Source organism: Oncorhynchus keta, chromosome 1, assembly GCF_023373465.1.
Source record: "Oncorhynchus keta strain PuntledgeMale-10-30-2019 chromosome 1, Oket_V2, whole genome shotgun sequence".
NCBI lineage: Eukaryota > Metazoa > Chordata > Actinopteri > Salmoniformes > Salmonidae > Oncorhynchus > Oncorhynchus keta.
Genome location: NC_068421.1, coordinates 90,701,714 through 90,827,320, shown reverse-complemented (window position 1 = coordinate 90,827,320; position 125,607 = coordinate 90,701,714). Strand labels below are relative to the sequence as shown.

The 125,607-nt window shown below is 45.4% G+C and overlaps 3 protein-coding genes and 2 long non-coding RNA genes across 15 annotated transcripts; 2 read left to right on the top strand and 3 right to left on the bottom strand.

Moving 5' to 3' along the window:
- Window positions 1-13,392: 13,392 nt before the first annotated feature.
- commd2 (COMM domain containing 2) lies at window positions 13,393-20,714 on the top strand. 2 transcript variants are annotated; one of them, XM_035787440.2, is made up of 5 exons: window positions 13,393-13,618; window positions 14,631-14,708; window positions 14,850-14,932; window positions 15,114-15,287; window positions 18,880-20,714. In XM_035787440.2, exons 1-5 carry the CDS (start codon window positions 13,552-13,554, stop codon window positions 19,078-19,080), a joined length of 603 nt encoding a protein of 200 aa, XP_035643333.1. In that variant the 5' UTR covers window positions 13,393-13,551; the 3' UTR covers window positions 19,081-20,714. The 2 variants fall into 2 exon arrangements, with proteins under 2 accessions (XP_035643333.1, XP_035643338.1); XM_035787445.2 differs by having other exon boundaries at window positions 13,424-13,497.
- A 6,276-nt stretch (window positions 20,715-26,990) lies between these two features.
- LOC118394193 (WW domain-containing transcription regulator protein 1-like) lies at window positions 26,991-106,761 on the top strand. Of its 2 annotated transcripts, none has more exons than XM_052465206.1 (6): window positions 26,991-28,026; window positions 66,909-67,045; window positions 94,885-95,120; window positions 101,034-101,164; window positions 101,674-101,789; window positions 106,384-106,761. In XM_052465206.1, the coding sequence occupies exons 1-6, from the start codon at window positions 27,623-27,625 to the stop codon at window positions 106,566-106,568; spliced, it is 1,209 nt and encodes a 402-aa protein (XP_052321166.1). In that variant the 5' UTR covers window positions 26,991-27,622; the 3' UTR covers window positions 106,569-106,761. The 2 variants fall into 2 exon arrangements, with proteins under 2 accessions (XP_052321166.1, XP_052321165.1); XM_052465205.1 differs by having other exon boundaries at window positions 27,004-28,026; window positions 101,031-101,164.
- On the bottom strand, window positions 70,641-73,960 carry LOC127908137 (uncharacterized). Of its 4 annotated transcripts, XR_008066211.1 has the most exons (7): window positions 73,761-73,960; window positions 73,673-73,713; window positions 73,585-73,625; window positions 72,355-72,612; window positions 72,126-72,266; window positions 71,090-71,277; window positions 70,641-71,042 (listed from the first exon to the last, which is right to left on the bottom strand). It is a non-coding gene; the product is annotated as an uncharacterized LOC127908137 (long non-coding RNA). The 4 variants fall into 4 exon arrangements; XR_008066208.1 differs by lacking the exon at window positions 73,585-73,625; XR_008066210.1 differs by lacking the exon at window positions 73,585-73,625 and having other exon boundaries at window positions 71,137-71,277.
- Window positions 96,147-98,087, bottom strand: LOC127908159 (uncharacterized). Of its 6 annotated transcripts, none has more exons than XR_008066212.1 (4): window positions 97,397-98,087; window positions 97,080-97,219; window positions 96,919-97,002; window positions 96,147-96,827 (listed from the first exon to the last, which is right to left on the bottom strand). It is a non-coding gene; the product is annotated as an uncharacterized LOC127908159 (long non-coding RNA). The 6 variants fall into 6 exon arrangements; XR_008066213.1 differs by having other exon boundaries at window positions 96,947-97,002; XR_008066214.1 differs by having other exon boundaries at window positions 96,975-97,002.
- A 3,013-nt stretch (window positions 106,762-109,774) lies between the features above and the next one.
- On the bottom strand, window positions 109,775-119,846 carry tm4sf4 (transmembrane 4 L six family member 4). Its single transcript, XM_035787416.2, has 5 exons — window positions 119,475-119,846; window positions 117,152-117,241; window positions 111,989-112,134; window positions 111,256-111,443; window positions 109,775-110,879 (listed from the first exon to the last, which is right to left on the bottom strand). Exons 1-5 carry the CDS (start codon window positions 119,646-119,648, stop codon window positions 110,875-110,877), a joined length of 603 nt encoding a protein of 200 aa, XP_035643309.1. The 5' UTR covers window positions 119,649-119,846; the 3' UTR covers window positions 109,775-110,874.
- Between the last annotated feature and the right edge of the window lie 5,761 nt (window positions 119,847-125,607).

Here is a 125,607-nt window from a genome sequence, read left to right as displayed (position 1 = left end):
TGGTAGCCATGCTGGTTAAGTATGCCTTGAATTCTAAATAAATCACTGACAGTGTCACCAGCAAAGCACCCCCACACAGACCTCCATGCTTCACGGTGGGAACCACACATGTGGAGATCTGTTCACTTACTCTGCGTCTGACAAAGATACGATGGTTGGAACCAAACATCTACAATTTGGACTCATTAGACCAAAAGACCGGTGGAAATCTGTCCAATGTCCATAGCTTTTTTGTTTTTTGTTTTTTTGGCCCAACCAAGTCTCATCTTAATGGTGTCCTTTAGTAATGGTTTCTTTGCAGCAATTTCACCATGAAGGCCTGATTCTCGCAGTCTTCTCTGAACAGTTGATGTGGAGATGTCTTACTTGAACTCTGAAGCATTTGAGCTGCAATTTCTGAGGCTGGTCACTCTGAGCTTATCCTCTGCAGCAGAGGTAACTCTGGGTCTTCCTTTCCTGTGGCGGTCCTCATGAGAGCCAGTTTCTTCAACTGCAGTTGAAACTTCCAAAGTTCTTAATTTTCCAGGTTGACTGACCTTCATGTCTTAAAGTAATGATGGACTGTTGTTTCTCTTTGTTTATTTGAGCTGTTGAGCTGTTCTTGCCATAATATGGACTTGGTATTTTACCATATAGGGCTATCTTCTGTATACCACCCCTACCATGTCACAACACAACTGAAGGAAAGAAATTCCACATTAACTTTGAATTGAAATGCATTCCAGGTGACTGCCTCAAAGTTGGAGAGAATGCCACGTGTGCAAAGCTGTCAAGGCAAAGGGTGTGCAAAGCTGTCAAGGCAAAGGGTGGCTACTTTGAAGAATCTCATACACTGCTCAAAAAAATAAAGGGAACACTAAAATAACACATCCTAGATCTGAATTAATGAAATATTCTTATTAAATACTTTTTACTTTACATAGTTGAATGTGCTGACAACAAAAATGATCAATGGAAATCAAATTTCTCAACCCATGGAGGTCTGGATTTGGAGTCACACTCAAAATTAAAGTGGAAAACCACACTACAGGCTGATTCAACTTTGATGTAATGTCCTTAAAACAAGTCCAAATGAGGCTCAGTAGTGTGTGTGGCCTCCACGTGACTGTATGACCTCCCTGCAACGACTGGGCATGCTACTGATGAGGTGGTGGATGGTCTCCTGAGGGATCTCCTCCCAGACCTGGACGAAAGCATCCGCCACCTCCTGGACCGTCTGGTGGATGAAGCGAGACATGATATCCCAGATGTGCTCAATTGGATTCAGCTCTGGGGAACGGGCGGGCCAGTCCATAGCATCAATGCCTTCCTCTTGCAGGAACTGCTGACACTCCAGCCACATGAGGTCTAGCATTGTCTTGCATTAGGAGGAACCCAGGGCCAACTCCACCAGCATATGGTCTCACGAGGGGTCTGAGGATCTCATCTCGGTACCTAATGGCAGTCAGGCTATCTCTAGCGAGCACATTGAGGGCTGTGCAGCCCCCCAAAGAAATGCCACCCCACACCATGACTGACCCACCGCCAAACCGGTCATGCTGGAGGATGTTGCAGGCAGCAGAACGTTCTCCACGGCGTCTCCAGACTCTGTCACGTGCTCAGTGTGAACCTGCTTTCATCTGTGAAGAGCACAGGGCGCCAGTGGCGAATTTGCCAATCTTGGTGTTCTCTGGCAAATTCCAAATATCCTGCACGGTGTTGGGCTGTAAGCACAACCCCCACCTGTGGACGTAGGGCTCTCACACCACCCTCATGGAGTCTGTTTCTGACCGTTTGAGCAGACACATGCACATTTGTGGCCTGCTGGAGGTCATGCAGGGCTCTGGCAGTGCTCCTCCTTGCACAAAGGCAGAGGTAGCGGTCCTGCTGCTGGGTTGTTGCCCTCCTCCACGTCTCCTGATGTACTGGCCTGTCTCCTGGTAGCGCCTACATGCTCTGGACACTATGCTGACAGACACAGCAAACCTTCCACAGCTCGCATTGATGTCCCATCCTGGATGAGCTGCACTACCTGAGCCACTTGTGTGGGTTGTAGACTCAGTCTCATGCTACCACTAGAGTGAAAGCACCAGCATTCAAAAGTGACCAAAACATCAACCAGGAAGCATAGGAACTGAGAAGTGGTCTGTGGTCACCACCTGCAGAACCACTCCTTTATTGGGGGTGTCTTGCTAATTGCCTATAATTTCCACCTGTTGTCTATTCCAACAGCATGTGAAATGTATTGTCAATCAGTGTTGCTTCCGAAGTGGACAGTTTGATTTCACAGAAGTGTGATTGACTTGGAGTTACATTGTTGTTTAAGTGTTCCCTTTATTTTTTTGAGCAGTGTGTAAAACACTTTTTTTGTGTTTTTTTTAAAAATTTGACCCCTTTTTTACTCCCCAATTTCGTGTTATGCAATTGTTGTAGTAGCTACTATCTTGTCTCATCGCTACAACTCCCGTACAGGCTCGGGAGAGACGAAGGTTGAAAGTCATGCGTCCTCCGATACACAACCCAACCAGCCGTACTGCTTCTTAACACAGTGCGCATCCAACCCGGAAGCCAGCCGCACCAATGCGCCGGATGAAACACCGTGCACGGTTATTTTCCTGACACCACACTCCGAGGGCCCTCACCTCCTCCCTGTAGGCCGTCTCGTCGTTGTTGGTAATCAAGCCTACCACTGTTGTGTCGTCCGCAAACTTGATGATTGAGTTGGAGGCGTGCGTGGCCACGCAGTCGTGGGTGAACAGGGAGTACAGGAGAGGGCTCAGAACGCACCCTTGTGGGGCCCCCGTGTTGAGGATCAGCGGGGAGGAGATGTTGTTGCCTACCCTCACCACCTGGGGGCGGCCCGTCAGGAAGTCCAGTACCCAGTTGCACAGGGCGGGGTCGAGACCCAGGGTCTCGAGCTTGATGACGAGCTTGGAGGGTACTATGGTGTTGAATGCCGAGCTCAAGATAATCCATCCACCTGACAGGTGTGGCATATCAAGAGGCTGATTAAACAGCACGATTATTACAAAGGTTCACCTTGTGCTGGGGACAATAGAAAGCCACTCTAAAATATGCAGTTTTGTCACACAACACAAATGTCTCAAGTTTTGAGGGTGTGTGCAATAGGCATGCTGACTGCAGGAATGTCCAACAGAGCTGTTGCCAGAGAACTGAATGTGAATTTCTCTACCATAAGCTGCCTCAAGACGTTTTAGAGAATTTGACAGTATGCCCAGCCGGCCTCACAACCACAGACCACATGTAACCCTGCCAGCCCAGGATCTCCCCATCCAGCTTCTCCACCTTCGGGATCATCCGAGACCAGCCACCCGGACAGCTGATGAAACAGGAGTATTTATGTATGTACAGAAGTCCTTTTGTGGGGGAAAAACATATTGGCCATTCATTTATCCATAAATTAGAGCCTCATGAATTTATTTTAATTGACTGATTTCCTTATATGAACTGTAACTACGTACAATTGTTGAAATTGTTGCATGTTGCATTTATATTTTTGTTCAGTATAAGTAGGAAAAGGTGTGCACAGCTGTGGATATGTAGGATGAATGTAATTGTGTTATCTAGAGATATTGTAGTACTTTCTATATGACACCTGCTTCTGTACTACTTGTTATTTTGCTGATATTTACAATCCAACTCAAATTGAGGTTTAAAACTTCAAAAACTATTGTGAATTCACATTTGTCTGTGGCATACAAGTTGAGCCCACATGACGGCAGTAGACTACAAGCTCATGAGGACCTGTGATTGGCCCAGTTGGAATACCAAAGACACTAGGCCAGCCCACTAAAATGCTCTGGCACCTTTTAGATTCTTTCTGGCTGTCTTGCTCAGTGATTCTCAACTGGTGGGTCACGGCACGAATTTGGGTCTCAGGAGGTTTTGAATGGGTTGTTGGTGTCTGAGTAAAAAAATAAAAAAATACTCCAGTCTTTACATAAACAACTTAAGGTGACGGTGCAGTATTTTGAGGGTGTATGGTATCAGATAATAGCTTCTCATGCTTTCCCCGAAAAGCATTTTACAAATCTGACTTGGTGGATAGATTCACAACGAGTGTAGCTTTAATTCAGTATATTGTATGTCAATTTTAATGAAAGTTTGAGGTTTATCAACCTCTATGGTGGCGCTCTTGAGCATTTCTGCTGATTGTGGTCCCCACTTCGGTACCACGTCCTTAACAAGTTAAACCAGGTCGAAAGTGTGTATAAAAAAAAACGATAATGAACTTGCAAAATGTTAAATAATTTAATCTCTACATTTTTTCTTCTATCACATCTATTTCAAATACAGAGCTATGAGCAGTGCTATTTCGGTTGATTTGTGGTCGCAAACCAGTGAGTTTATTAACATTTTTCATCAAGAATATGGGCTAAATGTAATTCTTAATGAAATTCTTAATGATGAAAGAGGAGGGAATGTTGTTCCCGTGTCATTAATATAGCATAAAAAAATACTTTTCCAGATTGTATTTTGGCGATGCAAATATCAGATCGCAGCTGAGACAACCTGGTTCAATTTGGGTCCCGATGCAAAACCAGTTGAGGACCACTGGTTTATCTTTTATTTAGATGATAATTAGTGAGAAACTGTAAGTTCATTATCATTACTACACAATTTAGATTTTGAAGTACATTGAGTTCGTTGACCACCAAAAGTAAATTATTATTATATTTTTGTTAAATACTCAAACCACCCGCAGGCCGGATCCGCCCCGGATTCCATTCATTCCTATGGAATACTGCTTCTACTGGTGGCTTCAAAGCCTTTCACTACTGGCCAATGCATAGCATCAGCAATCAAGGGTTTATATACTGAACAAAAATATAAACACAACATGTAAAATGTTGGTCCCGTGTTTCATTAGCTGGAATAAAAGATCCCAGAAATGTTCCATACGGACAGAATGAATATTTCTCTCAAATTCTGTGCACAAATTTGTTTACATCCCTGTTAGTGAGCATTTCTCGTTTGCTAAAATAATCCATCCACCTGACAGGTGTGGCATATCAAGAAGCAGATTAAACAGCATGATCATTACAGAGGTGCACCTTGTGCCGGGCACATTAAAAAGCCACTAAAATGTGCAGTTTTGTCACACAACAATGCCACAGATCTCTCAAGTTTTAAGGGAGCGTGCAATTGGCATATTGACTGCAGGAATGTCCACCAGAGCTGTTGCCAGAGAATTTAATGTTAATTTCTCTACCATAAGCCGCCTCCTATGTCATTTTTAGAAAATGTGTCAGTACGTTCAACCAGCTTCACAACTGCAGACCACGTCAAACTACGCCAGCCCAGGACCTCCACGGCTTCTTCACCTGACAGATCATCTGAGACCAGCCACCTGGACAGCTGATGAATCTGAGGGTTTGTACAACTAAATAATTTCTGCACCAACTGTCAGAAACCATCTCAGGGAAGCTCATCTGGGTGCTCCTCGTCCTCACCAGTGTCTTGACCTGACTGCAGTTCAGCATCGTAACCGACTTCAGTGGGCAAATGTTAACCTTGAATGGCAACTGGCACACTGGAGAAGTGTCCTCTTCATGGCGTCAAGTGGGCCAGCGGTTTGCTGATGTCAACGTTGTGACCAGAGTGCCCTATGGTGGGGTTCTGGCATGGGCAGGCATAAGCAACGGACAACGAACACAATTTCATTTTATCAATGGCAATTTGAATGCAGAGAGATACCGTGACGAGATCCTGAGGCCGATTGTTGTGCCATTCATCTGCTGCCATCCCCTCATGTTTCAGCATGATAATGCACGACCCCATGTCACAAGGATCTGTACACAATTCCTGGAAGCTGAAAATGTCCCAGTTCTTCCATGGCCTGCATACTCACCAGACATGTCACCCGTTGAGCATGTTTGGGATGCTCTGGAGCGACGTATACAACAGTTCTAGTTCCTGCCAATATCCAGCAACTTCTCAAAGCCATTGAAGAGGAGTGGGACAACATTCCACAGGCCACAATCAACAGCCTGATCAACTCTATGGGAAGGAGATGTGTAGTGCTGCATGAGGCAAATGATGGTCACAATAGATCCTGACTGTTTTTCTGATCCATGCCCCATACTTTTTTTTAAGGTATTTTTTTTTAAGGTGACCAAAAGATGCATATCTGTATTCCCAGTCACATGAAATCCTTAGATTCGGGCCTAATTTATTTCAATTGACTGACTTCCTTATATGAAATGTAACACAGTAACATCTTTGACATTGGTGCATGTGCATTTATATTTTTGTTCAGTGTAGATATCATGTTTGTCCCTCTTGAGCCGCTGTAGCAACAACATAGCCAGTATACACTTCAAAATAGTTTTAATGAATCTAAGATAAATCAAGAAATCTGTAATTAATTTGGATGTTTTTGCAGAGGTCTTCGTCACGCAATTGTACATCGCGCCGAACTACGCATGCGCACGCGGTCAAATCAAAGGCACTCCGACGTAAAGTTGTTTGTGACAAAAAAAAATCAGCGTGTCAGTTTGTCACTTTCACGTGGTTGGAGTGATAACATGTTAAGCTACTTAAGACATTGGCTAGAAACTAGGGTGTGCCTTATAGGTAAACATATTTTTCTATTTGCTAAGAAATATATTTTTTTTACACTTCTCTCATTGACTTCTCAAACCCCAGCCTGGTCTGCCAAGTCTGCTTCGCAAGCGTTCCCGGAAGTCTTGTGATGTTGCGGTTTTACAGACTGTACTACTGCTGTTCCACAGCTGCATCCTGTGTGGAGTTGACTGTGACATCCGGGAGAAGAGGAGTGGAAGGAAAAGGGGATGAAGGGATTCCCATATCGATCAATGTGATACAATCCTTTTCCAAAGCGTCTGGTCTATATCTTAACATTAATAAGTGTGAACTCATGGCTGTCAAAGATTGTGTGACACCTTCATATTATGGTATTCCAGTAAAAGAAGAACTTCCATATTTAGGTATAACCATTACAAAGGATCAGAAGTCTAGAGGCTTACTAAATTTGAACCCTCTTATTTAAAAAACCCAGAAGAAGCTAAATCAACGGCTACAGAGGGACTTATCTTTAAAAGGTAGAGTCCTAATAACCAAGGCTGAAGGTATCTCTAGACTAACATATGGTGCTCTATCTTTATATCTTGACAGTAAAATAAGCAAGGAGATAGACCAGATGCTTTTCAACTTTCTGTGGAGAAACTGTACCCATTACATTAGGAAAACTGTTGTGATGAACACTTATGAAAATGGTGGGCTGAATTTTATGGACTTTAATACCTTAAATAATACTTTTAAGATCAATTGGATAAAACAATTCCTAAGAAGACCCACTTCTATCTGGAATTTTATTCCTCATCATGTCTTCTCTACTTTTGGTGGCCTTAACTTCATGTTGTTTTGCAATGATAATATTGACTAAGTTCCAGTGAAACTTTCTGTTTTTCATCGGCAGGTTTTCTTGTCATGGTCCTTAATTTATAAACACAATTTTTCTCCACACAGATATTATATATGGAATAATCGGGATATATTGTATAAAAAGACTTCTTTGTTTTTAGAATATTGGTTCCGAAATAATATCCTATTGGTGAGCCAACTGGTAAATGCAGAGGGTCTTTTACTCAGTTATAAGGAATTCTTATCACTTTACAAGGTCCCTGTAACACCTAAAGATTTTGCAATTGTTTTAGATGCCATTCCCTCAGGTGTTGCTATGTTATTCAGGAACATGTCAAGACCTGACCCTCAGAGCCTACCTTCTGTTGACCCTGTTGACTCATCAGTAGGAAAGATTTGTTTCTCTTTTGGTCCATTCAACAACAGAGCGATTACGATCCTTGTCTCAGCAGGATGTTGTATCTATACCTTATTGTCATGCCTTATTGGAATGGATTTATTGATAATATCTGTTGGAAAAAAGTTTGGATGTTGCCACACACATACCTACTTGTTAACAAAAATTAAGGAAGTTTCCTTTAAAATTATTCATAAAAATGATCCCGCCAACCACTGACCACCCAGAAACAGTGTTCATGTAAGACAACTGTGGCAAGACATCCGTAGATTTATAATTGAACACATTTATGAAGGTTTTACACTATGTCGCAAACTAGCATAGCATGCGTCAACCAATGGTTTTGTGCTATGTCAGCGATTGACAGACTGATATAACATATGTGGTTAAATTGATACTGTAAAATACTTATCCGGGTGTTGTAAGATCTTCCATGCCCATTTTGTCAGCCCAGAGGATATCCTCCACCCCCTCATCCCCTTTTTTATTTTATTTTATTAAGAACATATCAATACAGAGAGTACATGAGGAACAGATTATATACAATGGAGATGATATACAATAGAGATTATAAACTGGGTGGTACAAACCCTGACTGCTGATTGTCTGACAGTCGTGGTATATCACACCGTATACCACAGGTATGACAAAACATGTATTTTTACTGCTCTAATTACGTTGGTAACCAGTTTCTAATAACAATAAAGCACCTCGGGGGGTTGTAGTATGTGTCCAATATACCACAGCTAAATGGCTGTATCCAGGCACACACACTGCGTTGCCTCGTGCCTACAAACAGCCCTGAGCCGTGGTATGTTGGCCATATTGGTGTCTACTTTGAAGAATCTCAAATATAAAATATTTTGATTTGTTTAACACGTTTTTTTGGTTACTTCCATATGTTTTATTTAATCGTTTTGACGTCCTCACTATTATTCTACAATGCTGTAAATAATAAAGAAAACCCCTTGAATGAGTAGGTGTGGTCAAACTTTTGACTGGTAATTTACTACACGAGTCGTTAGAAAATCCATACATAAATTGTTAGGATCGTAAGAAAAACCATGCGTGAAATATGAACGTAAACGTGAAATTTAATCTGTGAACATACATACACATACTTGTGTTGCAATTCTCACGTATAATAATAACTTTCCGAGTTTTGGCAGTATCATCTCACCTCACAAAATGTTTTATACCAAACGGCCTGTGAGGAGCGCTACCCGAACAAGTTTAACACAGTATAAAAAAGAAAAACGGAATTCGGGGAAACCGGAAAGAGACATCCTGCACGTTTTCAAGTTAAAAGTCTCCATTCTCTATGACTCAGTTTAGTTTGCTTCACATTTAGGTAGCTAATGTAATGCATTTGTTTTCCAGCGCAAGTCCAGATAGCAGCAGCTGTATTATGCCTACAACAGTGAAGTTTCAGTCTGCTAGGAATAAAATGACGGCCTATCAAAAGGTCTCCTGAGGGGGCTGGCATTAAAAATTAAAAATACACATCACAACAAGAGAGATAACACTACATAAAGAGAGACCTAAGACAACAACATAGCATGGCATCAACACATGACAACACAACATGGTAGCAGCACAGAGATGACCAGTTTACAGAGGAGTATAGAGTGCAGTGATGTATCTTATAAGGAGCATTTGGTGGCTAATCTGATGGCCGAACGCTAAAGAACATCCCCACGCATGCACCAAAATATGACTAATTCAATATTGCACCATCCCATTTCTGGGCTCTGTCTGCAATCAGTAGTAGGGAAAGGGAGATACCTAGTCAGCTGTACAACTGAATGCATTCAACTGAATCAGAGAGGGGCGTGGGGCTTCCATAATCGACATCCACGTAACAGTAGGTTAACTGCCTTGCTCAGGAACAGAATGACAGATTTTTTACCTTGTCACCTCTGGGATTTGATTCAGCAACTTTTCAGTTACTGGCCCAACGCGCTAATCACTAGGCTACCAGGAATAATGAAACATTGATTATTATTCTGTGTTTGGTGAATCTATAAATTATGTATGACCACTGGAGTCTTGGCCACTTAAAATATATATATATTTTTTAAATATTTTGATATTTATTTAATCACTCAAAGTCTTGCCAAATAATATTTTGTAGGAGGTGTTAATATGAATTTAAAATAATGTGACATGATTTATATGAATCGGCTCATGAACATACAGACTTTGAAATGAACAAGGGAGAGGTTTAACAGTCTGGCATAAGCTTTCCCCCAAACTTTACAATAACTCTGTTGCTGTGGTCTTAGGTAGCCTCCCTATAGGCTATTCCCTCAATCGCGATACTGCTGCCCAGTTGAATCAAATCCAAATCAAATCAAATGTATTTATATAGCCCTTCGTACATCAGATGATATCTCAAAGTGCTGTACAGAAACCCAGCCTAAAACCCCAAACAGCAAGCAATACAGACAGGTGTAGAAGCACGAGAGCTTGTGATCTCCATGCAGCACCACAGCACCATGCGCCTTCGGTAAAACACCCCTCAGCCTCAGAAGATGCCCTTCTGGAGTCACGCAGCCATAGTCATTATACCCTTAATGTAGGCCTCTTTGCCTAGTAGCCAAGTAAAGTGCAGAGCATGCGTGAACCTCGTCATTCCAACATTTCTGAAGATCTAATTCATCCTTCGTTCAGTTCAGTTCAGTCACTGTCGTCCATTCAGTCTTTTGTCTTGAGTTGCAATAGGAACTAAATCAAAGAGAATTGAACAGTCTCATCCATACGTTTATTGAAATCCATGTGTGTATTCAAAATTGTAGAAATTCTCCAAAGTTCTTTAGCCTATCACTTTAATAATGAAATGTTTAATTTAGGCCTATCCACATAAAAATAGGCCTTCAACATAGGCATTGCAATTTAGGCTATAATTTGGGGTACTGGTGTCTTGTGGAATAATTGTGTAACTTTATTTGTGTTTTATAACTGTGTTTTATTATAAAGCTCCCTTTAAAAAGAAACCCTAGCTCACAGGCCGCTAAATATTTTAGAGAGAACAGTTTATGACTAGGGTGGCTGGAGTCTTTGACCATTTTTAGGGACTTCCTCTGACACTGCCTAGTATAGAGGTACTGAGGATGGCAGGAAGCTTGGCCCCTCTGTAGTGCCTTGCGGTCGGAGGCCGAGCAGTTGCCATTACCAGGCAGTGATGCAACCACTGAGGACCCATGCCAAAACTTTTCAGTCTCCTGAGGGAGAGTAGGTTTTGTCGTGCCCTCTTCACAACCGTCTTGGTGTGCTTGGACCATGTTAGTTTTTTGGTGATGTGGACACCAAGGAACTTGAAGCTCTCAACCTGCTCCACTACAGCCAGCGTCGATGAGATTATGGGGGTGTGCTCGGTCCTCCTTTTCCTGTAGTACACAATCATCTCCTTTGTCTTGATCACGTTGAGGGAGAGGTTGTTGCCCTTGCACCACATAAGGCCTACAGTCTGTGCTCCCAAATACTGGAGAAAGTGTGATTCATTAGGTTACATGATCACCACAATAGCCCCACGTGACTGTAAAAACAAATTATGCATTTATATGGCTATTAAATAACACACAACAGCATGGCAGATTTAGCTGGCGAAATAGGCCTAGCCTAAACAATATTAAATTTTTATTTTGCAGCTCAGGCGGTTATTTTAGACAAGGCTCTTCTGTGTCTTTATCATTGTCACACAAGTCATTTGCTAAAGGCCCAAGCCTATACTACGTCATGTACTGGTATCACGCCATTATTGAATGCAGTTCTAAAACAAGCTCTAGACTTTTATTTTTTTTAAATAAAACCTGAAGCTGCAAAGCAACTCTAAAGTCTGGGCTGGAGTTGCTAAATTGTCTAGCTACGTTCAGGTTCATGTCCTTTACTGATGACACATTACTGACAAAAGCTTGTACTCATTAAAAAAAATCTTTAACCGAGTAAAGGGAGACAAAGTAAAAAATAAAAAAAAGTGTAAATGTTCATTCATAGTCATTCACCCATCTGTTCAGAATTATGTTTATTACAGTTCCTCGGTGCTGTTGACTTCACAATGGAGGAATTGTTAATTCCAGTGATTCTTTATACATATCTATAAATGCTATGCACTGCAAGAGTGTGGTACAGTACAACTAATAGAAAGTTATAGAAAAAAACATGTAGAAGTGGAGTGTAGACATGTACGCAGTGGTGTAAAGTACTTAATTAAAAATACTTGAAAGTACTACTTAAGTAGTTTTTTTTAGGTATCTGTACTTTACTTTATTTATATCTTTGACAACTTTTACTTCATTACATCCCTAAAGACAATAATGTACTTTTTACTCCATACATTATTCCTGAAACCCAAAAGTACTTCTTACATTTAGGGGTTAAAGGGGTGGGAAATTCCAGTCCTCGAGGGCCTGATTGGTGTCACAGTTTTGACCCAGTCCCAGCTAACATCCCTGACTCCAATAATCACCTAAACCTTCAGTTTCGAATGCAATTTGATTAACCCGCTGTGTTTGCTAGTGTAACAGTATTATTTAGTCCGTCCCCTCGCCCCTACCTGGGCTCGAACCCCTCTGCACACATAGACAGCTGACACCCGAAGCATCGTTATACCCATCGCTGCTCAAAAGCCGCGGCCCTTGCAGAGCAAGGGGAACCACTACTTCAAGGTCTCAGAGTGAGTGACGTCACCGATCGAAACGCTATTAGCGCGCACCACCGCTAACTGGCTAGCCATTTCACATCGGTTACACTAGGGATGGAGAAAAAGTGTGACACCAATCAGGCCCTTGAGGACTGGAGTTGCCCACCCTGTGAAATTCACACACTTATCAAGAGAACATCCCTGGTCATCCCTACTGCCTCTGATCTGGCGGACTCACTAAACACAAATGCTTTGTTTGTAAATTATGTCTGAGTGTTGGAGTGTGCCCCTGGCTATCCGTAAATAAAATAAAAACAATAAAATGATGCTGTCTGGTTTACTTAATATAAGGAATTTGAAATGATTTATACTTTTACTTAAAATACTTAAGTATATGTTAGCAATTACATTTACTTTTGATACTTAAGTATTTTTAAAACCAAATACTTTTAGACTTTTACTCAAGTAGTATTTTACTTGGGTGACTTTCACTTGAGTCACTTTCTATTAAGGTATCTTTACTTTTACTCAAGTATGACAATTGGGTACTTTTTCCACCACTGCGTGCATGTAGTCTACTTGAAAGTGGTGTTTTCTTCAGCCTACAGACATCCCAAGGTTGGAATGGCAAGGTTATCACTGTTTAAAAACTAAAAAATGTGAAGCCCCTCAAGTGCCTGGTGATAGTGTGGCCTCTTGTGATGAATACCAGACAGAATAGTGATCATTTCAACAACTTAATTTCAACACCCATGTCATTACAGTTTAAGAGGTGGAAAAAAATGTAAATCTGTTGCTGTGCCCTTGAGCAAGGCATTTAACGTGTCAATGGTGGCCCTGGCCGTGTGTGGGTGTCTTAGGGGGAGTTGGGATATGCAAGAAATACATTTACATTAAACACTTGTAACAGGACAAATATAAGCAGGCCAGTGCGGCAGGAATCCGGAACCTTTTTTCTGCTGCTACTTTGTTTCTTTCGAATTGTATGGGCTGTAGAATTTTGTTCCTGGTGGTCATGTGATTTTGATCAGCCTAGTTAGCTAACTGATAAAAGTCAACATTTCATTCTGTAGTAGGTACATTTTGTCGACTTTGCACAATAAGAGTTAGACTATAACTTACAATAATGCTGTTGGTGTTATCTGACGAACATAAGGAGCACCTGGGGTTTCTGCCAGAGGTGGACTCTGCGGGTAAATATGACTGTTAGCATGACAGCTAGCTAATGTTACCAGCTGTCATTAGACTAACTAAATCAACGCCAGATTCATTGTGTTTTAAAGTTATTAAACCAGCGAATACAGTGCAACAGATTCATAGATTGTCCTGTCTGTTATCAAGATGTTATTCTAGCTAACGTTCGCTACTTCCGTCTGCCTATAATGTTACTGTGCCTGTCCAGAAACAACCTAACTACCGATACCCCTTGAGTGGATCTGAAATGACTAATGGGTCTAACAATATGTCAAATGCCACTAGAATATCAGAGAGCAAGGGAGTGCTCATATATAACCCTAGGCGGGATAGGTGCTATGTCCTTACATGTTCTGTTTTTTTAAAGGCGAATTGGCTGTGGCAGCCAAAATACTCAATCTAAACTTGAATCGATACTCAATTGCGGTACGGTTATAGAAACATAGTTCCCTTTACTTTCATATCACATTAAAAAAAAAAAAGTTTGTAGCGTCCGTCTTACGTTTATACACGGACACCGGTGTTCAGAGACGCAGATTCGCACCGGTCGTCCACTCGGTCTGTAACATGGTAATATGTCCGTGTGGGAGCCCTAAATCCTATAAAAGTTGTGTAGTAATTTAACCTTTTCATTTTTGAAAATAATTTCTCGCTGATATGGAATATACGTTCCTTAGGTTTCCAAAACCGTACCACAAGCGATGCGTATTACTATTTAGAGCAAGCTGGTCCGAGAAGATACTTTAGTCAATAGACGCTATCAATGGGCGCTAACATAATTAACGTCTATGAATAGGGTAACATAGTCCTTGGAAAATACTGAGTAACGTTAGGCTCCTTTAGTCCGTTATTGGGCTAGCCAGGGCAGCCGCCAGTGGGCTTTATGGCCCTACACTTTAACGCCCACAAGCTGCTGTCCAGCCTAGTGGTAGGCTAATGGTGATCTGGACCGGAGTCACAGGATCATTGCCACAAGTTTGAGGGGTAATATTTCTTGTTTTTCCTTATCAGTGGTTGCTGAATTTGGACGAATAGCGGTTGAGTTCCTGCGAAAGGGAACAAACCCTAAGATCTATGAGGGGGCTGCCAGTAAGTATAATTTTCCAAGCTTGCATGATTCTTCCTACAAAACATTCTCTGTGTAAAGCTGTCATTCCATTTCTTTGTTCAACATGTTTTACATGGTAGACTTGTAGCTAACTAGTTTCCCCTCCTCACTGTGTCCTTCAGGGAAGCTGAGTGTTGACGCAGAGACCGTACAGCATGGTGTGGAGGGACTCATGTACCTGCTCACCGAGAGCTCCAAACTCATGGTGAGTGGGTACCGAGAGCCTGCCCTATACCCTTCCTACACCTAACACACTGAGGGGTGAGAAGTTAGACAGAGGAGTGTGCTAGTCTCTAACTAGCACACTTACATTGAGGCAGCTCTCGGAAGAGTTCAGAATGAATTGCCATGTTAAGCCTGTTCTCTGCCTTGTCTATGTGTTGCAGATCTCTGAGGTGGACTTTCAGGACTCAGTGCTGGTGCTGGGCTTCACCGAGGAGCTGAACCACCTGCTGCAGCAGCTCTACCTGGAAAACAGGAAGGAGATCCGACACATCCTGGGTGAACTCACCCCCTCACTGCCACACTACCACAACCTGGAGTGGAGGCTGGACGTTCAGGTACTCTGTTGTCCGTTTGTTTTCTCTGTCTGCATGTCTCTCTGTTGGCCTGTCTGTGTGTCTGCTTTTTTGTGTTTTTTGTGGTTGCTAAGTCTGCGGTTTCCCTGACAAATTGGGATACTTTGACAACGATGTCGCGGGTGAAAATGTATTGGTTGTGTGTTTTTGGCCTATTTCCAAGTTGCGCCGGTCAATCACAATTGCTGATCATTTGTTAAAATGCATTAGATTGACGGTAACAGTCAGTCAGATTAGGCTGCCGGGGGGGGATACAATGTCTGTTGACAAGCATATTCAGTTCATATCCATGTTATTAATATTTAATTCAGTGAGTATGATCCCCATCCTCAGCAGCCTATTTCAGCAGGCTATTGGGATACACGTAACTCAAATTCGCCTCTCCTGTTCATGTTACGGGGAGCCTCTGAGAATAACATTGAGGTGATGGAGTTCATCAGGAAGTGTATAGGGGATGTTGTTCCCACTGTGACTATTAATACCTGCCCAAAAACAGAAACCGTGGATAGATGGCAGCATTCACGCAAAACTGAAAACGTGAACCACCGCATTTAACCATGGCAAGGTGACTGGGAATATGGTTGAATACAAACAGTGTAGTCTTGAAGCAAGTGGGGACAGCGTACTGGGATAGGGAGAGATTGAATATGTCCGTAAACACACCAGCCAGCTGGTCTGCGCATTCTCTGAGGACGCGGCCGGGGATGCCGTATGGGCTGGTACCTTGCGAGGGTTAACACGCTTAAATGTATATGGCAGGGTCTACAGACAATCACGGACTACAAAAGGAAAACCAGCCACATCGCGGACACCGACATCTTGCTTCCGGACAATCTAAACACCTTCTTCGCCTGCTTTGAGGATAACACAGTGCCACCGACGCGGCCCGCTAAGAACTTTGGGCTCCTTCTCTGTGGCTGACGTGAGTAAGACAGTTAAACGTGTTAAACCTCGCAAGGCTGCCGGCCCAGACGACATCCCTAGCCGCGTCCTCAGAGCATGCGCAGACCAGCTGGCTGTAGTGTTTACAGACATATTCAATCAACCCTTATCTTAGTCTGCTGAGCCTACATGCTTCAAGATGGCTACCATTGTTCCTGTACCCAAGAAAGCAAAGGTAACTGAACTAAATGACTATCGCCCCGTAGCACTCACTTCTGTCATCATGAAGTGCTTTGAGACTAGTCAAGGATCATATCACCTCCACCTTACCTGACGCCCTAGACCCACTTCAATTTGCTTATCGCCCCAATAGGGTAATCGTCAGCACATTTCCCTATCCCATCTGGACAAGAGGAATACCTATGTTAGAATGTTGTTCATTGACTATAGCGCCGCCTTCACCATAGTAGCCTCCAAGCTCATCATTAAGCTTGAGGCCCTGGGTCTGAACCCTGCCCTGTGCAACTGGTCCTGGACTTCCTGACAACACCTCCACTTCGCTGATCCTCAACAATGGGGCCTCACAAGGATGTGTGCTCAGCCCCCTCCTGTACTCCCTGTTCACCCATGACTGCGTGGCCAGACACGCCTCCAACTCAATCATCTAGTTTGCAGACGACACAACAGTAGTAGGCTTGTTTACCAACAATGACGAGACCGCCTTCAGGGAGGAGGTGAAGGCTCTGGGAGTGTGGTGCCAGGAAAATAGCATCTCAGTCAATGTCAACAAAACAAAGGAGATGATTGTGGACTTTAGGAAACAGCAGAGGAATCACCCCCCCCCCCCATCCACATTGATGGGACTGCAGTGGAGAAGGTGGAAAGTTTTAAGTTCCTCGGCGTACACATCACTGACAATCTGAAATGGTCCATCCACACAGACAGTGTGGTGACATTTGCCTTGGCCCCTCAAACTTTTACAGATGCACAATTGAGAGCATCCTGTCGGGCTGTATCACCGCCTGGTACGGCAACTGCACCGCCCGCAACCGCACGGTTCTCCAGAGGGTGGTATGGTCATCCCAACGCATCACCGGGGGCACACTACCGGCCCTCCTGGACACCTACAGCACCCGACGTCACAGGAAGGCTATAAAAGATCATCAAGGATCTCAACCCTTGAGCGGCCTGTTCACCCCACTACCATTTAAATGGCGAGGTCAGTAAAGGTGCATCAAAGCTGGGACTGAGAGAATCTGTTTTTCAGTCTCTCTCAAGGCCATCGGACTGTTAAATAGCCATCATTAACCGGCTACCACCCGGTTACTCAACCCTGCACCTTAGAGGCTGCTGCCCTATATATACATAGACATTTACAGTACCAGTCAAAAGTTGACACACCTACTCATTCAAGGGTTTTTCTTTTATTTTTACTATTTTTCTGCATTGTAGAATAATAGTAAAGACATCAAAACTATGAAATAACACACATGGAATCATGTAGTAACCAGAAAAGTGTGAAACGAATCTAAATATATTTTAGATTCTTCAAAGTAGCCATCCTTTGCCTTGATGACATCTTTGCACACTCTTTGCTCGTTCCTAATATTTACATTTCTTAATTCCATTATTTTACTTTCAGATGTGTGTATATTGTTGTGAATTGTTAGATACTACTGCACTGTTGGAGCTAGGAACACAATCATTTCACTACACCCGCAATAACATCTGCTAAATATGTGTATGCAACAATTTTGATTTTGATAAATGATTCTGTCATTTTGAACTAAGCAAGCTGCTAAATTGTTCAGCCTACGTCTTGCCTAGGCTACTGTAGGCGATCTGAAATTAGATGTAGTCCTATCAGGGGCTATAGTCAGCCTGCATCTTGTTTAGCAAACCATGGCAAAGGTGAATTACTATCATAAACCTAGATTTTAGTGTGTAGCCTATCCCTATTGAAATGACAAGTCATTCTCGTAGAAAGGCCATTTTAATACATTTCTTTAATTAATTATTTTTGTTTGTCTTAACATCTGGCACAATTGCCAGAAAATAGTTTTAACATTTTTTTTTTTTTTTTTTTGAGGTTCGTTCAAGTGTTTCTTGTGCAGAGGTTTCCAGGTTCCTCTGTCCAACTCACTCCAATCTCCTGTTGGATTTATCTGTAGTTATGCACATGTGCAAAAGGGATTTATTTACAATTATAAACTGGGCTCGAGCCCGGAATGCTGATTGCCTGAAAGCTGTGTTCAATAAGACTATATACCATGTGTATGACATGTTTTTTTTTATTTTATAATTTTTTAACTGTTCTAATTACGTTGGTAACCAGTTTATAATTGCAATAAGGCACCTTGAGGGTTAGTGGTATATGGCCAATAAACCACGGCTAAGGGATGTATTCTTGTGACATATTCAAATTCCTTTATTAGGTCACCTCCTAGCTCGCAATCATTTTTTGATGAAAACCAAATGTTGCTTCTAACGTCATTACAAGTTACGTCGATATTCCTGCCTGATAACGTCATGGAAAAATAGTTTTTATTGAATAAATGCTGCAATTTTTTGGGGGGAGAGGGGCTAGTTAGACCTGTGTGTGAGTGGAGTCTTTCTGTGTTTGTCTCTCTTTGATGGTACATCAATTCAGTTTGTAAAAATAAAAAGTCCCCCTCCCATCTCTCTCCTCTAGCTGGCTAGTCGTGCCCTCCGGCAGCAGGTTAAGCCTACAGTGACTATGAAGCTGCACCTGGAGGAGAGTGGAGGTGATAAGAGTGCTAAGGTACTACAGACTGACCCTGCCACCCTGATGCACCTCATCCAGGAGCTGGAGAAGGCCCTAGCTGAGCTCAAGACCACACATTGCCGCAGGATCCTACGCAACATCAAATAGGGACCTCCGACTGACACAACTATTGTCCGTTATTGAACTGGGACATCACTAATCTGGACGCGTGCAACATCAAATCCGTTGGACACAGATTCCTGTGCAACATCAAACAGGGTTCTATTCCTTGACCCCGGAACCCTATGTAAGAGCAAATAGGGTCCCCCCTGACATGAAATTATTTCTCAACTTTGAATTGAGCTCTGCCAGCAGAGGGCGCTACAGCTTACCCTGCATCAGGAATAGCAGGGATAGGAGATGGGCCACTATCACATATGCTTATGTCTCCTTGTCTCCTTTTTTACTTTCTGTTTGGATCAAGACCCGTAGCCACGGAGTGTCTTGGAGTATCTAGGATCAGTTTAGCCTTTTTAGATCATAATGAATCAGATTTATATGGACAGATCCTAGATCAGCTCTCACCTACTCTGAGACGCTTTGTGGACACAGGCCCTGGGAGAGCTGATCAGGAAAAGTGAAATAAAAATGGCAGAGGCCACCTGGGGTATGCTATCACCTGTGCAGTTTTATTCCGATCAGGGAGGGAGATGATGCCACACTAAGGTGTTGAGATGTAGACATGTAAAGGCATTGCAATTCTAATTCACTTAGCTAATGGCAATCACAATAACCAGATCAGAATTAGGTGGGAGGTTATTTTGGGCATTTCTAATGTTGAATGTTGAGGTTACTGATGGATATTTTCTAACCTTGTGGAAACACAGCACTTGGCAAAAGCCCTCAGTTGTAATCATGCAGTGCTTTTGCATTCAATTTCTTTGATCATTGAATTTGTTCACCTTCACATGTAAAAGTGTTAATTGTATTTTATATCACGTTTTTTGTGCTAACTTTTGATTCTTTTGAATCCTTGATTCTTTTCACGGACCAATTGACCCTTTGCTAAGCCCTGCCCCAGAATGTTGGGCAACCAATCGCATCACTCAACTGGATAGCAACTGTCATCATGTCCGACTCGGACAAGCTCCGGTTTAAATCACATGAAATCCAGTGAGGACTATGGGGAAAAAACTAACAGGTTTCTTTAAAAACAACATTTTGCCAAAATGGCTAAATAACTTAACAGTGCAGCAGGAGTACTTGATACTGTGATTCCTGAAATACAGAGCCTGTTGATGGAGTATTTTTCAAATCTGAAATTATACTAATAACATTGCCAGTTCAGCTGGGTAGCAAACTTTGTCTCATTGGTCACCCAAAATGTAGCTGACGCTAGCTAGCTAGCCAGCCACTTAATATAACTTGTTTTCTCAATGTATGTTAGCTAGCTAATTTATCAATGTTATGAATACAACTCCTTCCTATCTGGTCTCGACATCAGGATATGATTTGAAAGCGCTAGTTGGCTCCAAAGCACTGGAAAATGTTTTTCGATGTTGCAACAGTAACCAAGGAGGGGGCGGGCATAGAGAAGGGTCACTTATGGAGGAGGACGGTGAGAGAACACTGCACTGTATAATGTAGCGGATTCAGAATGTGTTCTTTCTGTTATACATCAAGTGTTAATTTTTTTGTTTTAATTCTGCATGTCTGACTAATGTATTCTTCTAGGATTTCTGATTATATTTGAGTGGCTGAATGTTACTTTGAATTTTATAAAGCAAAGAAGTTAAAATGTTTACCTGCGACTGTTTCTTGAGCAACAGAGAACAGTATTTAGATATTGCCCTCTATTCATTTTTCAAAGAGTGATGAAGTCAGGTTTTCGTGAGTTAATTTTTTGGCAATCATTTTTTTTGAGAACACATGCCTGTTCATTGGTTTATAATAGTATTACTTCTCAAATAGGGAATGATTACCTCCATACCTCCATCAGCAAACTACTAAACAAAATGGCTACTTAGGCCAATCAACTCAACTTTGCTCCTGTTTTTATTTTGATGTATGTTATTGGTAAACCACCACTATCAGCAAAACAAAAGCAGAGACTTGACTGAGACCTAATTCAACTCCTATGGCAGTCTTAAGACACAGTAGGCTGGAGAATCTAGTAGCTGGAAATGAACCTTTGCGGGGGTTGCCTGGCCCTATTCCTAATTACAGTACCTATCCCTCCTATGAAGTTCATACTGAATAGAATTCTAGCTGGGGGAAGGAACTAGGGGAGAAATAGAACCGGGCCAATATGGTGGCTGGAAAGTTACTGTAACTGTCTTGGCTCCAGACCATACCAGATAGAATTTGCCTCTAGGCACTGATCTCGGATCAGCTTACCCTCCCTTGCAATGTAGGGGAAAAATTGAATTTGACCTATATTACTATATTACTATAGCCCATAGAAATGCATCGAATAAGACATTCAGAAATGTGGGGGAAAAAAACAGTAAAAAAATAAGGAATAAAGGTTTTTAAGTGTCTGTCCTACATCTAGGAGATATAAGAAAGCATTTCTATTTAACTAGGGAAGACCGTTAAGAACAAATTCTTATTTACAATGACGGCCTAAGAACAGTGGGTTATCTACCTTGTTCAGGGGCAGAATGACAGAGTTTTACCTTGTCAACTCTGGGATTCAATCTAGCAACCTTTTGGTTACTGCCCCAACACACCTGCCCTGAATTTATACAGTACCAGTCAACAGTTTGGACACACCTACTCATTCAAGGGTTTTTCTTTATTTTTACAATGTTCTACATTGTAGAATAATAGGGAAGACAACAAAACTATGAAATAACACATATGGAATCATATAGTAACCAAAACAGTGTTAAACAAATCAAAAAATGTTATTCCTCAAAGTAGCCACCCTTTGCCTTGATGACAGCTTTGCACACTCATGGCATTCTCTCAACCAGCTTCACCTGGAATGATTTTCCAACATTCTTGAAGGAGTTACCACATATGCTGAGCACTTGTCTGCTTTTCCTTCACACTGCAGTCCCAACTCATCCCGAACCATCTCAATTTGAGTTGAGGTTGGGTGATTGTGCAGGCCAGGTCATCTGATGCAGCACTCCACCTCCTCCTTGGTCAATTAGCCCTTGCACAGCCTGGAGGTGTTAGGGTTGTTGTCCTGTTGGAAGGTGAACCTTCTCCACAGTCTGAGGTCCTGAGCGCTCTGGAGCAGGTTTTCATCAAAGATCTCTCTGTACTTTGCTCCGTTCATCTTTCCCGACTGGTCTCCCAATCCGTACCACTGAAAAACATCCCCACAGCATGATGCAGCCACCACCACGCTTCCCCCTATGGATGGTACCAGGTTTCCTCTAGACGTGACACTTGGCATTCAGGCTAAAAAGTTTAATCTTGGTTTCATCAGACCAGAGAATCTTGTTGCTCATGGTCTCAATTTTGTCAAACTCATGAGGGCTGTCATGTGTCTTTTACTAAGGAGTGACTTCCACCTGGCCACTACCATGAAGGTCATCGGGTCAGAGTGATCATTGGGTTCTTGGTCACCCCCCGTTTGCCCCGTTTGGCCCGAGCGGCCAGCCCTAGGAAGAGTCTTGGTGATTCCAAACTTATTTAATTTAAGAATGATGGTGTTCTTGGGGACCTTCAAAGCTGCAGAAAAGTTTTGGTACCCTTCCCCCAGATCTGTGCCTTGACACAATCCTGTCTCGGAGCTCTATGGACAATTCCTTCGACCTCATAGCTTGGTTTTTGACATGCACTGTCAACTGTGGGACCTTATATAGACAGGTGTGTGCCTTTCCAAATCATGTCCTATGAATTTAATTTACGACAGGTGGACTCTAGTCAAGTAGTAGAAACATCAAGGATGATCAATGGAAACAGGATGCACCTGAGCTCAATTTCGACTCTCATAGCAAAAGGGTCTGAATACTTACGCAAAAAATGTATTTCTGTTTTTAATTTTTTTTTAATTAAAAAATTTATAACATTTCAAATAAATACTGTTTTCTCTTTGTCATTATGGGGTATTGTGTTTCGATTTAGGAAAACATTTATTTAATCCATTTTAGAATAAGGCTGAAACATAAAGATGTGGAAAAATTCCAAGGGGTCTGAATACTTTCTGAATGCCCTGCATGCCGTGTTCCAAACAACTGGGAAGAATATGAGGTCAAATCACGACGTCAGTGACCTTCAGGTCGGAAAGTCACAGCTCTAGAAAGAGGCTCTATTTCGGATGACTGTTCAAACCAATTTTGTTTTTCTCCCAGTCTGAGCGATTCTTTTCCCCCCGTGTTTCCAGTTGTTTTGAACGCTCGGAAGTCAGCGAGTTCCGAGCTCCCAGTTGCTCAATAACACAGGTGCTTCCTGTGTAATCACGTCAACTTTACTGCACTTCCTGGAACCATCTTCACAGTTCAGACCCTATTTGAGGCTGAATACTAAAATCACGTTATTGTATCATTAAAAGACATCTGATGTGTATAAGAACATATTTAGATCAGTTGAATGTAGTCATTCAGAAAGCCTTTATAAATAACATATTACATACCAGTACAATGTAACAATAATACAATGACATGCTTGTAATCAACTTATGATCATTATTAATCTAGAAAATGATGAAAGGTCATAATAACATGTTGTGCAGGCATGTAGTCATAACACAAACAACATACCAGCAAGACTAACATTTCTATTGTCAAATATCAGATTTCTTTTAAAAAAAAATTTTTTTTACCTTTATTGAACTAGGCAAGTCAGTTTATTTATTTTTTTATTTTTTATTTTTTATTTCACCTTTATTTAACCAGGTAGGCTAGTTGAGAACAACTTCTCATTTACAACTGCGACCTGGCCAAGATAAAGTATAGCAGTGTGAACAGACAACACAGAGTTACACATGGAGTAAACAATTAACAAGTCAATAACACAGTAGAAGAAAAAAAAAGAACAAATTCTTATTGACAATGACAGCCTACACCGGCCAAACCCGGACAATGCTGGGCCAATTGAGCGCTGCCCTATGGGACTCCCAATCATGGCCAGTTGTGATACAGCCTGGATTCAAACCAGGGTGTCTGTAGTGACACCTCTAGCACTGAGATGCAGTGCCTTAGACTGCTGCGCCACTTGGGAGCCCCCGAGTAAGTAAGCCCTGACTGTATCCCATAGATCTACCTCTTAACCCCCAGACTATTGAGGGGGCTGCTGTAGAGTTCAGGGGTCAGGATAGACCCAGTGACAGGTGTGTTTCTCAGGGTACGGGTTGGGTGGAGGTGTGTGTATGGAGGGTCAAGGGGTTCTGTGTCAGATATCTGCTGAACTTCTGGCAAAGTCAACTGTTCTCAGAGACAGATGCACATCGCCAGAGAGCTTACCTCAGAGACAGTCAGAGCCATGTGTGTGTGTATGAATCAGAATCGCAGGCACAGCTAAAAAAACGAGAATGAGTACTGTGGGAGTGAATTCATCCTCATCCTTTGAAGATACTGTCCAGTGTTTCCAGATTTTTGATAAAATATGACCTATAATAATGCTTGTAATTACTACTTTTTGGAAGGAACAGTATGTTACAAGCAGCCTTTCTGTGTTGCAATGGTGTGGGCGTATACCGGTCATAAAAACTATTCACACGAGTTGACCAGTGTTGATTGTTGTCCAGTTCAGTCAATGAGGCAGGATGAAATCAATCTCTATGAGAAAATAGCACACATTTGTCTAAACTGTCTTGAGATACAAGTTTGAGATGGGATTTTTAAAAGTTAATTTTTATTAAATTATTTATTTATGCTTTGAGAAACAAATACGAATATAAGACGAGTCAACAACATTATTTGGGTATGAGTTAACAGAATATGAACTTTAATGAGAGGCTGACTCTTACATAATAATCCTAATTCTTTATTTACCTTCAGTTCAAATGATGTCTCCACTATGGATGTAGTCAATGTTATGTGGTTGAATATGATCCCTGTTCACTGACTGCCCCGCCATCTGATCGGGACTTTTCCTGGCACGCCAGACAGCTTGGGGTTTGGGCTTTGGTTGGGCATGCAATGTTACATCAGGATGACTGGTGGCTTGTGGCTGTATTGTAATTTTTTTATTTGAACTTTATTTAACTAGGCAAATCAGTTAATAACACATTCTTATTTTCAATGATGGCCTAGGTACAGTGGGTTAACTTCCTTGTTCAGGGGCAGAACGACAGATATTTACCCTGTCAGTTTGGGGATTCAATCTTGCAACCTTTCAGTTACTAGTCCAATGCTCTAACCACTCGGCTACCTGCCGCCCTAAGTACAGTAAATCAAATCAAATTTTTATTTGTCACATACACATGGTTAGCAGATGTTAATGCGAGTGTAGCGAAATGCTTGTATCTGTGAGTGCTGTGGCTACAAAAAATATACATTTGATTTATTTTGTGGGACACATCAACATTCTGCACCCTATAGTCAACCATACATAGCCTACCTCTCGACCAAAAAGCTTCATATCCAGAGAAAATCATTGACTTTTTGGTCTCAGAAGATTCTACTATACTCTTGAAGATTCTACTGTATTCTTGAGAACATTTTACTGTACTCTTGAGAAGATTCTACTGTGCTCTTGAAGATTCTACTGTACTCTTGAGAAGATTCTACTATGCTCTTGAAGATTCTACTATACTCTTGAGAACATTCTACTGTACTGTTGAGGATTCTACTGTACTGTTGAGGATTCTACTGTACTCTTGAGAAGATTCTACTGTACTGTTGAGGAGTCTACTGTACTTTTGAGAAGATTCTACTGTACTGTTGATGATTCTACTGTACTTTTGAGAAGATTCTACTGTACTTTTGAGAAGATTCTACTGTACTTTTGAGAAGATTCTACTGTATTCTTGTAGGTGCACTACTTCTATGACATGATGGGGTTGGTGGTCTGAGGCCGGAAACGGACCAGTGAACCCAGACCAGACCCCCCAGCCGGCCAAGGCCAGCCAGACTGAGGAGTCCATGGCTGCTTGGTAGGTACATTGTTGAGGACAGAGTAATTGTCCATCAAAGGGATTGGTTTACAGGGTGGCACACGCCATCTCTTAGCATTTGACATTACAAAGGACAGCTGCACCCTCTGTGGAGTACAAGGGCTTCTGGCTACTTTTATGGTGGCCCGTGTTACAGTTTCACACAGTGGTTAAAAGCCTGAAGGGCCACCGACTGGGAAACATATAGGAATCTATTCTAAAAAGTAAACAAACAAAACTGTTATCAATTTATCATTGTTATGAACATGGAGCTTAATTTAGCCCACCAAACAGAGATTTAACCTGCTGCGTTCCAATACCCTAATGCTGAACTTTTTTATCAATTGAGCCAGAGGCATATTTGCCCTGTGTACCACATTAGTGGATATGTTTTATTTAAAAAAAAAGCACATTTGATAAAATTCACCTAAAAAATTAATTTTAAAAACATTGGCTAAAATTAAACTAGATAACTTTTAGGGGGATAAAAATGAACCTAGATAAATAAAAAACGTGTTGATAAAATTCGCCATGAGTGCAATGTGTTGACATTGTAATGAAACGACTGCAAGCACAATGTATTTGTCATTTTATCACATACAGGCCCCTCACCACACTATAGACTGGACCACTAAAGAATACGTGGGATTGAAAATTCACAATGAGAAAAAGTAGTGTATCTGACTGGCGTGGGAGGGTTTATCAGTCATGCTACTTACTATATATGGGCAAATTAATGAGAAACCTACTTCGAAGAGATATAGCATAGTGTATGTATACTCGGGCAAAATCACAGAGAAACATTTATTTCAGTCAAAGTATCTAGGGCGGGGCACCAAGCGCTCAAATTTCCAATGGTTATCCAACAGATGGGTAGGCTAATGTTTTCACACCCACACTGGGGGTGTTGTGTGACAATCCGTTAGGCTACATTCAAAACGATTTCACGGCTGTTCTTTTTCCACCAAAAAAGTCATTATCTTCTACAGAACATGCAAAACACAAACATCCAGTCGACATTTTTAGATGAACTTTTCTTAAATTGTTATATTTCAGTAAATAACTAGTTTAGAGCAGAACACAGGGCCGTCTCCAAACGGAAAGAAGCAGCTGTGATTTTTTTTACAAAAAAACATCTCGCAACAACTCTATTCCGCAACTTTGTGGCGTTGTGTTTGAACGATTTCAACATTTGCGTCATTGTTACACCCGCCATCAATAGTTTGTAAATTGAGAGATATTTGTTTAGTAATCCTGAAACGGTCCAACCCCTCGAGCGCCGGAGGTCATGCATAATTCATGAGCGACTGCTGACACAGGCGTCGTAGAAAAGTTGAGTTTACAAACTTTGGGACAGGAGCAACAAGATCAACCGAACTGGCCGGAGCAAAGGGAAAGTAGCTACATTTAAAATTACTTTTCTCATGTAGGAACACATTTAGTTGTTCTCTATCTTACTCTAATAGAATAGTTTTATTGCGAGTTTTGACGGCAGAAAGGTGAACTATTTTTGTCCACACAGAGGGTTTATAAAAGTTTGCCTGAGAGTAGCCTAGGCCTACTTCAGAAGGCTCAACGTTTGATATTTGTATAAAGCCTCAACTTTAAATCGTTTTTATATTTTCTGTATTGCTCTAACTTTTTCACTAAGACAAAATGAGCAACCCACTTCAGCCAATGCCAGGACAACAAGTTATCCATGTCGCGCAGGACTCGGATACGGATCTCGAGGCGCTATTTAATTCGGTTATGAACCCGAAACCCAGTTCATGGAGGAAAAAAATGTTACCCGACTCCTTTTTCAAGGAGCCAGATTCAGGATCTCACTCCCGACAGTCGAGCACTGATTCGGGCAGTCACCCGCCCAGGCTCACCGTACAACACGTACGGTCACATTCCTCGCCCGCAACTTTACAGATTGGATTGGGAGCCAACCCAACTCCAAGCCCGGTACATCACTCGCACATCCGCCACCAGTCTTTCGATGTTGCCGAAGAGTTGCCGCTGCCCCCTGGATGGGAGATGGCCTACACGTCCAACGGACAGAAGTACTTTCTCAAGTAAGTTGTTGTTTATTCCACAGAAAACACACACGTTAAAGTCCCCAGTCCTTTCAATAAAACAAAACTCCATAATCCTTAAAGCACCACAGATCCGAAGTTCAGTCGGTGTAAAACTCACTTCAGATGACATTGGTTCATCTGAAATGATAGACTTATAAAGTGGACTGTGAGAAATCAGTGTAACTCTTGAGAGTAAACCGCAAAAGCTTCAGATCACTGTGCTGAACGATTGGCCCCTTTGAACACCTATGTGGCAAATTTAACAGAATACACTATATTTGTCTTTGTTTGGCTCTGTCAGGTTAAACCTTAAAATGCCATCCCCTTATTCACACAGGTCTAACCTAATATATAACGGCCTGTAAGCCAGCATCAAGTCATTTATGTGAGTCCTACCTGTCTGTGCTTGCAGGAGCCCCCTAGTGCTCTGTGTCAAACTTTTCACGCAGGCCCCAATGCTCTTGTTTTGGATTCATCTTATTCCCAAAATTATTCAATGTTTTGTGCTAGGCCATATAATAACATGAGAACCTCTTAATACACGATGGAAAGCCATTTCAATAAGGGATGTATCTCCATGGGCAACGTGATAACAGACCACCTCTAGTCTAGTGTGTTTTGCAACAGCAGTGTCTTTGGTTTCGTTCTCCGAGCCCCAGCCGGTTAAACCACAATGGCTGTTATCTTCTGTGTTTTATCCTCACCCATGCACAGGGACAATACACAATAACTGCAGATAGATGTCTTTCACACTGAGGTGTCATGCTGACCTTTCATCTCTCACCTCAACACAGGCCCACGGTGGACTGAAGTGTGTGTGTGTGACTGAAAATATCAGTGTTTAAATCAATGAAGAGGCTCTGTTCTGTCACCTGTTTTAAACACACACACCTACCTGTGATCACCTTGATAAGAAAGTGATTACCTTATCAGTGCCGCTGGCTCGTATCTCCCGATCTCTCCTGATGGAGACACCCGTCAGTCTCAATGCTAATGAGTGTTGTGTCTCTTCACTCTGTGAAGAACTAGACGAACAGGCATACCCATTCTTCCCTGGCCCAGGGGTCACCATGGCTACCTGACCCAAGGTAGACCCATTCTTCCCTGGCCCAGGTGTCACCATGGCTACCTGACCCAAGGCAGACTCATTCTTCCCTGGCCCAGGGGTCACCATGGCTACCTGACCCAAGGTAGACCCATTCTTCCCTGGTCCAGGGGTCACCATGGCTACCTGACCCAAGGCAGACCCATTCTTCCCTGGCCCAGGGGTCACCATGGCTACCTGACCCAAGGCAGACCCATTCTTCCCTGGCCCAGGGGTCGCCATGGCTACCTGACCCAAGGCAGACCCATTCTTCCCTGGCCCAGGGGTCACCTTGGCTACCTGACCCAAGGCAGACCCATTCTTCCCTGGCCCAGGGGTCGCCATGGCTACCTGACCCATTCTTCCCTGGCCCAGGGGTCACCATGGCTACCTGACCCAAGGCAGAAGTGTGTGTGTGTGTGTGGTAGGGGTCAGCTCAGCAGGGTGTCCTCCAAAAGGATAGTTATTATAGAGGGTGTGAGAAAACACACCCTGGGTTTACTCTCCGTTCAGCCTCAGGGGTAGCAGAGGGGGCCCCTGTGCTAAAACATACACATTCACTTCACACACCCCTTTTTCACACACTGAGCCTCTGTTCCCAGATTACTCAACAGTACAGTATCAACATCCCGCAGCCCATTGTCTCCAAAACGGAATCGGTATCCGTTTAGCGTTAACTTAAAGGGATACTTGGGGATTTTGTCAGTGTCCCCTTCATCTACTTCACCACCAGAGTCAGATGAACTAGTACAGGGTCGGCAACCCTGGTCCTGGAGTGCCGCAGACAATCACTGAACTGATGAATTATCTCAGTTGGTCAGGCATGGTGCCTAGTTGGAACAAAAGCTTGCAGTACATGGGACAGGGTTGCCTAACCCTGAACTAGTGGATACCATTTAGGTCTTTGTCCAATATGAAGGAAACTGGAGGTAGATTCGCAAAGCCAATGCTAAGTAGCTTTAGCATAATGACGAAGTCTATGGGTATCTACTAGCATGCTAAACACCAACTGACCAGGTAAAACTATGAATAACAATGCTGTCAGAGGGGGTGTTCCCCAGGAAACAGGCAGCCATTGGGCTGAAAAGTAAAGCAGAGAGCTCGGGGCTCCTGAGTGGGTGCATCGGTCTAAGGCACTGTATCTCAGTGCTAGAGGCGTCACTACAGACCCCGGTTCGATTCCAAGCTGTATCACAACTGGTTGTGATTGTGAGTCAAATAGGGCGGTGCGCAATTGGCCCGGCGTCGTTCGGGTTTGGCCTGTATATGCCGTCATTGTAAATAGGATTTTGTTCTTAACTGACTTGCCTAGTTAAATTTAAAAAAAGAGAGGTTTGGCCTGTTCTGGCTGGCTGGCTGCGTCCTGACTGACCGTCAGGAGAACTACCACACAACAGAGGGAGCACTGATCAGGAGGTCTGGCTGTTCATTAGCTAGATAACTTCCCAGAGGAGAGATGGGTGGGGGAAAAAACACAGCGAGGTGAGGGGGTTGGACAAGTGGGAGGAAGGAGGGTGAAAACAACCGGGAGAAAGAGAAGGGTGTGAAAAGAGAGGGGAGGAGGCAGGGAAAGAGAGGGGAGGAGGCAGGGAAAGAAGGAGCGGCTGAGGCTGTTTTTTGGCAGCTGTAGAGAAGGGGAGGAGCTGCGGAGAGGCGTAGGAGAGGGAGGGAATGCATGCAGTCTAACCCCAGGCTCCAGGAGGTGTCTCCTCTCTCTCGGTCCCAACCGGGGGTGTGAACATGCCTGGTCCTGCAGAGGTTTTCACAGTTGGCTCTGTCACCAGCAACAAAGCTGGGAGCCCCAGCCCCACCGCACCCTGCAATTAACCAGGCAGGAAAACAAAGTCTGCCTGGCTGGCCCGGGGCTGCTGGATCTGCAAGTTTCACTCTGAGCTCTTTGTTAAGGAGGCCACTGCCTCTCCATCCTCTCTCCTGTCTGCCTTCTGAAGCTCTTTGAGGCATGAGTTTATTTATTTTTATTTTTTCAGTGTTCTATTCCAGGAATGTTACTTTACATTAGAATGCCCCCCCCAAAAGAATGGGATACAATGTGTGTAAACGTCAAATGAATAGGACCTCCGTTTTTAGAGGCCTGCCATTTGGCTCTGCAGGAAATCCTGCATGATGACAGTAGCCCCCGGTCGGTCATAGGTCACACATCCTTACTGTCTTGTGCTTCTCTCACATCCACCCAGTAGTGTGTGTTTCCACAAGTCAATTATTTAATCTATTATCCTCCCCCCATTCCCCACCCACCCGCACACTTGTGAAAACAATGCATGTCGCGACAGCTGACACAATTGAATGTAGTACTTCGTGCAATTGACAGTGAACAGAGCTAAATGAGCGGCACGGTCCAGTTTAATCCAGTCAGGATGTGGTAACTGTAAAACTAACGTGTTGTGTCACCCGCTCAACCTCTCCCACTTTTCCCATTTTCTCTCAATTGAAACGTGTCCAAACCCATCCCAATGCTCTCACCTTCACTGCCACTGCAACAGGAGCCCATTACCGTGGACTGAGACCCTTCATAGACATCCACTCTACACCCCAACCACAGTGTTCCAGTCCCTAACCGTGCGTTCCCAAGCTGGTCTGAGGAAGAGTTGCCTCGCTGGCTTGATATGGCGATGCCTCGGGTGGGTTTACAGTAGAGTAACTTACTGTAAAGTGACTGATTAACGGTCTGTGTGACAGAATGATCGTGCCAGCGATAGAAGAAGTGATAGTGATAGTGATAACAGAGAGCGGGAGATCAGCGTGGGTGGCTGTGTCCTCACTGGACTCTGGACTAGACGAGAGGTGATTTTATTTACCTTTATTTAACTAGGCAAGTCGGTTAAGAACAAATTCTTATTTTCAATGACGGCCTAGGAACCGTGGGTTATAACTGCCTTGTTCAGGGGCAGAACGACAGATTTGTACCTTGTCAGCTCGGTTACTAGTCCAACGCTCTAACCACTAGGCTACCCTGCCGCCCCTGATTGATGCTGAGAGACGAGCAGAAGTCATTCAGCGTTTAGCTGAACCAGTCTCTCTCTCTGTTGGGTTGAGTTAGCACAGGGGGTGGGACTGAGATTTGAACAGTCTGTCCTGGTACATTGAGGCAGAGGTGAAAGTCAAGACGGGAGAGGATGAAGGTGAGTCTTCGGCTATGCACCGTGTTAAAGGCACTGGTACTACGCCAATGCTGCAGATGTCGGCTCAATCGGACATTCCACGGCCCGCATTGAATCCCAGCTTTTATCTTGAGTTCTACTGCTTGGAGCCCTTTATGTACAAACATGGACCCCAGCATGGCTGCTGTCTAGTTTACGCCATGGCTCTGAGCATCTCTTAGGGCTTTCATCTGGTCTACATACTCAAGGCTATGTGTGTGTGTGTCTGCCTCAATCACAAGGCTGTCTCACTGCATACCAGAGTGTCTGCTCTTACTAGGGAATTCCTCAATGTTTTGGATAGTGTTTTTTTGTTTTGTTCTTACAAAATAATTGGGAAAAAGGGTAGTCTGTAATTAAGCCCGAGTTTGCCATTTAATGATGGGTGCAGTGTCTTCAAAGGGCTGCAAACAGAAGCACGTTAATCTGCCGTAAATCTGTTGTAAATGGAATTCGGTGTAGCTGAAATTCATTGGTAGTGTTCCTATGTTAATGCATAGCTAATATCAGCCATGTTGTGATTGGTTTGACCAATCAGCAACGAGAGAGTATGTAGCCTGTAGTGTTCTGGTTGCCAAAATTCTAGTCGGTCGCCCAATTTCAGTTTGTGACAAAACAAGCAAGTGTATTATAGGGAATAATTGTACCATCTAAACCGCTGTGAAATATATTTTCCATAACCCCCTCCCAAAAAATGATGTTTGAAGCTGGTGTACAAAACCCAATGTAAAAAAGATGTCAAAACGAAACATAAAAACAGGAAGCATAGAAATAGCATACGTAAGATATCTAGCGATTCTTAGACTTGCTTTCAATGAGTGACAGATCTATAACTCATATTTCTATTTTGGTCAGGTCTCCCAAGAAGTCTTTTATATATTGCAGTTTTTAGGTTCCTGCTGAGAAGTTGTTGCCAGAAGTGTGTTTTTATACACACTATCATGTATGGACGGACCCACAGGGACAGACTCCGAGCCACTGCTTGGAGTAGACCAACCAGCTCATTAAAAGTTCTACTTAACTGTCCAGCTACCTGGTGCAAACCACTAAGATGGACGGTGCTGTGATTTGAAAGGTGTATTCAGTTATTTTAATAGTTTACTATTAGTGGCTCAGTCTGAGAGAGCGAGACTGGGTGGGGTGTGTGGGGGGGCAATTGCAAATTGGCTGAACCTTGCATGGGGGTGTAATGGTGGCTGGGTGGGGTTCTCCCAGGGCTGTCCTGGGAGGATGTTCAGGTAGGTCTACATGGGCAGGGTGAGGTCTGTTCTGCACCTGTAAGCTGGACTGACAGTTAAGTGGTAGGTGGATGGTGGTGGGGGTTCTACCAGGAAGGCAGGGTCGAGGAGTGGAAGTGGCTGTTGAGGTTAGAGGTCATCGGTATTGGTACTAGGTTAAAGATACCCAGGTTTGCACACTGTAATGATTCCATGTGGAAGCTTTAGAAAATAAACAGATTCATGGAACCAGTGCCATTGCTGAGCAGCATCGCTGAGCAGCATCGCTGGTTCATTAGTTTAGAGTTCTTCCTCATTTATGCAAACAATTCTGGGATATTAGAATCCTCTTGTCCTAAACGTTCATCTTCAACCTGGAATGGTATGAGTTTTTTTAGGGCCTGAAATTAGGACCAGACCAGCAGTCTGTTGGTAAAAAAGGCTGGTTGGCTGGTGTCGATTTTGTTTTCACGAAGGGCACATAAGAGCATGACCGAGTCGGAGCATACTCACAGATATTCTCCGAACACTGTCATCCATGTTGGCACAACATGTTCCGTGACAATCACGTTCTAATTTGGATTCTTTGTTGTCATTGTTTTGTAATGTGTTGTACTGGCCATTCTATGGCTTGGGACAGGGGCACTCCTTACCAATGGCAGAAGAGTGACGGATATTTCGGCAGTATTTGTCACTATTAGGACCCAAACTGAGGCAGCCAGGTAGAGTTCAGTTGATTGTCGTGTCTTTGGTTTCCTGCACCATCCCAGCCACCAGTGCCTTTTTGTTTGTCAGTAACCTTTAGTGTACTAACCTGGAGGTCAGTTTCACTGGGTCTCCATATGCTATGAGCCACCTAGCTGTGACATATTACATGTGCCAGGCACAGGCAGCCAATCGGCTGTCTCGTTGGTCACTGCTTGAACTGTTGTTTTGGAAAAATATAAGTCGCGCTCCTCCTCCCTCTTGCTCCTCCTCCCTCTTGCTCCTCCTCCCTCTTGCTCCTCCTCCCTCTTGCTCCCACAGACTCGGCTGGAGTTAGAGGCCCAAAGCCAGGGGCCATGAGGCTCTCTACCTCCCTCCCTCTTTCGTTCTCTGCTGCATCAGTCTGTTCTAGGCAAAAGGGAGGAGGGGGGTGGTTAGGGAGTCGTACACACGCAGAGTGAGGGAATAGACATTCCAAAAACAATAGCCTGTACTGCTGCAAAGTAACAGGCATGTCGACGTCTGCAACACACATAGATCTGAAGCGGCTGTGGAACAGCCAGAACAGATGTTGGTCAAGCCTGGTAGCCAAGCAGCCAGTCAGTCAGCCAGCCAGTTAGCCAATCAATCAGCCAGGCGGTTAGCAGATAGCCAATCAAACAGGCAGACATGCTGCTGGATCCCTCTGCCTCTTCTTTCTAGTCTGGAGGCCAGCTCTGTATGTCGTCTGGAGGCCAGCTCTGTATGTAGTCTGGAGGCCAGCTCTGTATGTAGTCTGGAGGCCAGCTCTGTATGTAGTCTGGAGGCCAGCTCTGTATGTAGTCTGGAGGCCAGCTCTGTATGTAGTCTGGAGGCCAGCTCTGTATGTAGTCTGGAGGCCAGCTCTGTATGTCGTCTGGAGGCCAGCTCTGTATGTCGTCTGGAGGCCAGCTCTGTATGTCGTCTGGAGGCCAGCGCTCTGTATGTCGTCTGGAGGCCAGCGCTCTGTATGTCGTCTGGAGGCCAGCGCTCTGTATGTCGTCTGGAGGCCAGCGCTCTGTATGTCGTCTGGAGGCCAGCTCTGTATGGCCCTGGGAGGCCAGCTCTGTATGTCGTCTGGAGGCCAGCGCTCTGTATGTCGTCTGGAGGCCAGCGCTCTGTATGTCGTCTGGAGGCCAGCGCTCTGTATGTCGTCTGGAGGCCAGCGCTCTGTATGGCCCTGGCCGAGGCCTGGGCTCTGTATGGCCGAGGCCTGGGCTCTGTATGGCCGAGGCCTGGGCTCTGTATGGCCGAGGCCTGGGCTCTGTATGGCCGAGGCCTGGGCTCTGTATGGCCGAGGCCTGGGCTCTGTATGGCCGAGGCCTGGGCTCTGTATGGCCGAGGCCTGGGCTCTGTATGGCCGAGGCCTGGGCTCTGTATGGCCGAGGCCTGGGCTCTGTATGGCCGAGGCCTGGGCTCTGTATGGCCCTGGCTGAGGCCTGGGCTCTGTATGGCCCTGGCTGAGGCCTGCTCTGCGGACACACTCAACCCACTTCCTGTCCCAATATGTAAGTTGGACGAGCATGAAGACCTGCTTGTTTGGCCGGCCGGCCGGGCGTTTGGGCCGCTCCCCTCTCCTCTCCTGCTGATGGGGGTTATTCTTGGACAAGAAGGGCTTTGTGGCTCCAGAGAGCTGCACAGCACGTTGGCCTTCCGTGACTTACAGATATACATTGTATTGAACGCAATTAAAGTTGAAGGAAATGTCACGTGGGCTGAATTTAAAACCAGCGGAGTTTGTGGCCACGGTTTGTTTCTGTCTCTGGCCCTGAATCTGAGCAGAGGTTCCTGAGCTGGAGCTCAGAGAAGAAACAGTCTCAGCTCAGGGATAGAGAGAAATCCTCCACAGGTCCAGGCCTCTCGGGCTTTAAAGGAACAGGAACGGCTTGGGTTTGCTTAGAGTCTACACAATCTAACGCATACGGAGCCGGCGGAGGTCAGTTTGTGTCACTCTTATGCACCCTATGTACATTTGTGCAGCAAACATTTTGGGAACGCGACGCGAACTGACGGACTACCGTCAGCTCTGTTTTGCGCAGACCGCGTTGACGACAACAGGACAACAAAATGGCCGCTTTGAACCCTTTTTTAGCAGGACAACAAAATGGCCGCTTTGCAACAGCCTAATAACGCAGCGCGGAGGAGAAGGCTGTAGTTTAGTTAGTCCTTCATATTGAGTCCTAACACAAAGAGGACACACAGACCAAGTGAACATGTTTCCTTACTGCAGTTTAACTGGAGGTTGGAAGTGTTATAGCCAGGAGCAAGGCGCTCAAGATGTTAGCTAAAAGTATTCATGAGAATATTGCTTGTTTTTGTCAACCGGTTGTGATACTTTATCTTAGAATGTGTGAGAACTACAGTGACAGGTGTTTGAGTGATTTAGTAAAGAAGTGAGACACAACAGAGGGGAAGAGTGAGACATTAGTAAGGAAGTGAGCCACAACAGAGATGGAAAAAGAGTGAGACATTAGTAAGGAAGTGAGATGCAACAGAGAGGGGAAGAGTGAGACATTAGTAAGGAAGTGAGACGCAACAGAGATGGAAAAAGAGTGAGACATTAGTCAGGAAGTGAGACGCAACAGAGATGGAAAAAGAGTGAGACATTAGTAAGGAAGTGAGCCACAGCAGAGATGGAAAAAGAGTGAGACATTAGTAAGGAAGTGAGCCACAACAGAGATGGAAAAAGAGTGAGACATTAGTCAGGAAGTGAGATGCAACAGAGAGGGGAAGAGTGAGACATTAGTCAGGAAGTGAGCCACAACAGAGATGGAAAAAGAGTGAGACATTAGTAAGGAAGTGAGATGCAACAGAGAGGGGAAGAGTTGAGACATTAGTCAGGAAGTGAGCTACAACAGAGATGGAAAAAGAGTGAGACATTAGTAAGGAAGTGAGATGCAACAGAGAGGGGAAGAGTGAGACATTAGTAAGGAAGTGAGCCACAACAGAGATGGAAAAAGAGTGAGACATTAGTAAGGAAGTGAGACACAACAGAGAGGGGAAGAGTGAGACATTAGTCAGGAAGTGAGCCACAGCAGAGAGGGGAAGAGTGAGACATTAGTCAGGAAGTGAGCCACAGCAGAGAGGGGAAGAGTGAGACATTAGTCAGGAAGTGAGCCACAGCAGAGAGGGGAAGAGTGAGCCATTAGTAAGGAAGTGAGCCACAACAGAGAGGGAAAGAGTGAGACATTAGTAAGGAAGTGCGCCACAACAGAGAGGGAAAGAGTGAGACATTAGTAAGGAAGTGAGTCACAACAGAGAGGGAAAAAGAGTGAGACATTAGTCAGGAAGTGAGCCACAGCAGAGAGGGGAAGAGTGAGACATTAGTAAGGAAGTGAGCCACAGCAGAGAGGGGTAGAGTGAGACATTAGTAAGGAAGTGAGCCACAACAGAGAGGGAAAGAGTGAGACATTAGTAAGGAAGTGCGCCACAACAGAGAGGGAAAGAGTGAGACATTAGTAAGGAAGTGAGTCACAACAGAGGGGGAAAAAGAGTGAGACATTAGTCAGGAAGTGAGCCACAGCAGAGAGGGGAAGAGTGAGACATTAGTAAGGAAGTGAGCCACAGCAGAGAGGGGTAGAGTGAGACATTAGTAAGGAAGTGAGCCACAACGGAGAGGGGAAGAGTGAGACATTAGTAAGGAAGTGAGCCACAGCAGAGAGGGGAAGAGTGAGACATTAGTAAGGAAGTGGGCCACAGCAGAGAGGGGAAGAGTGAGACATTAGTAAGGAAGTGAGCCACGGCAGAGAGGGGAAGAGTGAGACATAAGTAAGGAAGTGAGCAACAACAGAGAGGGGAAGAGTGAGACATTAGTAAGGAAGTGAGCCACGGCAGAGAGGGGAAGAGTGAGACATAAGTAAGGAAGTGAGCAACAACAGAGAGGGGAAGAGTGAGACATTAGTAAGGAAGTGAGCCACGGCAGAGAGGGGAAGAGTGAGACATAAGTAAGGAAGTGAGCCACAACAGAGAGGGAAAGAGTGAGACATTAGTAAGGAAGTGAGTCACAACAGAGAGGGAAAAAGAGTGAGACATTAGTAAGGAAGTGAGCCACAACAGAGAGGGAAAAAGAGTGAGACATTAGTCAGGAAGTGAGCCACAGCAGAGAGGGGAAGAGTGAGACATTAGTAAGGAAGTGAGCCACAGCAGAGAGGGGTAGAGTGAGACATTAGTAAGGAAGTGAGCCACAACAGAGAGGGAAAGAGTGAGACATTAGTAAGGAAGTGCGCCACAACAGAGAGGGAAAGAGTGAGACATTAGTAAGGAAGTGAGTCACAACAGAGGGGGAAAAAGAGTGAGACATTAGTCAGGAAGTGAGCCACAGCAGAGAGGGGAAGAGTGAGACATTAGTAAGGAAGTGAGCCACAGCAGAGAGGGGAAGAGTGAGACATTAGTAAGGAAGTGAGCCACAACGGAGAGGGGAAGAGTGAGACATTAGTAAGGAAGTGAGCCACAGCAGAGAGGGGAAGAGTGAGACATTAGTAAGGAAGTGGGCCACAGCAGAGAGGGGAAGAGTGAGACATTAGTAAGGAAGTGAGCCACGGCAGAGAGGGGAAGAGTGAGACATAAGTAAGGAAGTGAGCAACAACAGAGAGGGGAAGAGTGAGACATTAGTAAGGAAGTGAGCCACGGCAGAGAGGGGAAGAGTGAGACATAAGTAAGGAAGTGAGCAACAACAGAGAGGGGAAGAGTGAGACATAAGTAAGGAAGTGAGCAACAACAGAGAGGGGAAGAGTGAGACATTAGTAAGGAAGTGAGCCACGGCAGAGAGGGGAAGAGTGAGACATAAGTAAGGAAGTGAGCAACAACAGAGAGGGGAAGAGTGAGACATTAGTAAGGAAGTGAGCCACGGCAGAGAGGGGAAGAGTGAGACATAAGTAAGGAAGTGAGCAACAACAGAGAGGGGAAGAGTGAGACATTAGTAAGGAAGTGAGCCACGGCAGAGAGGGGAAGAGTGAGACATAAGTAAGGAAGTGAGCAACAACAGAGAGGGGAAGAGTGAGACATAAGTAAGGAAGTGAGCAACAACAGAGAGGGGAAGAGTGAGACATAAGTAAGGAAGTGAGCCACAACAGAGAGGGGAAGAGTGAGACATTAGTAAGGAAGTGAGCCACAACAGAGGGGAAAAGAGTGAGACATTAGTAAGGAAGTGAGTGCATGAATTACAGAGAGAAAGAGAGGAATGTAGACTGCCAGCACAAAGCTGTGTGTGTGAATGTCGTATAATCTCACTGAGGTCGACAGACTTTTGTAGCTCCCTTCCTGTCTCCTCCACACAACAGCTGAGGACACAGCTTTCTCTCCTGTGCCCCCACCAGTCCCATCCAGCTCTCAGCCCCCCCAATCCATAGAAACAGCCCTGTTATTTATGGGCCAAGGGCCAGACACAGAGCCTGCCGGAACCTGCGTGTGAGAATGAGGGGCATGCTCCCTCCCCAGGACTTGTTTCCCCTTTCTTTACAGTCAGCCTGTCCTGCTAATTTCCCCTCGCTCGCTCTTCTCGCTCGCTCGCTCGCTCTTCTCTCTCGCTCGCTCGCTCTTCTCTCTCGCTCGCTCGCTCTTCTCGCTCGCTCGCTCTTCTCTCTCGCTCGCTCGCTCTTCTCTCTCGCTCGCTCGCTCTTCTCTCTCGCTCGCTCGCTCTTCTCGCTCGCTCGCTCTTCTCTCTCGCTCGCTCTTCTCTCTCGCTCGCTCTTCTCGCTCGCTCGCTCTTCTCTCTCGCTTTCTTTCTCTCTCGCTCGCTCTTCTCTCTCGCTTTCTTTCTCTCTCTCTTTCTCGCTCTCTCTCTTTCTCGCTCTCTCTCTTTCTCGCTCTCTCTCTTTCTCGCTCTCTCTCTTTCTCGCTCTCTCTCTTTCTCGCTCTCTCTCTCGCTTTCTTTCTCTCTCTCTCTTTCTTGCTCTCTCTCTCGCTTTCTTTCTCTCTCTCTCGCTTTCTTTCTCTCTCTCTCTTTCTTGCTCTCTCTCTCGCTTTCTTTCTCTCTCTCTCTTTCTTGCTCTCTCTCGCTTTCTTTCTCTCTCTCTCGCTTTCTTTCTCTTGCTTTCTCTCTCTCTCTCGCTTTCTTTCTCTTGCTTTCTCTCTCTCTCTTTCTCGCTCTCTTTCTCTTGCTTTCTCGCTCTCTTTCTCTGTCTCGCTCTTTCGCTTTCTTTCTCTCTCGCTTTCTCGCTCTCTTTCTCTGTCTCGCTCTTTCGCTTTCTTTCTCTCTCGCTCTTTCACTTTCTTTCTCTCTCTTTCTCTCTCTCGCTCTTTCACTTTCTTTCTCTCTCTTTCTCTCTCTCGCTCTTTCTCTCTCTCGCTCTCTTTCTCTCGCTCTCTTTCTCTCTTTCTCTCTCTCGCTTTCTCTTTCTCTCTTTCTCTCTTTCTTTCTCTCTCGCTTTCTCTCTCGCTTTCTCTCTTTCTCGCTCTCGCTCTCTCTTTCTCTCTTTCTCGCTCTCGCTTTCTCTTTCTCTCTTTCTCTCTCTCTTTCTCGCTTTCTCTCTCTCTTTCTCGCTCTCTTTCTCGCTCTCTCTTTCTCTCTCTCTTTCTCTTTTCTCACTCTTTCCTCTCTCGCTCTTTTCTCTCTCTCCCGCTCTCTCTCTCCCGCTCTCTCTCTCCCGCTCTCTCTCTCCCGCTCTCTCGCTCTATCCTCACTCGCTCTCTTTCCATCCCAACATGTACACTCTCGTCCCCCCCGTCCAATAAGCAGTTGAAAGAAATGTCGCGTCCACAGGATATGAAGATGGTCATTGTTTGGAGAGGGAGAGGGGGTGGGGGGTACTGCCTGTAGGGGACTCATAAGGCTCTCTGGGCTCTGACAAAGTCAAAACAATAAACATGACTCACTCACTTCAAAGGCGCACGCACAGCCGAGGAACAAATGGATTGCCTCCTTTCCACTTGACTTCCTGTCTGACTGGGCCATTGAGCCAGAATGGCAGCCGCAGTACCTTACAAAATAGACAACCATTTATCCCCAAATCGATGACACCATTTTAGTTAAGATACATGGTGGGATGGTGTGAGATTTGATAACTTGTTTGGTCTGTTTATAACTTGTTTTAAACTGTTTATAGTGAGCCAACGATTCACATTGTGCACTCTGCGCCTGTCTTCTGTTGCAAGCCAGAGAGAGGAAATAACTCCAGCATGTGAGGAGCCAGAGAATAGCTAGTGGTTTTGATGGAGACTTGACAGCTCTGAGGTGATGACAGAGGGAATAGACTAAATCAGCCTAATTATCCACAAATGATCTGCATTCCTCAGGAGTTCAAAATGGCTGACTAGAACATTGACACTTATAACAACCTGATATAGCTCAGTGTTTGTTGTTAAAAAAAGATATATAATAAAAAAATGTCTACCTCTCTTGAGGCTTTTTTTAAGGATAGTGATGCATGGTCTCTCACTAAAGAAACACATGTTCTGTCACTGACTGCAGTCTGTCAGTGAGGGAGTGTCTGTATCTGGGTGGAGCCTGGACAAATAAATGGGCAAACGCACTCACTCTAGTCTCCCAGGACCACCTCCTCCCCCCTCTCAAGCCTACCTCTCCTTTTCGTTCTCTCCCCCTGTCTCCCTCCGCGCAGCCTATTCATGGCCCCAGGAATGTGAACAGTAGTTATGTGTGTGTATTGTTCCCCCAGGCTTTAGCAGCCCTCTGCACTGAGCCTCTATTCTATACCACTGCTATTCCATCCACCAGGCCCAGGCGACTACACTGCTACTGCTTGCCACAGCGTCGTGCTAGGGGGGGGCGGAGGGGATGGGGAGTTTGTATTGGCACGAGGGGGGTCACCCTAATTCACTGGGGTGTGATGCATTGCTCTATCATTGGTCCACTTGATGGGGGGGCCAAGCAAAGCACGAGCTTAATGCCTTTTGTCCCCCAGGAACGCCTTGATGGAATCGCGGAGACACACAGCGGCTTCTGGAGAGGAATTTGCTGCGTGTCTGATCTCAAGTCAAGCAGAATGAATATCGCCACATTCCACTCTGTGACAGGTTGGAGTTGTGAATGGCGCTGGTCACTCACTCGGGGGGTGGTGTGTGAGGGCCACCACTGCGTCCCCAGAGAGCGAGGGATAGGGAGGGCAGGCTAATGGAATCTCACCCACATATCTCTTTACCCATCTGAAATGAGGCCAGCTGATGATGACTGGGGGCCAGCTGATGGCGACAGGGGGCCAGCTTTGGGGATTTTCACACCACATCATATTTCATATATCAGAACCAAGGCTGTCTGATAAAACTGTCTAGCAGCATTGGTATGTTAGGGTTAGGCTGTATCCAGATGTTCCTACCGTCCTTCTCTCATTGGGGCGGCAGGTTGCCTAGTGGTTTGAGCATTGGACTAGTAACCGAAAGGTTGCAAGATCGAATCCCCGAGCTGACAAGGTACAAATTTGTCATTCTGCACCTGAACAAGGCAGTTAACCAGAAGGAGATTAGGGTTCCAATTTGGGAACCCCCCCCACGTTCAGCTGGAAGGTGGCGCATGGAATGCAAAAATATTCCTAAAAATATTTAACCTCCACACATTAACAAGTCCAATGGCTCAAATGAAAGATAAACACCTTGTTTATCTACCCAGCAAGTCAGATTTCTAAAATGTTTTACGGCGAAAACATAGCACATATTTATGTCAAACCACCACCGAAGACACAGCTAATTTGCATAGCCAAGTTGAAAAAAATATCCAATCAACAAACGCAGGATTAAAAGAAAAATAATTTCACTAACCTTTTGAAATCTTCATCAGATGACAGTAATATAACATGTTACACAGTACATTTGTTTTTTTCAATAATATGCTATATATATCCATAAATCTCTGTTTACAATGATGCATCGTTCAAAAAATGCTACTCAAATGTCCTGAGAAATGACGATAGCTCCGGCAGATAACGTCAGCTAACAAGGAATATACATCATAAACTTTGACTAAATATGCATGTTCTACATATCTATAGGAATATATACTTCTTCTGAATGCAATCGCTGTGTTACATTTATTTTTAACGTTACAGGTTTCGTTCACTAGGCTATACTATGAGTCGGCGCTCAAAAAGTAGCATTATGGCTCCTCTATCTTGGAGTCCACAGAAACCCAAATTTACCACATAAATATTCCCTTACCTTTGCTGTTCTTCCATCAGAAGACCTGGAAGGAATTATACTTACCAAAAACAGCGTTTAGTTTTGCAGTCTGTGTCTTTCGGTTCTCAAACACGACACATTTCGGTTGAAATGCAGCCAAAAGTCAAGTGGATGCGCACCAAAACGTTGAAATTACATATACGACTAAACTTGTCAAACTAAGTTCATAATCAAGCTTTAACATGTTATAAAGGTGTACAGCAATTGTGAGGACGAACAGAAACACAGGCACCGTTTAATCAATCTTGGAAAAAAGACAGGACCGGAGCAGAGCGCGCATGAGAGTAACCTGTTTTTTCGCGTGACCGAAAGGTTTCGGCCCGCCAAAACTCTCGTGAGCGTGCGATTCTCACAATGAGAAACCCCATTGGAAGCAGACATCGCGCTGAAGACAGAGACTGTTCCCAGACCTGTAGGTGCTTGGGAAGGGTGGGGGCGATGACGTCAAAGTTGGGCCAACTTTTCTGATGACAAGAGACAGTTTGGGAGAATGACTGCCCTGAGAGTTCTGCTTTACATACAGACATAATTTAAACGGTTTTAGAAGCTTTAGAGTGTTTTCTATTCAATAATAGTTTTTATTTGCATATATTAGCAGCTTTTGACAAAAAAAATTGTTTACTATGGGCACGCAATTACTCCAGAGGGGGCAGTAAACAGCCCTATCCCCAACAGGTTTTAACCCACTGTTCCTAGGCCTTCATTGAAAATAAGAATTTGTTCTCACCTGACTTACCTAGTTAAATAAACAAAACAAATCCTGGGATTTATGGTATTACTGGCCAAGTACACAAGGTGGTGCCTAAAAATGCAAGGATAAGTCCATTGCGTCTATTACCAGAATGCTAACAAAATGAGCACAAGCAATAGTGAATTTCCACAGAGGCTGCTAGCTACATATGCTAACGAGCACAAATGAAAATAAAGGAATTGCAAAGACCGTTACAAATATATAGGTAGGAGCTACCGAATGTCATTTTTGGTGAGTATGGACATTTTTACAAGCGAATGTGAACGAGAGACATTTATGCAAATGAACAAAGTTTTGACGCATGCTTGTCTAGAGGAAGAACAGTAGTGGGTCGGGAGCAGCATGTATACACGCTGTGTCTGTGTGGAGTCTGGAGTCGCTAGGGCAACGGGCCTGCTCTGCTTGGAGAAGAGGGGGGAGGAGCAGCGTTCTGCCTTTTTTCCTGCATGAAATAAATATAAAACGTATAAGAAATATCTTGCTGTGTTTTGTAAACTCAGATCTAAAATGCTTCTTATTGTAATTTCTGCTCGGTATCCCGACGCAAGACACTGGTTGATGCTGATTTATAAAACCCTCTAAGGCCTCACTCCCCCCCCCCTCTATCTGAGATGCCTACTGCAGCCCTCATCATCCACATACAACACCCGTTTGGACAGTCACATTCTATTAAAGGTCCCCAAAGAACACACATCCCTGGGTCACTCGTCTTTTCAGTTTGCTGCAGTTAGCGACTGGAACGAGCTGCAACAAACACTCAAACCGAACAGTTTTATCTCAATCTCTTAATTCAAATACTCAATCAATCTTACTGACAGTTGTGGTTGCTTTGTGTGATGTATTGTTGTCTCTACCTTCTTGCCCTTTGTGCTGTTGTCTGTACCCAATAATGTTTGTACCCTGTTTTGTGTTGCTACCATGTTGTGTTGCTACCATGTTGTGTTGCTACCATGTTGTGTTGCTACCATGTTGTGTTATCAGCCGTGCTGCTGCTCCAGTTTCAACTGTTCTGCCTTATTATTATTATTATTTGACCATGCTGGTCATTTATGAACATTTGAACATCTTGGCCATGTTCTGTTATAATCTCCACCCGGCACAGCCAGAAGAGGACTGGCCACCCCACATAGCCCGGTTCCTCTCTAGGTTTCTTCCTAGGTTTTGGCCTTTCTAGGGAGTTTTTCCTAGCCACCGTGCTTCTACACCTGCATTGCTTGCTGTTTGGGGTTTTAGGCTGGGTTTCTGTACAGCACTTTGAGATATCAGCTCATGTACGAAGGGCTATATAAATAAATAGCTGCCATGCTATGTTGTTGTCTTAGGTTTCTCTTTGTGTTGTGTTTTTGTCCTAATATATATATATATATTTTTTTTTTTTAAAGATCCCAGCCCCCGTCTCTGCAGGAGGCTTTTTACCTTTTGGCAGGCAGTCATGGTAAATAAGTATTTGTTCTTAACTGACTTGTCTAGTTAAATAAAGGTATAAAAAAAATCTGACAAATTTCAGTTGCTCTGCTGTCAGTGTCCTTCACCCATAATGACAGAGTGATGCGTACCTACATTTACCGGCCTTGGCTGCTACCTGCCTGGGTGTGAAGTAAGAACGGCTATGTCTACATAGCAGTCAGCCTGCCGGTTAGGCCCTACTTTCTTCCTATCACGCTGATCATATACCCTGATTACACCCAGACCCTTACAATAACCACGTCACTCTTCTTGCTGATCATATACCCTGATTACACCCAGACCCTTACAATAACCACGTCACTCTTCTTACCTCGGTTCTTTCCTCCTCACCTTCTTACAACCACTACTTCTGCTTTTACAACTTATCCCCTCCTCTCTGTCCCTTTTTGTTTTCCTGTCTGTTCCTCAGGTTCTTCTTCTCTCCTCAAGGCCAGGGGGGTTTGGGAAATGGCAACAATGGCTTTCTCTCTCGATCACCAGCCGAGGCATTAAATATTCTTAAAATGTCCTTGCATTACTTCTCCTGCCAACACAACCTTCTACCCATCATCCACCTCTGTTATTCTCCAGCTGGTTCTTCCCGTGGTGCAGTTAGCCCGCTCACAGTGGCATGATCGCGGTGGCTCAGTGCAGCAGGAGAGGGAGAGGTTTGACAGCGACCCATCCTCATTCTTTACTGATATTATAATTCGTTCCATAAACTGCTGAAAGCAGGCTGTTGTGGGGAGAGAGAGGGGGACAAGGGGAGAGAACAGATTTGTTTTTCATTCTTTTTGCGGAAGTCAAAGATGGGCCATGCACAGGACACTCTGTTCCACAAGATAAACATAATTTGAAAAGGGATGAAAGAGTTGGGTGAAACTCTATAAACCCCCCCCTACACACACACATGTACACACGTACACACTGACATACTCCCCTCCTTCTGCATGCCAATTATTCGTCCTGAAAGCGCCTGTAGAGGGAGATGGATAGACAGACTAGTATGGTGGAGCCAGCAATGTCTGCTGTAGGATTAATAACAATGTCTGCTGTAGGATTAATAACAATGTCTGCTGTAGGATTAATAACAATGTCTGCTGTAGGATTAATAACAATGTCTGCTGTAGGATTAATAACAATGTCTGCTGTAGGATTAATAACAATGTCTGCTGTAGGATTAATAACAATGTCTGCTGTAGGATTAATAACAATGTCTGCTGTAGGATTAATAACAATGTCTGCTGTAGGATTAATAACAATGTCTGCTGTAGGATTAATAACAATGTCTGCTGTAGGATTAATAACAGTCTGCTTTGTTCAGGAGGGCATTAGACTTATCTGTCCACTGATTTGATTTGGCCTGTCACTGGACAGATGGGCAGTGTGAGGGGTGCTACTGCCAGTCACTGGACAGACGGGCAGTGTGAGGGGTGCTACTGCCAGTCACTGGACAGACAGGCAGTGTGAGGGGTGCTACTGCCTCTCACTGGACAGACGGGCAGTGTGAGGGGTGCTACTGCCTGTCACTGGACAGACGGGCAGTGTGAGGGGTGCTACTGCCAGTCACTGGACAGACAGGCAGTGTGAGGGTGCTACTGCCTGTCACTGGACAGACGGGCAGTGTGACTGGGTGGACAGACGGGCTACTGCCAGTCACTGGAAAGACAGGCAGTGTGACTGCCAATCACTGGACAGGGCAGTGTGAGGGGTGCTACTGCCAGTCACTGGACAGACGGGCAGTGTGAGGGGTGCTACTGCCAGTCACTGGACAGACGGGCAGTGTGAGGGGTGCTACTGCCAGTCACTGGACAGACGGGCAGTGTGAGGGGTGCTACTGCCAGTCACTGGACAGACGGGCAGTGTGAGGGGTGCTACTGCCAGTCACTGGACAGACGGGCAGTGTGAGGGGTGCTACTGCCAGTCACTGGACAGACGGGCAGTGTGAGGGGTGCTACTGCCAGTCACTGGACAGACGGGCAGTGTGAGGGGTGCTACTGCCAGTCACTGGACAGACGGGCAGTGTGAGGGGTGCTACTGCCAGTCACTGGACAGACGGGCAGTGTGAGGGGTGCTACTGCCAGTCACTGGACAGACAGGCAGTGTGAGGGGTGCTACTGCCTGTCACTGGACAGACAGGCAGTGTGTGCTACTGGGTGCTACTGCCTATCACTGGACAGACGGGCAGAGAAAGAGGTTTGTGTCCTACTGCCAGACATTGACAGGGGCAGTGTGAGGGGTGCTACTGCCAGTCTGTTGTCAGGGGCAGTTTAAAACAGTTTTTTTTACCTTTATTTTACTAGGCAAGTCCGTTAAGACGGGCAAATTCTTATTTTCAATGACGGCCTCACTGGAACAGTGGGTTAACTGCCTGTTCAGGGGCAGAGTCACGACAGATTTGTACCTTGTCAGCTGAGGGGGGATTTGAACTTGCAGCCTTTCAGTTACTAGTCCAACGCTCTAACCACTAGGCTACCCTGCCAGTCTGTTGTCGGGGCAGTGTGAGGGGTGCTACTGCCAGTCTGTTGTTGGGGCAGTGTGAGGGTGCTACTGCCAGTCTGTTGTTGGGGCAGTGTGAGGGGTGCTACTGCCAGTCTGTATTTTCAATGACGGCCTAGGAACAGTGGGTCGGGGCAGTGTGAGGGGTGCTACTGCCAGTCTGTTGTCGGGGCAGTGTGAGGGGTGCTACTGCCAGTCTGTTGTTGGGGCAGTGTGAGGGGTGCTACTGCCAGTCTGTTGTTGGGGCAGTGTGAGGGGTGCTACTGCCAGTCTGTTGTTGGGGCAGTGTGAGGGGTGCTACTGCCAGTCTGTTGTTGGGGCAGTGTGAGGGGGCAGTGTGGGGCAGTGTGAGGGGTGCTACTGCCAGTCTGTTGTTGGGGCAGTGTGAGGGGTGCTACTGCCAGTCTGTTGTTGGGGCAGTGTGAGGGGTGCTACTGCCAGTCTGTTTCCCTGCCAGCCATCATTTATTTCCATCTACAGCCTCTTTTCAGTCATTCTCTCCCACTCAAGCCCCTTCTAGCCCCCGTTCTCTTTCTCACTTTCTGAGTGTTTTCCATGCGAGTGCTTTTCCAGACTGTCCTCTGTCTGGGTCTCTCACCATCTCTATCTTTTGTTCACCCCCAGCCCTCCAGACCTGGAATTGCACCTAGCTGCCAGGGAAACTTCAATCATTGATGTCACTGGGCTGCCACGTCCATTAGTAGTGTGCCACACATACTTCAGTTAAGTCAGTGTAATACTTTTAACAGAAGTTACCCGAACAGTTTGAGACCTGAGACTGTTTGAGACCTCTCTCTCTCTCTCTCTCTCTCACACCAGTTAACCAGAGGACTATGTTTTATGTTCATGTTGGAGTGTTAATGCTATGTTGTCACAGTAACGTTGAAAATGTGGAGCTGCCTCCTTTCTTTCTCAGTGAGGGGGGTAGGGTGGTATGCCCCCGGTTATTTATTTTTAACGACTGTGAGAAGATCACTTCTGGTGACTCAGAAATAATACTAATAATAATAATAATGTAAAGGACATTCTACTCCAAAAAGCATTAAAATGAAATGATGTTCTGTTTTAAACAGTTAAAAAAAAAAATTGATCTCAATGACCACACCAGCCAATTCTATATTAACCACCCTAGAAATTATGATAGCGTAACGTTGCTGTGTTTTTAGCTAGCAATTATTACATCTATCAGTAGGGTCAGGTGATATTACCATAGTGTCATCTATATAGGATGATTGACAGCCATCGTCAATAGTGACAGCCATCGTCAATAGTGACGGCCATCGTCAATAGTGACGGCCATCGTCAATAGTGACGGCCATCGTCAATAGTGACGGCCATCGTTTGGTGTGACAGACGATACCTAACCTATTTCAACTTGACTGGCCTCTTGCAGTTCTGAGTCGGGCAGTCCACAGCAGGGTATTGCATAGGTGACATTCCTAGTAAATTGCCTATATTCCTATTTGCTATAGCTTATTTCAATAAATATGTTTATATTTACAGAATGTAAGAGAACAATGTAGACATGGCCAAGTTTCACCTTTAAAAAAAAAAATAAGTTTTTCTAGTTTTTCTCTCTAATAGTGGATGATTTCTTCCAGTCAATGAAGCCTAGAACTCGGTTAGATACATTAGATTTTCTCAGAAAGTTGTTGTTTTTGAATAGCCTACAAATACGGTAGGCCTAAGGTAACAATGAGAGAGAGAGAGAGAGAGAGGTAGCCTAGCGGTAAGAGCAGGTAGCCTAGCGGTAAGAGCAGGTAGCCTAGCGGTTAGAGCAGGTAGCCTAGCGGTAAGAGCAGGTAGCCTAGCGGTAAGAGCAGGTAGCCTAGCGGTAAGAGCAGGTAGCCTAGCGGTAAGAGCAGGTAGCCTAGCGGTAAGAGCAGGTAGCCTAGCGGTAAGAGCACTGACTGACTTGCCTAGTTAAATAAAGTTACAAAAAAAATTGTAAGGCCTATTTCTATATAATTCAAGCGTTGTGCAACCTACCTTCTACACATGGTCGCCTAGGCCTAATAAGAGAGGAGGATGAGGCAAAAATACTCATTTTAGTTTCTAGTTATCCAGTTGTGAGGACAGCAGAGTTTCTCTCTGCTGCTCATGCTGATTTTACAACCCCCATCACAAGACGGTCAGTGAGGCTTGTTGACTGTCACTCGCTCCATTTGCGCATTCCGGGCACCATAGACATGCCCACACAGGTCTTCAGCACACACAGATAGACATGCCCACACAGGTCTTCAGCACACACAGATAGACATGCCCACACAGGTCTTCAGCACACACAGATAGACATGCCCACACAGGTCTTCAGCACACACAGATAGACATGCCCACACAGGTCTTCAGCACACACAGATAGACATGCCCACACAGGTCTTCAGCACACACAGATAGACATGCCCACACAGGTCTTCAGCACACACAGATAGACATGCCCACACAGGTCTTCAGCACACACAGATAGACATGCCCACACAGGTCTTCAGCACACACAGATAGACATGCCCACGCAGGTCTTCAGCACACACAGATAGACATGCCCACACAGGTCTTCAGCACACACAGATAGACATGCCCACGCAGGTCTTCAGCACACACAGATAGACATGCCCACACAGGTCTTCAGCACACACAGATAGACATGCCCACGCAGGTCTTCAGCACACACAGATAGACATGCCCACGCAGGTCTTTAGCACACACAGATAGACATGCCCACGCAGGTCTTCAGCACACACAGATAGACATGCCCACACAGGTCTTCAGCACACACAGATAGACATGCCCACACAGGTCTTCAGCACACACAGATAGACATGCCCACACAGGTCTTCAGCACACACAGATAGACATGCCCACACAGGTCTTCAGCACACACAGATAGACATGCCCACACAGGTCTTCAGCACACACAGATAGACATGCCCACACAGGTCTTCAGCACACACAGATAGACATGCCCACACAGGTCTTCAGCACACACAGATAGACATGCCCACACAGGTCTTCAGCACACACAGATAGACATGCCCACACAGGTCTTCAGCACACACAGGTCTTCAGCACACACAGACAGACATGCCCACACAGACAGACATGCCCACACAGGTCTTCAGCACACATTTACATTTAAGTCATTTAGCAGATGCTCTTATCCAGAGCGACAAATACACACACAGACAGACATGCCCACACAGGTCTTCAGCACACACAGACAGACATGCCCACACAGGTCTTCAGCACACACAGACAGACATGCCCACACAGAGTGGAATAGGCTACTAGAAAAGATTTGGCTCCACTAAATATATTTTGTAAATCTCGTGATTTATCTCGTTCCTCCCGTTGAATGCCTGCGTCATTTTCAACTTTTTATTTTTGTTTGGGTGTTGTGAAGTTGGGGGGGGGGGGTACCATTTTGTATATCACAATGTTTTAAGAGTACATAATCACGATGGGAAAGGTTGACGTCACGCTACCCTAGTTGGCTACACTTCCAGGATTACTTTGGCTGAGAAATCACAAAAGCTAACTAGCAATCTGAGGAAGGTACAGAACTTGTCACTCAGATCTTTAAAGTGCGTCTCGGCAGAAACGCAAAATTAGTTTTTGCAGTGGTGGTGCGCCACTACTCACTGAGTATAGGAGAAAGACTGACTGCTTTCTCTCTCTAAAATCAACCACTCACAGCCCTCTGTAGTACTCCTTTAGCCAAACAACACCTGCTTAGTTCATTGATGTAGAAACAAAAACTCACAACCTGAAATAGTCAGTGTCAATATTCCATTGGTAAGTAAAACTACTATCCGTTCTCCTACGCCTGAATCACACACACACACACACACACACACACACACACACACACACACATAGAGAGGTCATTGTACAGCCCAGGGCTACTTCTGAGTGTGGTAATCTTGATATTCATGAGTTCTCTCCTCCAATGAAGTGGTTCCTTGAGGGAGTGTGTGCGTGCTACAGGCGTAAGGAAAAAGCGAGAGAGAGACTCTCTTAACATCCAGTATCTGTCTTCCATTACAGTCGGTCTGTTGTTGGACTCCAGAGTGGGTTCTGGGGTGGGCCAGTCTTACTGGTTTATCATACTGGGCTGGGTGCCAGGCCTGGCACATTAAGGACTAGTGAAGAAGAACGGCCTGAATGATGTTTCTCTTACTGCTCGTACAGGACGTCTCGTGATCACATCAACCACAGCCAGGGAACTTTTTGTTGTGATTAGTTAAGGAGGGAGGGAGGGAGGGAGGGAGGGAGAGAGAAGTTGATGTGGCGGTTTTAGGATGTGGCGACTACTGATTATGTATTATATTTGTTTTGAGGATTTTTTTTTTATTTCAGCAAATTTTTTACCAAGACAACATTTTATTTGATTTTATTCTTGATGCTTTTATAGATGATGAGCATGTATGACATATTGGAGCTGTGGAGAAAGTCCCTGACTCAGGAGAGGTCTTGACAATTGCCCTTCTGAAGGCCTCTCTCTCATCATGTCCAAGGTGGTGGTAGCACCAGAAGAACTAACCATGTCTAGATGTCTCCTGCCCTAGTGGGAAAACAAACCACTGTAATTCATATCATCAGGTTTCAAAGACATTTTGCCTTCTCTGAGGGCAATGGATGCATCTGATTTGTCATCCAGCGAAGTCTCTCCTCTCTCTGTCTCTGTGTGTGTGTGTGTCTCTCTGTCTCTCTGTCTCTGTGTCTCTGTGTCTCTCTGTCTCTCTCTCTCTCTGTGTTAGAGCCCTGACTCAACAGCCTTGAAATCACCACCGTGCTCTGTCAGGTATGTTCATTGTCTCTGGTAAAGTTAGGAGGCCCTAAAGGCACCCGAGTGACTTCTCCCCCTAAATGGGGAGTGTGTGTTGTGCCCATGCACCCCCAACCCTAGCCAATCAGCTACAGGTCTATAGTTAGACAGCCTATTAACAGCTGCCCCCTCTCTCCTTCCCCCTCTCTCCTCTCCCAAACCACCAGTTGTCCCCACTAGTAGCAAGAGGAGTCACCCATAGTGCTTTGCAACAGCTGAGGGGGAGCTGGATCAACTTTCCACTCGACCAATGATATTTATGGATCTCATTCCTAATATCACCACAATATTGACCTTGACACACAAACAACCCTTGATGCCCAACAAAATGCTTTTCCTCCTAGTGATTTGTTGTTTTAAACTTGGTTTGCAATGTAGAATTCTAACGAACGCCATGTTTTCTCCAAAGCTCCCTCCAAGAAGACAAAACAAACAACCATTATGGAAGGTTTGATGCTAACATGGAGGATTTAGTGTTAACCTTCTGTGACTGGTCGGTCGGTGCTCGTCCCTGCTAGCGCTAACATGAACTATGGCAGTCCAGTCTCTTCCTGTGCCAAGTCCGTTAGCTATATACTCTCCTGCTGGCAGAGCTGCTGTGGCAGGCAGGCCTTACGAATGGGAAGGCCTGTTATTAGCAAGTCACATTCCACTTCCTCCCTCCCTCTCCTAACCCCTCCCCACCTCTGTGTTCTAATTGAATAGAATAATTTAATTGAATAGTTCTGATTACAACGTTTTCCAGCTGCTGCCCAGTGCAACGTCCCACAACAAACCCAGAGAACTCTGAATCAGAGCCCTATTGACATTTGTCATGTTTGAGCTCATTGGGATTCAAGAAACCCTCCAACTGATGGAAGGTTATCCATCAAAGGAAGGGAATTCTAGGATTTCCTATTTAGTTAAGTCTGCCTTAAAGACCATGTTTAGCAGTAGACTGAGACACAGAGACTACTAGATCTGCTCCCACAGAGGCCTATTCCCCTACAGTCAGTGTGGCGGTTTCCATTGTGCGCATGGAAGGGGCATTCCCCTTGTAACCAGAGCTCTGGAGCCTGGCCTGAATGGGGAAACTCGATCTGCTCCTTCATGCCGGCCTCTCATTTAAGATTACTGGGAGGGACCCGCGATGGAATGGGAATGCTGCTCATTCCAACGCAGCCCTGTCACTCTCTGGTGTGGTCAGTGGGCAGAGAAGGCTTAGTCCTGATTCAGACCACCTGTAATTACGTAGAGGAAATGCTGTTTAACCATAGTGTGTGTGTGTGTGTGTGTGTTTCCAACCATTCGCCTTCCTAAACTCTCCAGTATAGTCTCTACGGCAGGGCAGTTCTTCCTAAACTCTCCAGTATAGTCTCTACGGCAGGGCAGTTCTCCCTAAACTCTCCAGTATGGTCTCTACGGCAGGGCAGTTCTCCCTAAACTCTCCAGTATGGTCTCTACGGCAGGGCAGTTCTTCCTAAACTCTCCAGTATGGTCTCTACGGCAGGGCAGTTCTTCCTAAACTCTCCAGTATGGTCTCTACTTCAGGGGAGTTCTTCCTAAACTCTCCAGTATGGTCTCTACTTCAGGGCAGTTCTTCCTAAACTCTCCAGTATGGTCTCTACTTCAGGGCAGTTCTTCCTAAACTCTCCAGTATGGTCTCTACGGCAGGGCAGTTCTTCCTAAACTCTCCAGTATGGTCTCTACGGCAGGGCAGTTCTCCCTAAACTCTCCAGTATGGTCTCTACGGCAGGGCAGTTCTCCCTAAACTCTCCTCCAGTATAGTCTCTACGGCAGGGCAGTTCTTCCTAAACTCTCCAGTATGGTCTCTACGGCAGGGTAGTTCTTCCTAAACTCTCCAGTATAGTCTCTATGGCAGGGCAGTTCTTCCTAAACTCTCCTCCAGTATAGTCTCTACAGCAGGGCAGTTCTTCCTAAACTCTCCAGTATGGTCTCTACGGCAGGGTAGTTCTTCCTAAACTCTCCAGTATAGTCTCTACGGCAGGGCAGTTCTCCCTAAACTCTCCAGTATGGTCTCTACGGCAGGGTAGTTCTTCCTAAACTCTCCAGTATGGTCTCTACGGCAGGGTAGTTCTTCCTAAACTCTCCTCCAGTATAGTCTCTACGGCAGGGCAGTTCTTCCTGAACTCTCCAGTATGGTTTCTACGGCAGGGTAGTTCTTCCTAAACTCTCCAGTATAGTCTCTACGGCATGGCAGTTCTTCCTAAACTCTCCTCCAGTATAGTCTCTACGGCAGGGCAGTTCTCCCTAAACTCTCCAGTATAGTCTCTACGGCAGGGCAGTTCTTCCTAAACTCTCCTCCAGTATAGTCTCTACGGCAGGGCAGTTCTTCCTAAACTCTCCTCCAGTATAGTCTCTACGGCAGGGCAGTTCTTCCTGAACTCTCCAGTATGGTTTCTACGGCAGGGTAGTTCTTCCTAAACTCTCCAGTATAGTCTCTACGGCATGGCAGTTCTTCCTAAACTCTCCTCCAGTATAGTCTCTACGGCAGGGCAGTTCTCCCTAAACTCTCCAGTATAGTCTCTACGGCAGGGCAGGTCTTCCTAAACTCTCCAGTATAGTCTCTACGGCAGGGCAGTCCTCCCTAAACTCTCCAGTATAGTCTCTACGGCAGGGCAGTTCTTCCTAAACTCTCCAGTATAGTCTCTACGGCAGGGCAGTTCTCCCTAAACTCTCCAGTATGGTCTCTACGGCAGGGCAGTTCTTCCTAAACTCTCCTCCAGTATAGTCTCTACGGCAGGGCAGTTCTTCCTAAACTCTCCAGTATGGTCTCTACGGCAGGGCAGTTCTCCCTAAACTCTCCAGTATGGTCTCTACGGCAGGGCAGTTCTTCCTAAACTCTCCAGTATAGTCTCTACGGCAGGGCAGTTCTTCCTAAACTCTCCTCCAGTATAGTCTCTACGGCAGGGCAGTTCTTCCTAAACTCTCCAGTATGGTCTCTACGGCAGGGCAGTTCTCCCTAAACTCTCCAGTATGGTCTCTACGGCAGGGCAGTTCTTCCTAAACTCTCCTCCAGTATAGTCTCTACGGCAGGGCAGTTCTTCCTAAACTCTCCTCCAGTATAGTCTCTACGGCAGGGCAGTTCTCCCTAAACTCTCCAGTATAGTCTCTACGGCAGGGCAGTTCTTCCTAAACTCTCCAGTATAGTCTCTACGGCAGGGCAGTTCTTCCTAAACTCTCCAGTATAGTCTCTACGGCAGGGCAGTTCTCCCTAAACTCTCCAGTATAGTCTCTACGGCAGGGCAGTTCTCCCTAAACTCTCCAGTATAGTCTCTACGGCAGGGCAGTTCTTCCTAAACTCTCCAGTATAGTCTCTACGGCAGGGCAGTTCTTCCTAAACTCTCCAGTATAGTCTCTACGGCAGGGCAGTTCTTCCTAAACTCTCCTCCAGTATAGTCTCTACGGCAGGGCAGTTCTCCCTAAACTCTCCAGTATAGTCTCTACGGCAGGGCAGTTCTCCCTAAACTCTCCAGTATAGTCTCTACGGCAGGGCAGTTCTTCCTAAACTCTCCAGTATAGTCTCTACGGCAGGGCAGTTCTCCCTAAACTCTCCAGTATAGTCTCTACGGCAGGGCAGTTCTCCCTAAACTCTCCAGTATAGTCTCTACGGCAGGGCAGTTCTTCCTAAACTCTCCAGTATGGTCTCTACGGCAGGGCAGTTCTTCCTAAACTCTCCAGTATGGTTTCTACGGCAGGGTAGTTCTTCCTAAACTCTCCAGTATAGTCTCTACGGCATGGCAGTTCTTCCTAAACTCTCCTCCAGTATAGTCTCTACGGCAGGGCAGTTCTCCCTAAACTCTCCAGTATAGTCTCTACGGCAGGGCAGTTCTTCCTAAACTCTCCTCCAGTATAGTCTCTACGGCAGGGCAGTTCTTCCTAAACTCTCCTCCAGTATAGTCTCTACGGCAGGGCAGTTCTTCCTGAACTCTCCAGTATGGTTTCTACGGCAGGGTAGTTCTTCCTAAACTCTCCAGTATAGTCTCTACGGCATGGCAGTTCTTCCTAAACTCTCCTCCAGTATAGTCTCTACGGCAGGGCAGTTCTCCCTAAACTCTCCAGTATAGTCTCTACGGCAGGGCAGGTCTTCCTAAACTCTCCAGTATAGTCTCTACGGCAGGGCAGTCCTCCCTAAACTCTCCAGTATAGTCTCTACGGCAGGGCAGTTCTTCCTAAACTCTCCAGTATAGTCTCTACGGCAGGGCAGTTCTCCCTAAACTCTCCAGTATGGTCTCTACGGCAGGGCAGTTCTTCCTAAACTCTCCTCCAGTATAGTCTCTACGGCAGGGCAGTTCTTCCTAAACTCTCCAGTATGGTCTCTACGGCAGGGCAGTTCTCCCTAAACTCTCCAGTATGGTCTCTACGGCAGGGCAGTTCTTCCTAAACTCTCCAGTATAGTCTCTACGGCAGGGCAGTTCTTCCTAAACTCTCCTCCAGTATAGTCTCTACGGCAGGGCAGTTCTTCCTAAACTCTCCAGTATGGTCTCTACGGCAGGGCAGTTCTCCCTAAACTCTCCAGTATGGTCTCTACGGCAGGGCAGTTCTTCCTAAACTCTCCTCCAGTATAGTCTCTACGGCAGGGCAGTTCTTCCTAAACTCTCCTCCAGTATAGTCTCTACGGCAGGGCAGTTCTCCCTAAACTCTCCAGTATAGTCTCTACGGCAGGGCAGTTCTTCCTAAACTCTCCAGTATAGTCTCTACGGCAGGGCAGTTCTTCCTAAACTCTCCAGTATAGTCTCTACGGCAGGGCAGTTCTCCCTAAACTCTCCAGTATAGTCTCTACGGCAGGGCAGTTCTCCCTAAACTCTCCAGTATAGTCTCTACGGCAGGGCAGTTCTTCCTAAACTCTCCAGTATAGTCTCTACGGCAGGGCAGTTCTTCCTAAACTCTCCAGTATAGTCTCTACGGCAGGGCAGTTCTTCCTAAACTCTCCTCCAGTATAGTCTCTACGGCAGGGCAGTTCTCCCTAAACTCTCCAGTATAGTCTCTACGGCAGGGCAGTTCTCCCTAAACTCTCCAGTATAGTCTCTACGGCAGGGCAGTTCTCCCTAAACTCTCCAGTATAGTCTCTACGGCAGGGCAGTTCTCCCTAAACTCTCCAGTATAGTCTCTACGGCAGGGCAGTTCTCCCTAAACTCTCCAGTATAGTCTCTACGGCAGGGCAGTTCTTCCTAAACTCTCCAGTATGGTCTCTACGGCAGGGCAGTTCTTCCTAAACTCTCCAGTATGGTCTGTTGCCAGTTGGATGGAAACCAAGCTATTGTCTTCAACAAGACACCATAGTGGTCTCTTATCAGAACCCCTGGTTACATCTGAAGCTATTGTCTTCATGACTGTGTACATGTGAAGTGTCCGGTTGGCGTGGATGCGATCTGTTGACTGGAAGCCTGTGGAGTGTCCGGTTGGCGTGGATGCGATCTGTCGACTGGAAGCCTGTGGAGTGTCCGGTTGGCGTGGATGCGATCTGTCGACTGGAAGCCTGTGGAGTGTCCGGTTGACGTGGATGCGATCTGTCAACTGGAAGCCTGTGGAGTGTCCGGTTGACGTGGATGCGATCTGTCGACTGGAAGCCTGTGGAGTGTGCGGAGGAACGGGGTGACGTGGGAGAACTTGGGGAGGTTGAACACCAGGCGGTCTGTTCACAAAACAATGTCCATACAGGCTACAACACTTTTACAATGGGTCAAGCTTTTGTAGGCCAACGTTCCTTGCTAGCTTAAAGCTGAAGCCAACAGCAACTCACTACCCCTAGTACTTTGTCTGTGATATGTTAACGGTAATGAAAAATGGGATAATATCAAAGTTGATTGCGACCAAAACTTTGTCGGTCTTTCTCTGATGTCTCTCCCAAAGATGCCGTATTTATTGACCTTTATTTTACTAGGCAAGTCAGTTAAGAACAAATTCTTATTTTCTATGACGGCCTAGGAACAGTGCCTTGTTCATGGGCAGAACAACATATTTGTACCTTGTCAGCTTGGGGATTCGAACTTGCAACCTATCGGTTACTAGTCCAACGCTCTAACCACTAGGCTACGCTGCCGCCTTAGCAAACTGACTCTCTGCGAATAGGGCTCCGATTAAAACTAAGCCCAGAAACTCAATGCATGCACACACTCCTATTGGATATGCATTCACCTGCATTGTGAATAAGCCTCGGCTACATCTTGATTTAACCAGTTTATCAACCGACTACAGATTTACTATTCAAGCAAATTATTTACATTTAACATTTAAGTCATTTAGCAGACGCTCTTATCCAGAGCGACTTACAAATTGGTGCATTCACCTTATGACATCCAGTGGAACAGCCACTTTACAATAGTGCATCTAAATCTTTTAAGGGGGGGGAGGGGGTGAGAAGGATTACTTTATCCTATCCTAGGTATTCCTTAAAGAGGTGGGGTTTCAGGTGTCTCCGGAAGGTGGTGATTGACTCCGCTGTCCTGGCGTCGTGAGGGAGTTTGTTCCACCATTGGGGGCCAGAGCAGCGAACAGTTTTGACTGGGCTGAGCGGGAACTGTACTTCCTCAGTGGTAGGGAGGCGAGCAGGCCAGAGGTGGATGAACGCAGTGCCCTTGTTTGGGTGTAGGGCCTGATCAGAGCCTGGAGGTACTGAGGTGCCGTTCCCCTCACAGCTCCGTAGGCAAGCACCATGGTCTTGTAGCGGATGCGAGCTTCAACTGGAAGCCAGTGGAGAGCGGAGGAGCGGGGTGACGTGAGAGAACTTGGGAAGGTTGAACACCAGACGGGCTGCGGCGTTCTGGATGAGTTGTAGGGGTTTAATGGCACAGGCAGGGAGCCCAGCCAACAGCGAGTTGCAGTAATCCAGACGGGAGATGACAAGTGCCTGGATTAGGACCTGCGCCGCTTCCTGTGTGAGGCAGGGTCGTACTCTGCGGATGTTGTAGAGAATTATTACTATTATGTGTTAAAAACAAAGTCAAATGTGATTGTATAATTGATTCATTCGTGAGTACACGGTGGTCTCTGAAAAATGTTGCCATAAAACAATTAAAATGTAATGATATTGAACTCAAAAGATACCTAACGAATGAACAGAACAGTAGCTAAGTGTGTCTGGATCAAGGACCTCTCTGTGACTTCGGCTAAATATGCCGTCTGTTTTGTCGTGGTATTGTTTTGCTATCTAGTATCATGATGGTATCGAGTATTGTGATAACTAAACCTTGTATCGGTATTGTCAAAATGATGTTACCCTAGATGGGATGGAGCGGCCGGACATCATTAGTCACACGAGACAGAGGGGAGAAGGAGATCAAGGCGTAGGGTAGTTCTGGGTGATTGGGACCAGTGGACTCAATAGGCTGAGTGAATAAGGAGAGGATGTTGTCTTTTCAAAGTGGTTGACAAAGTCGTCCGTGGAGAGGGAGGGAGGGAGGGGGGGGGGGGGAGGAAGTGAAGGATTAAAGGAGGGAGGAGGCGGCGGCAAAGAGTGATTTAGAAATGGGATTTAGCAGCGGATACAGAGGAAATTAATGGGAAGGATAGTCACCATCTTAGTAGTGTGTTGTAATGTGCCTCTGTAGATCAGACCGTCAGTGGACTGTGTACACACAAGGTTCTGAACGTCTGGGGAGTGCTGGTGTAAACATGTAGAGGAGAGAGCGGGGGGGGGGTGGGGTGGGTAGTAGCGAGAGCAGGGGGAGAGAGAGAGGGGGGTTAGATAGAGAGGGAGAGATAAAGCAGGTTATCCAAGAGACTGTTTATGCTGAAGTCCTGTGACATTTTTGAGTTGTGATGGAGACTGTGTGTCAGGGTTTCCGTAGGGAAGATGTGATGCTGGACATTTTTTGACCGGCAGGGTATTAATTTACAGGACATTTTAAGGAATGGGTGTGAGACCTGATTAGGGCGTCCACCCACGGTTTCTCACAATGACAGAAATCACATTTTAGATTATGGTAATTCATCTTAACAGAACATACAACGAGTGTGGTGTTCTTAGAAGAATCTGACGCGCATGGGCGTCCCGGGTGGCGCAGTGGTTAAGGGCGCTGTACTGCAGCGCCAGCTGTGCCACCAGAGACTCTGGGTTCGTGCCCAGGCTCTGTCGTGACCGGGAGGTCCGTGGGGCGATGCACAATTGGCCTATGTTGTATGTTCTGTCCACGTTAGGGAGGGTTTGGCCGGTAGGGATATCCTTGTCTCATCGCCTGTGGTGGGCTGGGCTCAGTGCACGCTAACCAAGGTTGCCAGGTGCACGGTGTTTCCTCCGACATATTGGTGCGGCTGGCTTCCGGGTCGGATGTGCGCTGGGTTGTGTATCGGAGGACTTCCAACCTTCGTCTCTCCCGAGCCCGTACGGGAGTTATAGCGATGAGACAAGATAGTAGCTATTAAACAATTGGATACCACGAAATTGGGGAGAAAAAAGGGGGTCAAATTAAAAATAAATAAGATAAAATAATATAAAATCTGACGCACACTTTATGAAGATGTTAGAAAAGCCGTATATTTTCTACCAGACAACGAGGCGTGTAACGAACATCACGAGCTGTTTAACGCATTAGAACGTTCAAGATGTCGTTCCCATAGCAACGATTAAAACATTCCCAAACCAGAAACCGTGGATTGATGGCAGCATTTGCGTGAAACTGAAAGCGCGAACCACTGCTCGTGTCAGTCTACTATACCCCGGTGTAGAAAAGCTTACTATTGGTCAGCCTTTTCCAAACAGGCTCTGGGACAGTTTTGAGATGGTACATCCTCAAATTCATACAACTGGTAGGCCTAGGCTACATAAAACATTTAAAAGTCAATGAGTCTGATGCAACGAATCAGAACATTTAGCTTAAAACGTTGATAAACTATTTATTTTCTCCACAGAAGCACAGCAATGTGCACAAGGCGGTAGGCTACATGCGACTGCTTAGTCCATACTGCAATTAGAGGGAAAACATGTCAAAAGTGCATCGTTCATGTGAACGGTTTCCTGTCTGTTTTTAGAAAAAGAGGAGATTCAAAGATGCAACAACTAGGATGGGTTGCAAATACGACTAGGATTGTGCCTTTGACTTACTGGACAACGGAGGAGAGGGAAAAAAAAGGTGATTTTGAAAACCAATAGAATACGAGAGAAATAGGCTACTGGTTTCAATGGAGAGACTGCACATGTCTAAAATGATCGCCTCCATGGATATGGTGTGATGTTGCCTAGGCTACTTTGAAGCAAGGTAAGACATGCTTCATATGTAGTAAAATGTTCAGGTTTCAAACCATTTAAATAAATATATATATATATATATATATATATATATATATATATATATATATATATATATATATATATATATATATATATATATATATATTGATTATGGCAGAAGGCCGAGTATGGCATGAGTCATGTAAAACACTCTGCTCATCTTAATATCGTCATAATCGAAGGCCAATTAAAAACAACTGGTTTTCTGAGAAACCTTTCGAATTGTTAGGACATGTAAACTGCTTTCAAAATCTAAAAACAAAATACATTTAAAATACATTTAAAAATAAAATATATATTTTTAAATAATTTAGTTAATTTAGTTGAGTGGCTCACTCAGCACACATACCAGGGTTTCCGTTAGCAGGTAATAGCAAAGAAATTCTTAATTAATAAGCTTAATTATCCCAGACGATTGGCCGGTGGACAATTTTATTTATCGGCTTTTCTAAAAAATAAAAACATTGGCCCAAAAAATTGCTATTACCTGCTAACGGAAACCCTGGTCTGTGTGCTGAGTGAGCCACTGAGGGGGACTGTTGTTTCAGCCTGCAGGCTGCCCTGTTCCATTGCTTCAGCCATTGTTCCCGTTCCCTCTAAACAATGTGCTGCTCTTTCCCAAACACCACCACGTGAAGCCCCTCAGACCCACCCAGAACCTCAGGCCTTCAGGCCCCTGCTCATGTGTTTTCCGCAGTCCATGGAAACACACCGTCTGATTCTGACACTGTGCCATCCTGGTCATGGCCGTAACCCAGGGTCTTCAGTTTCAACTTGGCACGAGGACAGGATCAGCTGCTTTCTCGCTTTGAAAGGAAAAGAGAGCTAATCCACTGCCGTTTTAGAGGTGAGGAGATATTCCTGAGGACAGTCATCCCCTCCCCACAGCTGTAGGACAGCTGCCCCACCAACAGCCCGAGGCCCTGTTGTGCTCTGACGTCCACAGGCAACTCCCACCCCAGGCACAGTTCTAGGATCTGCTTACCCTCTCCAAATTATTAAAGGAAAACACAAAATGACCTGCGGTCAGTGTCTATGTGCGACTTCATCCAACTCTCCCACAGGCCTTTCGTACGTCTGAGGAGCGACACTCCTTGCGTCTTAACAACATCAATCAGCCTTTCCTCTGTAGTCTCACGCACATGGCCACTCACTCACTCACTCACTCACTCACTCACTCACTCACTCACTCACTCACTCACTCACTCACTCACTCACTCACTCAGAGAATAGTGGTTTCTTGGAGCTGCAGCCTTCTTTTCAGATGTCCCAGATTGGGGTCTGGTACTACTACCGTGTTCAGTGTTTAGCCTCTGTCTCCTCTGTATTCAGCTGGAGTGGCTGAGGTTTATTATTCACTTTTGGGGAGTATAAGGGGTCTGTGGGTGTTTCCTTCATTAGCTTTTGACCACTGTTTTGTTGATGAGTAACCACAGTCGTACTGACTCAACAGTTTATCTCCAGTCTGTCCTGGAATCTACATCTCAGCTCTGGTTTTTTTCTCTTTTTTTTTGAGCCCTGTGGTGTCCGATGACTAACCCCCACAGTGGAGTCTTCCTGCCTGGGTTACAGCACAGAGTAACAGGGTTTTACCTTCCCAGAGTGCATCTGTGAGTCACAACATGGTTTGGGAAAGAAGCCCTTTGTGCCCTCACACTCTGACTCAATCTGGAGGCGCGTGCCCCGCGCTGTGCCACTCACTGACTATCTAGTGCCCATTGTAAACAACATTAAAAAAAATATATATATATTCTCTTGATTGTATCTAAGTACACTGCAATTCGGTTTGACATGTAAAATGCCAATGTTTATTTTTTGGGGGCATGTATGGCTGTATATGTAAGGGATAATCAACAAGAGGGTATGGAAAACAACTTTCCTCAGAGTTGCATTATTTTACAGAGGTCGCGTAGCGCCACAAGTTATCATTTAACATCTACTGAAGTAGCTAGCCAGATTACCAAATATGTTTATAACTAAACCAAAAATAAAAAATAACCAAAATTGATGGGCGCCCTTCAAGCCAATCAGAAACGAGTATCCCTGCTGTGGGATAGGAGTTGTGCACCCCCAGTGAGTCACAGCATGCATAGTGTGGGAATCCCTTTGTGTGTGTTAAGAGGGAGAGAAAGAGAATCCCTTTGTGCCCTACCCACAACCCTCTGACTCACTTCTCCTCTCCCTTCCACACTGTCAAGACTCCTTCCTGGACTTTGTATTGTAAACAAACTAGTTTCCCATCCCACGCACTGAGCTGGCAGCAGCCTTGATGGATACGTAGATATAACTGTTTAAGGGAACTGGTTGGTCTTGAACATTGAGCACGGTTACAAGGCACACAGTAATGAGATTTACTGTGGATTGTCAGGTCACACACATGTACATAGTTTGTTTTAAAACGTTGACATGCTTTTCGAGAAGAATGATTTCCCCAATAATCCCGGTTTACATGGGACACATCTGGAGTCAGACTACTGGTGGGACTTTTGATTAACGCAGAAAATCGCCAATCAAAATCAGACTTCAGATGTGCGTATAGTTTATGAAAACTATCAGATGTGTACTTTCAGTTATTTATTTATTTTTCTCCATCACTTCGCTCGTGCATTAGAGGGACGCTTCATTAACCTGTGCTGTCACATGTACAAGTGTAAATACACAATAGGAATGGCGATTTAATTTAAAAAAAATTATTTAAAAAAATATATATATATATTTTATTTTTAAATGTATTTTGTTTTTAGATTTTGAAAGCAGTTTACATGTCCTAACAATTCGAAAGGTTTCTCAGAAAACCAGTTGTTTTTAATTGGCCTTCGATTATGACCTTTATGACAATTTTTAAGATGAGCAGAGTGTTTTACATGACTCATGCCATACTCTGCCTTCTGCCATAATCAGTTTTAATATTGAATGATTAGTGTGCATGTAAACGTACTCATTAAGATAAAAGCCTAGCTATGATACAACAACACACAATTACACCAGAAACATGTTGCCAACCTTCTAGAGCTGTTTGAGGGGGGGTGGGGGGGGCAAGTCTTTAACTGTTTTAAAAGGCTCTAGTTCTACCCCTTTTTTAAAGGCTCTAGTTGTACCTGTTTTTAAAGGCTCTAGGTGTACCTGTTTTTAAAGGCTCTAGTTGTACCTGTTTTTAAAGGCTCTAGGTGTACCTGTTTTTAAAGGCTCTAGGTGTACCTGTTTTTAAAGGCTCTAGTTGTACCTGTTTTTAAAGGCTCTAGTTGTACCTGTTTTTAAAGGCTCTAGGTGTACCTGTTTTTAAAGGCTCTAGGTGTACCTGTTTTTAAAGGCTCTAGGTGTACCTGTTTTTAAAGGCTCTAGTTGTACCTGTTTTTAAAGGCTCTAGGTGTACCTGTTTTTAAAGGCTCTAGGTGTACCTGTTTTTAAAGGCTCTAGGTGTACCTGTTTTTAAAGGCTCTAGGTGTACCTGTTTTTAAAGGCTCTAGGTGTACCTGTTTTTAAAGGCTCTAGGTGTACCTGTTTTTAAAGGCTCTAGGTGTACCTGTTTTTAAAGGCTCTAGGTGTACCTGTTTTTAAAGGCTCTAGGTGTACCTGTTTTTAAAGGCTCTAGGTGTACCTGTTTTTAAAGGCTCTAGGTGTACCTGTTTTTAAAGGCTCTAGGTGTACCTGTTTTTAAAGGCTCTAGGTGTACCTGTTTTTAAAGGCTCTAGGTGTACCTGTTTTTAAAGGCTCTAGGTGTACCTGTTTTTAAAGGCTCTAGGTGTACCTGTTTTTAAAGGCTCTAGGTGTACCTGTTTTTAAAGGCTCTAGGTGTACCTGTTTTTAAAGGCTCTAGGTGTACCTGTTTTTAAAGGCTCTAGTTGTACCTGTTTTTAAAGGCTCTAGTTGTACCTGTTTTTAAAGGCTCTAGTTGTACCCCTGTTTTTAAAGGCTCTAGTTGTACCTGTTTTTAAAGGCTCTAGGTGTACCTGTTTTTAAAGGCTCTAGGTGTACCTGTTTTTAAAGGCTCTAGGTGTACCTGTTTTTAAAGGCTCTAGGTGTACCTGTTTTTAAAGGCTCTAGGTGTACCTGTTTTTAAAGGCTCTAGGTGTACCTGTTTTTAAAGGCTCTAGGTGTACCTGTTTTTAAAGGCTCTAGGTGTACCTGTTTTTAAAGGCTCTAGGTGTACCTGTTTTTAAAGGCTCTAGGTGTACCTGTTTTTAAAGGCTCTAGTTGTACCTGTTTTTAAAGGCTCTAGTTGTACCTGTTTTTAAAGGCTCTAGTTGTACCTGTTTTTAAAGGCTCTAGTTGTACCCCTTTTTTAAAGGCTCTAGGTGTACCTGTGTTTAAAGGCTCTAGGTGTACTCTCTTAGCATGGCATTCCAACTGAAACTTCTCAAGTTACTTATTTGCTATTACTTTAGCTGATGAGATATTGCACAAAAGCATCATTCATATGAACCTGCTGCAGCCTCTCCTTAGTCTAATATTATAATCCGAGTGATGGTAGTAACTAGGGCCGGGGATTGCCAAGGGACCTCACCATACGATGTTATCATGATGCGTAGGCGCCGATGTGCTATGTATTTTGTGATTCTCGGGATTTTCTATATGTATTTGTGATTCAACACTTCTATTTTATTGCCATTTTGATGTTACAAACATATTGAGACGAGAGCTACGAGAAAATGAGTTTTGATCCGTCATGGAAATAAGTGCTGATAGCTCTAGCTCACGCTATCTAGAAAAATCAATACTGGAGTTAAAATATCAATGGGAAAGAGGGAGAGAAAGCTCTCTGATCTGTAGTAACTTGGTTTTGTTTTCCCCCTGATGTCCTCTCTCTCTCTCGCTCCATAGTCACGTGGAGAAGATCACCACTTGGCACGACCCTCGGAAGACCATGACGACAGCCATGAACCAGATGAGTCTCCACGCCCCCCCACCCTCTGCCAGCCCACAGCAACGCAACATGGCCCTGTCTCAGCCCAACCTTGGTGAGTCACACAAGCTCTCTGTGTGTCTCTTTCTGTGTCTCTCTCTGTCTCTCTCTCTCTCTGTCTCACTCACTCATATATATATATATGTATGTATGTATGTATGTATGTATGTATGTATGTATGTATGTATGTGTATGTGTATGTGTGTGTGTGTGTGTGTGTGTGTGTGTGTATACCGACCTAACAACTGTGAGTATCCTACCCAACCACTCCTGACACGTCAGTGTTAACATATCGCCACAGTCCTTGACTATTATCACTCACACCAATGATATCTTTCACCCTGGGGACTACCACAATAACACACACAGTCCTTACCAGCTACCATGATAACGCCAAAGCCTGGTTGAGTGTGTGTGAACCAACCAGAAGCCTGTTGCCAGAGAGATGCATGTTGTTGTGTTGAAGGTGGAGAGATAAGGAAGCTCTCCTCACCCCTTTATGCTCCACTTAGTCTGACAGAGCCTGACTGCTCCTTCATAACACAGATTCACATTGACAGGTTAATCTAATTCACATTAGCGATAGCGTAGCATTGACTGGGTATTCTCATCCGCGTTAGCCTCGCTAACACCTATAATAGACCCAGCTAAGCAATCTGACAGCCACCTTGACTCAGCCTGCAGAACATCAACCCCTCTGCCACTCCACTGCTGGAGACAGGCCAATGGGCACCGCTCTCTAAAGGGGCAGGCCAATGGGCACCGCTCTCTAAAGGGGCAGGCCAATGGGCACCGCTCTCTAAAGGGGCAGGCCAATGGGCACCGCTCTCTAGAGGGGCAGGCCAATGGGCACCTCTCTAAAGCAGGGGTGTCAAACACAACTCCAGGAAGGCCTCGTGCTTTGTTATTTGTTCTACAGACAACATGCCAGGAAGAACAACTCTTTGTTGATATTGTGTTGTGAGGTTTGACTGTGTCTCTGTCTGTTGTACAACTGAATGCAGTGGGTTAACTGCCTTACTCAGGGGCAGAATGACAGATTTTTACCTTGTCAGCTCAGGGATTTGATCCAGCAAACCTCTCGGTCACTCGCCTAATCCTCCTTCTTTGCCGCCCACTACTGTGTGTGTGTGTGTGTGCCTTTGGCCATTTTAGGTGTGTTTACAGCTGGAGAGTGATGGGTGGAGTGGGGCAGTGGAGAGGAGGGGGAGAACATAAAGAGAGACAAACAAGTGAAAGACTTGTGAAGGAATTTAGGACAGAGGGGTGGCTGACTGGGACAGAGGGGGCTGGGGAGGGGGGGCTGGGACAGAGGGGAGGGGGCTGGCTGGGACAGAGGGGTGGCTGACTGGGGGACAGAGTGGAGGGGGCTGGCTGGGACAGAGTGGAGGGGGCTGGCTGGGACAGTGGGGGGCTGGCTGGGACAGAGGGGGGCTGGCTGGGACAGGGGGGGGGCTGGGACAGAGGGGGGGGCTGGCTGGGACAGAGGGGTGGCTGACTGGGGGACAGAGGGGAGGGGGTGGCTGGGACAGAGGGGTGGCTGACTGGGGGACAGGGGAGGGGGCTGGGACAGAGGGGAGGGGGGCTGGCTGGGACAGAGGGGTGGCTGACTGGGGGACAGAGTGGAGGGGGCTGGCTGGGACAGAGTGGAGGGCTGGCTGGGACAGAGGGGGGCTGGCTGGGACAGGGGGGCTGGCTGGGACAGAGGGGGGAACAGATGGGGGGCTGGCTGGGACAGAGGGTGGCTGGGGGGGGGGAGGCTGGCTGGGACAGAGGGGGTGGGACAGAGGGGGGGGGGCTGGCTGGGACAGAGGGGGGGGGGCTGGCTGGGACAGAGGGGGGGGGGTGGCTGGGACTGGCTTGGACAGAGGGGGCTGGCTAGGACATAGAGGGGGTTGGCTGGCTGGGACCAGGGAGGGGAGGGTGGCTGGGACAGGGGGCTGGAGGGGAGGGGGAGGGTGGCTGGGACAGCGAGGGGGGGGAGGCTGGCTGGGACAGCGAGGGGAGGGGAGGCTGGCTGGGACAGCGAGGGGAGGGGAGGCTGGCTGGGACAGCGAGGGGAGGGGAGGCTGGCTGGGACAGCGAGGGGAGGGGAGGCTGGCTGGGACAGCGAGGGGAGGGGAGGCTGGCTGGGACAGCGAGGGGAGGGGAGGCTGGCTGGGACAGAGGGGGGAGGGGAGGCTGGCTGGGACAGAGGGGGGGGAGGCTGGCTGGGACAGAGGGGGAGCTGGCTGGGGGGGGGAGGCTGGCTGGGACAGAGGGGGGAGGGGAGGCTGGCTGGGACAGAGGGGGGAGGGGAGGCTGGCTGGGACAGAGGGGGGAGGGGAGGCTGGCTGGGACAGAGGGGGGAGGGGAGGCTGGCTGGGACAGAGGGGGGAGGGGAGGCTGGCTGGGACAGAGGGGGGAGGTGTGGCTGGCTGGGACAGAGGGGGAGGTGTGGCTGGCTGGGACAGAGGGGGAGGGGAGGCTGGTAAAGATGGGTGTGTTGGGGTGGCACAGACGGGGGTGGCTGGGACAGAGAGGTGTGTGGCTGGGTGTATGTGTATGAATAGAGTTTCTCATCCTGAATAATTGTCTGTACACCGCCCACTCTACTTGTTCAAACGCCACTGGGATGTTTTTCTCCTGTCTACTCCGTGGGGTTGTGGTTAGTGTCTGCCCCAAGATTAGAAAGTTAGAAGTTTGATCCCCGGCTGAGTCGTACTAAAGACTGTGAAAATGGGACCTGATGCATCTCTGCATTAACGAGAGAGATTGAGGGGGTAAGACCCTACGATAGACGTCCTGTCCAGGGAGTGTACTGGTACATCAAGGTGCCTCACTTCAGAAACAGGAGATCTGCTCACACACACACACGTTTCTGTCAATCTTCCATGGAAAGTTTTCACATCAAATCAAATCAAATGTATTTATATAACCCTTTGTACATCAGCTGATATCTCAAAGTGCTGTACAGAAACCCAGCCTAAAACCCCAAACAGCAAGCAATGCAGGTGTAGAAGCACGGTGGCTAGGAAAAACTCCCTAGAAAGGCCAAAACCTAGGAAGAAACCTAGAGAGGAACCAGGCTATGTGGGGTGGCCAGTCCTCTTCTGGCTGTGCCGGGTGGAGATTATAACAGAACATGGCCAAGATGTTCAAATGTTCATAAATGACCAGCATGGTGGAATAATAATAAGGCAGAACAGTTGAAACTGGAGCAGCAGCACAGTCAGGTGGACTGGGGACAGCAAGGAGTCATCATGTCAGGTAGTCCTGGGGCACGGTCCTAGGGCTCAGGTCCTCCGAGAGAGAGAAAGAAAGAGAGAATTAGAGAGAGCATATGTGGGGTGGCCAGTCCTCTTCTGGCTGTGCCGGGTGGAGATTATAACAGAACATGGCCAAGATGTTCAAATGTTCATAAATGACCAGCATGGTCGAATAATAGTAAGGCAGAACAGTTGAAACTGGAGCAGCAGCATGGCCAGGTGGACTGGGGACAGCAAGGAGTCATCATGTCAGGTAGTCCTGGGGCATGGTCCTAGGGCTCAGGTCAGCCGAGAGAGAGAAAGAAAGAGAGAAGGAGAGAATTAGAGAACGCACACTTAGATTCACACAGGACACCGAATAGGACAGGAGAAGTACTCCAGATATAACAAACTGACCCTATCCCCCCGACACATAAACTACTGCAGCATAAATACTGGAGGCTGAGACAGGAGGGGTCAGGAGACACTGTGGCCCCATCCGAGGACACCCCCGGACAGGGCCAAACAGGAAGGATATAACCCCACCCACTTTGCCAAAGCACAGCCCCGACACCACTAGAGGGATATCTTCAACCACCAACTTACCATCCTGAGACAAGGCTGAGTATAGCCCACAAAGATCTCCGCCACGGCACAACCCAATTATAAAATCTGTATTTGATATGAATGTTGGTGACTGATTCACAGGTGCCAGTGCTGTTCTTTCAATGTCCAACTCAAATGTTCATTCTATCGCTCGCTCTCTCCCTCTCCCCACCTAACAACAAATGTTAATTCTATCGCTCGCTCTCTCCCTCTCCCCACCTAACAACAAATGTTAATTCTATCTCTCGCTCTCTCTCTCTCCCCACCTAACAACAAATGTTAATTCTATCGCTCGCTCTCTCCCTCTCCCCACCTAACAACAAATGTTAATTCTATCGCTCGCTCTCTCCCTCTCCCCACCTAACAACAAATGTTAATTCTATCGCTCGCTCTCTCCCTCTCCCCACCTAACAACAAATGTTAATTCTATCGCTCGCTCTCTCCCTCTCCCCACCTAACAACAAATGTTAATTATATCGCTCGCTCTCTCCCTCTCCCCACCTAACAACAAATGTTAATTCTATCGCTCGCTCTCTCCCCACCTAACAACAAATGTTAATTCTATCGCTCGCTCTCTCCTCCACCTAACAACAAATGTTAATTCTATCGCTCGCTCTCTCCCTCTCCCCACCTAACAACAAATGTTAATTCTATCGCTCGCTCTCTCTCCCCACCTAACAACAAATGTTAATTCTATCGCTCGCTCACTCTCCCCACCTAACAACAAATGTTAATTCTATCGCTCGCTCTCTCTCTCCCTACCTAACAACAAATGTTAATTCTATCTCTCGCTCTCTCCCTCTCCCCACCTAACAACAAATGTTAATTCTATCGCTCGCTCTCTCCCTCTCCCCACCTAACAACAAATGTTAATTCTATCTCCCCACCTAACAACAAATGTTAATTCTATCTCTCGCTCTCTCCCTCTCCCCACCTAACAACAAATGTTCATTCTATCGCTCGCTCCCCACCTAACAACTCTACTCTCTCCCCACCTAACAACAAATGTTCATTCTATCGCTCGCTCTCTCCCTCTCCCCACCTAACAACAAATGTTACCTAACAACAAATGTTACATTCTATCTCTCGCTCTCTCCCTCTCCCCACCTAACAACAAATGTTAATTCTATCGCTCGCTCTCTCCCTCTCCCCACCTAACAACAAATGTTAATTCTATCGCTCTCTCTCTCTCCCCACCTAACAACAAATGTTAATTCTATCCCTCTCCCCACCTAACAACAAATGTTAATTCTATCGCTCTCCCCACCTAACAACAAATGTTAATTCTCTCCCTCTCCCCACCTAACAACAAATGTTAATTCTATCGCTCGCTCTCTCCCTCTCCCCACCTAACAACAAATGTTAATTCTATCGCTCGCTCTCTCCCTCTCCCCACCTAACAACAAATGTTAATTCTATCGCTCGCTCTCTCCCTCTCCCCACCTAACAACAAATGTTAATTCTATCGCTCGCTCTCCCTCTCCCCACCTAACAACAAATGTTAATTCTATCGCTCGCTCTCTCCCCCCACCTAACAACAAATGTTAATTCTATCGCTCGCTCTCTCCCTCTCCCCACCTAACAACAAATGTTAATTCTATCGCTCGCTCTCTCCCTCTCCCCACCTAACAACAAATGTTAATTCTATCGCTCGCTCTCTCCCCACCTAACAACAAATGTTAATTCTATCGCTCGCTCTCTCCCCACCTAACAACAAATGTTAATTCTATCGCTCGCTCTCTCCCCACCTAACAACAAATGTTAATTCTATCGCTCGCTCTCTCCCCACCTAACAACAAATGTTAATTCTATCGCTCACTCTCCCCACCTAACAACAAATGTTAATTCTATCGCTCGCTCTCTCTCTCCCTACCTAACAACAAATGTTCATTCTATCTCTCGCTCTCTCCCCACCTAACAACAAATGTTAATTCTATCGCTCGCTCTCTCCCTCTACCCACCTAACAACAAATGTTAATTCTATCGCTCGCTCTCTCCCTCTCCCCACCTAACAACAAATGTTAATTCTATCGCTCGCTCTCTCTCTCCCCACCTAACCCCATCTCTCGCTCTCTCCCTCTACCCACCTAACAACAAATGTTAATTCTATCGCTCGCTCTCTCCCTCTCCCCACCTAACAACAAATGTTAATTCTATCGCTCGCTCTCTCTCCCCACCTAACAACAAATGTTCATTCTATCGCTCGCTCTCTCCCTCTCCCCACCTAACAACAAATGTTCATTCTATCGCTCTCTCCCCACCTAACTCGCTCTCTCCCTCTCCCCACCTAACAACAAATGTTAATTCTATCTCTCGCTCTCTCCCCACCTAACAACAAATGTTCATTCTATCGCTCGCTCTCTCCCTCTCCCCACCTAACAACAAATGTTAATTCTATCTCTCGCTCTCTCCCCACCTAACAACAAATGTTCATTCTATCTCTCGCTCTCTCCCTCTCCCCACCTAACAACAAATGTTCGCTCTTCCCCACCTAACAACAAATGCTCGCTCTCTCACTCTCCCCACCTAACAACAAATGTTAATTCTATCGCTCGCTCTCTCCCTCTCCCCACCTAACAACAAATGTTAATTCTATCGCTCGCTCTCTCCCTCTCCCCACCTAACAACAAATGTTAATTCTATCGCTCGCTCTCTCCCTCTCCCCACCTAACAACAAATGTTAATTCTATCGCTCGCCCTCTCCCTCTCCCCACCTAACAACAAATGTTAATTCTATCGCTCGCTCTCTCCCTCTCCCCACCTAACAACAAATGTTAATTCTATCGCTCGCTCTCTCCCCACCTAACAACAAATGTTAATTCTATCGCTCGCTCTCTCCCTCTCCCCACCTAACAACAAATGTTAATTCTATCGCTCGCACTCTCCCCACCTAACAACAAATGTTAATTCTATCGCTCGCTCTCTCACTCTCCCCACCTAACAACAAATGTTCATTCTATCTCTCGCTCTCTCACTCTCCCCACCTAACAATTGTTGTATCTGTTCCTGTAGGCTTCCAGTCAATGCTAGTTAGCATTGGCTCGCCAAACTACCCCCTTCCTAGGTTTAGGCCTTTCTAGGGAGTTTTCCTAGCCACCGTGCTGTTTGGGATTTTAGGCTGGGTTTCTGTACAGCACTTTGAGACATCAGATGATGTACGAAGGGCTATATAAATAAAATTTCATTTGATTTGCAAAATTGTAATTATTTTGCCACTATGGTCTATTTATTGCCTTACCTCCCTTATCCTCATTTCCACACACTGTATGTATATATATCTCTCTATTGTGTTATTGACCTGTATGTTTGTTTATTCCATGTGTAACTCTGTGTTGTTTGTGTCGCACTGCTTTACTTTATCTTGGCCAGGTTGCAGTTGTAAATGAGAACTTGATCTCAACTAGCCTACCTGGTTAAATTAAAAAAAATATTCCATCACAGCACACTAATCTTACATAGAAACTTTAAACTTCTTGCAACTTTCCCATGAAACGTGTCTAAATTTTACTGAGAACATTTCCTTCTGTAGCTCAGTTGTAGAGCTGGCGCTTTCCCGATTCCGGGACCACCCACGTAGAATGTATGCACACATGACCATTAATGGCATATATTATTATTCTAGAACATGGGATTTGTAAACATTTTATTGACCCTTTATTTAACATGTTTGGCGTGTCGTTGATGGAATATTGCCCTAAACTTCAGAAAACTGGACACATGAATATTCTTGCAACGTCCCATGAAACTAGAACCCGACCAATATGGGCATTTTGGGTCCAATACCGGATCCAATTTTTAAAAATATATATCTGCAAGATATGTACTGTTTTACAGTGGGGGAATTCGTGTCACTTTTTTCTACACTCATAAGTGTTCTCATAAATTGTCATCCCAGAGTAATTGTCCAAGAAATATGGTTCAGATGTTGATTTCTTATATTGTGACAATAAAGAAACATGAGAATGAGCCTCAGATTCTCTTCCTCACTGGTTATCGGTGGAGTTATCGTCCCATACCGATATAACGGCAAAAAGGCCAATATATATCTAGAACATTTAATATGGGATATTCTGAGAACATTTTAACCACGTTCTTGGTCAATTCTGTTTGACATTAAGGGTATGTTCTCTTAACTCAAACCCCAAAACATGCTAAATGGGTTCTCTGGAGGTTTTTGCTAACATATATAGAAGGTTCCCATAACTAAAGGAAAACTGGACACGAACAGCAGAGAAACATTTACGGGTACCATTACAAAACTGTTTACTCTCTCCACGGTTTTCCTCCCTCCCCCTCTCTGTACAGTTCTGTGTGTTGTACACCCCTTTCCCCTCCTCTCTCCAGCGTGACAATGCTGGCAAATGCCCCAGTCTTTGTTGAAGAGGAATTCTCTCTGTCTTTCTTGTCCTGATGGCTATTTTCCACTGCTTTGTTCTTCTCCCCTCCCCTTCTCCTCTCCCCTCCCCTCCCCTTCTCCTCTCCTCTCCTCTCCCCTCCTCTCCCCTTCTCCTCTCCCCTCCCCTTCTCCTTTCCCCTCCTTCTCCTCTCCCTCCCCTTCTCCTCTCCCTCCCTTCTCCTCTCCCCTCCCTTCTCCTCTCCTCCTTCTCCTTTCCCTCTCCCCTTCTCCTTTCTCCTCTCCCCTTCTCCTTTCTCCTCTCCCCTTCTCCTCTCCCCTTCTCCTCTCCCTCCCCTTCTCTCTCCCTCCCCTTCTCCTCTCCCTCCCCTCCTCTCCCCTCCCTTCTCCTCTCCTCTCCCCTTCTCCTCTCCTCTCCCCTTCTCCTCTCCTCTCCCCTTCTCCTCTCCTCTCCCTTCTCCTCTCCTCTCCCCTTCTCCTCTCCTCCCCTTCTCCTCTCCCTCCCCTTCTCCCCTTCTCCTCTCCTCTCCCCTTCTCCTCTCCCTCCCCTTCTCTCCCCTTCTCCTCTCCCCTCCCTTCCCTCTCCCCTCCCCTTCTCCTCTCCTCTCCTTCTCCTCTCCCCTCCCCTTCTCTCCCCCCCCTTCTCCCTCCCCTTCTCTTCTCCCCTCCCCTTCTCCTCTCCCCTCCCCTTCTCCTCTCCCTCCCCTTCTCCTCTCCTTCTCCTCTCCCCTCCCCTTCTCCTCTCCTCTCCACTTCTCCCCTTCTCCTCCTCCCCTTCTCCTCTTCTCCCCTTCTCCTCTCCCTCCCTTCCCCTTCTCCTCTCCCTCCCCTTCTCCTCTCCCTCCCCTTCTCCTCTCCCCCTCCCCCCTTCTCCCCCCTTCTCCCCCCTTCTCCCCTCCCCTTCTCCCCTCCCCTTCTCTCCCCTTCCCCTCTCCCCTCCCCTTCTCTCCCCTTCCCCTCTCCCCTCCCTTCTCTCCCCTCCCCTTCTCCTCTCCCCTCCCCTTCCCTCCCCTTCTCCTCTCCTCTCCACTTCTCCCTCCCCTTCTCCTCTCCTCTCCCCTTCTCCTCTCCTCTCCCTCTCTCCCTCTCCCTCGTCTCCTCTCCCTTCTCCTTTCTCCTCTCCCTCCCCTTCTCCTCTCCCCTCCCCTTCTCCTCTCCTCCCCCTCCCCTTCTCCTCTCCCCTTCTCCTCTCCCCTCCCCTTCTCCTCTCCTCTCCCTCCCTTTCTCCCCCTTCTCCTCTCTCCTCCCCTTCTCCTCTCTCCTCCCCTTCTCCTCTCCCCTCTCCTTCTCCTTTCTCCTCTCCCCTTCTCCTTTCTCCTCTCCCTTCCCTTCTCCTTTCCCCTCCCTTCTCCTTTCTCCTCTCCCCTTCTCCTTTCTCCTCTCCCCTCCCTTCTCCTCTCCCTCCCCTTCTCCCCTTCTCCTCTCCTCTTCCCCTTCTCCTCTCCCTTCTCCCCTTCTCCTCTCCCCCTTCTCCTTTCTCCTCCCCTTCTCCTCTCTCCTCCCCTTCTCCTCTCCCCTCCCCTTCTCCTTTCCCCTCCTTCTCCCTCCTCTCCTTCTCCTTTCTCCTCTCCCCTTCCTTCTCCTCTCCCCTTCCCTTCTCCTCTCCCCCCTTCTCCTCTCCCTCCCCTTCTCCCCTTCTCCTCTCCCTTCTCCCCCTCTCCTCTCCCTCTCCCCTTCTCCTCTCCTCTCCTCTCCCCTTCTCCTCTCCTCCCTCCTCTCCTCCCCTCCCCTTCTCCTCCCCTTCTCCCTTCTTCCCTCCCCTTCTCCTCCCCTTCTCTCCCTTCTCTCCCCTCCCCTTCTCTCCCCTTCTCCCTCCCCTTCTCCCCTCCCCTTCTCCCCTCCCCCTCCCTCCCCTTCTCCTCTCCCCCCCTTCCCCTCTCCTTTCCCCTTCCCCTCCCCTTCTCCCTCTCCCCTTCTCCTCTCCTCTCCCTTCTCCTCTCCTCTCCCCTCGTCTCCTTCCCTCTCCCTCTCCCTCCCCTCGTCTCCTCTCCCCTCATCTCCTCTCCCCTTCTCTCTGCTCCCTCAGATGGACATGTTAGCTCTGCTCTGCTGTAGGGTTTGAACAGACAGGACTATGCTTTCCAGTTAAAGGTCTTGATCCCATACTGTATATCACTGTTTTTTTGGTTAGTGTGCCACCAACTGAATTTGTATTTATTATAGATCCCCATTAGTTCCTGACAAGACAGCAGCTACTCTTCCTGGGGTTTATTATGGATCCCCATTTAGTTCCTGCCAAGGCAGCAGCTACTCTTCCTGGGGTTTATTATGGGTCCCCATTAGTTCCTGCCAAGGCAGCAGCGACTCTTCCTGGGGTTTATTATGGATCCCCATTTAGTTCCTGATAAGGCAGCAGCTACTCTTCCTGGGGTTTATTATGGATCCCCATTTAGTTCCTGCCAAGGCAGAAGCTACCCTTCTTGGGGTTTATTATGGATCCCCATTTAGTTCCTGCCAAGGCAGCAGCTACTCTTCCTGGGGTTTATTATGGATCCCCATTTAGTTCCTGCCAAGGCAGCAGCTACTCTTCCTGGGGTTTATTATGGGTCCCCATTAGTTCCTGACAAGGCAGCAGCTACTCTTCCTGGGGTTTATTATGGATCCCCATTAGTTCCTGCCAAGGCAGCAGCTACTCTTCCTGGGGTTTATTATGGGTCCCCATTAGTTCCTGACAAGGCAGCAGCTACTCTTCCTGGAGTTTATTATGGGTCCCCATTAGTTCCTGCCAAGGCAGCAGCTACTCTTCCTGGGGTTTATTATGGGTCCCCATTAGTTCCTGCCAAGGCAGCAGCGACTCTTCCTGGGGTTTATTATGGATCCCCATTTAGTTCCTGATAAGGCAGCAGCTACTCTTCCTGGGGTTTATTATGGATCCCCATTAGTTCCTGCCAAGGCAGCATCTACTCTTCCTGGGGTTTATTATGGGTCCCCATTTAGTTCCTGCCAAGGCAGCATCTACTCTTCCTGGGGTTTATTATGGGTCCCCATTTAGTTCCTGCCAAGGCAGCAGCTACTCTTCCTGGGGTTTATTATGGGTCCCCATTAGTTCCTGCCAAGGCAGCAGCTACTCTTCCTGGGGTTTATTATGGATCCCCATTAGTTCCTGCCAAGGCAGCAGCTACTCTTCCTGGGGTCCAGCTAAATTAAGGCAGTTATACATTTGAAAAACCTTTACAATACATTCATTACAGATTTCAGAAAATATTAAATGGGTGCCTTCAGGCTCGTACTCTACAACCACTGATCTAGTGTGTGTGTAGTGAGTATGTTGTCGTGTGTTTGTATGCATGTGCCTATGTTTGTGTTGCTTCACAGTCCCCGCTGTTCTATAAGGTCTATTTTCTATTTTTTTTTTAATCTAATTTTACTGCTGGCATGAGTTACTTTATGTGGAATATATATAGTATGTAGTACTGTGCACCTCCCCATTGTCTGTTCTGGACTTGGGGACTGTGAAGGAACCTCCTGTGGCATGTCTTGTGGGGTTTGTATGGGTGCATTCAACATGTCAATACGTCTCACAAATACAAGTAGTGATGAAGTCAATCTCTCCTGGCCGTCTGTGTACATCCAAGGGCCAGCCGCACAGCCCTGTTCTGAGCCAATTGCAATTTTCCTAAGTCCTTTTTTGTGGCGCCTGACCACACGACTGAACAGTAGTCCAGGTGCGACAAAACCAGGGCCTGTAGGACCTACCTTGTTGATAGTGTTGTTAAGGTAGAAACTAGGGCCTGTAGGACCTGCCTTGTTGATAGTGCTGTTAAGAAGGTAGAAACTAGGGACTGTAGGACCTGCCTTGTTTATAGTGCTGTTAAGAAGGTAGAAACTAGGGCCTGTAGGACCTGCCTTGTTTATAGTGCTGTTAAGATGTATCAATATGTTTTGACCGTAACAGTTTAGTCTCCCAAACTTGCTCAATTTCCACATTATTCATTACATGATTTAGTTGAGGTTTAGGTTTTAGTGAACAATTTATCCCAATTACAAAACGTATTCCTTGCCACCCATTCTGAAACTAACTACAGCTCTTTAAGTGTTGCTATCATTTCAGACGCTGTAGTAACTGGCGTGTATAGTGTTAAGTCATCCGCATACATAGACACACTGCCTTTACTCAAAGCCAGTGGCATGTTGTTAGTAAAGATTGAAAAAAGTAAGGGGCCTAGACAGCTGCCTTGTGGAATTCCTGATTCTACCTGGATTTTGTTGGAGAGGCTTCCATTAAAAAAAGTTAGTTATCTGTTAGACAGGTAACTCTTTATCCACATTATAACAGGGGATGTAAAGCCATAACAGAAGTTATTCCAGCAGCAGACTATGATCGATAATGTCAAAATCCGCACTGAAGTCTAACAAAACAGCCCCCAATCTTTTTATCATACATTTCTCTCAGCCAATCAGTCATTTTTGTGAAAGTGCTGTGCTTGTTGACTATCCTATAAGTGTGGTGAGTCTATCAATTTGTTTACTGTAAAATAGCATTGTATCTTGTCGGCTATTTGAGCCAGTAAAGGGGGGCGTTACTTTTATCAGGTAGGGGAACAACTGTTGCTTCACTCCAGGCTTGATGGTGCACACTTTCTAGAAGGCTCAAATTGAAAATGTGGCAATATTGTCCGCTATTATCCTTCGTAATTTTCCATCCGCAATGTTTTTTTCCCGCACCTCTTCCACACTTACTTTACGAGAAAAAAAAAGTTTTAATGCTTGTCTTTCATCATTTGGTCAGATATACTTGGATGTGTAGTGTCCGTATTTGTTGCTGGCATGTCATGCCTAAGTTCGAAAGTCTTGCCAATGAAAACATTATTCAAGTAATTGGCAGTATCAGTGGGCTTTTTGATGCCATCTGATTCACGTAATGGTGGAGCGGAGTTATCTATGTAAATGTTGTCTTTGTTTCATAGTTTCTTCTTCTTTTTATTCAGTTTAGTCACATGATTTCTCAATGTGGAAATACGTTTGCCAATCGGTTGTACAGCCAGACCTATTTGCGTCATTACACATCACGGACTAACAAATATTCTTTACATCAACAACATAAGTGCTTTAAGGGCTCCCGATTTGGCTCGTTCCTGATTTCGTTCCCATGCTGTGTCAAAACCGGCCGTGATCGGGAGTTCCATAGGGTGGCGCACAATTGGCCCAGCGTCGTCTGGGTTAGGGGAGGGTTTGGCCGGGGTAGGCCGTCATCAACTTGCCTAGTTAAATAAATACGAATCACTACAAAACATGGGTATTTTCTAAGTGAGTTTCAGAGATTGTCAGAATGTGAATGTCAATCTGTTACTAGCAAATTATTGATTTCATTCGGCTATTTTTAACACTTTTATGGGATGCTTGAATGTTTTTGTCTTGCTTTTCTGGGAAGTTTAGCAGAGGTAGACATGCTCTGGTTATTTTTATTAGTGCTTGGTGAGCTGCACACAGTGGACTTCCTGCTAGGGCACACCACCTCGATGCTAACAGTATAATTCTGGTTCATAGGCATATGATTACTGATTAGATCATGCTGTCTACTCCTTGAGCAGTGTTGTGATTCTTGTTTCTAGATTTATCATCATCAATCCCGGCCCTAGAGAGGTGATGGTGTGCAAGGTTTTGTTTCAGACCTGCACTAAAACACCTGATTTAAAAAAATAAAAAAGATATGTACTTCATTGTCCATTAACTTACAGAGAACAGGAAAGTGTCTATGTTCACAACCCAACTCCCAAGACACTCTCCTAATCAAAACAGTAGGAACCTATATCTCTCCGTTACCAAGGCTGACAATGACCACTGTCCCCGTAATTCTACAATAGATTCAGTGGAATTTCCCGTCCTTTTGCCCTGTGTTCTATCTCCCATGGCAACCCAGTGAGTGACCCCTGATCCCACTCGGCGGTTGACTCAGCAGTTCTCAGATTTAGCTCTAGTCACGATTCCTGCTTATCTCCACTGTTACTCATGCTGACTCATCAAGACGGGTCAGTCGATAAGCTCTCTACTCCACTTCAACTCTTTCATTTTGTATTCTTGACCCAGTCACCCGATGGAACAAAAAGGTAAATAAACAGGTCAGTAACTGAGGAACAACCGTTGAAGGTTAGTCAGACCTGCTTCTGTTTCAAATTCCAAAGATTTTAAACAACCAAAAAACGTGTCCATTCAAATTGACATTACTGTGAAATGTGGTCCCTGGGAACTGCATCAGTCAGCCATGGTAAAGGTTATAGCCATAGAATTAGGAATGACAATACTAGTAATTTTAATCTGATTTCAACGGGCATGGTAAAGGTGAAGTACTCTGGCTGACGGGGTGCTGCTGCTGCTGCTTGTGAACAGGGGAGCTGCCTGATGGCTGGGAGCAGGCTGAAAATCCTCAGGGAGATATCTACTTCATTGACCACAAAACACAACGAATGTCCTGGCTCAACCCGCGTGTGGACGTTTGCCTCAGTAAGTAACCTCTGGGCCGTAACCCCCCCCCGCCCCCATGTCCCACCTTCTAAATCACTACCTGATCGACCCTCCAACCCAACCAACCGATCAACCCCATTCACCCTTAAAGTCCCCTGATCACACACGAGCACCGAACTAATCAAACTGTGCACCTTGATCCATCATACCTGACCCTTGACCCCTTAACTCTGTGCCCCTCTGAGGGGCGGAGCTTTGCCTGTGAGAAGCTGCAGTACCTCCGAAAAGTATTCATACCCATTGACTCGCGAGCCAGGAGGGGGGGTCTATGAACTCTGACCAGTCTCGGCAGCATCAACAGTTGGATTACTAACGGGGTCTCCCAGGACTGATGACAGGGGTCTGATGACAGGGGTCTGATAACAGCCAGGCCAGGGGTCTGATGACTGGGGCCAGAATGATATGATATAGGGAAGTGTCCAGGGAGCCTCTCTTCTCAGCACGTTCCTCACCCAGATACTGGGTTATCTGTGGAGATCCAACTCGCCACAAAACCCTGTTAGGTCCCTGGAGAGATGTGGCAAGAGACTGACCCCAGGCCTATTAGGTCCCTAGAGAGATGTGGCAAGAGACTGACCCCAGGCCTGTTAGGTCCCTAGAGAGATGTGGCAAGAGACTGACCCCATAGGTCCCTAGAGAGATGTGGTTAGAGTCCCCAGGCCTGTTAGGTCCCTAGAGAGATGTGGCAAGAGACTGACCCCCCAGGTCCCTAGAGAGATGTGGCAAGAGTCCCTGGAGAGATGTGGCAAGAGACTGACCCCAGGCCTGTTAGGTCCCTGGAGAGATGTGGCAAGAGACTGACCCCAGGCCAGGTCCCTGGAGAGATGTGGCAAGAGACTGTCAGGCCTGTTAGGTCCCTAGAGAGATGTGGCAAGGACCGACCCCAGGCCTGTTAGGTCCCTAGAGAGATGTGGCAAGAGACTGACCCCAGGTCTGTTAGGTCCCTAGAGAGATGTGGCAAGGACCGACCCCAGGCCTGTTAGGTCCCTAGAGAGATGTGGCAAGAGACTGACCCCAGGCCTGTTAGGTCCCTAGAGAGATGTGGCAAGAGACTGACCCCAGGTCTGTTAGGTCCCTAGAGAGATGTGGCAAGGACCGACCCAGGCCTGTTAGGTCCCTAGAGAGATGTGGCAAGAGACTGACCCAGGTCTGTTAGGTCCCTAGAGAGATGTGGCAAGGACCGACCCAGGCCTGTTAGGTCCCTAGAGAGATGTGGCAAGGACCGACCCCAGGCCTGTTAGGTCCCTGGAGAGATGTGGCAAGGACCGACCCAGGTCTGTTAGGTCCCTAGAGAGATGTGGCAAGGACCGACCCAGGCCTGTTAGGTCCCTGGAGAGATGTGGCAAGGACCGACCCAGGCCTGTTAGGTCCCTGGAGAGATGTGGCAAGGACTGACCCAGGCCTGTTAGGTCCCTGGAGAGATGTGGCAAGAGACTGACCCCAGGTCTGTTAGGTCCCTAGAGAGATGTGGCAAGGACCGACCCAGGCCTGTTAGGTCCCTAGATAGATGTGGCAAGAGACTGACCCCAGGCAGGTGCCGGTTAGGTCCCTGGAGAGATGTGGCAAGGACCGACCCAGGCAGGTGCCTGTTAGGTCCCTGGAGAGATGTGGCAAGAGACTGACCCAGGCCTGTTAGGTCCCTAGAGAGATGTGGCAAGAGACTGACCCCAGGCCTGTTAGGTCCCTAGAGAGATGTGGCAAGAGACTGACCCCAGGCCTGTTAGGTCCCTAGAGAGATGTGGCAAGAGACTGACCCCAGGCCTGTTAGGTCCCTGGAGAGATGTGGCAAGAGACTGACCCCAGGCCTGTTAGGTCCCTAGAGAGATGTGGCAAGAGACTGACCCCAGGCCTGTTAGGTCCCTAGAGAGATGTGGCAAGAGACTGACCCCAGGCCTGTTAGGTCCCTAGAGAGATGTGGCAAGGACCGACCCAGGTCTGTTAGGTCCCTGGAGAGATGTGGCAAGAGACTGACCCCAGGCAAAACTGCAAAGGAGAATTTAAGTGGTGTTTCTCTGGTATCAGATTAAAACGTGTTCATTGTTTTCTACCTGGAGACTGATTTAAACCACTAGGTAGGGGCCCTATAAAACGCCTAAATTTCGTTCAGTTTTCCTACGTTGCCTCATCAGACAGATGAAGTAAAACACGAACACTGATGCATTAGGTCTTATCTTATTCTTAATTCATATTAATACATTTTTCCTAATACGTTTCAATGTTTTTTTGTTGTATATTGTTTGATTCTGTGATTCCGCCCGCGTTCTCCACATCACAGATTTTATAGGGTCGTTATTTCAACACCACATTACTGTTACCCTTGACAAAAAAAACATTTTGATTAATATTGAAAACATGAACTATAAGTTAATGTTATTATGCCTTTTTAAAGAGTTTTGGGCCTGACTTTTGACTCCCTCTCTCCCCCAGCCAGCCGCCCAAGCAGGGTTCCTGTTGCACAAGAGGTTGTCCTCTGAGACTGCATGTGCGTGAGAAGAGTGTGGGCGCTTCTGCCTGCCTGGTCCCTGACCACTGTTCACACGCATGCATGTATACACAAACTCTGTCCCCCTTACATGTGTCACTTTGACATGAACTCCCTAAGCTCTCTTATCAAATGTAATGCACACTGACAGATATTAACTGGTGGACTGTGTGTTGGGAGCGCTCTGTGTGTTGGGAGCGCTCTGTGTGTTGGGAGCGCTCTGTGTGTTGGGAGCGCTCTGTGTGTTGGGAGCGCTCTGTGTGTTGGGGAGCGCTCTGTGTGTGTGTTGGGGAGCTGTGTGTGTGTGTGTGTGTGTGTGTGTGTGTGTGTGTGTGTGTGTGTTGGGGAGCTCTTGTTTGGAGCAGGGGATGGTGGAGGTTTTAGTGCAGATTTTCGAGACTGGAAGTGTTTCAGTTTTTCCAGTTTTTTTCCCCTCTGACCCTGTTGGACAGCTGTTTCTAGGAAGTAAACGAAACAAGAAGGTCTTTGTTGGCAGAGCATCCCCACTAAGACTTAGTACTTACTGTCTCCCCCTTCTCTCTCTCGCTCTCTACCCTTTTCTCTACCTCTCTCTCGCTCTCTCCCCTTTACCTCTCTCTCAACTCTCCCCTTTTCTCTACCTCTCTCTAATCTCTCCCCTTTTCTCTACCTCTCTCTCGCTCTCTCCCCTTTTCTCTACCTCTCTCTCGCTCTCTCCCCTTTTCTCTATCTCTCAACTCTCCCCTTTTCTCTACCTCTCTCTAATCTCTCCCCTTTTCTCTACCTCTCTCTCGCTCTCTCCCCTTTTCTCTACCTCTCTCTCGCTCTCTCCCCTTTTCTCTATCTCTCAACTCTCCCTTACCACCTCTATTTTACTGCTGCTCTTTCTGTTGCCCCAACTTTTCTCTCTCTGCTGATATCGTGACTGGGAGCTGTGAGGGGTTGCTGGCTCGTCGTTTTGTTGAACTCATCTATCTGATCATGTGTTTTCCATCATTGTAGTCGGGTCGGTGTGACACCCAGTGCTAGCCTTGAAGAGGAGGGTGGGGAGAGTTTGGAGAGGGAGTGGAAGAGAGGGTGAGGTGGAGGATAAGAGAGGGAGAGCAGAAGAGAAGAGGGTGGGGGAACAGGAGGTTGTTTAGGAGTGTTATTTTACTTGTGGCTGAGGCCATGTGGAGCTCTGCACATCTGGCCAGACTGCAGTCTGTTTTCTGCCTCCCCAATCTGCGCTCTCTGATAGGGTGTGTCCTGCCATGTCCCAGACCCGACCCTAAAGATGCTGCTCTGTGTATTTCTGTGTGCAGTTGCATGCATATCATCTGTCTGTTTGGCCCCTATCCAAACCTAATGCCTCTACTCTGGCTATTTGGTTTTTATAAAAACAAGGAATAATTCCAATTCCAATAATTCCATTCAATCTATTGGATGTGTTTGAATATATGCTCTAACCACTGGGCTACCTGCTCTAACCACTGGGCTACCTGCTCTAACCACTGGGCTACCTGCTCTAACCACTGGGCTACCTGCTCTAACCACTGGGCTACCTGCTCTAACCACTGGGCTACCTGCTCTAACCACTGGGCTACCTGCTCTAACCACTGGGCTACCTGCTCTAACCACTGGGCTACCTGCTCTAACCGCTACCTGCTCTAACCCGCCTTTCCTGTACAGGTTGACGTTTATTGGGATGAGTCTTGTCCTACAGGGAGAACCGATCGATTTGCACTAGATGGGCCAGCTGTAAAGTCAAAATTGGCTCTTTTGTCAAAATGAATGAAAACAAACATTTGCACTTTGGTCTTCATTTAAGGTTAAGGTTAGGCATTATGGTTAGCAGTGTGGTTAAAGTTAGGCTTAAAATCAGATGTAGTTTTTACTTTGTGTCTGTGCCAGCTAGTTACAACTCTGCAGAGTTTCCTCCAGAATAACCTGCGTTTCCTGTCTGCTCCCGTCACCAAACATGGGGACTGTTGCAACTTACAGCTTTGTATCCAAAATGGCCGTGCATTGAGCCTCTGGGAATTACATCATTGAGTTTAATAGGAAGATCACGGATGGGTATTTTCCCCAATTGTGAAGTGCGTGATGTAACAATAAGGGTCTCTGAGGAAAACCTTGTGAAAGGGAGAGGGCGAGAAGGGCGAGGAGGGAGAGGGCGAGGAGGGAAAGGGGGAGGGAAAGGGAGAGGGCGAGGAGGGAAAGGGAGAGGGCGAGGAGGGAAAGGGAGAGGGCGAGGAGGGAAAGGGAGAGGGCGAAGAGAAGAGAGGAGGGAGAGGGCGAGGAGGGAGAGGGCGAAGAGAGAGGGAGAGGGCGAAGAGAGGGAGGGGAAGGGGAGAGGCGAAAGAGGAGGAGGGGGGAGGAGGGAGAGGGCGAAGAGAGGAGGGAGAGGGCGAAGAGAGGAGGGAAAGGGGAGGGAGAGGGAAGCGAGGAGGGAAGGGGAGAGGGCGAGGCGAAGAGAGGAGGGAGGAGAGGAGGGAGGGCGAAGAGAGGAGGGAGAGGGAGGGAAGGGAAGGAAAGGGAGAGGGCGAAGAGAGGAGGGAGAGGGAAAGGGAGAGGGCGAAGAGAGGAGGGAAAGGGAGAGGGCGAAGAGAGGGAAAGGGAGAGGGCGAAAGAGGAGGGGAAGGGAGAGGGCGAAGGAGGGGAAGGGAGAGGGCGAAGAGAGGAGGGGAAGGGAGAGGGCGAATGAGGAGGGAAGGGAGAGGGCGAGAGGGAAAGGGAGAGGGCGAAGAGGGAAAGGGAGAGGGCGAAGAAAGGGAGAGGGCGAAGAGAGGAGGGGGAGGGAGAGGGCAAGAGAGGAGGGGGAGGGAGAGGGAAGGAGAGGAGGGGGAGAGGGGGAAGGAGAGGAGGGAGAGGGCGAAGAGAGGAGGAAGGGGAGGGGAGGGAGGGGAGAGGGGAGGGCGAGGAGGGGGGAAGGGGAGGGGGCGAGGGAAAGGGAGAGGGCGAGGGAGAGGAGGGAGAGGGCGAGGAGAGGAGGGAAGGGGGAGAGGAGGGAAAGGAGGGGAGAGGGAAAGAGAAGAGAGGAGGGAAAGGGAGAGGGCGAGGAGGGGAGGGGCTAGAGGGCGAGGAGAGAGGAGGAGGAAAGAAGGGAGAGGGCGAGGAGGGAAAGGAGAGGGCGAAGAGAGGAGGGAAAGGGAGCAGGGCGAATGGAGGGAAAGGGGAGTCAGAGGGAAAGGGAGATGGAGGGAAAGGGAGAGGGCGAAGGGAGAGGGCGAAGAGGGAAAGGGAGAGGGCGAAGAGGGAAAGGGAGAGGGCGAAGAGGGAAAGGGAGAGGCAGAGGAAAGGGATGGAGGGAAGGGGAAGGGAGAGGGCGAAGAGAGGAGGGGAAGGAGAGGGCGAAGAGAGGAGGGGAAGGGAGAGGGAGAGAGGGAGGGAGAGGGCGAAGAGAGAGGGGAGGGAGAGGGCGAAAGAGAGGAGGGAGAGGGCGGAGAGGAGGGAGGAGAGGGGAGGGAGGGGAGAGGGCGAAGAGAGGAGGGGAAGGGAGAGGGGAGCGAGGGGCGAAGAGGGAGAGGGCGAGGGGAGGGGAAGGGCGAAGAGAGGAGGGGAAGGGAGAGGGAGAGGAGGGGAGGGAAGGGCGAAGGAGAGGGGGGGAGGGCGAAGAGAGGGGGGGAAAGGAGGGAAAGGGAGAGGGCGAAGAGAGGAGGGGAGGGCGAGGGAAAGGGAGAGGGCGAGGGAAAGGGCGAAGAGAGGAGGGAAAGGGAAAGGGAGAGGAGAGGAGGGGGAAAGGGCGAAGAGAGGAGGGAAAGGGAGAGGGCGAAGAGAGGAGTCAGAGGACTGTGAGATGGAGGGAAAGGGAGAGGGCGAAGAGAGGAAGGGAAGGGAGGGGAGGAGGGAAAGGGAGAGGGCGAGGAGGGAGAAGGAGGGAAAGGGAGGGGGCGAGGAGAGGGCGAAGAGAAGAGGGAGGGGGAAGAGAGGAGGCAGAGGACTGTGAGATGGAGGGAAAGGGAGGGGCGAAGAGAGGAGGGAAAGGAGAGGGGAAGAGAGGAGGCAGAAGAGCAGGGAGAGGGCGAAGAGAGGAGGGAAAGGGAGAGGGCGAAGAGAGGAGTCAGAGGACTGTGAGAGATGGAGGGAGGGAGAGGGCGAAGAGAGGAAGGGAAAAGGGAGAGGGGAGGAGGGGAGGAGGGAAGGGAGGGGGCGAGGGAGAGGGAGGGCGAAGAGAGGAGGCAGAGGACTGTGAGCTAAAGGGAGAGGGCGAAGAGAGGAGGGAAAGGGAGAGGGCGAAGAGAGGAGGAAAAGGGAAAGGAGGAGGGAAAGGGAGAGGGCGAAGAGAGGTCCTGAGAGGGGGAAAGTGTCTCCACAGTGAAATCACCAGACTGTCTGCGCCATGTGCCTTTTTTTAGCTCCACATTTAGTTATTTATGCAATTTTAGTTGTTCTACAAGCGTTGGGCTGTGTGTTTAGATTTGTATTACAATTGTAAGACTGCATGATGGGACTCTAATGATGATTTGAAAAAAGTCACATGAAAGGTATGCGCTCTGCTCATGTTTCTTACAACAGCTGTACACACTTCATCAGTCTGTCATTCACAACTTAACAAGCACTTGATAATAATCTCCCCCGTCAGACTATTCTCAATTTAATCTGGTCTTTATTTAGCCTTCTAATATGTGTGGAGTCATTTATTATTTATTATTATGTATTTATTTTGTTTAAATTATTTTACCCCCCCCTTTTTCTCCCCAATTTCGTGGTATCCAATTGTTAGTAGTTACTTTCTTGTCTCATCGCTACAACTCCCGTACGGGCTCGGGAGAGACAAAGGTCGAGAGTCACGCGTCCTCAGAAACACAACCCAACCAAGCCGCACTGCTTCTTAACACAGCGCGCATCCAACCCGGAAGCCAGCCGCACCAATTTGTCGGAGGAAACACTGTGCACCTAGCGACCAGGTCAGCGTGCACTGCGCCTGGCCCGCCACAGGAGTCACTAGTGCGCGATGAGACAAGGATATCCCTACCGGCCAAACCCTCCCTAACCCGGACGACGCTAGGCCAATTGTGCGTCGCCCCATGGACGACCGGCTGCGACATTGAAATAATTTTTTATTCAGAATGGCCCACAGAAGCAACACCCAAAGCCTCTAATTATAAATGGAGGAAGCGCAGCCTGCGCTTACATTTATTTAATATTCTATCTATGTGGTCACTTGTGATGAATTCTAAAAGCTTGATGTTCCCACTGGAAACAATGCTGGTAATCATATTCTAAAGGCAACGAAACAATGGCTTGTGATTGGGCGCAAGTCAGCCTATCAGATGCCTTTTCCTTACTGACAGTTCAAGTTTAGATGATTTTGGAAAGTTTACAAAAAAAAATGTATTCTATCTTGCAGGGACTTTTTGTCTGTGCTGCTTCAAATGAGTTTGTTTACACTGGAGTTTGTTTCAATAAAAGGACTTTAATTGAAAACAGCAACTGTCTTATGAAATCATGCACTCATTGGATTTTGGCAACAAAAAAAACCCTGCCGGCGCCGTCAGTAATCTTGCGGGAGCAGGCGGGCAATGTACCAAAACATGGGTCCCGTGCAGACCTCTCGTCTAAGGCTTATAGGCTAGGGGGTTAGAGTTATTTGGCTACTTCAGTTGTGATGTGAACGTTATCAAAACATATAGTCTCTAATCTGACCATCTGCTTTGGGGCGGCAGGGTAGCCTTGTGGTTAGAGTTGGACTAGTAACCAAAAGGTTGCAAGTTCAAATCCCCGAGCTGACAAGATACAAATCTGTCGTTCTGCCCCTGAACAGGCAGTTAACCCACTGTTCCTAGACCGTCATTGAAAACTGACGTGCATAGTTAAATAAAGGTAAAATAATAAATAAATAAAATTGGCCTATAGGTTAGGCTAAATGTTGCATGATTTGATTCTTGCCTTAGACTGCACGTTGGGCATGAGTCACAAGTGTTTTCTCACCCATCTGGTTATTCTCAATTCAATCTTGTCTATACATACTGTGTCTTCAGAAAGTATTCACAACCCTTGACCTTTTCCACATCAGCCTGAATTTAACATGAATTAAATTGAGATTTTGTCACTGTACACACAATACGCCCAATATGTCAAAGTGGAATTATGTTTACAAATTCATTAAAGATTAAATGTCTTGTCATTTATTCAATCCTTTGTTATGTCAAGCCTCAATAAGTTCAGCAGTAAACATGTGATTTGTTAAGCAAAAGTTGCGATGGACTCATCACTCTGTGTGCAATAATAGTGCTTAAATGATATTTGAATCACTACCCAATCTCTGTACTCTACACATTCAATTATCTGTAAGGTCCCTCAGTCGAGTAGTGAATTTCACAGATTCAACCACGAAGACCTGGGAGGATTTCCAGTGGTTTGCAAAGAAGGGCACCTATTGGTAGATACTCCAAAGAAGGGCACCTATTGGTAGATACTCCAAAGAAGGGCACCTATTGGTAGATACTCCAAAGAAGGGCACCTATTGGTAGATACTCCAAAGATACAGGCACCCTTCCAAAATCAGTTGCCGGAGAGGAAGGAAACCGCTAAGGGATTTCACCATGAGGCCAAACAGTTAGAGTTGAATGGCTGTGATAGGAGATAACTTGAGGATGGATCAACAACATTTTAGTTACTCCACAATACTAACCTAAATGACAGAAGGAAACCTGTACAGAATTTAAATATTCCAAAACATGTAGCCTGTTTGCAAATAAACTATTTTGTCCTGAATAAAATGTGTTGTGTTTGGGACAAATCCATGTCAGAGGGCCTAGGTATGTCGCAGGGCCTAGGTATGTCGCAGGGCCTAGGTATGTCGCAGGGCCTAGGTATGTCGCAGGGCCTTGGTATAGAGTAGCCAACAGGCAAAGGGACTGCCTAGTAAAAACTACCTGTTGGGGCAGGCAGAAGACCAGGAAATATGAGATGCAGGGGGGTGGGGTGTACAGACCCCAGAGCTGTGCTACACTGGAGCATGTAAGGGGGGTGAACCGTCTGGGCGACTTTAGAGTGGTGTGGCTGCAAATTCACTCTGAATTTGAGTCGGTCATGAGGGGCTAGCTTTTAGCTAATTATTAATGACCGCTGGTAACAAAGACAACCCATTACTGCTTGATAATGATTTAGTAGTCTTCAGTAGAATGATCAGATGATTACCTGGCTGAAGACTGTAGTCATGTCCCCAAATCAATGCTCTCTGATTTTGTTTAGTTTTTCTAAATATAACTGTAATGGCCCCCTTTTTTTAAATTTTTTTTAGCTGTTGTCTGGAATAACAAAGTCTAGATGCTATTGCTGGAGGTTTGTCTCTAATCTGACCATCTGCTTTCTCTTAAACATAGCAGCAGTAGTCTATCCATATTGCTGGTGTGCTTTTAGAGTACGTGGCTGAGGCTCTGTTTACAGTGAGAGCTTGGTCAGGTTATTTCAGTGTTTTGGCAGACTGCGTAATCTCTGTTCACTGTTTACATCTGAAGTAGCATTGGTTGTGTGTGAACACATACACTGTGTGTGTTTGTAAGGTCATGCAATTTTGGATGTCAGTTAAGCTTCCCAGTTGGAAGAGTTTGCGCATAAATTGACACGTTTTTTTGATGCTTTTGTTTGTCTTGGTTTCTTCAGCTGGTATTTTTTCCGGTTGTTCCGTGCGCGCTTTTTTTTTTTAGGGGGAGCTGAAGTTCGGTATCCGAAGTCCACGACTCCTTCGTCATTTTGTGCATATTTTTTTCCACTAGAGAAATACTGCACCAAACATCTTAGTTTGGTGTAAAATTACTTGACTAAAACGTCAAAAATGAATGAAAGATTTCTTGATTTATCTTGGAATAATTCAGACAATTTTGAGGAATGGTTTTCTGGCTGTGTTGCTACGGTGGCTCAAGAGGGGGGAAATGACATGTTGGCGAAGGTCTTTAGGGAGTATGCGAGCACAGACCTTAGCTTTTCGTTTTCTGCTACGGTCACCGTTCGAAAAGTACACATTATATTTTTATTTTAAACTGCACATTTTCCCCTCACCTCCTCACCTCCTCACCATTCATGATTTGAAATGCAAATCAAGCATTTTAGTTGTAAAATAATAAAGCAACCCTTATAATAAATTAGCGTTATTAAACAATACATTTCTCATTCCATGTCGGTAATTAAATTTACGGGCGACTGTTTTTAGTCTTTGCTGTAATATTGGCTTTTAAATTCTCTTTTTTTTTAAATTTTTTTTTTACTTACAAGACATTTATTTAGTCTTTTTACGTTGTTCCAAACAGTTAGAAAAATAAATATTGTAATCTAACAGCAGCTGTTATACATAATATGCACTTTTTGTTGATCTCCAGTATTTTCAACAACTAGTCAAATTTATTCCATATATCCGACTTCCCCCATTTGTCACGTACTCTGCAGCCATTTTTCTGTCATGTTATGGTGTTGGGAGTTTGTTATAACCCATTTATTGATGTGATTATGCTATAGGTCAGGCCCTATTGGTTGTGTGCATGCGATGCTTACGTAAGGAGAGCAAGGGTTGAGGGAATAAGGGAAGGTTTTGCCTCAACAAATGAGAGATTTCGGTAACAGAACTTTTTCGGTCAGAAATGGCTGTCTGTTATGTGGCAGCTTTAGAAACATGGACAGCACCATAAACACTGATGTTCTGTGGTGGTCGTTGCAGCAGGGAGGAGAGAGAGACAACACTATAAACACTGTTGATGTTCTGTGGTGGTCGCTGCAGCAGGGAGGAGAGAGAGACAACACTATAAACACTGTTGATGTTCTGTGGTGGTTGCTGCAGCAGGGAGGAGAGAGAGACAACACTATAAACACTGTTGATGTTCTGTGGTGGTCGCTGCAGCAGGGAGGAGAGAGAGACAACACTATAAACACTGTTGATGTTCTGTGGTGGTCGCTGCAGCAGGGAGGAGAGAGAGACAACACTATAAACACTGTTGATGTTCTGTGGTGGTTGCTGCAGCAGGGAGGAGAGAGAGACAACACTATAAACACTGTTGATGTTCTGTGGTGGTCGCTGCAGCAGGGATGTTCTGTGGTGGTCGCTGCAGCAGGGAGAGAGAGACAACACTATAAACACTGTTGATGTTCTGTGGTGGTTGCTGCAGCAGGGAGGAGAGAGAGACAACACTATAAACACTGTTGATGTTCTGTGGTGGTCGCTGCAGCAGGGAGGAGAGAGAGACAACACTATAAACACTGTTGATGTTCTGTGGTGGTCGCTGCAGCAGGGAGGAGAGAGAGACAACACTATAAACACTGTTGATGTTTTTGGTTTGCAGCAGGGAGGAGAGAGTTTAACACTATAAACACATGTTCTGTGGTGGGCTGCAGCAGGGAGGAGAGAGAGACAACACTATAAACACTGTTGATGTTCTGTGGTGGTCGCTGCAGCAGGGAGAGAGAGAGACAACACTATAAACATTGATGTTCTGTGGTCTAACGCTGCAGCAGGGAAAGATCAGACAACACTATAAACACTGTTGATGTTCTGTGGTGGTCGCTGCAGCAGGGAGGAGAGAGAGACAACACATAAACACTGGATGTGTCTGCAGCATGGAAAAACACTTAAACACTTTGATGTTCTGTGGTGGTCGCTGCAGCAGGGAGGAGAGAGAGACAACACTATAAACACTGTTGATGTTCTGTTTTAGCAGGGAGGAGAGTCAGAACACTATAAACACTGTTGATGTTCACCTGCAGCAGGGAGGAGAGGAGACAACACTATAAACACTTTTGATGTTCTGTGTTTGCTGCAGCAGGGAGGAGAGAGAGACAACACTATAAACCTTGATGTTGCTGCACAGGGAGGAGAGAGAGAACACTATAAACACTTGATGTTCTGTGGTGGTCCAGCAGGGAGGAGAGAGAGACAACACTGACTCACTGATGTTCTGGACTCTGGCTCTTTCCCAGAGAGAGACAACACTATAAACACTGTTGATGTTCTGTGGTGGTCGCTGCAGCAGGGAGGAGAGAGAGACAACACTATAAACACTGTTGATGTTCTGTGGTGGTCACTGCAGCAGGGAGGAGAGAGAGACAACACTATAAACACTGTTGATGTTCTGTGGTGGTCGCTGCAGCAGGGAGGAGAGAGAGACAACGGGTCACTCGCTGTCTTTTTTTGTTTTGTTTAACACAGCGCATTCTGAGTCTGGCTCGGCACATCAATTGCTGTCGGACTCCCTCTAGTCATTTGTGTGTCCTTAATTATTTCATCTAACACTGCGCTTAAAGCATCAGACAAGCTCAGTGCATATAGTTGATTTGATAACAACACATAGGATGTGTCTATATGGAAAAATACAGGTTTTTACAATTTTCTACCAATCGATTGGTTGAAAGAACAAACAACTCGATCGACCAAAGATTTATTTTAGCCAGTCAGACCGTCCTACATAATACAACACCTTGTTTTAGCAAGGAGCTACAAAGTTTTCATCACGTTGTTAAGAGTCCATGTTACCACGGAAACATAAATCAACCTTCAGTCCGCTGGGTGATCCATCTCGACACTGACTCACTATCTGGACTCTGGCTCTTTCCCAGAGCAGTGGTGTGAAAAAGAGGTGATGTGGAGCTAATGAGCTGAGCTCAGTTTTCAGAATCAGCTCCTGTTCACCTGATTGACTAGACCTGTAGTTAGTACTGTGTTCATATCAGCACAGTCAAACTATCGCATTACTATCAGCGTTTTAAAAAAGCCTCTTAAAAGCCTCTCACCTTCTTTGTCTTTGTTCTCCACTGGAATTGTTTTCTAGCCCGGATAACAACCCCCTCCCTTCTCTCTGTCTCTCCTTCCATAGTGATGTCCCAACACCACCACCAGCAGCACCTGCAACACACCCAGCAGCAGCCCCAACAGGCCCAGGCCTTGGGTTCACCTGGCTCCCTCCCCCAGCAGCAGAGCTCCCAGGCTGGGATGATGAGTCTGTCCAGTCCCCTGGGTGTGGTTGTCAGTACCCAGCAGAAGATGAGGCTGCAGCGCATCCAGCTGGAGAGAGAGAGGATCCAGAGACGCCAGGAGGAGCTAATGAGACAGGTGAGGCAGTCTAGGCCTCCAACGCTAGGCCTCCAACGCTAGGCTTCCAACGCTGCCCTCCAACGCTAGCCCTCCAACACTAGGCCTCCAACGCTAGCCCTCCATCGGTTTGCTGCTCAATCCTAGAGTATTTACCCTTTAGAGCCAACAACACCACACAGGAGAGCCTGCTTTACTCTCAGACCTCCAGTCCATGTTTCAACACTGTTCTGTTTATCCCACACCTACAACTCGCCAGAGACTGTCAGGAGAGACTGTCAGGAGAGACTGTCAGGAGAGACTGTCAGGAGAGACTGTCAGGAGAGACTGTCAGGAGAGACTGTCAGGAGAGACCTGTCAGGAGAGACCTGTCAGGAGAGACCTGTCAGGAGAGACCTGTCAGGAGAGACCTGTCAGGAGAGACTGTCAGGAGAGACCTGATACATACCGCTAATCAATCATTCTTTCCTCTTAGAGAGACACCTCGACCCAATTTTTTATTTAAAAAAATAAAGTTTATTCAGGCTAAATCCACACTAGTATACACACACACACACGTTTTGTTCTATCCTCGTGGGGACCTAAAATTAATTTCCATTCAAAATCTTATTTTATTTACCCTTACCCAAACCCTAAACTTAACCCCTAACCCTATCCCCTGAGCTTAAAATCTCCTTTGTCCCAATGAGGAACATTTGTCTTGTTTTTGGGGGCTTTTGGGTATTTTAGGTCCCCACAAGGATAGAAGAACCAGCACACACACAGGCCACAAGCCATCATATCACGTGCCTCCTCAATGAGAAAAATGTTACCCAGATGCATCTCAAAGACAGCAAATGGAGCTCTTAGTTGGACAGCAGATTGTTTTTTTTTAGCGCAGGCTTTGGGCCTTTCTATGACGCTGGGGGGTAAATATTAGCGCCCACTAGTGGCCGAACGGGGTAGCTACCAGCTACTCTATTCTAGACCACCTAATCATCTACTTACAGGAAGGCAGGCTCACATAGAGAGAGAGAGAGAGAGAGATTCACACCCGTTTGTTAATCGCCTTTATTGTCCTTAGCCAGTGACCTCAACCAGGAAATGTTTATCTCACCCAGAACGCTGTGACTCTGTCGGCCCATCCTGAGCACATAGCAGCCCTGGCTGGCATCTGTGGGGTTGGGAAGGGAGAGCAGAGTCTTACCTTGGCTATGGCCTGTACTTCTCTATTTTCCACTGTACTCCCCTACACGATCTCACTGCTTTGGTCTGTCTGACAGTCTGGAGAGAGATCTATTTAGGGAAAGGGGGATACATAGTCAGTTGTCCAACTGAATTTATGCAGTTGAAATGTGTCTTCCGCATTCAACCCAACCCCTCTGAATCAGAGAGGTGCGTGGGGCTGCCTTTAATTAACATCCACGTCTTCGGCATAGAGTTGAGTCATCCGCATACATAGAAACTCTGGCCTGGGGAATTCCTGATTCTACCTGGATTATGTTGTAGAGGCTTCCATTAAAGAACACCCACGTCTTCGGTGCCCGGGGAACAGTGTGGAGGGTGGTTCAAGTGTGGAGGGGCCCTTGAATGAGTTGGTGTGTCTGAGCCTTTGACTTAGTTCTGTATATTGCTCAGGGGAAGATTTTTACCTTGTCAGCTTGGGGATTTGATCCAGCAACCTTACGATTACTGGCCCAACGCTCTAACCAATAGGCTACCTGCCCAACGCTCAAACCACTAGGCTACCTGCCCTAACCACTAGGCTACCTGCTCTAACCACTAGGCTACCTGACCAACGCTCTAACCACTAGGCTACCTGCTCTAACCACTAGGCTACCTGCCCAACGCTCTAACCACTAGGCTACCTGCCCAACGCTCTAACCACTAGGCTACCTGCCCAACGCTCTAACCACTAGGCTACCTGCCCAACGCTCTAACCACTAGGCAACCTGCCCAACGCTCTAACCACTAGGCTACCTGCTCTAACCACTAGGCTACCTGCCCTAACCACTAGGCTACCTGCTCTAAACATTAGGCTACCTGCTCTAACCACTAGGCTACCTGACCAACGCTCTAACCACTAGGCTACCTGCTCTAACCACTAGGCTACCTGCCCAACGCTCTAACCACTAGGCTACCTGCTCTAACCACTAAGCTACCTGCTCTAACCACTAGGCTACCTGCTCTAATCACTAGGCTACCTGCCCAACGCTCTAACCACTAGGCTACCTGCTCTAACCACTAGGCTACCTGCCCAACGCTCTAACCACTAGGCGCTCTAACCACTAGGCTACCTGCTCTAACCACTAGGCTACCTGCTCTAACCACTAGGCTACCTGCCCAACGCTCTAACCACTAGGCTACCTGCTCTAACCACTAGGCTACCTGCTCTAACCACTAGGCTACCTGCCCAACGCTCTAACCACTAGGCTACCTGCTCTAACCACTAGGCTACCTGCCCAACGCTCTAACCACTAGGCTACCTGCTCTAACCACTAGGCTACCTGCTCTAACCATTGTTATAAAGCCCCTTCCCTTTACAGATACATTGTTATAAAGCCCCTTCCCTTTACAGATACATTGTTATAAAGCCCCTTCCCTTTACAGATACATTGTTATAAAGCCCCTTCCCTTTACAGATACATTGTTATAAAGCCCCTTCCCTTTACAGATACATTGTTATAAAGCCCCTTCCCTTTACAGATACATTGTTATAAAGCCCCTTCCCTTTACAGATACATTGTTATAAAGCCCCTTCCCTTTTACACATACGTTGTTATAAAGCCCCTTCCCTTTTACACATACGTTGTTATAAAGCCCCTTCCCTTTACAGATACATTGTTATAAAGCCCCTTCCCTTTTACACATACATTGTTATAAAGCCCCTTCCCTTTTACACATACGTTGTTATAAAGCCCCTTCCCTTTTACACATACGTTGTTATAAAGCCCCTTCCCTTTACAGATACGTTGTTATAAAGCCCCTTCCCTTTTACACATACGTTGTTATAAAGCCCCTTCCCTTTACACATACATTGTTATAAAGCCCCTTCCCTTTACAGATACATTGTTATAAAGCCCCTTCCCTTTTACACACATACATTGTTATAAAGCCCCTTCCCTTTTACACATACGTTGTTATAAAGCCCCTTCCTTTACAGATACATTGTTATAAAGCCCCTTCCCTTTTACATTGATCCTTCCACATTTGTTATAAAGCCAATCAGATGAAAGCCCCTTATTTTAGGTGCGGTTATAAAGCCTCTCAGGGCCTGGAAAGCCCCTTCCCTTTACAGATACATTGTTATAAAGCCCCTTCTCTTTACAGATACATTGTTATAAAGCCCCTTCCCTTTTACACATACGTTGTTATAAAGCCTCAATTCAGCAGCCTGGGTGGAAAGCCCCTTCCCTTTACAGATCCTTCCAGCCATTTGTTACACTCACAGCCAATCAGATGAATGAGAATCTGGTATTTCTAAGGTGACTGTGCACTGGTAGTTAGTTGTGCCCCAGACAGGGAGACTGACATGATCCAACCCTAGATACCATGTCAGGGCAGTGGTAGTTAGTTGTGCCCCAGACAGGGAGACTGACACGATCCAACCCTAGATACCATGTCAGGGCAGTGGTAGTTAGTTGTGCCCCAGACAGGGAGACTGACACGATCCAACCCTAGATACCATGTCAGGGCAGTGGGAGTTAGTTGTGCCCCAGACAGGGAGACTGACACGATCCAACCCTAGATACCATGTCAGGGCAGTGGGAGTTAGTTGTGCCCCAGACAGGGAGACTGACACGATCCAACCCTAGATACCATGTCAGGGCAGTGGTAGTTAGTTGTGCCCCAGACAGGGAGACTGACACGATCCAACCCTAGATACCATGTCAGGGCAGTGGGAGTTAGTTGTGCCCCAGACAGGGAGACTGACACGATCCAACCCTAGATACCATGTCAGGGCAGTGGGAGTTAGTTGTGCCCCAGACAGGGAGACTGACACGATCCAACCCTAGATACCATGTCAGGGCAGTGGGAGTTAGTTGTGCCCCAGACAGGGAGACTGACACGATCCAACCCTAGATACCATGTCAGGGCAGTGGGAGTTAGTTGTGCCCCAGACAGGGAGACTGACACGATCCAACCCTAGATACCATGTCAGGGCAGTGGTAGTTAGTTGTGCCCCAGACAGGGAGACTGACACGATCCAACCCTAGATACCATGTCAGGGCAGTGGGAGTTAGTTGTGCCCCAGACAGGGAGACTGACACGATCCAACCCTAGATACCATGTCAGGGCAGTGGGCGTTAGTTGTGCCCCAGACAGGGAGACTGACACGATCCAACCCTAGATACCATGTCAGGGCAGTGGGAGTTAGTTGTGCCCCAGACAGGAGACTGACACGATCCAACCCTAGATACCATGTCAGGGCAGTGGGCGTTAGTTGTGCCCCAGACAGGGAGACTGACACGATCCAACCCTAGATACCATGTCAGGGCAGTGGGAGTTAGTTGTGCCCCAGACAGGGAGACTGACACGATCCAACCCTAGATACCATGTCAGGGCAGTGGTAGTTAGTTGTGCCCCAGACAGGGAGACTGACACGATCCAACCCTAGATACCATGTCAGGGCAGTGGCACAGGTGAAGGGTAGCATTGACCCCCCCCTCCCTCCTAGTTCCACCTGTGTAGACCTGTCTTTGTGTGTTTGGGTACGGTTATCTTACGGCAGCAACCACAAACCTCTTATCCACTTCCTTTAAGACTATTAGCCAATCCCGTCCTGAGGTGTGTGTGTGTGTGTGTGTGTGTGTGTGTGTGTGTGTGTGTGTCACACACTTCACATCATATAATTTCTGTGTAGTTCACACACTCACTACTATAGGGCTGTAAAAACACTGCTTTGTTCAGAAGCAGATTCTGTTATGGGACTCAGCAAATGTTTCTCAAGTGGTTCTCAACACAATGTGTTCCTGGACAATAATGAACATAGTTTCAGTAATCTTGAATCTCTCCTCTCACCCCTCTTCTCTCTCCCCTCTCTTCTCTCCTCCTCCTCTCTCTCCCTCCTCTCCTCTCCTCTTCTCCTCTCCTCTCACCCCTCTTCTCTCCTCTTCTCTTCTCTCTCTCTCTCCTCCTCTCCTCTTCTCTCTTCTCTTCTCTCCTCTCCTCTTCTCTCTCTCCTCTTCTCTCTCCCCCTCCTCTCCTCTTCTCTCCTCCCTTCTCTCTCCCCTCCTCTTCACCTCTTCTCTCCTCCTCCTCTTCTCTCTCCCCCCTCTCCCTCACCCCTCTCTCTCTCACCCTTCTTCCTCTTCTCTTCTCTCCTCTTCTCTCTTCTCTCTCCTCTTCTCCTCTCCCCCTCTTCTCTCTCCCCCTCTTCTCTCTCCCCTCTCTCTCTCCTCTCCACCCTCTCACCCTCTTCTTCTCTCCTCCCCTCTCCTCTCCTCTCCTCTCTCTTCTCTTCTCTTCTCTTCTCTCTCTCTCCTCTTCTCTCCCCCTCCTCTCCACCCCTCTTCTCTTCTCTCTCCCTCTCTCTCTCTCTCCTCTCTCCTCTTCTCTTCTCTCTCCTCCCCCTCCTCTCTCTCTCTCTCTCCTCTCTCTTCTCTTCTCTCTCCTCCCCTCTCTCTCTCTCTCTTCTCTCCTCTCCTCTTCTCTTCTCTCTCCTCTCTCTCTCCTCTCCTCTTCTCTTCTCTCTCCCTCTCCTCTTCTCTCTCTGCCCTCTCCTCTCCTCCCCTCTTCTCTCTCTCCCCTCTCTCTCTCCCCCTCCTCTCTCCTCCCCTCTTCTCTCTCTCCCCTCTCCTCTTCTCTTCTCTCTCCTCTCACCCCTCTTCTCTCTTCTCTCACCCCTCTCTCTCCTCCCCTCTCCTCTTCTCTCTCCCCCTCCTCTCCTCCCCTCTTCTCTCTCCTCTCCCCCCTTCTCCCTTCCCCCTGCTGCCTATTGCTTCCCCCTAGGAGGTGGCACTGTGTAGACAGCTCCCCGTGGACTCTGAGAGCATGGCACCAGCGCCCACCCCTGGTGGCAACCCTGCCCAGCCCATGACCCAGGGCAACATGCCCACCCATGGATCTGACCCCTTCCTCAACAGGCAAGTGCACTCCTGACTCAATTAAAATCAAAGGGCCTTATTGGCATGGGAAACATATGTTAACTACTCCAAAGCAAGTGAAATAGATCATTAACAAAGGTGAAATAAACAATAAAAAAACCCTCTGCACACATCAACAACAGTCACCCACGAAGCATCGTTACCCATCGCGCCACAAAAGCCACGGTCCTTGCAGAGCAAGGGGAAACAACTACTTCAAGGCCTCAGAGCGAGTGACGTCATCGATTGAAACGCTATTAGCGTGCACCACCGCTAACTAGCTAGCCATTTCCCATCGGTTACACCAACCCATACACATGTACTGTGTTGTAATGATGCGCTTCTGTTTCTTCTCATATGTCTCCCTCTCTCTTTTATTCCCCTCATTCTCCCTTCTTTCTCAACACCCCCTCTCCCCTCTGCCTCTCTCCCTTTTCTCCTTCTTCTCTCTCTTATTAGACGGGATCAGTTGATTAATATGTTTTTTCCCCTTCCTCTGTGATCCACAGTGGTCACTTCCAACACTCCCGGGAGCAGAGCACAGACAGTGGCCTGGGGCTGGGCTGTTACAGCATCCCCACCACCCCAGAGGACTTCCTTAATAACATGGAGGAGATGGACACAGGTAGTCCACGTTCTCCCGCCGTCTCTCTCTCTCATCTTCTCGCTCTCAAATTCAAGCTGCTTTATTGGCATGAAAAACATTTTGTCAATTTTTCCAAAGCAACAATGTGTTTAATAAACATTGTAATAAAAATAATGAACAATAATACAAATAAAAAAAATAAAAGTCAATAGTAGAAACAAATGATAACAATAACAAATAATAGTGACGATAAAAGGCTGAACATGGAAAATGGAACTGTCATCGTCATCATTACATCACTACTATTACCATTACTCTACCATTACTACTACCACTACCATTACTACTACTACCACCATTATCATTACTACTAACATTACTACTACCACCATTACTCTACCATTACTACTACCACTACCATTACTACTACCACTACCATTACTACTACTACCACCATTACTACTACCACCACTACCATCACTATTACTACCACCACTACCATCACCATTACTACTACCACCACTACCATTACCACTACCATCACTATTACTACCACCATTACCACTACCATCACTACCATTACTACTACTACCACCATTACTACCACCTCTACCATTACTACTACCTCTACCATCACTACCACTACCATTACTACCACCACAACCATTACTACCACCACTACCATTACTACTACTACCACCACTACCATCACTACCACTAACATTACTACCACCACTACCATTACTACTACTACCACCACTACCATCACCATTACTACCACCACTACCATTACTACTGCCACCATTACCACCACTGCCATCACCATTACTACCACTGCCATCACCACTACCATCACCATTACTACCACTTCTATCACCATTACCATCATCATTACTACAACCATTACTACTATTACTACCACCACTACCATCACCATTACTACCACCACTACCATTACTACCACCACCATCACCATTACTACCACCACTACCATTACATACCACCACCATCACCATTACTACCACCACTACCATTACTTACCACCACTACCACATACTACCACCACTACCATCACCATTACTACCACACACCATCACCATTACTACCACCACTACCATCACCATTACTACCATCACTACCATTACTACTGCCACTACCATCACCATTACTACCAGCTACCATCACCATTACTTGGCACTACCACCACTACCACCACACATTACTTACCATCACCATTACTACCACCACTACCATCACCATTACTACCACCACTGTTTACCTGCCACTACCATCACCATTACTACCACCACTACCATCACCAAAACCACTACCATCACCATTACACCACCACTAATATGCCACTACCATCACCATTACTACCACCAACCATTACTACCACCAATACCAACTACCACCACTACCATCACCATTAACCACCACTACCATCACCATTACTACCACCACTACCATTACTACTGCCACTACCATCACCATTACTACCACCACTACCATTACTACCACCACTACCATTACTACACCACTACCATTACTACCACCACTACCATTACTACCACCACTACCATCACCATTACTTACCATTACTACCACCACTACCATCACCATTACTACCACCACTACCATTACTACCACCATTACTACCATCACCATTACTACCACCAATACCATTACTACCACCACTACCATCACCATTACTACCACCACTACCATTACTACACCACTACCATCACCATTACTACCACCACTACCATTACTACTCACCATTACTACCTACCATTACTACCACCACTACCATCACCATTACTACCACCACTACCATACCATTACTACCACCACTACCATCACCATTACTACCACCACTACCATTTACTACCACTACCATCACCATTACTACCACACCACTACCATTACTACCACTACCATCACCATTACTACCACCACTACCATCACCATTACTACCACCACTACCATTACTACCACCACTACCATCACCATTACTACCACCACTACCATTACTACTACTACCATCACCATTACTACCACCACTACCATCACCATTACTACCACCAATACCATTACTACCACCACTACCATCACCATTACTACCACCACTACCATTACTACCACCACTACCATCACCATTACTACCACCACTACCATCACCATTACTACCACCAATACCATTACTACCACCACTACCATCACCATTACTACCACCACTACCATTACTACCACCAATACCATTACTACCACTACCATCACCATTACTACTACCCACTGCCACTACCATCACCACTACCATACCGCCACTACCATTACTACCACCACTACCATTACTTACTACCACCACTACCATCACCATTACTACCACCAATACCATTACTACCACCACTACCATCACCATTACTACCACCACTACCATTACTACCACCACCATCACCATTACTACCACCACTACCATTACTACTACCACTACCATCACCACTACCATTACTACTGCCACTACCATCACCATTACTACCACCACTACCATCACCATTACTACTATTACTACCACCACTACCACTACCATTACTACCACCACTACCATTACTACCACCACTACCATCACCATTACTACCACCACTACCATCACCATTACTACCACCACTACCATCACCATTACTACCACCACTACCATCACCATTACTACCACCACTACCATCACCATTACTACCACCACTACCATCACCATTACTACCACCACTACCATCACCATTACTACTACCACCCACCTACCACTACCATTACTACCACCACTACCATTACTACCACCCTACCATTACTACCACCACTACCATTACTACCACCACTACCATTACTACCACCACTACCATTACTACCACCACTACCATCACCATTACTACCACAATACCACTACCACCACTTCACCATTACTACCACCACTACCATTACTACCACCACTACCATCACCATTTACTACCATTACTACCACCACTACCATCACCATTACTACCACCACTACCATTACTACCCACTACTACCATCACCATTACTACCACCACTACCCTACCACCTACATTACTACCACCACTACCACACCATTACTACCACCACTACCATCACCATTACTACCACCACTACCCACACTACCATCACCATTACTTACCATTACTACCACCACTACCATCACCATTACTACCACCACTACCATTACTACCACCACTACCATCACCATTACTACCACCACTACCATCACCATTACTACCACCACTACCATTACTACCACTACCATCACCATTACTACTACCATACCATTACTGCCACCACCATTACTACCATTACTACCACCACTACCATCACCATTACTACCACCACTACCATCACCATTACTACTACCACCACTACCATCACCATTACTACCACCACCATTACACCACTTACTACTACCACTACCATCACCATTACTACCACCAATACCATTACTACCACCACTACCATCACCATTACTACCACCACTACCATCACCATTACTACCACCAATACCATTACTACCACCACTACCATCACCATTACTACCACCACTACCATTTACTACCACTACCATCACCATTACTACCACCACTACCATTACCACCACTACCATCACCATTACTACCACTACCATTACTACCACCACTACCATCACCATTACTACCACTACCATCACCATTACTACCACCACTACCATCACCATTACTACCACCATTACCATTACTACCACCACTACCATCACCATTACTACCACCACTACCATCACCATTACTACCACCACTACCATTACTACTACCACTACCATCACCATTACTACCACCACTACCATCACCATTACTACCACCACTACCATCACCATTACTACCACCACTACCATTACTACCACCACTACCATCACCATTACTACCACCACTACCACCACCATTACTACCACACCTACCATTACTACTACTCTACCATCACCATTACTACCACCACTACCACCACCACCACTACTATCACCATTACCACCCATTACCATTACTACCATCACCATTACTACTACTGCCATCACCACTACCATCATCATTACCATCACTACTACTACCATTACTACCACACCTACCATTACTACTACAACCACCATTACTACTACCACCACCACTACTATTACTATTACCATTAATACTACCATCACCATTACCACTACCATCACCACTACCATCATCATTACCACCACTACTACTACCATTACTACCACACCTACCATTACTACTACAACCACCATTACTACTACCACCACCACTACTATTACTATTACCATTAATACTACCATCACCATTACCACTACCATCACCATTACTACCATTACTACCACCACTACCATTACTATTGCCACTACCATCACCATTACTACTACCACCACCATTACTACGACCACCACCACCACTACCATTACTATTGCCACTACCATCACCATTACTACTACCACTACCATTACTACTACCACCACCACGTCACCATTAAACTGCTATCATTACTCTCTCGAGCCCTCTCTCTCTCACGGACTCTGACTCCCCCTTCTCTCCCCCCTTCCCTCCAGGTGAGAGCATGGCCCAGGCGGGCAGTATGAACGTGTCTCAGCACAGCAGCTTCCCAGACTTCCTGGACTCCCTGCCAGGAACCAATGTGGACCTGGGAACCCTGGAGGGAGCGGACCTCATCCCCATTCTCAACGATGTGGAGTCAGTCCTCAACAAGAGCGAGCCCTTCCTCACCTGGCTGTAAACAAACAAACACACACACACACACACACACACACACACACACACACACACACACACACACACCTTTACACACACACACCTTCTACACACACACACACACCACACACACACACACACCTTCACACACACACACACACACCTTCTACACACATCTTCTACAAACACACACACACACACACACACACACACACACACACACACACACACACACACACACACACACCTTCTACAAACACACACACACATCTTCACACACACACACACACACACACACACACACACACACACACACGCCCAACAGGACGAAAGACTCCACGTATCTAAAGACTCTGTCTGTGCTGCCTTTGGTGACCTATTCAAATCAGCTTGCTTGATTTTTTTTTTCACGTGTCCAGTAATAATACCCCATCTGTCTGCCCGACCACCTATCAATCTGAGTTCAGTTCAGGTTAAAGATATCTAAAGAGTATTAACCAAAGCCTTGAGAGAACAAAAATCAAATCAAATCAGGACACGTGTTAAAGTGAATACTGTAATGTAACAAAAGTGAGTAGTTTTGTATGTTCTGTCTCCCCACCCTGGTTTTTGAATCACAATAGATGTTATTTTTTACAGCTTTCCTGTCTCTCTTGGGTTGACACTCTATGTGGAACAAGTACTTGGTGAAAAGAAATGTATTGGCGTCCAATGGTATTGCTTTGTCATGACTAAATGTATGCAGGGAGGCTTTTTTACCAATAGGTGGCGCTATTGCTTAAGCTACTGTAGTTATGAAATGGCTCTTTACTGGCAACAAGGCTGTCCCATCTGTAGGTTCTTAGTAGTGCACGTCTGTCGGCTACAGCACTGTAAACCTTCTTCTCTAACAAATGATCAATCACCAACAGTATTTTAACTGTCAGTTTGGGTTTGAATTAAAAATCCACACTGTTACTGTTGTTTCTGTTCATAATTTTTTTTTTTTTTTTTAACTACAGATTCACTTCTACATCAGCATTAGTAGCCATGGGAACAAAGTGTGTTGTATACCAAATAATGTTTCCTATTGTTCGCTACAATGTCACTACAAAAGCTTTAAAACTTTAAATTGTACTTAGTTTGATTTTTAAACAGAACTGTTTTTAGTTTTTTTGTCATTTTAATAATTGTACTCTAATGTAGCTAATTGAACACTAAAATATCATGCCTCAGTTATGAAACAATGTCAAATTCTGTATTCTAATAAGTACACTTAAAAAAAAAAAAAATCATACTATAGTATTTGTTTTTTTTTCTGATCTGTAAAATAGCCTACATGGGTTCTTTGCATCTGGTGCCATTTGTAGGACTTATAATATAGTTAGCATTTTTTGTATTTATCAAGAGCTATGATTCTATTTCTTCTGTTCAATTTTTTAAAATGTTTTTTATTTTTTAAATGAAATTGAGATTTCAAAGCACTACAAATCAGCAAAATGATTGAAATATATCTGATCATGAAGTGAATGTTGAAGTTAGATGATCACCAGACGTTTTTGTTTCAATATGCGTTGACGCTTGATAATCCTTCATACGCAAACTCTCCTTGGTCTTCGGTCTGTTTTTTGGGGGGGGTTTTGCAAAAAGGACACTTTTTTTCCCCCCTTCTGTTCTACGGGGAATTATGCAACAATAGTCTTTTCATAGGGTCAGAGGTTATTGTGCCTACATGTTTTTAGAGGATTTCTAGTGAATTGTCAGATTGGATTGGCATGGGGTTGGCATGGCATGGGGTTGGCATTCGGATCTTGTTTTTAACATGCCAACTCCACAACACAATCTGCTCTGATCTTTTTTTTTTTTTTCTACATTTGTCTCAGTTTTTGTATTTGCATGTTGATTGACATATTTGCTATTCCTAGCGATAGGTGGTCTATAGCCCGACCTTATATCGTGACTATACTGAGTCTGGTTACTATGTAGAACGTTAGAACTAAGAAGGTGAGGAAGTGATGGATCCTTGGTAGGGGCAGGTGAATTAAGGGGGGGGTTGTTGAGTTTAGGGAGGGTGAGGGGGGTGTTCAATGCACGCCAAAACACACTGGGGGTGTGAGAAGGGACGAGGTGAAGAGGGGCGTGAGAGGTGACGAGCTGAAGTGGGGGCACACAGTTATCACATCACTACCACCTGTGTCCTTGGAGTTGTGTGGGTTGGGGGAAAGGGTGTGTGACGATGTGGTGTGGTTTCAGAGATTGGAGGGCCTCTATTACCCAGGCATGGCCAAAGAAGGCTAGCTCTGACAGGGCTAGCAACATGCTAACTCGTGCCCATGCCCAGCTGACATGGCTAGCAACATGCTAACTCGTGCCCATGCCCAGCTGACAGCGCTAGCAACATGCTAACTCGTGCCCATGCCCAGCTGACAGCGCTAGCAACATGCTAACTCATGAGGGCTAGCAATATGCTAACTCATGCCCAGGTCCAGCTGACAGGGCTAGCAATATGCTAACTCATGCACAGCTGATGAAAAGGGCTCCAGTGAGAGGTGATGAGGTCTTTTTTAGAATCAAACAAGGTTATTAATCCAATCACACAGCTGCCTCTCTTGGTGTCTCTGTATCAGGGAGGTTCCCAGTTTGGTGTTTTCGTTTGAATAATGTGCTGTTCCAGGCTCGAGGGGGGGAAACTTGGCAGGGCTGTCGGTGCACCATTACTGGGGACACAATTCAAGGTTGCACCAGTATGAAGGACAAAAGTTAAATGGATGATAGCATTTGTATCAGATTGTCTTTTTGTAAATCTATACTTTGGGGGATATTAAGACCAGATGAAAGAGAGAGATTCAACGAGAACATAGAACACAGAGGTGGTGTTATACCGTTAAGGGTTTGAGGAAATGGTTTGGTGTGGAGCACATATTTTGACTAAAGGTGCATAGAGTGGCATGACATGGAATGGAATAGACAGGATGTAGCAATATATAGCGCAGTATAGCGCAGTGGCTAGGCTACAGCTGCATGGTAGGATGGGGACGGGGGTGTGTTGTCAGTAGTTACAGGGTTCTTGGAATGTTGAAGGCATGCTCATTGGTGGTGAAAATCAGACTAACAAAATGGCCGCATACTGTATCCTATCCCAGGAGTGTGGACTTCATTTTTACATGATGTAACCTCGGCAAGGAGTCTGAAAATTACAGTAACATGTTTTTAAAAAATAAATAAAGAATAAAATGGCGTCAGAACCGTGGATCTTTGTGTTGTTTTTTTATTGATGCCATTTATTACAGAATATCACCACAGATCACTATCACAACAAGCCACAGATCACACACAGCTGTATACGGAACCAAAAATGACCTACGAACATCACTCTCTAGGTAAAATAAGCTAGTATACAAAACAACATCCCCCCCCCCACCTTCATAATTCCACTCCATACATTAGGGAGCCGTCCAATTACCTCCCACCAAGGCCAACTTGGTCTACCCAGAGAAATGTATATAAAGTAAAAGTTTAATTTCATTTGTATTTATTTAGCTAGGATAATCCACTCAGTAACAATTGCCTCTGTTTTCCAGAGAGTCCTGGGTGAATGTTCTAACAAGAATGTAAATGTTCAGGTTCTACCATCGATATATGTAAATAGGGTTGGAGAAAGCTACATTGCAGTGTGTTTTGTATAATATAGCGGAACCCACCATAAAGTCGCTGAAAACCCGGCACGACAGACTCCTTAGTAACCCTGTGGCGTTACAGTAAACATTGACACAGAGGAGGGAATCTCGTCATGTCCCTCCATTAAACAGGAACTAGAAGAATAAAGTTATAAAATGACACCCACAAGCCTTCTCCGATAAGACTCACACAGGTGTGGCCCACAGTGTACACACACTGTCATAAACCTCTACGAAGGGGGTTTTCGTGTGTTTTTGAATATTGAAATAAGCCCAGAGACTAATATTTAATAGATACCGAGTGTTCTGTCTTTTTAAGGTACAAACTAATATGGAATTATACTATGAAATGTTGAAAGTGCTTTCATGTTTATAACGTATTGAATAAGAAGTTTGATTTAATTACATTTTAAAAAGTTAAATATAGAAATACTTAATGTGGCTCTTAAATGTCCTCTGCTGTCATAAGACTGACCACCCAAGCAAAAGGCCATCAAGCTAGGTAGGTTTGGAAATGGTCGATTTTAAAAATAAATTGTTATTTTTATATTATTTTTTTTTTACAAATATTTAACAAAATCATATGGACCTCATAGAAAGCCAGTCAATGTCGTTGATATAAGAAGTCTTCGGTCTTCTTCTGAGGGGCTCACGGATCCTCAGACGGCATCATCACTACTCTGAAAAACAAACACAGGACTATAACTTTCCAAAAAGATTCAAATCAAGTCTTACTCAAACACAAACATATTTATACAGTGTATTGGTGTGTCAATCATGGATGAGCTAATTGTTGCTTAGCTTACTGGAGTTCATGGTCAGATAACACATGGCTGAGAGGTCAGTGACACAGGTGGAAGAATAGGGTCTAGCCCTTATTGGAGGGATGGGACTGGGGGTGGGGCTAGGGGTGGAGCTAGGTCTGGGGCTGAGCAGCTCCGAGTCTCATATTTAATACATTTAATTTAGGTGTGGTCAACTGGAGAAAAAAAATGTGTACTAATTGGGTTTATGGGCTAGACTAGAGGTTGTTTCAATACAACAGGGTCCTCTTACCCCCACCACAGCAGCCGCAGCAGTCTCCACAGATGGCCCCGATGAGACCGTTGACGACCTGGATGGCACAGAGCACAACCTGGAGCAGACCCATGACCAGCAGCATGGAGAACAGAGTCAGGTGCCAGGTCACGATGCCTTCAGGCTTTCTACAGCCCTCCCACAGGGTGTGGTTATTCAGGTAGTCACTGGTGGACAACAGAGAGTTCAGAGTTGAATAAGACTCAGCACACTGCACATAAATTGTGTAATGTGTAATTCATGATGAATGCGGGTGAATCAGTGAGTGAGTGTAGTGAGTGATTTACATACAGTGTCATGTGTAATTCATGGTGAATGGGCGAGTGAGTGAGTGATTTACATACAGTGTCATGTGTAATTCATGGTGAGTGAGTGAGTGAGTGAGTGAGTGAGTGAGTGAGTGATTTACATACAGTGTCATGTGTAATTCATGATGAATGCGGGTGAGTGAGTGAGTGAGTGAGTGAGTGAGTGAGTGAGTGAGTGAGTGAGTGATTTACATACAGTGTCATGTGTAATTCATGATGAATGCGGGTGAATGGGCGAGTGAGTGAGTGAGTGAGTGAGTGAGTGAGTGAGTGGGTGAGTGAGTGAGTGAGTGAGTGAGTGAGTGAGTGAGTGAGTGAGTGAGTGAGTGATTTACATACAGTGTGTCACAACATGAACAATGTATTACCAACAATGTGTTTGAGCCGGTAAAACGGGTTCTTACCCATTGACAAACGGATTGGTCCACATCTCTGTTGTGCCATTCGTAAAGAGACATTTGGGTCCGTTGTGAATGGCAACAGCAGACACAATGAAGGAGTAGCCGGCCCCCAGAACCCCCACCCCAGCAAAGATGATAGAGGTGAACATCTGAGGAGAAGAAACTGATCATAGTTACAGAGGTCCAATTTAATCAATCAATCAATCAATCAATCTGGGTATTGAACCCAGTCTATCCAAGAAAAGTGACTTAAGAAGACCATGTTAAAACCTGTGGTAGGAAGAACTAGCACTAGTCTTCAGGGTTCATACTGATGGTGGGATGGACTTCAGGGCCCGTATAAAGCGTCTCAGAGTAGGTGAGTACTGATCTAGGATCTGCCCATATAAATCTGATTCATTGTGATCTAAAATGCTAAACTGATCCTAGATCAGCCCTCATATACGCTGAGATGCTTTGTGGATACGGGCCCAGGTCTCATACCGGGATCAGTTTGATACTGTATTTTTAGCAAGAGTTATTTCCTTTGAACTAACCAATGCAACATTGGGCAAACAATCAATTGATCCTTTTGCCCAAAATCAGTTGAAAGCAACAGCACCCTCCTACGATGCAGTACGGTACCAGTGTGAGATGGAATGATACTATTGATCAGGTGGTAAGAGCTCTTTGTTTCTCCTATCTGCTGGCCACCAATATAATGGAGGCTCTGTCCCTAGGAGGCATGGGAAATGTCAGTTGAACTCCCTGCTTTGGGGCGATCAAAATCTAGGTGTTATATCTACTGTGTGTGTGTGTGAGGCTGGTTAGGTCTACAAGTATGGCGCACTGCTTTGGATGCCCTGTGCTTTAAGGGTAAATTCCCAGACCTGAGTTCAGCGTGCGTAAATGAAACATAATTCCCTTTCTATGCTCTTTACTCTCTACATTTTGACCTTTGAACTGAACCATTTAGAATAGCATTCTAAATGGTGGAGATCAATGAGATCTCCACCTTGAAGATGAAGGTGTGGTGGAGCTGTGCCTCCACCATATTCTGACCGTGACATCATTCCCTCATAATTCCACCACCTTTTATTCACTATGAAACAATGAATAAGGTTCCAAATGGAACAACATCTATCTACTTTCTTTACCTTTTATTTATCTAGGCAAGTCGGTTAAGAACAGATTCTTATTTACAATGACAGGCCTAGGAACAGTGGGTTAACTGCCTTGTTCAGGGGTAGAACGACAGATTGTTTTACCTTGTCAGTTTGGGGATTCGATCTTGCAAACCTTTACGGTTACTCGTCCAGCGCTCTAACTACCACCTGCCGCCCCAACAATGAAGGTGTGTCAGAGCTGTGTCCACACCGTATTCTGACCGCGACATCATTCCCTCATAATGAAACGATGAAACGATGAATAAGGTTCCGAGTGGAACAACATCTACTTGTTTTTTTTCCTGATAAGAAATAACACCATCCTCTGTACACTGTCATTTACAACTTGATAAGAGCTATTGATAAGAGCTGGGTGAATGAGTAAACCGATTTGATAAAGGGATTGTAAATATAAATGACAATTGTTTTAGATGTATTTTACCTTATAATTGATGGAGACAAACGTGAAACCAGTCATATGGCAGCAAAGCGAAACATATCAACATATCAACATATCACCATATCAACATATCAACACATCAACACATCAACATATCAACATATCAACATATCAACATATCACCATATCAACATATCAACATATCACCATATCAACATATCAACATATCAACATATCAACACATCAACACATCAACATATCAACACATCAACATATCAACACATCAACATATCAACACATCAACATATCAACACATCAACATATCAACACATCAACACATCAACACATCAACACATCAACACATCAACACATCAACACATCAACATATCAACACATCAACATATCAACACATCAACATCAACATATCAACACATCAACACATCAACACATCAACACATCAACACATCAACACATCAACATATCAACACATCAACACATCAACACATCAACACATCAACATATCAACACATCAACATATCAACACATCAACACATCAACACATCAACATATCAACACATCAACATATCAACACATCAACACATCAACACATCAACACATCAACACATCAACACATCAACATATCAACACATCAACATATCAACACATCAACACATCAACACATCAACACATCAACACATCAACACATCAACACATCAACACATCAACACATCACATCAACACATCAACATATCAACACATCAACACATCAACACATCAACACATCAACACATCAACACATCAACACATCAACACATCAACACATCAACATATCAACATATCAACACATCAACACATCAACATATCAACACATCAACACATCAACACATCAACACATCAACACATCAACACATCACCATATCAACATATCAACACATCAACACATCAACACATCAACATATCAACACATCAACACATCAACACATCAACACATCAACATATCAACACATCAACACATCAACATATCAACACATCAACACATCAACACATCAACACATCAACATATCAACACATCAACACATCAACACATCAACATATCAACACATCAACATATCACATCACATCAACACATCAACACATCAACACATCACCATATCACCATATCAACACATCAACACATCAACACATCAACACATCAACACATCACCATATCACCATATCACCATATCACCATATCAACACATCAACACATCAACATATCACCATATCAACATATCAACACATCAACATATCAACATATCAACATATCACCATATCAACACATCAACACATCAACATATCACCACATCAACATATCAACACATCAACATATCAACATATCAACATATCAACACATCACCATATCACCATATCAACACATCAACATATCAACACATCAACATATCAACATATCAACACATCAACATATCAACATATCAACACATCAACACATCAACATATCAACACATCAACATATCACCATATCACCATATCAACACATCACCATATCACCATATCACCATATCAACACATCACCATATCACCATATCACCATATCAACACATCAACACATCACCATATCACCATATCAACATATCAACACATCACCATATCAACATATCAACATATCAACACATCAACACATCAACATATCAACATATCAACACATCAACACATCAACACATCAACATATCAACACATCAACACATCAACATATCAACACATCAACATATCAACATATCAACACATCAACATATCAACACATCAACACATCAACATATCAACACATCAACACATCAACATATCAACACATCAACACATCAACACATCAACACATCAACATATCAACACATCAACATATCAACACATCAACACATCAACACATCAACACATCAACACATCAACACATCAACATATCACCACATCAACATATCAACACATCAACATATCAACACATCAACACATCAACACATCAACATATCAACACATCAACATATCACCATATCAACACATCACCACATCAACACATCAACACATCAACATATCAACACATCAACACATCAACATATCAACACATCAACATATCAACACATCAACACATCACCATATCAACATATCAACACATCAACATATCAACATATCAACACATCAACATATCAACATATCAACACATCAACATATCAACATATCAACATATCAACACATCAACACATCAACATATCAACATATCAACATATCAACACAGCACCTTTTCCACAGTAAGTTTATGAAACGCTGGCCTTGTAACGTGGGATGACATGTGGAGACCCAAGCGATACGCTTCTGTAGCCTAAAGTACAGTGTGGCGTCAAACCTACCGAGTTGATTTATGATTTCTACAACGTTTTAATTATAGGCCCGGATCTTTCACTGTATATTTTACAATGTGTATCCTGTTAAATATTAGCCACTATCGGTAGCCACCGTCATTTATACCCACATGCATTTATAAATGTCTCTTTTCAGTGTTAGTTTCCTTACATTTAGCATTGTTCCTTTAAATTGTTAGTTTCCCTTTCTTTCCTCTGTCACGTTAGTGTGGTTGTTCCTGAGGATCTCTAGCGTTAGTGGATCATATTTGGCTAACGTATTACAAACAGTGTAATAATGTCGGACATGTAACCTATTTGAATCATTATGGAACACAGACCATACTGTAGCAGTTTATACCTGGCGCACGGTTCACGACGACTGGATCGTTGTCATCACAGTTCCATGACTAGTGAGGATTATTAGGGGAGATTTATAAAACTACTGCCCAATCTCTATTGTACACTTTTCTCAACATCCAATATTTTTTGGGATTAAACACGATTAGTCAAACCACTGTGTTTTTGATTCACCAATATAATGAGGTGCTTCAAACCTGTTGTTTTTATTGATGCTTTTCTAACCATATATAATATTCAAGATCAGAGTATTTTTTTATAATCTACCAATTGGTGCTGAACAGGAGATGATATGCACGTATTTAGATAGCATTTTGTCATTCATCCCTAATATTCTGAACCGTTCTCGCCATGTATTCTAGTGAGTCTGTCGTTCAAGGTAAACCAAATTTCAAGAGATGGCTTTAGATAAATGTACTATTGTATGCAAAATTCCACAAGAAGATCTGTTGGCCAACAAGTGGGAGGGTTTTCAGCGGTTGAATAAAATGTATTCCGTGCACAGGGGAACCACGCCTGCAAAGCATTATGGACCTGCATAAGATAAGTCTGAGTACCATCTACTGAGAAGTGCGTAGAAAAGGCCTGTAGGACAGGCGTCTGAATCAGGCCCTTAACATTTCCTAGTCTGAATCAGGCCCTTAACATGTCCTAGTCTGAATCAGGCCCTTAACATTTCCTAGTCTGAATCAGGCCCTTAACATTTCCTAGTCTGAATCAGGCCCTTAACATTTCCTAGTCTGAATCAGGCCCTTAACATTTCCTAGTCTGAATCAGGCCCGTAACATTTCCTAGTCTGAATCAGGCCCTTAACTGAATAGAACACCTACAGTATATAGGAAAGTTACTATGGATATGTTTGTTCCCATGTACTCACTGCAAATCTCTTTCCACAACTCTCATTGCCACAGCAACCGCAGCAGTCATTGTTTTTAAGGCCCAGGAAGACCAGCGCTGGGAAGATCATCTGCTCAGAAAGAGATACACAGCCATTAGGATACACAGCCATTAGGATACACAGCCATTAGGATACACAGCCATTAGGTTACACAACTATTAGGTTACACAACCATTAGGATACACAGCCATTAGGATACACAGCCATTAGGATACACAGCAATTAGGATACACAGCCATTAGGATACACAGCCATTAGGATACACAGCCATTAGGATACACAGCCATTAGGTTACACAACCATTAGGATACACAACCATTAGGATACACGACTATTAGGATACACAACTATTAGGATACACAGCCATTAGGATACACAACTATTGGACAGAAATACATCATACTACCCACAACCATTAGGATACACAACCATTAGGATACACAACCATTAGGATACACAACCATTAGAATACACAACCATTAGGATACACAACCATTATAATACACAACCATTAGGATACACAACCATTAGGATACACAACCATTAGGATACACAACCATTAGGATACACAACCATTAGGATACACAACCATTAGAATACACAACCATTAGGATACACAACCATTATAATACACAACCATTAGGATACACAACCATTAGAATACACAACCATTAGGATACACAACCATTATAATACACAACCATTAGAATACACAACCATTAGGATACACAACCATTAGGATACACAACCATTATAATACACAACCATTAGGATACACAACCATTAGGATACACAACCATTAGGATACACAACCATTAGGATACACAACCATTAGAATACACAACCATTAGGATACACAACCATTAGGATACACAACCATTAGGATACACAACCATTAGGATACACAACCATTAGGATACACAACCATTAGGATACACAACCATTAGGATACTACCAGGAAACCAGTTCTAAATACTCCCTATAGCCAGACAATCATATTGGCTGGAATCAGATTAGTACAGAGTGTTTCTGTCATCAGGGGACATGAAGGACAACAGCTTTAGAAGCAGAAACAAACTGGCAACGTTGAACACTGTGATCATTTCCTAAACTTTTCCTCAAATTCTGACAGTGCTGTAATCACACAAGCATAATGGACAAGACAAGACCCCCCTCACAAAGGCTTTCATTTTGATCATTTCAATTGCACCTCATATAAAGATTATACATCAAACAATACACTCACTGGTTACAAAATCTTGTCCTCAATATTATAATTTAAGTTAAAGGAAAACACTTGTCGTTCTCATACATTTGGTTTCTGATTCATACAGGGGACTTGTAGTGAAGACGTGAATGCAATATACAATATGCATGGACACAGAGCATAATAGACTACACATGATTTCCACCAATCCCACTCCTGACCTCTCAATGAATATCCTGACCTCTCAATGAATATCCTGACCTCTCAATGAATATCCAGACCTCTCAATCAATATCCTGACCTCTCAATGAATATCCTGACCTCTCAATGAATATCCTGACCTCTCAATGAATATCCTGACCTCTCAATGAATATCCTGACCTCTCAATGAATATCCTGACCTCTCAATGAATATCCTGACCTCTCAATGAATATCCTGACCTCTCAATGAATATCCTGACCTCTCAATGAATATCCTGACCTCTCAATGAATATCCTGACCTCTCAATCAATATCCTGACCTCTCAATGAATATCCTGACCTCTCAGTCAATATCCTGACCTCTCAATGAATATCCTGACCTCTCAATCAATATCCTGACCTCTCAATGAATATCCTGACCTCTCAATGAATATCCTGACCTCTCAATGAATATCCTGACCTCTCAGTCAATATCCTGACCTCTCAGTCAATATCCTGACCTCTCAATGAATATCCTGACCTCTCAATAAATATCCTGACCTCTCAGTCAATATCCTGACCTCTCAATGAATATCCTGAGCCTAGATTGTGTAGAAGGAAACAAAGCATTTTAAAAGGGCCATCCATCTCACTAAAGCCCCCCTGTCATGTAGACAGAACCTCCAGGCCAGTAACTACACATGTATTTCTACCTAACTGTTCACCTGTTTTCTGATAGACTCAATCCAATATTTATAACATTCTATGTTTCACCACATGTTGAATAGAGACATTCAAATACAACCGTTAAAATGAGACATTTTGACATGAAAGAGTTACAGTATTAGAAGTTATTTAAAAGCCCCATTCCTAAAGCCCTGGCATTTTCCACTCCCCCAGTAACAGTTGACTTACCATAACACCAGATCCCATGATACCCCCAAAGTAAAACACCTCATTGGTGATGTGGTTATTGTCTTCTGCGACCAGCCCCCCAGGGAAGAAGAGCAGGATATTGCAGAGAACACACAGGATGGCCAGGGGGATCAGGGTGATACCCAGACACTTGGCAAAACTACCCGAACACATGGTCGGTCGATGGTTCACAATCACTTCAGCTGCTAAAACAGTCACACAGCACAGGGCCAAGAGGGATTCTCTAAAAGTCCAAAGGGCTCCCACACAAACTCGTACACACCTAAACTGTACTGTACTGTAGGTTCCTATCTAGGACTATAGCCTATCTGTCCAGAACCAGCAAACGGTCTCAAGTCCCTCAGATTGGGGAGGGGTGTATATATATATATATACACACACCACTGGCTGGATGATGATGTCATGATGGCACTGCCTTAAATTGAATTTACAGCAGTTGTGCCATGGCAACCATCTGGTCTGGTTAATATTCTACTAGAGGATTTGTCTGCCTGGCCTCAGCCCTGACAGAGGCTGGAGTTATCGAACACATTGGTGACCTATTGGAGTCGTCATCTAACCACGAAGAAGTTCATCTATGTGTGTTGTATCAATTGACTCTATGTATTTATGTGGAAGCAACACTCTCTACTTTCCCCTCGGGGACAATAGATTAAATCCTATCATATCACACTGGGTTATCAACAGGAGTACGTTTGGGATAATACTAGCTTTTACCTGCTACTTTACAGTAGTCTGGGGGTGGCAGCGTAGCGTAATGGTTGCAGCGTTGGACTCGTCACCAAAATGGTTGCAAGATCAAATCCCTGAGCTGACGAGGTACAAATCTGTCGTTCTGCCCCTTAACAAGGCAGTTAACCCACTTTTCCTAGGCCTGTTATTGTAAATAAGAATTTGTTCATAACTGACTTGCCTAGTTAAATAAAGGCTTTAAAAACAAATCTCTATTTGACTCAGTGAAACACCTGCGAAGCTTCTCATGATAACTTCTCATAAGGTATCATACACAGTAAAAACCATTCCCAATACATGAAAAATAACTTCTTCCTTTACAGTTTTATTTATATTCGGTCCACAATATTTATACAGTCTGAAAACAACATTGCAAGCAGTATTTTGTGCACTATTAGATTGATCATGTCTAGGCTACAGGGTAAATGTATGTTTAGCCAATAGAGAATTTGATAACATCACTGGACAATCGGTATAGAGAGACAACCCTTTTAGCCTTGTGCCAAGTCATGTCTGTTGGTAAGTAGACATTCACTTTGGTCTTCTTCGTTCTGCCGTTAAACTGCTATGCAGGCCTACCACATACGGCCACTTGACATGATCGTCACACAATGAAAAGAAAACCGTACAGTTGAATGCAAATGCACTGCTCACGGGTGTGATCTGTAATCCATCTACTATTCCCGGATCAATCGAGCACATATTAATCAATCAGGAAGCAGTCACACAAACGTAGCAAAATAGCGTGGAAGAATAACGGATTATTCGTATGATGTCTAGACGATTAAATAATAATGGAAGTGACAGTACGACACAGGGAAACATACTGTAGGCCTGATTGAGCATGCTCCCAACACGTGACTGAACGTTACACAATGCGTTTGCATGAGGAAGCATTGTAGCAAATTTTTCACGAGGAAACATTTTAGCGAATTTTTCACGAGGAAACATTTTAGCGAATTTTTCACGAGGAAACATTTTAGCGAATTTTCACATGAGGAAAAATGTTAACAAAATTTCACATGAGGAAACGTAGCAAATTGTATTTTGTGTGATAAAGGAGTAGTACGCTATGCAACCATCACCTCTCAATGGTCACCTGTTGTAAGTTTACATGGCTGTGTGGTTTCAAGACAACCAGGGCCGGTCCCAGGGATAAGTGACATAAGCGGTTGCTTAAGGCCCCTGGAGAATACACCAGGTGCAGTTTCTCAATTTTGACATTTAGAAAGTTAATAGATGCGACAATTGTCTGCTATGGTGCGTTTCCATTTAATTATCTTGTGGCGATTAAAACGGCTAGACATCACACCTACAAAAAAAATTAAAAACTGCAGTGTTTAATACGAATTTCTATTTGTATTTCTAATGGATCCCCATTAGTTCCTGCCAAGGCAGCAGCTACTCTTCCTGGGGTTTATTATGGATCCCCATTAGTTCCTGCCAAGGCAGCAGCTACTCTTCCTGGGGTTTATTATGGATCCCCATTAGTTCCTGCCAAGGCAGCAGCTACTCTTCCTGGGGTTTATTATGGATCCCCATTAGTTCCTGCCAAGGCAGCAGCTACTCTTCCTGGGGTTTATTATGGATCCCCATTAGTTCCTGCCAAGGCAGCAGCTACCCTTCCTGGGGTTTATTATGGGTCCCCATTAGTTCCTGCCAAGGCAGCAGCTACTCTTCCTGGGGTTTATTATGGATCCCCATTAGTTCCTGCCAAGGCAGCAGCTACTCTTCCTGGGGTTTATTATGGATCCCCATTAGTTCCTGCCAAGGCAGCAGCTACTCTTCCTGGGGTTTATTATGGATCCCCATTAGTTCCTGCCAAGGCAGCAGCTACTCTTCCTGGGGTTTATTATGGATCCCCATTAGTTCCTGCCAAGGCAGCAGCTACTCTTCCTGGGGTTTATTATGGATCCCCATTAGTTCCTGCCAAGGCAGCAACTTCTCTTCCTGGGGTCCAGCAACATGAAGGCAGTTTATACCATTTTAAAAACACAACAATACATTCACAGATTTCACAACACACTGTGTGCCCTCGGGCCCCTACTCCACCACTAACATATATCTACAGTACAAAATCCATGTGTACGTGTGTGCATAGTGCATATGCTATCGTGTGTGTGTATTCATGTGTCTGTGCCTATGTGTACGTGTGTGTATAGTGTTATTGTGTGTGTATTCATGTGTCTGTGCCTATGTGTACGTGTGTGTATAGTGTTATTGTGTGTGTATTCATGTGTCTGTGCCTATGTGTACGTGTGTGTATAGTGTTATTGTGTGTGTATTCATGTGTCTGTGCCTATGTGTATGTGTGTGTATAGTGTTATTGTGTGTGTATTCATGTGTCTGTGCCTATGTGTACGTGTGTGTATAGTGTTATTGTGTGTATTCATGTGTCTGTGCCTATGTGTATGTGTGTGTATAGTGTTATTGTGTGTATTCATGTGTCTGTGCCTATGTGTATGTGTGTGTATAGTGTTATTGTGTGTATTCATGTGTCTGTGCCTATGTGTATGTGTGTGTATAGTGTTATTGTGTGTATTCATGTGTCTGTGCCTATGTGTACGTGTGTGTATAGTGTTATTGTGTGTATTCATGTGTCTGTGCCTATGTGTATGTGTGTGTATAGTGGTATTGTGTGTATTCATGTGTCTGTGCCTATGTGTGTGTATAGTGGTATTGTGTGTGTATTCATGTGTCTGTGCCTATGTGTATGTGTGTGTATAGTGTTATTGTGTGTATTCATGTGTCTGTGCCTATGTGTATGTGTGTGTATAGTGTTATTGTGTGTATTCATGTGTCTGTGCCTATGTGTATGTGTGTGTATAGTGTTATTGTGTGTATTCATGTGTCTGTGCCTATGTGTGTGTGTATAGTGTTATTGTGTGTATTCATGTGTCTGTGCCTATGTGTGTGTGTATAGTGTTATTGTGTGTATTCATGTGTCTGTGCCTATGTGTGTGTTGCTTCACAGTCCCCGCTGTTCCATAAGGTGTTTTTGAATCTGTTTATTAAACCCAATTTTACTGATTGCATAAGTTACTTGATGTGGAGTAGAGTTCCATGTAGTCATGGCTCTCTGTCGTACTGTGGAATAGAGTTCCATGTAGTCATGGCTCTCTTTAGTACTGTGGAATAGAGTTCCATGTAGTCATGGCTCTCTTTAGTACTGTGGAATAGAGTTCCATGTAGTCATGGCTCTATGTTGTACTGTGGAATAGAGTTCCATGTAGTCATGGCTCTATGTTCCATGTAGTCATGCTCTCTTTAGTACTGTGGAATAGAGTTCCATGTAGTCATGGCTCTATGTAGTACTGTGGAATAGAGTTCCATGTAGTCATGGCTCTATGTAGTACTGTGGAATAGAGTTCCATGTTCCATGAATAGAGTTATAGTCATGGCTATGTAGTACTGTGGAATAGAGTTCATGTATTCATGGCTCTCTGGTACTGTGGAATAGAGTTCCATGTATTCATGTAGGCATGGCTCTCTTTAGTACTGTGGAATAGAGTTCCATGTAGTCATGGCTCTCTTTAGTACTGTGGAATAGAGTTCCATGTAGTCAAGGCTCTATGTAGTACTGTGGAATAGAGTTCCATGTAGTCTTGGCTCTATGTGGTACTGTGGAATAGAGTTCCATGTATTCATGGCTCTATGTAGTACTGTGGAATAGAGTTCCATGTAGTCGTGGCTCTATGTGGTACTGTGGAATAGAGTTCCATGTATTCATGGCTCTCTGTAGTACTGTGGAATAGAGTTCCATGTAGTCATGGCTCTATGTAGTACTGTGGAATAGAGTTCCATGTAGTCATGGCTCTCTGTAGTACTGTGGAATAGAGTTCCATGTAGTCATGGCTCTATGTAGTACTGTGGAATAGAGTTCCATGTAGTCATGGCTCTCTGTAGTACTGTGGAATAGAGTTCCATGTAGTCATGGCTCTCTGTAGTACTGTGGAATAGAGTTCCATGTAGTCATGGCTCTATGTAGTACTGTGGAATAGAGTTCCATGTAGTCATGGCTCTCTGTAGTACTGTGGAATAGAGTTCCATGTAGTCATGGCTCTCTGTAGTACTGTGGAATAGAGTTCCATGTAGTCATGGCTCTCTGTAATACTGTGCGCCTTCCATAGTCTGTTCTGGACTTGGGGACTGTGAAGAGACTTCTGGTGGCATGTCTTGTGGGGTATGCAGGGGTGTCCGAGCTGTGCGCCAGTAGTTCAAACAGACAGCTAGATGCATTCAACATGTCAATACCTCTCATTAAAACAAGTAGTGATGAAGTCAACCTTTCCTCCACTTTCAGCCATGAGAGATTGACATGCATATTATGATTATTTTATTATTTAATATTTTTTTTACCTTTATTTAACTCGGCAAGTCAGTTAAGAACAAATTCTTATTTTCAATGAAGGCCTAGGAACAGTGGGTTCAGGGGCAAAATGACAGATTTGTACCTTGTCAGCTCGAGGATTCGAACTTGCAACCTTTCGGTCCAACACTCTTACCACTAGGCTACCCTGCCGCCCCATTAATGTTAGCTCTCTGTGTACATCCAAACTGCAACTCTTTGTTAAGTGTTGCAGTCATTTCAGTTGCTGTAGTAGCTGACATGTATAGTTTTGCAGTCATTTCAGTTGATGTAGTAGCTGACATGTATAGTTTTGCAGTCATTTCAGTTGCTGTAGTAGCTGACATGTATAGTTTTGCAGTCATTTCAGTTGATGTAGTAGCTGACATGTATAGTTTTGCAGTCATTTTTAGTTGTGTAGTAGCTGATTTTATGTATATGTTTTGCAGTCATTTCAGTTGCTGTAGTAGCTGACATGTATAGTGTTGCAGTCATTTTAGTTGCTGTAGTAGCTGACATGTATAGTTTTGCAGTCATTTCAGTTGCTGTAGTAGCTGACATGTATAGTTTTGCAGTCATTTCAGTTGATGTAGTAGCTGACATGTATAGGGAAAGGAAAAGGAAAGGGAGATACCTAGTCAGTTGTACAACTGAATGCATTCTTCCGCATTCAACCCAACCCTCTGAATCAGAGAGGTGCGTGGGGCTGCCTTAATCGACATTCATGTCTTCGGCATAGAGTTGAGTCATCCGCATACATAGAAACTCTGGCCTGGGGAATTCCTGATTCTACCTGGATTATGTTGGAGAGGCTTCCATTAAAGAACACCCTCTGTGTTCTGTTAGACAAGTAACTCTTAATCCACAATATAGCAAGGGGTTTAAAGCCATAACACATTAGAGCAAGGCGAAACAATTCAGACATTTTTTAAAGAAACATAATTTTTTACAGTTGAAAAGGTAGATGTTGCAAGCAGTAAGCGTTTAGAATTAAATGTGTTTTATGGTGATGACATCACGTATGTTCAAAAT

Excerpts from the sequence above, each read along its gene's own strand:
- commd2 (XM_035787440.2), top strand. The coding sequence starts at position 13,552 with ATGCTGTTGGTGTTATCTGACGAACATAAGGAGCACCTGGGGTTTCTG. Across the intron at positions 13,619-14,630 it reads GCCAGAGGTGGACTCTGCGG|TGGTTGCTGAATTTGGACGA; the intron begins GTAAATATGACT and ends TTTCCTTATCAG. Across the intron at positions 14,933-15,113 it reads CCGAGAGCTCCAAACTCATG|ATCTCTGAGGTGGACTTTCA; the intron begins GTGAGTGGGTAC and ends TATGTGTTGCAG.
- LOC118394193 (XM_052465205.1), top strand. The coding sequence starts at position 27,623 with ATGAGCAACCCACTTCAGCCAATGCCAGGACAACAAGTTATCCATGTC. Across the intron at positions 28,027-66,908 it reads GGACAGAAGTACTTTCTCAA|TCACGTGGAGAAGATCACCA; the intron begins GTAAGTTGTTGT and ends CTCGCTCCATAG. Across the intron at positions 101,790-106,383 it reads CATGGAGGAGATGGACACAG|GTGAGAGCATGGCCCAGGCG; the intron begins GTAGTCCACGTT and ends CCTTCCCTCCAG.
- tm4sf4 (XM_035787416.2), bottom strand. The coding sequence starts at position 119,648 with ATGTGTTCGGGTAGTTTTGCCAAGTGTCTGGGTATCACCCTGATCCCC. Across the intron at positions 117,242-119,474 it reads TCATGGGATCTGGTGTTATG|ATGATCTTCCCAGCGCTGGT; the intron begins GTAAGTCAACTG and ends CTTTCTGAGCAG. Across the intron at positions 111,444-111,988 it reads ACCAATCCGTTTGTCAATGG|TGACTACCTGAATAACCACA; the intron begins GTAAGAACCCGT and ends GTTGTCCACCAG.